General features: G+C 42.7%; 8 protein-coding genes across 19 annotated transcripts; 4 read left to right on the forward strand and 4 right to left on the reverse strand.

The window, feature by feature from the left end:
- Positions 1-6,256: 6,256 nt before the first annotated feature.
- On the reverse strand, positions 6,257-20,354 carry IFT27 (intraflagellar transport 27). Of its 3 annotated transcripts, none has more exons than XR_001414316.1 (8): positions 20,216-20,338; positions 16,859-16,938; positions 15,742-15,801; positions 15,008-15,067; positions 13,941-14,058; positions 13,502-13,611; positions 13,070-13,289; positions 6,257-6,485 (listed from the first exon to the last, which is right to left on the reverse strand). XR_001414316.1 is itself a non-coding variant. In XM_014964329.1 (7 exons), the coding sequence occupies exons 1-7, from the start codon at positions 20,247-20,249 to the stop codon at positions 13,191-13,193; spliced, it is 561 nt and encodes a 186-aa protein (XP_014819815.1). In that variant the 5' UTR covers positions 20,250-20,354; the 3' UTR covers positions 9,458-13,190. The 3 variants fall into 3 exon arrangements, 1 of the variants encoding a protein (XP_014819815.1); XR_001414317.1 differs by lacking the exon at positions 6,257-6,485 and adding an exon at positions 6,559-6,574; XM_014964329.1 differs by lacking the exon at positions 6,257-6,485 and having other exon boundaries at positions 9,458-13,289; positions 20,216-20,354.
- Positions 20,355-23,546: 3,192 nt separating this feature from the next.
- On the forward strand, positions 23,547-76,996 carry NCF4 (neutrophil cytosolic factor 4). Of its 5 annotated transcripts, XM_014963849.1 has the most exons (12): positions 23,547-23,673; positions 45,626-45,702; positions 47,050-47,140; positions 67,517-67,601; positions 68,842-68,995; positions 69,289-69,359; positions 70,168-70,295; positions 71,280-71,337; positions 73,280-73,378; positions 74,115-74,245; positions 74,339-74,404; positions 75,198-76,996. In XM_014963849.1, exons 5-12 carry the CDS (start codon positions 68,842-68,844, stop codon positions 75,424-75,426), a joined length of 936 nt encoding a protein of 311 aa, XP_014819335.1. In that variant the 5' UTR covers positions 23,547-23,673; positions 45,626-45,702; positions 47,050-47,140; positions 67,517-67,601; the 3' UTR covers positions 75,427-76,996. The 5 variants fall into 5 exon arrangements, with proteins under 5 accessions (XP_014819335.1, XP_014819334.1, XP_014819336.1 ...); XM_014963848.1 differs by lacking the exons at positions 23,547-23,673; positions 45,626-45,702; positions 47,050-47,140 and adding exons at positions 49,346-49,370; positions 65,659-65,750; XM_014963850.1 differs by lacking the exons at positions 23,547-23,673; positions 45,626-45,702; positions 47,050-47,140 and adding exons at positions 50,020-50,082; positions 61,515-61,599.
- Positions 31,088-44,596, reverse strand: PVALB (parvalbumin). 5 transcript variants are annotated; one of them, XM_014963855.1, is made up of 5 exons: positions 44,533-44,596; positions 40,675-40,742; positions 38,510-38,642; positions 37,992-38,101; positions 31,088-32,651 (listed from the first exon to the last, which is right to left on the reverse strand). In XM_014963855.1, the coding sequence occupies exons 2-5, from the start codon at positions 40,733-40,735 to the stop codon at positions 32,623-32,625; spliced, it is 333 nt and encodes a 110-aa protein (XP_014819341.1). In that variant the 5' UTR covers positions 40,736-40,742; positions 44,533-44,596; the 3' UTR covers positions 31,088-32,622. The 5 variants fall into 5 exon arrangements, with proteins under 5 accessions (XP_014819341.1, XP_014819339.1, XP_014819340.1 ...); XM_014963853.1 differs by lacking the exon at positions 44,533-44,596 and adding an exon at positions 41,191-41,310; XM_014963854.1 differs by lacking the exon at positions 44,533-44,596 and adding an exon at positions 41,057-41,197.
- A 1,747-nt stretch (positions 76,997-78,743) lies between the features above and the next one.
- Positions 78,744-91,439, forward strand: LOC106901443 (cytokine receptor common subunit beta-like). The gene is made up of 14 exons (XM_014964208.1): positions 78,744-78,954; positions 79,793-79,963; positions 80,637-80,766; positions 82,628-82,812; positions 83,118-83,266; positions 84,179-84,350; positions 84,436-84,568; positions 84,675-84,835; positions 85,724-85,869; positions 85,963-86,137; positions 87,143-87,239; positions 87,510-87,579; positions 88,733-88,836; positions 89,104-91,439. The coding sequence occupies exons 2-14, from the start codon at positions 79,894-79,896 to the stop codon at positions 90,281-90,283; spliced, it is 2,772 nt and encodes a 923-aa protein (XP_014819694.1). The 5' UTR covers positions 78,744-78,954; positions 79,793-79,893; the 3' UTR covers positions 90,284-91,439.
- Positions 91,440-100,619: 9,180 nt separating this feature from the next.
- Positions 100,620-115,210, forward strand: LOC106901095 (cytokine receptor common subunit beta-like). The gene is made up of 14 exons (XM_014963447.1): positions 100,620-100,764; positions 101,195-101,380; positions 101,584-101,710; positions 103,365-103,540; positions 104,112-104,260; positions 104,739-104,910; positions 104,996-105,128; positions 105,235-105,395; positions 106,284-106,429; positions 107,018-107,192; positions 108,195-108,291; positions 108,550-108,619; positions 111,089-111,186; positions 112,837-115,210. Exons 2-14 carry the CDS (start codon positions 101,293-101,295, stop codon positions 113,708-113,710), a joined length of 2,466 nt encoding a protein of 821 aa, XP_014818933.1. The 5' UTR covers positions 100,620-100,764; positions 101,195-101,292; the 3' UTR covers positions 113,711-115,210.
- Positions 115,211-120,483: 5,273 nt separating this feature from the next.
- TEX33 (testis expressed 33) lies at positions 120,484-126,786 on the reverse strand. Its single transcript, XM_014963981.1, has 6 exons — positions 126,661-126,786; positions 124,258-124,333; positions 122,973-123,613; positions 122,319-122,463; positions 120,960-121,070; positions 120,484-120,750 (listed from the first exon to the last, which is right to left on the reverse strand). Exons 1-6 carry the CDS (start codon positions 126,667-126,669, stop codon positions 120,665-120,667), a joined length of 1,068 nt encoding a protein of 355 aa, XP_014819467.1. The 5' UTR covers positions 126,670-126,786; the 3' UTR covers positions 120,484-120,664.
- Positions 126,711-136,040, reverse strand: TST (thiosulfate sulfurtransferase (rhodanese)). 2 transcript variants are annotated; one of them, XR_001414303.1, is made up of 3 exons: positions 135,377-136,040; positions 127,475-127,844; positions 126,711-126,844 (listed from the first exon to the last, which is right to left on the reverse strand). XR_001414303.1 is itself a non-coding variant. In XM_014963983.1 (2 exons), exons 1-2 carry the CDS (start codon positions 135,960-135,962, stop codon positions 127,546-127,548), a joined length of 885 nt encoding a protein of 294 aa, XP_014819469.1. In that variant the 5' UTR covers positions 135,963-136,039; the 3' UTR covers positions 127,356-127,545. The 2 variants fall into 2 exon arrangements, 1 of the variants encoding a protein (XP_014819469.1); XM_014963983.1 differs by lacking the exon at positions 126,711-126,844 and having other exon boundaries at positions 127,356-127,844; positions 135,377-136,039.
- Positions 136,041-136,069: 29 nt separating this feature from the next.
- Positions 136,070-139,037, forward strand: MPST (mercaptopyruvate sulfurtransferase). The gene is made up of 3 exons (XM_014963982.1): positions 136,070-136,194; positions 136,745-137,397; positions 138,028-139,037. The coding sequence occupies exons 2-3, from the start codon at positions 136,803-136,805 to the stop codon at positions 138,324-138,326; spliced, it is 894 nt and encodes a 297-aa protein (XP_014819468.1). The 5' UTR covers positions 136,070-136,194; positions 136,745-136,802; the 3' UTR covers positions 138,327-139,037.
- Positions 139,038-140,180: the final 1,143 nt, after the last annotated feature.

Raw genomic sequence — 140,180 nt, forward strand, 5'->3', positions numbered from 1 at the left:
TCCCCCCAAAGCAGAAGTATCTGCACTGATTTTAGTGGGACCTGTGTGCTGGGTAAATGAGTTGGGTACTCATGGATAACCAAGAAATCTATTCCAGACTGAGTCTTGAAGCTAGAACCCTCGTGCTTTCCATGCAAGTCTTCTTTTTCTCATGCAACCTTTTCTGTCATTGAATGGTAACCTTTGAAATGTTTGCTACTTGAACATGGTTGGAAAAAGAAGTGTCGTCCCAAAAGCCCCGTGGGTTGGTTTCTTCAAAAAGGAAAAGACTTCCTTTTTCACTTGGAAGAGAGAGTGGGAGAAGACTGGGATTCCCAGGATGAATTTTCCGCCATGATGAATTGCTGGGATGTGAACTGTTTTGTCTCCCTTTCTCTTTCCATGCTGTGCTGTGGTTTGTATGTACAGCAGCCTCCTAATCAATGGGAATAGAAAAAAAATAAAATCAATGCCTGCAACCCATTAGCTCTAACAGAGGGCAGGCTGCTAACAAGTCACTCTAGCTGGAATTCCAGTATTTGGTAAAGTATCCTCAGTGAGGATTATGTATACATATACATACAAACTTACTGAGGAAGACAGAGGAAATAAGTTCTGAGAATGTTCCCCCTCCCACCAGTATGTCCATCCCAATGTCTTTGCCTAACTATGTTAAACTGAAGACACTATCCCCCCATCACTCAGATGCTGTCTCATACTTTCCCACTCCAGAGCACATATTTTTCTGCACTTAATCTCAGGCTACCTTCATGCTGGTATATAAATAAATAAATACCTCTATGCCTGCATAAACCATAGAGACTAGAAATCCTATCTGAGTCCCACATATTCACAAGCATGCAGCCGTTTCTTCTCCTTTGCTGTATCTCCAGATCCTTCATGAAAATCCTCTTTTTTCTTCCCACTCATATCCAAAACCAGGCACAGATAGTTCCCACCGACATCCACAATATATAGAAACCTGGAAGCACATTTCAGGAAGCAAGAAGTTGGTGAAAAGGTTACTGCACAGGTTTTATGATCAAAATCTGCTCTAAGGTCAAGGCACAGGTAAAGGGTCTCCAAAATAGAGCAGAGGAGCAATGGGTCTCACTGCCCATTGTGCATGAAATATGAGGAGAAATTACTGCCTTGTTCCCAATAAAGCCTTTGTCTGTCCATCCACTGACTCTAACTAGAATAGACTCTCACTCCTGATCTGCCTCTTAGGGAAATGATGGTCTCTCCTGGTCAATTTCAGAATCCATGAGTTAAAAAAATCATCATTTCTTGACAAACAGGTTTATGAAACTCCTTTGAGAAAAATTGTATTGGCTGTGGTTTGGTTCTTTAAGAAGAAAAAAAGCCTGTTTTCATGCAAACACAGCAGTAATCAGAGAATTGCAAAGAATAAGGCAAGAGAGAGAAAGGCCTTGTATTTTTCTGAAGTTTTTCAGAATCTTCCTGGAAGCATCAGCATAATGATAAATGCTGAGGGAAAGGCAAGGCCTACAGTGAGGATGGTTCACATTGACACTGATCAATATTCCATGATTTCTTCGAGTATAAAGGCACAAATGGGGACAGAGAAGAGGATCCTGCTCAGCCTCATCTATTCAGTGTCATCATGTACAGCCACAATCCAGCCCAAACATGAGCTTTTGTCATCTGGTCTTCAGCAGCCACAGGGGTATCACTGGGGCTTCCTGCTTGGGGCAGACTTGCTTTCCTAGGTCTAGTGGTACTGATGCAGATAACCCTTCTGCAAGCCAGACAAACACACTTTTGTCTTTTTTAGGACATCCCTAGCTCTTCTTCTGTCAGATAGTTTAGGGTATTGGGGGAGGAATATCGAACTTTTAATTTCTCTGATGCTCAGTAATAAATCGGGGTTAAAAGACACTCTTAAAGGAGCATCTTACAAAAAACAAGAGAAATGGTTAGTCTCTGGGATAGGTTATTTAGTCCCTCTGACTTTTCAGAGGAAAAAAATCAAGAGATGCACGTATCCCAGCACCTATTCAAGACTTCAGTGAGTGGGCAGTCTTAGAAAATTCAAGATCACCAGGTCCCACTAATGTCATTAACAGGCTACTGACTTTAATGCCAGAAGGTTTTTTTCTGTAGTCCCACATAGTCAAGGAGGCATCCCATGAGATGTACGTGTACTTTAGGCACTGTTTCAGAGAAAGCCAGCTGGTGTATTGTGTCCAGAGGAGCTATTATCTGAATTCCTAGGATTTGGTTTTACACTACCATTGTCATGGTTTAGGATCCCCAATGTGAATTTCTATAGAGGAAGTAGGTTAAACACATCAGATTAAGCCAGTCAGATGCTAGACTGGAGCATTATGGTGATGCACAGAAGAGTATACTGTGGATAGAAATTGTAGAGGTGATATTTTCTGCCTTGAGAATAGAGGCCTATTTAAAAAAAGAAAGGAAAACACATATGTCTATTTAGGCTTCTAACTCCATGTTTAGACGTTGAAGAACTGTCCTGATTTTCAGTTGTGCTGAACAGTCAGCATCTCACATTGATTTTGCAGAGATGTAGAGGCTCCAAATACCTCTGAAAATCTGGATGTCTGTTTTGATGTCCTAATGTAATTTTAGCAGATTAACTTCGGCCTTGTATAAAAAGAAAATTCTTAATGTAAATTAAAACAGAAGTCCTAAGGACAAATGCTGGCCTCATCGGGATTTGTCCCTTTCAGTCATTCACTGTAGCTTCTGACCACTTCTAAAATTCCTGGGAACAGTCTGAAAGCAGAGTTTATTCATGTGGTGGCAAATCACGAGAAGCAAGGAGTCTGATGCAGAGCAAAGCGATTCCCAGCAGCTCATGCAGCTCCACCAGGCCAAGCTCAGGACCTTGATGGTGCCTCTCTGCTGGCTACGTGGGTCTTCCTGGAAGCACTAACCCCAGCAGAGACTGGCCAAGCACTCCAGCCCATCCTCCAGCCCAGGGTGGGGGGTATGGTTCTCCGTTCTGCTTTTCTCATTTGTTTGCTCTGTTGTTGTCCGCTTTGATGCAGTGAGCAAGACTGGCAGGGGGCATGGGGATGCTTATCTCAGCCGTGCTCTCCCCTCTCCATATCAGGGACACAGGAACATGCACAGAAAACAGCTCAGAGCAGGAAAAGGGAATCTCAGGCTGGTTAAGGGGTGGCTGATCAGATGATCAGTCCCCTGTGCAGAGCTGGTCCTCCTCCCATGCTCACCACTACTGCATTCTTTGACAGGACACTTTTCCAGGTTGCTTGCTTGCGTTAGATAAAACTATTCCGTTGCCATCTTTCCAGTAGCCGGTCTGAAGCGACAAAGCACTTCTCTATTTCACAGACCTTTGGGACTCTTCTCTGCAACTGACCTATATTAGTTATAAGCTTCATTCGTTCTGGCCTGCACTCCTCTCTCTTCTCCAACATGGAGCACATGCACTGCTCCTCCCCCTCAAACAAACACCTTTACACATCCAAGGACATTGTAAAAATAAAATGATCACAACCTGGCCCTCCGGGAGCCTCAGTTTTACAGTTTGTCCCGCTCTGATGCCAACAGAATTCACAACCCAGTTCAAGAGAGACAGACAGCGAGTGAGAGAGAGCAGGCAGACAGGCACAGGCAGAAGGAGCCAGAGGAATCAGGGAGAGATGAAAAGGAGCAGAAGAAAAGAAACAGGGCAACCGGAAGGAATCAGCTGCAACAACAAGGGAAGGCACGTAAAGTAGGAGTCTAGAACACAACAGGGAAAGGGGGATGGAATTACAGGGAAGAGCAAAAATTTAAAATTATAGAAAGTTGAAAGAAGGAGATGAAAAAGGGCAGAGAAAAGAACAGAAGAGAAAAGAAATGGTCAAAGGGAAGGGGGGGAGGTCAAGTCAGGCAGCAAAGCAAGGTGGTGTCTGTGACATGAGGAAGAAGAATTGAGGTGCCTGTGAATTTGGACACTGCTTTTTCACATCTTTGTTTCCATTAAGAGTACACTGTGAGGAAAAGGGCAAGAGGAGGGGGAAGAAAAAGATTTAAAAATGCCTGAGCTGCCATCTTAAACAGTTCCTAGCAGTCAAGCAGGTACTCTGGAAACAGGCAGTCCACAGGTTGCAAATGGTCAGGCACACACTGCAGTTCAGCAGGCAGGAAACAGCCCGCACTAGCACACTGGCATTTACACTGCCCGGTCCACTGGGTCTCTCCGTGCACTGGCCGTGAGCCCTGCATACGTCAAAACGCTTCTGGGTAGTACTGGGGAATTGTGCTCTGATCTCTGCCCTGCATCCTCTCTCAGCTCCCAATAAGAAAACCTCAGCCCCAAACACGAGCGCTGTTAGTCTCCCTTCTTCTCATATGAATCCCCTTCCTCCCCCCTGCCTGATCCCAGTTCTTGTTTGCACTCCGAGGGCTGCCTTGCCTTCCCTTGCCTTCTCCACGGTTCATCTCTAGCCTTGCTCTTTTGTTCCTCTGCTTTCTCTCTCTCCCTTTTCCTTCTGGCTCTTCTTCCTCACTGCTATTCATTCAGCTCCCCCTTACACAGGCCCATATAAATACACTTCCCACCCCTCCCTCTTTATCTCCATCTCTGTAGTTATCTACTTACCTATCACTGTAGTACCTGGCTGACACGCATCTCTCTCCCACAGACAATCCATCTATCTCCACACCACGCACCTGCTAAACCTGCCTGTCTTCCCTTCCTTCCTTCACAGCCCGTCTCTCGCTGTCCCCCAGCCAGTCCATTCCTTTGTCTCCCCCCACCCAGTTCTTCTGTCTTGCCTTCTCTACAATCCGCTCCTCTCTCCTTCTCCTTGACTGCCCATCTGTCTGTCCCTCCTTCCCACAGTTCTCTCCAGCTGATACACATGTACCCCAGCCCGTTTCTCTCTCTCTCTCTCTCCCCTTCTTCCCCCCCCTTCACACGTTTCATCTCTTTGTGTCTCCTACACACCCAGGCCCACGCTTGCTCTCTCCCATACTGAGAGGAGGCGGCGGCAAAGAATTTGCTGCTGACCGCTGCATTGCTAGGAGGCAAACACATGGCCGGCCTTGTGCAGGCCAGTTTCTGCCTGAGTGCCCCAAGTCACATATCCCCAGCATCATCTCCAGCACTGGGAAAACAGATGGTATAATAAATGAGCGCAGTCTGATAAAAGGAGGAAAGGGTGCCTGCCTCCCATGCCCCTCACCCGCGCGGAGACACACATCCAGCATGGGCACAGCTCCCTCGCGCCTATACCAGCCCAGTTTTGTGCCAGAACTAGCCAGCTGAACAAGGCACAAGCTCTACCCTCATACCAGATGGAGAGGAGAGGGTAGGAGAGGGTGGTGGTGGATAGAAAGACCAGTGGTTGGTTGTTTTTTCTCACAGCAGCTTACAACCCCATAAAGAAAAGTACCTGGGGGGATCTAAGCAGTCTTAAGGTAATGGGGAGGGCTGCTAGCACAAGAGGTGCAGCAGAATTGTGGGGATATAGAGTTACAAGACATCCATGAGCAGAGACAGGAGGAAAAGGGTAAGAGGCAGGGACAGTGTAGAGGAATCAGATAGATCAAAATGGTTGTGGGCTGAGACAGCATGCAGTGATCACTTCTGTCTTGGTGAGGAGGGAAAGCCAGCCGACCAGCAGCCCTAGCTGGGAGGGCCATCTAGGGCAACGACTTAGTGCACTTAAGGGAAATATCCCCAGGTCTCAATAAGTGCAGAAACTACAGGACAGAGTCTGCATTATTCTGCTTTCACTTGTACCAGAACTGTCCTCCTGCCCTTACTCGGTTTCATGACAGTGTCCAAGAATGCTCCTTTACCTCCTCCACTACTTCCCCAGACACACGCACGCAGAGACTTGCACCATCCTTTCCTCTGCCTTTACCTCAGTTACAAGAAACCCACTCTTGTTACCCATGTCCAAACCCACCAGCGTTCCGTCCCTGACTCACATTTTCCCGTTCACTGCAGCCTGAGCCCTCTCTGCTGACAATAGCACAGAAAAGCATTATCTCAACCCTGTAAGACGCCTTTCCTAGATACTCTCTTCTGCTGTTCTTAGAAGCTGACTGCTTCAACTGCAACCTGAATTTCAAAACTTCTGGTTTCACAGTCCCCAAAGCGATGTCACCCAACATCACAAAACCAAAATCCTAGAAATGGCACACAATGGCCACGCACAACTGTTGGGACTAAGAGAAAGTGAGGCTTCATGGGAATAAAAATACATCAGCAAAAGCAGAGAAGGGAAATCAACGCAGAAAAGAGATTCCTCCCATGCAGAGCTGAAGGCATTTTTATTGTAGGTAATTTTATTCATGAACAGAGTGATTTCCCTCTGCTTTACATTGACCTCATACACATTGCATTTTTCTATTTTTTGAGGTGAAGTATTGATATTCTGGGGAGGCCTTCTGCTGTATGAACCGATTGTGAAGTTTTTGTTGGGAAGATGTCAACACTTGAGTCGTAGAGGGCACTTCTGTTTGGTCAGGTGAGGTGCAGGTTCTCTTTCCATTCCCTGAATGGATGAACATAATGTATTCAGGATGCTGCAGCAAAATGAGGCATTGGCTTGTGTGTTGTTCCCTGTCCCCTGTACCTTCCTCCCTCCACACAAAAAAAAGAAAAAAAAAAGAAAAAAAACTTCACAAATTAGCACCAAAGACAAGTGTTAGATGATTCTTCTGGTTTTTTACAGTGCATACGTCCCCCATCGCCTCTGGGGGTGGAGGGAATCTGTCCTAACATTACCCCTCTAAATGTGGAGCATCTGTTTTAAAAAGGACATTCTCCCTTCTGCTGGAGCCAGTAGTGCAAAACAGGTGCTTCAGGTGGATGAGTCCTCTGACATTTTGGGGTGAGATAAATCACATCTTGAAGTGCCCCCCACCCTTGATGATAAAGAACCTGTCCAAATTTTTTCTACTGTTACTGTAAAAAAAAAAAGAAAAAAAAAAGAAAGAGTTTTAAGCAAATAGATCACCCCAGTTTCTGGCAAAAAACCCAGAGATAGTGTCAAAACTAATTTGTGTTTTAAATGATACAAAGATGTGTGGGTAACAATAGTAGGCGTCTACTTCCCTCCACTCAGAAATCCCCAAGAACTGTACACAATCTGAATTTCCAACATCTCTTCACACTCTTCCACCCTGATAGTCTGATACTGTCCTTAGCTTATCTACTCTATTTTTCCTGGTCTCATCTGGACAAGCTGTCTCCACTCACCACTGCTCCTCTCAGCGTCACAGCTTGCTGTTCTATCTCCCCACACTACTCCAAGCCTTATCATTCTGGATTCCTGCTATCAAATCTCATCCCTGTCATGCAGACTTGCTTTGTTTTAATGTTCTAAATCATCCTGCCTTGTTCTAATGCTGGCCCTACATCTTGAACCTAAACTGATGGCTACCATTGACCGTCCTCATCACGGCTCTGAATTCCCCAAACCGACCTTGGCCCCAAGATCTTGGCCCTGAACAATCTCTGTTCAGTTATTTATTCTTACCACCTGCCCTCCCACCTGCAGTGTCATCCACCTCTACCCTGTATCCTCATTTTCCCTCAACAGCTCATGCAAAAATTACTTTCCCTCCCACTTCATTTCCATACATCATTCTACAAGCCAGGAAAAGCCTTAGGTCTTCCCACCCCTAACTCCCACCCTCCCACTCTGCCTCAGCAAATCCTTTGGGCTCTTCATGAAGGGATATAGACCCCACTCCTTCCTACATATTCCTGTTCTCCTGCTGCTCCTGCATTTCCCCTGTTTGGGACACAGCAGCTGATCATTTCTGCCTTTATACTTTCCCGCTCACAATCCCTAACTTGAAGCCCTCATATTGTGTATTTTTTCCAGTACTTGTGCAGAAAGATTACAGGCTCCACATTTCTCCAATTGATGCAAATCTGGCTGGAGGGAAACTCATCAAGCTGACCCCATCCCCGACCCTGGCTTGACATGTGGGGTCTGTCACATTTCCCTTTTAAACATTGCCAGATTTGGATTTGATCTCAGAGACCAGGAAAGAGAGCAATTCCAGGCTTCTCTTGACAAACAGCTCTAGGGGAGGAAATATGTGAAGCTGTGACAGAAGAATGAGAGAAAGTCCCCCAAGGAGTAAAAAAAAAAACAAAAACCAACACCAAAAAAACCCTAACAAAACTCCAAGTCAGAATGAGAGCAGCCAGTGTCTGCGAAAGTTACACTGCAGCAACCTCTGAAGAGCCAAGACAAGGCTGCCAGGACTCAGTAGGGGTCTCCTGCCAGGAAATTACACTCTAGACTGAGCAACATCCCCATCTCTCGGGTGACTTCAACAGGGAGTCGCAACACCTAAAGAGGCCTGAAAAGACTAGAGACTGAGCAGCTCTCTTCTTTCTCCCTCCCCCAAGCATTGTTGTTCCGGGTCAACAGAGCCAAGGGCAACTGGCACAGAAGACATTGTTCTCCAGGCAAGATGACAGCAGGAGGAGGAAATAGGATGCGAGAAGCAGAGAGATGATGTGCCCTTAGGCTAGGAGAGATGTTGCAGGGGCCAAGATAGCCCTTGAAGAGCTCCTGCTCAGACTCCACCTCCGCTGCGAAAGGTCCTAGAAGTCCCTTAGCCCCAGCTTCAATGGAGTACCATCTGCAACATGGAAAAATTACTTGCTAACAACAAGCAGAGGCAGATATTCTCCATCAAGTAGATATGAGGTAGGAAAAGAAGGACTGAGAATGCATGGGGAGAGAGAGGTCCCATCATAGATGGTGTCAAGAATAGGAATGTCTTCCTCCTACTAGCAGGTAATCTGCTGTCACACTGCTGACTTTATACAGGCAGATGAGACAACGACTGCAAGCAGTTGCCACCTGAACATCATAGATACAGTAATTATCAAAAGCAGAGCACAGTCTTGAGCAAGTTGTGGACCCCCATGGATCTGTATAAGCACCAGTAGAAAGCAGTTGCTGCCTACAGAAGAGAAATGCAGTGTTTTCCCTGCTGTCAGCACCTGCGTCAGGCTCCTGGTTTCTCTTGAGATACAGCCCTTAATTGGGATAGATTGTACGTTTTCTGCTGTAGCCCAACCCAGCTCCCAGTTTAATTGCTAGTTTATGACTTAGCCTGTTTTGTGCTTTCCACGCTACTTCTTTCTCCACTTAATCTAATAGAATTATAGAAAGTATTGCTGGGAGGACCTCAGGAGGCCACAAAGTTTATCCTTCTGCCCCAAGGCAGTATTTCATTTTCAACAACATCATGTGTCTTTTGCTATCAGGTCAGATCGGTCCAAGATGTATAGCGGGTAAAGAAATGAAGCTTACCCAGGGGAGTCAATTGGCATAAAAGACTAAATCCAGCCCTTTAAGTCACTGAAGTTATATCAGAAATAACCCTGGTCCAAATGGTGTCATTTATCAGATGAGCTTTCTGAAAGATGTCCTTTCTTAAGTTTTAAGTCTCTAAAATGAACAAATCCGTAGAAAAAACTGTTTTGACAGGCCCATTTCAGTATATTTAATGCTTTATTATGAACAGCAGTGGCCACTCCATTGTTAAAACTGAACAGATCTTATCACAGTATGATCAGCTTTGAAACTCCTATTAACTCCCACAATAAAACCTGATCTTTCTGGAATTTTACATCCTGCATTTCACCCCACAGTAGAATATGTCTGGCAAGCCAAAACAAAACCATTAAAGCACCTTTAATATGACAACTTTACACAAATGAATTCCCAGTAAAATTTCAGAGTGTCAGTCAGCTTCTTAAGGTTCTTTCTTCCAAAACAATTTGACTAAAAATTCCACTTTTGTTTTCTTTTGTCTATTAATCTCTCTAAGAAGAAATGTCTTGCAGCCTTGGGAATAGATAATGCAGAAATTAGAAGGATGAAAAAAAAATCAGCTGGTGATGTATCAAGCTAAGTAAAGCAGGGCACAAGTATAACAGGGATTCTGTGCAGCACAACCATGAGGACCAAAGGAAAAGTAAGGAGGAGGGACTTCAAGGAGGAAAGAATGTTATTGACTAATCCAACAAGCAAGCAGGAAAAAGAAGGACTATGTCTCTCTTAAAAATGGTTAAAGGCCTGTTTATTCCCTCCCCCTTCTTTTGAAAATTCAGTTCTGGTTGAGCTGGGTCTCTTCTGGGTTGTAAACACCCATGCTGAGCACCTGCAGCACTGCACAGCTGGACAAAGCAGGGGAGCTGTAAGAAGACGACAAGCTTCCCGGTCAGCAGACAGGCTTTCTGCCTTCCTCCCACTGTTCTCCACGGGGTTTGTCATTCAGAGCGATGCTAAGGCTACAAGCAGCAAACACACATCCTCACCCTACAGACATGACCACAGCAGTTACTGAAAACGGTAAGAGAAACTTAATAATTGCTTCAGACTCTTATCCTGCTTGTCTAGCTCACATACTCACTACCCTAAGCTCCTCCACACAGACACAAAACTATTTTTTGCAGCCTTCCTGTATCTGGCTCCCATGTTCTTTACCCACTCTTCACTACTTCCTCTACAAGGTCACAAATAAGCTAGGAAAATAGCAACAAGCATTGCCTGCATCATGCTGGTATTATATAGTACGTTAGCCAGCAAGGACAATATATTATGCTTTTAAAATGCAGTTGGAAGGACTGAGATAGTTATGGTCAAACATACCATTTTGAAGGACGTGAAATTGCATCTACATTAGTGGTCGAAATAGTCCTGTAAAAAGCAAGTTGGGCAACGCGCTTTTGACACAACCTCTTTTCTAATTCTAGTCATGGCCTGTGGAAAGAGGGAAATGGGCAGTGGGTGATTCCCTACTGCTAGCTAATTAGATCATACATTTCCTCTCTCAGACAATATATCTTTCCCTGCATGGGATGGATTTTTCTTCACTAACCTCTCAAAAGCAGCTTCCCTATAAATCACAAATCACCACTGCAAGCATTCCCTTAATGAGATCCTCCAGCTTTTGCATTCATTTAATAAAACAGTGTTCACCAATCTTCATCTTAGTGGTGCATTTAGATTGTTTATTTGAAGTTATGGGAGGCCCTTCTGGTGCAGAGAGATTGAATTCCCTGGTTAGAAATTGCATAGGATTCATTTTCTCACCCATTCCCAAGGCATTCATCCCCTCTATATACCACGTCACACGTGGCAAACACACCTGGCGTGCTATTTTCAATATGAAAAAATATCTGTCTTGTGTTGTGATCACATCATCAATAGAACCAGGGGGAAATGAGCTACCAAATCAAAACAAACCTTCTTCAGTTCTTTAACTAGATCAGCACAGCATCCAAAATAACTTTTACTCTTAATAGTCAGAGGTACTAGCACCTGCAGGCAAGACTCTACTCAGCCCATGTAAATCAACAGACACTCCCCAGGATTAACAAGACCACCCATGTAAAATACAAATGCCAATAATGCTAATCCAATTCAAAAAAGAGTGAGTCTTCTAGTTACCCTAAGCCCACAGAGGAGTCCTTCCTTCTTTGGAGGAAGCAAGAGCTCTCCCAGCTGGTTATGTCTTTTTTTTGAGATAGCTTCTAGCAAAAGAATCTATTCATTTTCTTTTCTTATGGGCTGAGCTCCTACTTAACCTCTTTAGCTGGCATTCATGCTCCCTAGCTAATTCCAAGCCTCAACACACCGTTGCCAACAAAATGAGCCCAGCTGCTTCTCCAGATTCTTGAAGTGCTTCATAAACTCTGCTACAACATCTGCAGCCATATTTCCTATGCTCAATCCAATGTACTTTTCCTAGCATTGGGCATAAAAATGGTTATAAAATGCACATATAAAAGTCTTGAAAGACAGATTCCTGAAAAGCCTGCACTGAAAAATCATTCAGTGCTTACTCTCTACAAAATTCATCTTCCCTTGCACAAGGAAGGCTAACAGAATCTGGGAGAAGAAAAAGGTTGTGGTTTTGAACTCCTTGGTGTTGGGCTGGGTGACAAGGCGGTACTTTACCATGGATGCTTTCACATATGGCATTATCAAACAGACTCTCATGCATACAACATCAGCACTCCACACAAAAGAGCCGTTCTCTCTAGGCTTTTACCCTTTCTGATCCAAAACTTCTACCCAGACAGGGCTGAGTCCGAGTAGCTCAGCCAGGTTGTCTTTCATTTCCTTGGTCCTGCTTCCACTAGTGACAACAGAATTGCGGTTTTCAATACAAAATTTAAGGACAAGCAGGGGAAGTTTAACAACAAAGAGGACCCTGAATCTAGTAAAGGATTGAGAACTGAACCTAATGAGAACATAGCATTGCCACGTTCAGCTGACAAAAAGAAAAATGACACAAACCCACACAAGATGACCAAGACATGAAGAAGAAAAGATAATTTGTTTTAAATTTTGGACTTGTCTGCAGCAAGAATACCATTTATTCTATCTGACCCCATTTTGCAGGCAAGCCAATTTGGATATGCCCATAGGAAGTCCTGCTCCTTTCAGGAGAGGTAACTTCTTGAGAAATCTTGTGACCTGGGACCAGCAGAGGGCACTGCGTTACCAAGTGACAGCAATACAGACGCAAGACAGTTCCTACCAGGCAGTGAAAGTGAGCCACCCTGAAGAACAGAAGCAGATTCTAGAAGTCAAAAACACCTATTAGTCATTGGCATATCAGTCCTACAACTGATAAGAGTAACATTTTTATAACAGGCCTCAAACTCTGGGCACTCCTAGAACCACACCTAAACCCCCACACATCTCAGTCTCCATGTGTCTATTTTAGGGCATAGGCCTATTGAAACTGCATTTCAAGCAGCAGGGCCAAATCAGTCCTGCCCTGCAACATATGTAGCAAGGCTGGGTTGCTTAAGTTGAAAAACATCCTGTCAGCTTCCTCTCTCTTTCTCCAAACCTCTAAATCCTTGCTTGCAGCAGCAGGAAATCTGTTCAGGCAAGAGACAAGACAATATCAAAGGAAAGAGCTGGCAATTTCCATTCTGCCCTCCCCTTTTACTCCCCGCCTCCTCCAACCTAGCAGATTTTCAGTGAGCAGAGGAACCAAGTTAGAGGACATGAAAGGAATGCTGAGGTAGCAACTTCAGAAGAGTGTCTTTCCACTTGCTTATTTCTAGTTTATTTTGAATTACCAGAAGATGACCATGAAGAAGCAAATAGCTCATCTCTTTTCTTCTCTCTGTATTCCATCCTGCAGGATTCTGGGCATTTGGAGAAGCTTAGAGGATAAATAAGTCATCCCAGTCACGGCCCTCAAGCTAGTGAATGAAAGGTTTCCACTTTCTCTTTGTACAGTTGGTGGAATGACTTTGCCAGGATGTGGAAAGGGGCCTCAAAATTTTTCATCTCCTTCTGTAAAGAAATAAGAAAGTTGGGAATGACAGATGGAATAAGCATTTGACTATTTCTGCTCTAACTGCTTCACAAAAAGCCAGATTAAAACCAAGGGTGAGTTAGATGACAGACAAGTGGAAGAGCCCCCCCAGTTATCTTTCTTTACCTGAAAGAGAAGATAACTTTACAAACACCCACTTCCACAGACGGTGAAATGAGCAGATACTCACCACTGACATCTCGCAGTATTCCAGGCCATGTTTCTCAGCCCACTCCTGTGCTTGTTTCTCCTCCACAACTCGACGACCAACCAGGTCTGTTTTATTCCCCACTAAGACACCTACAGGAAAAAAAAAAAAAACCAAACAAAACATGAATCAAAGGAAAAACAACAACCCAGAAATGCTGACTTGTTAGCAATAAATGCTGGAACATTTGTAGAAGTAGCTGAAAAAGTTGGAGGCGTGGAGAACAGTCTACAACCACCTAGAAAAGATTCCACAAAGGAAACATATTCATGCCTTATCTGCTTTGTGATAAAAGCAAATGAGTTGGAGGAAGCCATGCCTGCCCCTGGCTTAAAATAAATGCCCTATGCAACATCTCAATGGGAACAACTGCTATCATACAAGAGGGGAGCGGATTACAAGAATCTCACCCATTTCTTACCCGGGATGTGCATTCCAACTGCTTGAGCCCTCAGCTTCTCCAGCCACTTGGCACAGTTGTTGAAAGATTGCTCGTTAGTGACATCATAGACAAGGCACAGGACGTTGGGTTGCTCCCACTGCACAGCAAGAAAGGAACATTGTCAGCTCTAATGAAACTGATGCGGTCAACAGCCAGTCCATAAACACGGCAAACACAGATGCTAAGACAAAAATAAAAAGCCTAACATACAGGAATCCTATGCCCTGGCTGAGGTTTCACATTTCAGTTGAGCTGACTAAATGGATAGCTGGCACTGGGAGAGGTGGGTCTTGCTCTCTTTCCCCATTCCTGTCTGCATGGTCCTGCGCCTTTACTTGTATCGGCTCTGGCACTCATCTGATCCCTGGGGAAGCTGATTCTTCATGCTGAATCAGCGCAAAATTAATCTGAGAGAAAAAAGTAGAAAGGTTTTCTTCCAATTTGAGAAGCTGAGCCAGCTTCTAGAGAGGTCCCTTGCAAACCAGACCTGGTGCAAGGGCAAAAGTGGAATTGCCTCTTTTAGAGCAATGAGCCATTAGGTTGACTTAGCCATCTTCGGAAACGTCATATCAATTAATTGATTCTGCTTCTCAAAATGAGATAACACAACAGAGAACTGTACAGGTAAGGATACAAATGTGTGAAGAAAAAAAAACCAAGGGCAGTATTATGCTCAAGGACAAGATTAAGTCCTGCTGGATCAAACACATCGCTGTAACACAAAAATCCCCACTGTTGAAGTAGCAGCAAAATAGGTGTTTTTCTAAGAAATAATTTTAACCAACAGCACGCAGCAATTCTTGGTTAAACATCCCTATTTCTTTTGTAAGAAAACTGAAAGACTATCTGCTTTCCTTCCTCTGGAAAGTATTTCTTCTAGTACTTTTACAAGTTTTAGAGAGGTAGAACAGGATGCATTGGCAACTGAGGTAATTGCTCCCATTTACACTAAAGACAAAGTTTGCTACATATGCCAGACTGAGGAGTTCAGATCTTCAAAGCAAAAGCACTTCCGTGGAAGAAGAGGACTGTTACATAAGACTTACCAGTTTCTCCAACATTTCAGAAAATAGATCTTTTCCTGCAGAGTCAAAAATGAAGAATTCCTGAAAGCGGAAGCAGAAAGAAGGCTCTTGCCAGGAAAAATACAGTGTAGGGAAAGGTTTTGAAAGTAAATACTGGAACTTGTAACTCCCGCATTTTGTTCAGTACAGCAGTTTTATATTCCTATGGGACAAGTTCCCTGCACTCAGAATACTCCAGTTCAGATAGTATGAGAAAAGAAATAGCTATTTTTCACGTACAACCAATAAAAGGGTTACCTCCAAGGCCACTAGTCTGGTTTCCATCCCTACTGGAAACAGAACATGTGGAGAGGGACAGTAACCTGCACTATTTATACAAAATTATACATGTGGCCCACATTTCAGTAGTGGGAGTATAGGGCATTAAGGAAAAATAACAGATAAATTGCAATTTCCATAGTTCTAAGAAACATGAAGCAAAACTGAGTGCCCTAAAGGACAGAACGGAATCCTAACAAAGCTGGCAACAGCTTTGGTTTAAGATGTCATGTTGGATACAAGTATGTAAAACTTACATTTTTAAGATTAAACTAACCCTGGAGTATCAGTGATTGTATACAATCAGCCTCATTTCCTTAATGCAACTTAATGGCCTTATGAACATGAAGAAAGATCTTCTACCAGAATGAGACTGAAGTGAGGTTTGAGCTCTGGATGTCTCTTTCTGACCCAATTTATGTCACAGAAATACTCACCACACTATCACTTGTCTCTGGAACTGATACAGCCTTCACCAACAGTTCTATGCCCGTTGTCTGTCAAGAAGAATCAGGAAAACAAGGATCAGACGAGTTTTTAAGAGCCTGTCCAACCGCATACCAACTATGCATTGGATTGAGGCAATTCTTGTGAATCATTATGATCCAATCAAACATTGACTTCTGGGAACTCCTCAGCTCTGGTAACATACTCCCACCTACATGTCAAAGCCACATAGATTTGCTCTGATGGAGGAAAAAGATGGAGAAGAACATCCAGAGATTTGCTTATAGACAGCTAAGAGTATTAGCTGAAATCTGCAGGGCTACGCTCACTATCACACTGCTGCTCTAAAGCACGCCTTAGAACGCTTTGCACCAACCGTGTGATCAGCTAACATATGGGACTGAGGTTATTTGTGCCTCTTCCACCTTTTATCTCATTCTGCTTTGTAGCTTGTTTGTTTGTTCTATTTCTATCCTTAACTTCTGGTTTCCATCTTTATTTCAATGAATAAACACATTTTAGGGTTTTTTTTTCCTCCACACTCATATTTTCCTTTTTTTACTTTACTTATATTTACTTTTATTTTTATCCTGCTTCTGATTAGTCATCACCATTGATTCTCACACTGAAAGACTGCAAACTGTATCCTCTTCATCTGGGAACAGTTTCTGTAGATTATAATTATCTTGGGGCTATGCAGCACATCTTCATGTTTGCATAGTGATAAGCGCACTGTCCACACGCACATTTAATAGTTGGAATTAAAAGCTTTCTCCTTCAGCAATGTTTTTTCATAGAGCACTCCTTAAAGGGGTAAGCTCTCTAACACCACAAAAGCTTGTGAAAACATTGGTTCAGCAGGAAAATTATAAAATTAACTAAATTACTCTGCGTTAAGTTTCAAAACCAGCACCTTCATAATGTAAAGACTTAAAGTAAATGGCTTCTCTTCAAAATATAGGGTGTAAGAGAAAGAAAACCCTTTAAGACCCCACCTTGAATGCCTCAACTTAAAATCATATTATTTATTTTGTCCTAGACCTTCTTAGTTCTTTCATGCAACTTAGAAAAATGTTGGATAACAGATTGAGCCTGCTGTATGCTTACCAGTGTGTAGTTCTTCTGAAAATGAGCCCCATCATTGCGGAACATCTGGGCTAAAGCACTCTTTCCCACAGCTGGATCTCCTGCAAAACCAAAAACATTAAAGATTTTTGTTTTATCCTAGAGAATCTTATTTTCCTTCAGTTCTGTTACTATCACGTGCCATGGATGATATAACTGAATACAGGCAAAATAACCGTCACAAGAAGCACAAAACAATCTAAAAGGTAATCCTCACATGAGAAAATGAATATTGCCACATGCATACTGGTGCTGACATCAGATTTCTGCTCTACAAACAACGGTAAAGATTCCCTAGATCAGGTCGGAACTGCTGTTTGTTCTAAAATTCATGTCTACCCTATAGTCTTTACCTAAGAATGAAAATTTCCCAGATATGTTATTATGTAGAGAAAAACACAATGTGATAAGGGAGACTAAGCTGCATAGGCTATTTTCTCTCCTTAGATGACCTATTTCCTCAGATTCAAATTCTTGTTATATACTGAGTTTAGGGAAGAGACAGGTCATTTATATACTACAAAGCTGCTTAAGCTGGTAACATTCCTCGATGAACTCTTCTTGCTGACCCTGCTAAGAGAGCAACTCTTGCTGACTCAATGCTGCTGGTGGCTCATTAGTTGCATCCTGGGCATAACAGAAGCAAATGTCGCTTGACTGGAGAGAAAGAGCCTGCTGATTCATCCCTGTATGGAAGGAAAACCAAGGGGCTTTAGTTTTAGCTCTTCTAGAGCCAAGGCTTTCTGGTATGGCTTGCACAACACTTCGGGCAAACCTGGCAGCTGCCTGCTTTGGCCTGCTGTTACAAAACTCAGTAAGATCCAAAGCAATGGCAAAGAACTGCAGAATTCACATAAGCCCTTATCACTCCATGAAAAATATCAAAATCCTTGCAAAATAAAGTCTTAATTTAATGTTCCCAAAGGCCTTAACCTCTCTTCACATGCTGTCTCACTAGCCTAGATAGCTGAAAGGACAGGAACCAGGAATCAAATACCTCAGTGGTTCTAGCTTTACCCACCCTTTAGGGAACATTCATGACAGCCAGGCCTGGAATACAAGTTTTTTACATTACCATTTACATTGTTAGTAAATAAACCCAGAAAAGGCTATATATTTTGACCCTACTATAGCTTCCTAGAAGGTGTTTGGAAGGAAATTGGTAAAGCTATCTGCTCACATAATATTATACAGGAGGAAGGGTGTTTTGGATAGTGACAATTGCTCCTAGATGCATTAACCAAATGTAGTTCTTGTTTAAACATTTTTAGCATGCTTGCTTACTTTCAGCTGAGTTGGGCTCATAATATTTAGACAGGAAAATCTGGTAAGTCAGCTTGTTTGTTCCCTGATCAGTTCAAGCTTGTGCGGAAGACAACACTCTGTTCTGAGTGGAAGCTATTCTGTATTTCAATAGACAATTAGATCTGTCTTTGTAAAATGAGATAGAGATGCATTCATTGCTCTAAACTGCACAGGCATCATCCAGTGCAAATTCTTAACTAATGTGTTGCCTTTCTTCAATTTGACAGCCCCAGTTGTTCTTTCCCTCTCCTTATTCTTTGCCATCCTCTTAGCCCATTACATCACTACACTGTCTCAAAATAAGTTTCCTTGCCCTTTTCATCTGCCAGTACTGCATACCACAGTATTTATTCCAACCATATTTCTGTTATTCTGCCAGAATCTGTAGTGTCTCTAAAATGCCTGCTTACTGCTGCCAACTGCCTTTCTACAATGAAAACCTTTTGGTAGTGTCTCCATAGTAAGCTCAAACAACAATATATTTTACTGTGTGTCTGTAAATTACCCTTGAAAGAACACAGGAATCGCTTTCTATTGTCAAGTTAATAGTCTCCCTTTTGCTAATAAAAGCCTTTTCCCCCTGTTGTTCTCTTTGACCTTGGTGCAGCTCCCAATACTGGGAGCTGCTCTATTCTTCATAACCATTTCCTTAGGTACACAAGAGTTCCCCGTTCCATCTCTGATGTTTGGGCTCCTACCTATGTAATTGCTTTTTCTTGTTCCCTTTAGGTTGTCGTGGTTACTCATCTCTTATGTCTCTTTCTCTATGTTGGTCTCTTCTGCAAGAAAGAAATTATTTTGCCTGGTCCGCTTCATCAATTTATTATTTTTAAAAATTCATGGATATTATTGTAGTACTTAGAAGCACTACATATGGGACAGGTCCTTCCTGTTGTTTGTGTTGTGAACAGAATTGAAAAGGCAGCTCCAGACCCAATTAGCATTAAGCACATAACTGGGTCATCCAAAGAAAACCTATGTGAATTTAAAATAGTCATGGAATTGGCCTCTGGTAATGTTAAACAACAAAATTGGAAAGACTTAAGCAAAGCCTATGCATTGGAACCTGGAAACTTCCAAATTGGAAATGATTCTAAGACTCAAATCTAGAAGACACGTATGATGCTTGTGCTCTCCACAGTAACTACCAACAGAGGCATGACAGAGATTAAATCTTTTGCATTTACCAAAGATCACACCTAGCTTTGTGCAAGTTGATGGTTAGCTGCTTTTCAAGTTCAAAAAGAAAGCAAACGTTTTACCCCGAAGGAAAGAAAACAGGTTTGGAGCAAAGAGCTAAACTTGGGAGTTGTCTGCACACAAAGTTTTTATGGATTTGTGCTTCTGGCTGAGGCTGCATAGAGCTTCAATGTAGAGAGAGGGGGAAAAAAAAAAAAAGCTTTCTTCCCGCAGTGTTAACAACCAGCTGCATTTACTTTCAACACCGCACAATCCACTCTGACTAAATAATCAGTGTTCTTCACCTCACTTTTTTTTCCAGGCTAACCTCCTGTTTGCTTGGGGAAAAAGATGCTTCTGCGAAGTGCACATGCTTCACCCTTCAACAATTTGCTGAGGCTCTATCTTTCCTTTACGCTCCCAGACTCATCCCAATTTCTGCCATGATTTTTTCCTCCAGCGCAAAGGGAGTATGAGGCTGCCTACCCTGCTCCCTTCACGCCTTCCCCACCTTCACCCCACCTTTACACACTGTGGAAACACTCTTTTTTTTTTTTTAAATATTTTTTTTCTTTTTCTCCACCGTTCCTGTCTCGGGGGAGCCGAGGTCCTCGCCTCTCTCCTGTCACCGCTTTTCCCACCTTTTCGCCACCGGGGCGACCCCTCGACGAGGGAGCCGAGGGAAGCCAGGCCGGCTCCCGGCGCGGCCCGCCACCACCCGCCCGGGCCTCCCCCTCACCGAGGGGGCCTGGGCGTCCCGGCACCACCCCGCTGCCGGCCTCGGCCCCACCCCACGGAGCCGTTCTAGGCCCCTACCGCCAGCGGGGCGGATGGGACCCGACGGGCTGGACTCACCTGCCAGGAGGCACTTGGCAGCGAGCTTTACCATCGCCCCGGCCCGGGGAAGGGGGCGGCGGGCCGGGATGGCAGCGGCTGCTGCCGCCACCGCGCTTCGCCGCGGCCCTAGCAACGGCGCGGCCCTAGCAACCGAAAGCCCCGCCCTCCTTCAGGAGGCCTCAGCCCGCCCAGCTCGGTTGGCTGAGAGCTCTGCTCATCAATGCCAACCCGGAGTTATGATTGGTTCTCTTGCCTTTTCCCGCCCACCAAACGCCCTATCAGTCAAACGCGACCCCCCGCCCCTTCTGGGCGCTAAGGCGGGGCAGCTCGCTCCGCGGGTGGCGCCGTGGTGTTACTGGGACCGAGGGAGTAGTTTCTGCCCGGCAACTAAGTACGTCATCAGGAACCGGTTTGTCATTGGGTAGAACACAGGGGACCGTACCACAGAGCGGAAATTAACCCACGGGGGACTTGGCAGAAAATAATAAAGATACGGGCCAAGAGCTATGTAGGAGGGGCGCGGCAGCACCAGGAAGGGAAAAAACAAGCGGGAGGGAAGGGAGGGAAGCATCCGCGTCCTGCCTGCCATCCCAAGGAATGGGCTCTCCCGTGCGCACGCGCCCTCACCCCTACGCTTGCCTGGGGGCTTTGCTGCGCATGAGCTGCCCCGCGCGGCTGGGACGCACTAATCCCCCCCGCGCGCCCTGTTCTGCGCGTGCGCGCGTGACCAACGGTCGGGTTTAAGGGGGGCGCGCGAGCTCGGCCGTTAGCGGTGGGCGGGGCGTCGGTTATGAGGGCTGAGGAGAGGGGCCCACCCTGAGGAGAGGGGCCCACCCTGAGGAGAGGGGCCCACCCTGAGGAGAGGGGCCCACCCTGAGGAGAGGGGCCCACCCTGAGGAGAGGGGCCCACCCTGAGGAGAGGGGCCCACCCTGAGGAGAGGGGCCCACCCTGAGGAGAGGGGCCCACCCTGAGGAGAGGGGCCCACCCTGAGGAGAGGGGCCCACCCTGAGGAGAGGGGCCCACCCTGAGGAGAGGGGCGGGCGGTTGGTTTTGTGTCCCGTTGCCGGCTGCGGGAGTCTCGTCATTTCGTTCACGGCTCTGTCAGAGCTGGAGTCAAACGGGAGCGGGAACCGCGCCGGGCTTTGCTCTTTGCTGTGGCTGTTTGTAATTCGGCCCCAAATACGCTGAATTCTACAGTGCCGGCTGGGTCAGTGTACTTCAAACGGCCAGTTTATGAGGCTGGTGTGTCCAGTGTGGAAGTTCAGCAACATTTCGTGTCAGCCTAGGGCCAACATTTCATCTACTATTTTTTCCTCCAGTTCATGCTTTTTAAAATCATAGAGTCTTGCTGAATTTTTCTGGCTTTTAGCCGTTGCTGTTCTTCTGGAGAGAGCTCTCTCTTTGCTCGCCAATTTCTTAGTAGCTTTCTTCTTAGTATGTCAGAACTTTGTTCCTTTTTTTTCCTCTTTGTTAATTTTGTAGTCTTTCACACTGCAGTAGGTTGGTTCCTCTGGTTATTTGTTTTTCTTCTTTTTCAAATATTTTTACTAAGATATCCCTTGGCTACACTTTATTTATATGCCCTGTTCTTAGTCTTTAAACTGAACTTCTGTCTTCCTTAAGCAGCCCAAGTCAAACTTAGGGGGTTGGGTTAGAGCTGAAAAAGCTGACTCTGAAGCTTCTTTGTTTTTCCCTTCCTTCTAATCTTTTTGAAAGCTCTTATGCTGTTAGAAAGCATGTTATTAATAAAAATAATAACTTTTTCCAGAGTATAAACTTTGGTTGGCTATGCTTTAGGTGGTTTACTGTGAAGCATGAAATTTGCTTACTATGAAAGCAGCAAGTAAGCTCGGGAAGAAGAGAATAATCAATAATGCATCTATATTTGGGTTATAGGATTGGATGTCCCAAGATTAGAGTTGGTTGAAAATATTTTTTTTCCAAGTTTTATTTTAACCTCAAGGTAGTGCATGCTTAGAAGGCAGGTTTTTTTGTCTTTTCTGATATGAATGACCCGTTTTACATGTTTAGGACTATGTGGCATATTTGCCAGGCAAGCAAATAACATAAAAATAATAAGTACCTATAGAAAAAACAAAGTAGTCTTTTATATGCACGTAAAAAATATTATTTCTGTGAAAAAACATGAAAGGGACTTCATTAGCCTGAGTGGGCAGAGACTTTAATTGTACATGATGACTGTAGCAAAGGATACTGATGGAGTAATTACTAAGGGTTCCCTTAAAAAGGAAAAGAAGAATTAATCCCAGGTCTCATTATTGCTTTCACTGTTTTCTCTTCCATTCCTGAATCCTCCGTCACATAAAACAGGTGCGTGGTTATTGATGTTCTCTATCACTTATGTCTAAATGGTTTACCTTCTTTTTCATCTTTTCTGCCTTCCACTCCATCCTCCAAGAAATGCACTTGTCTCTGTGTTGTTCCATTTTTGCAGTCTTTGCGTTATCCTTTGTTGTCTATTTGTAATACTGTCCCAGTTTACTGACAGGTCTGTATGCGAAGGCTTTGAGGCTCCATTATTATGTACTTGAGATTTATTGATCGTGGCTGTAATGTAGTGGTATCCATCAGCATTTACTGAGGTCTCAAACATCTCTACCATTTTACACTGGGATCAGCGTAATAGAAGGCATAGATTATGTTAGAAGTGAGTTTTCATTGCTGTTGAAAAATTCTGCTTGGAAACTGGCTGTCTGCTTTCTGTTTGCTACTTTCCTGTTAGCACCGTGGTCCTTCATCTCATTCCCTCATTTCCTACTTAACTCCACTTGCGCATAGAGCTTTTAATGGACTTGTGTCCTCTCTATTTTTGCTGTCCTTTTGTCCCCCACTTTTTTTTTCCCCAATCTTAATCTTTTCCTCTGCCTAACTTCTCACAGGTAAAAGTTGTTCCCTTACTGGCATTGACAGTGATAGATTAAGGATGGAATTACTTATCTACGTTTTGTAATCCAAGCAGAATCGCAGTCTGCTGTTAGCAGTCCACAGGGGTTGCTGCTGAATAAATTGGAATACTGGTAGCCGTGTTCACTGAAGCTTCTCTCGAATACATGAGAGAGAAGGGAAGAGAAACCCTGTAGATTTAAAAAAAAACCTCACCCAACAACAACAGAGGATGATGTCCTTACCCTAGAGAGGTGTTTATTAGGTTAAATCCACTATTTACCTGCTAAGGAGAAATAGAACACTCTTTTTATTCACACATTTAATTTCTTCCTCAAATAAAGCCAGATTCCTCTGAGTGGGAAGTGCCCCTTCTCTAATGTGAGCAGGGTAAGTTGCCCTGACAGCCACAGGACCCTGAAATTTGAAGTCACATTCCTTTAGGCAATGGTCACAAAACGGCAGATAAACTGCACATGTCTACGTGTGGTTTGCATTTCGTCAGGCTACAGAAGGCAGCGATGGTGGAACTGCAGCTCCGGTAGGAGTGACGAGGAATTTCGGAGGCAAGGTAAGGCTTTACAATGAGGATTAAATTGCAGGCACGCAGTCTTTTAGATTGATGCATAGCTTTGTGTCAGATGCTGCGCGGGTCACTTCATTGTCTCTTTCACAACATATACTTGTTAAAAATCGATGTTTTCACTAATATTCCTAGGACTTGTTTTTCTAGTTATTCATGTGTAGAAGGAACTGTTCTGGATATCTTCTGAGTTGAACAGGTGTAGCTTGAACTGTAGCTACACCTGTAGCTTGAACATACTGCCTAATAAAAGCTACTGAGGAAGTAATGTAACTTCCTTGGAGTAAGCAATGCTTCTCAGGAGAGCATTAATGTGGAGGAAAGGAATTAGATCTTTCTGTAGGAAATCTCTTAAAGCTTTTCAGCAGTTCTTTTTTAAATCTTACGTTACTAAAAGGAAACAGTGTGACAAAAGAGCAACAGAAATATCTTGCAAACGGATGAATATTCTGAGTTCATGCAGCTTTTAAAATCTGTATAGAGTCTTACAGAATTGACTATGAGTGTTTACTGATATGTCTGGAGAGCTTTGAAAACCACAAGAACGGATGTGTAAATTTTATTGTAGATTTCCGTTCTTTACACTTTCCCCAAGTAGTAGAATAAATAGAAACTTCATCTATTTTGAGGGCTATTTCATTTGGCATCCCCTAAAATTGCATTTTCTTTCTCTTCAGAGTGGGGCTATTAGCATAGAAGTATGAATTTGGATGCTTTCTATATCACTGTTGATAATGGCGTTATAGTTCCAGGTCTTCAGATTTTACTCTTTTGTGGTAGGGACTGAGACATGGATATGAAGGCTTTTTGGCTGAGACTCAGTGCACTGAAATGTAAGATGATTATGAAATGGTTGAATCAGCCAAAGGATTTGTTGGCAGTTACAACAGCGCTTCTGACTGATCTGGCATATCTGTCATTTGTTTTCTGACCTACAACGTTGGGAAAGTGGAAGTTAGAAGTAAATGGTGGTTGTGGCATCAATGAAAAGTGGTAAATTGTTAGATGTAGGATAAGTACCTCTACAGGGCTGTAAATTTGACTTGATTATGCGAATTTTAATTGTTAGGTCCATTCTGATGAATATGGAATGATGGTCAGATTTTTCAAGGATGCATTCAAATCCACAAGAATAAAGATAAGGAGAATTTTTGAGGAATAAAATTATCACAGCCACATAATTCTTATTCCTCTTGATATTAAAGCAGTAATAAGCACTTGGTAATTTGCTATTACCTATATATTTTTGTATCTTTCTAGTGGCACATCTTTTTAAACTGCTTTGCATTGTGAAAATACAGAAAGTGGAGTTTGTTGATAATTAGAATATTAGAATTTAAAAAGTCCTTCCAGGCAACATTTCCAAAACCTGAAGATGTCTCTGAAGCCTTTAGGTTTTCAGCAACCCGTGGACCTTCCCTCCAGCTATCAGCAGTTAAGCATTTGACCTCTCATCCTGTGCCTCCTCTGACCTGTGTAGAAGCTCTTGTGGCAAAGTGGGAGTTAACAGAGAGTTACCCTGTTCTTACCCCCTGAGGGTCTAAGTATCCCTTTGTTAATGCCAGTGTTGTAATTGATGTTCCACCAGTGAAACCAACTGTATTTTTGTATGTAAACCATTAATTGCTCAGACCAGCATCTCCTAGAATTCTGCATATGTCTGGAAAACTTCCAGCTTGAATCTTCGTTCGTTTGTTCTTGCACATGGCAGCTTGGAAAACTGGAGTCACAATTCTGTGTCAGGTTGCACTGAAAAATGAGAAAGCCAGGACAAATGCTGGGAACAAAACCTAAATCTTCATTTAGTTTTTAACAATATACCCCAAAGCATTAGATGTGGATAGTTGATGATGGGTCTGGAACTTCACATGGAAAGTCTTAATGCTGTATAGATTCTGCTTGGGGGAGTGTCTATGACAGACTGAGGACTCGCTGTAGCGTTGTGTGTGGCCTGAACCTCTCTCACCTGTGAGTAACACTATTGTTGGAGAAATCATTGCCATCCTCTTTTGCACAGAGTCGTGCATAGGGTGTTTGGATGCTGCTAAGTAAACACTCAGTATGCTCCTGCATCATGGGGAAGGGGTTAATCTGTTGAATACAGAATGTATGACATTTTAAATGAGCTACCCATAATTCCAGCATGCCAGTCATTATGTGATGATGATGATTATGATATCAGCTGGCAATCTTTTTTTGGATCTCTAGCTGCTATCTGCTAAGGAAGCTGCTGCTAGGTTTACACTAATGTTAAATCTTAAGTTAAAGATATACGTTAAAGACATACTACATTCAAATAATGAGATTTATTAAAAAATAAAATATTATGTTTTGGTTTATATTCTGTTACTGTTTTTAGGCTTTGAACGTTCATGGTTTTCTCTGCAGGCATGACAGCTAGAATTTTTTTCCCCTTGCTGAAAACTGAGTCAGCCATGTGACTCCAGGACCTGGATCTTTAATGGAGGATGGAGAAAAGAAATATTTGACTCCTAATTGAATTTTCAAGAGTTTACAATACTCTGTTTTCTATTATTTCCACTTTTCTAACAGCTTAATTTTTAGGCAGAAACTTTTCCACCTTATCCATCTCCTTTCTTGTCAAGGTCAATTTATTATAATGTATCTATATTATAATAAAACCTTTTCTACTCTAAGCTTTTCAAATCCTCCTTCTAATCATCTCCAATCCTTCCTGCTCTGGATTTCCTTTTCCCCAAGTCCCAGCCCCTGACTTTCTGTGTTGCTCACCCTCTGGCCCCTATCTCAGAGCTATCTGTCCGTGTATCATTGCTCTGTCCTTCAAAAGCAAGGCTCCCCTTCCTGCATTCCCAGTAGCTGTTCACACCAGCTACTTCCTTCCCATTTGCTGCTGAGTTTTGCTGGTTGAAGTCTTTGTGGCTTTCTCCCTACAGATGTAGGGCCTTGGTTCCTGCTTCTGATGAAATCTTAAACATCTGGGTTACACAGCAAACTGATAAAAATTCTGAATGAGAAGGATCCTGAGCTTGTAAAAATAGGATACACACAGGAAAAAAAATTACATGGGAGCCCTTCATTGTTACGTATTCTATGTTTTGTATTCAATAGACTAGATGAAATTTCAGGTTAATTTTGACCTATCAAGCTTTCAGTGAGAAACAATTTAAGTTCTATTGTATCAGTTATCTTCCTTTGGAGCATTCAAAATGAAGATACATTTTAACACTAGGATCCTCAACAGGCCAAAAAAATAAAAGATGTAGATTCATTAAATCTATGGGCAAATGTCTCTTAAGACTCCTCTGCTTTGCTAAGAAGGCTATCACGTGTGAACAAGAAAGTTAATACATGCAGAGAAGAACAGAAAAACACTGGCTCTAGTAATGGAGATTGTTACCGAACATAATTGAACACTGACTGCAGCAAAGCTAAAAGGAGACTTGCATTACAATGACACAAAATCTTTATTTTTTCCCCTAACCTCTGATTTCAGCTGTCTGACTAAGAGCAGGTGCTGGGCAATAGCTCAATTTCAACAACCCATTGCAGCTGAAAGAGTAGATGCAATTGTGCTGTTTCCAGCAAAATTGGAAATTACTTTAAGGGGGAGGGGGAATGCAAATGTTTTAAGACAGAAAATCTTCATTCATCTGCAGAAGGAAGCATAAAATTATCACAGCCACATAATTCTTATTCCTCTTGATATTAAAGCAGTAATAAGCACTTGGTAATTTGCTATTACCTATATATTTTTGTATCTTTCTAGTGGCACATCTTTTTAAACTGCTTTGCATTGTGAAAATACAGAAAGTGGAGTTTGTTGATAATTAGAATATTAGAATTTAAAAAGTCCTTCCAGGCAACATTTCCAAAACCTGAAGATGTCTCTGAAGCCTTTAGGTTTTCAGCAACCCGTGGACCTTCCCTCCAGCTATCAGCAGTTAAGCATTTGACCTCTCATCCTGTGCCTCCTCTGACCTGTGTAGAAGCTCTTGTGGCAAAGTGGGAGTTAACAGAGAGTTACCCTGTTCTTACCCCCTGAGGGTCTAAGTATCCCTTTGTTAATGCCAGTGTTGTAATTGATGTTCCACCAGTGAAACCAACTGTATTTTTGTATGTAAACCATTAATTGCTCAGACCAGCATCTCTGGGAATTAAAAACTGTTGCAGTAAGAGTTTAACATTCTGATTCAGGCACTGACAAGATCCTTTTGCTTAGATTTTTCTGAAGACTGAATGAGTTTGTGAAAAAAACATTTTTTCTAGCTGCATGTTCTGTAGGCTTATTAAGTGCCCTCCAGTATTTTTATTTGGATCTTCTGATCCTTTTATTGTTATAGCTTATGCAGTCCCTTAAATTTTTCTGGTGGCCAGAGAAGGTACTCTAATACTTGTATTTATATTAACTTCTCTCTTTAAAACTGTTTCAACCTTTGTTAAGCTTTGCTACTTTATTAACCAGGAGAGCACTAATCAGAAATGTACTTCCTTTCTTGTTAAATAATTATCCCACATTAGGAGATTCTACCATCTGGGAAAGTTTTGATGATTGATCTCTCATGCACACAGCTAACCCCCTTTAGACGCATTTGGCCTCTCCCTTTCTTGTTTTGGAGAAAAGTTGTTTTAAATGTTGGAGCTCTAGAGTGTGTTGGGATTTCTAAAGGGTTTGTCTCTTTGGAAAAGAGAATCTGCTGAAATACTCGCTCAGAATGAAAGTGCAGCAGTTCAAGTGTGTGTTAGCAATGAGAGAGACCGAGACCTAGAGGACATACTTTAATCACAGGCATGTGCTAAAGCCTGTGCTCTTGTATTGGTGTTACCCATGGTTCCTGCGTGGTGTTAGAACAAGAATGTCAGCACATGCTTTAACCACAGCTGAATTCTGGTCTGTTTATGCATGCCTTATAATTTCGTTTATTTGCAATTGATTTATAAATAAAAAAATGTGTTCTCTATTTGCTGACCACTTAAATCTCAGTCTGGGATTTTAGAGTCAAATGAAGACTTTTTGTGCTTTATGCTTACTAATAAAAATTTTGTGGGGTGATTTGTGTGTTAAATAACCTTGTATAAATTCATATTTGATGATATTTTGTTGAGGCAAAACTTGCTGAAAATATTGTGCAATGCCACAGTTTTCAATTCCGTAACAATATTAACTCTGTTTTGGCAGAATATTGTTAATGTTTAGATATTATAGCACAGAGGCTTTGATAAAACTATGTGTGTGTTGCCAGCAAGGACACCATGAACTGCATTTTTGATCTTTGAAAGTGTTCAGAAACTAGGGAAAAGTGTCCTCACTAGCCCCCAAAAGATGCAAAATCAGAAAAGGCGAAAGAAGCAAACAAGCAAGTTTTGCTTTGTTGAAGTGAACAAAGAGTGGAAGCAATCATAGGACATTAGGCAGTGATGAGCTCAGGACTGGTGGATAGGCTGTAAATATAAATCCTAGCTCAGCTTCTGCAAAGTGAACAGGTGTTATGGCCTCCAGTCCATTGATTCCCAAAATAAGACATGTGGAAAATTGCTGATCCATGAAACTCCATTAAAAGCTTGGCAGGACCCTTAAAGCATAAACAATTATGAATTTGTTGGTTAAGAGTTTGGTAATGGTAAATGGTCATCTGAAAAATTTTAGGAGTTGGTGATGGTCTGTTGGTACAAACCCTTTTTGTTAAATGCTAATGTCATTTGTTAGGAAATTACGGTTTGTCTATGACTGGAGGATTCAGCTCTTCTTCCTTTTGAGTTATAGCTGAGCCTGAGCTGTATTTCTTTTCTGGCGATATATAATAGCAGTGCGAACAAGTTGTGTCTTTTTGTGTGTGTGTAAACATAATTTACATATTTTAAATCATCTAGATCTGTCTTGTTGCAAACCATCGGCTGTGAATCTAAGGAAGGGATGTGTACTGATTATTTAAAATTTTGTCTTCAACATAGTGGCTGGAGTCGGTTTTTTTTCATAACTTCAACTATATTACAACAGGAGAGAAAATTATGGAACACTTACTGTTCAGGACAGGGAGGAAGATACCAATTAAGAAATTTAAGATAAGTGTTTCATGGAGAAACTTAATTTTGCTCCTATGCTTATGCATGTGAAAACTAAAACATCTTTCTTACTGAAATAGTACATTGCAGAGTAATGGGGTTTTTTTTTTATTTGTCTAGCATACTATAATCCATGTTCTGTTGAAAGCCTGATTAAATTTTGTAGTAAATTATGGCTTCTTCAGTCATTACAGTATTTTCTGTGACAGTCTTAAAGACATTAAAATGAGAGCAATATGAAAATGAAAAATCTAATATCTTGCACGTATAATGTTTGATTTTATATTTTATTGTAACTTAAAACTTTGCATTTGTTTGCTGCATTTTGAGCCACAACTAGATAACTTACCCCTAAAAGGAAAATTCTGAGAATTTTTATTAATTGAAAATGGAGCGATTCAAGATTTGGGGAATGTTTTGAAGGAATTTGGGTGGGAAAAGTAAGACTCTAAGGTAAACGTTGAAGAGCCAGCAGTGGAAAAAAAGTAATAATTTGATGATAGTTGATAAAACAGTAATTTTATGTTTGGGCACAGATTTCTTTATATTACACATGTGTTTAAATTATATTTTTTAATTTTGAAATTTGAACTTTGAATTTAAAATGCAGTTAGGAAAAAAAGTGGTTTAAACAGACTTTATGAGATTTCTCATGACATAGGTTCTGAGTATACCAGTTGCATATTTGAATAAATGGACGAAATGCATGTTTACAGTATCAAGTACTATCACCATGAAAAGTAAAGATGGTATTTTTGAGGTGTCTCTACCCATTGTAAGTGGCATCTATATTGTAAGCTTTTTCAGTTTGAAAGTAAAAGGATATTTCTTTTAATCTTGTCCATTACCACACAGCTGAAAAACTTCAGGCCAAATTAGGCACTCACTGTTGCTTGTTCAGGAGTGATTGAGGGAATAATGTGATGAAAGACTGATACAGAAAATATTAGGGTCTACAGATGTCTATGCCAGTAAAATATTCCCATTAATGTTGCTGTAACTTACTTTTTCACATACTGTACTATAAATAATTATTTGTAGATTCATTAATGGTCATGTTCTACTGTGCTATTTTTTGTTAAAGCACTGGATAAAATTTCAGCTTTCATGCCATCAGGTGAAGCATTAAAATATAAATCCTTGGAGGTTCAAAGAACAGAAAGAGACTGTAAAGGCCTTTGTTTACGTAGCGATTTTTATGCCGATTCCCTAATTCCATGGATATTCATTCATGATGCTTCAATACTCAGTTGCTAATGTTTTTTCTGTAGCCCTGGATACTCTTGTAATTACGCTTTATTGCCACGTGAGGTCAGCAGCTGCCGAGAAAAAGTAAATAAATCGTCTCGCTTCATTGCAATTCGTTTTCATTTGCTTTATTTAGAATACTTAAAAATCAATACATTATTCAGATCCGTATATACATTGTGCAAAAGCAGAGGATTTCTTTTGAACACACAGCAGCTTCAGCAAAAAAATCTTCCTTGCAAGTTACTACAGAGTGAGAATCTAGAATGGCTTTAGGGAGTGTTTATTGGCTTCCCGAGTAGCATTGGGTAATCGCTGTGGCAGACAATGGCATTCTGTACAATGTGATAGGGACAGGGTTTCAGCCTTATCTTTTTGTTTATACTGAATTAGTGATAATAAATCTGAATGGAATAAGGTATTATTGCTGCAGAGAATAGTTTGGAACCATGTAATGGTAAATATCCTTCCTTTTTATTGCAGTAGTAATCAATTTTCTGTCAAGATGTGGGGAAGATGTTGCCTAAAAGTCATTTTTCCCTGCCCCCACCTTTAATCTTTGCTTTTTAAAAAAAAAGAAAATAAAAAGATTAAAAGCATGAGCTTGGTGACAAAGTTACTGAACAGGATTTGGGGAACAAGTGTTTAGCTCTTAGCTCTGTTACTGTTGGCCAGTCATTTCCTTAGCTTGAGTCTCAGTTTCCTGTATGTAATTCAAAGAAAGATACTCACTTTTCTGGTAAAATGCTAGAAAAAATATTTTTGATGGGATTTTTGATATACGGTTTTAACAGTGGGAGTGTCAACAGCAGCATCGCACCTGAATCTTGCTGTCCTCTTTCATGAAATTCATGCTGTTGTTTCTCGTGAGTATTCTGTTCTTTCTGTCCTAGATAGTTGTGTAACATTGCTAGTAAACATATCCTGTTTCTCAGAAGTGACCGCTTTTTAATAGTTTACGAAGTTATCCCCATGCATGATTGGCACCAACTGATATTCCTGTCAAACCTTTTATCCAAAAATCCCCCTGCACCAGGCAAATTTAACAAATGATATAGACAAGTATCAATTTACTGATCACCAAAATGCAGCAGGGGAGATGTAGGTTAAATATTAAGAAATACTTTTTGGCTGTAACACTGATTAAGTCGAAAGAACAAACTGCCAAATGAAGTTGGGTAATTGCCATCACTAGAGATTTTCCAGGCTATGAGTATGCATCCATTTAGCGGGGATGGCTTAAAAATAATGCTGTCAGTTTTGCCACAGTTCAGAACCTGGACTAAATGACTCATTATATGCATGTTTTATCCCAAATAATTTTTTAAATTTCTTCCCACTTTACCCTAGCAAAGGATAAAGCAGCAGGGATGTTAGCAAAAAAGAGTAAAATTTTCTCTCAGCGTGTGCCAAGCCTACATGACATAAGAAACAAGTTATAGTGAGAGAGAATAAAGCCCAGATTGATGTGACCTTTATTATTTTAACAGTGTCTTTCAGCACAATTACAGAGTTGCAGGATTGCAGAGAACAGAGCTTGAGTATAAAATAACATAAATAAATAGAACAGGAGCCAAAGCAGTCAGCAGGAGGTGGTTGGAATTGGGCAGTGAAGGATGGGTGAAGGGTTTGCATTGGTCAAAGCCTTTATGATTCAGCCACCAGAGTTGCAAATTCTGGAGAAGGGAAAAATTTTTTAAAAATATTAAAAAAAGAAAATGTAAAGAAGGAGGAAGCATATTACAATGATTACAGAGTCACTGGTGTAGCAGAAACATCACAATAACAGAAGAACAAAGAAATCCAAGTTAATTAAAGGGAAAGTATGACTTGGGAAATCTTACAGTGAAATGAAAGGATTTTTTGAGGGTAAGGGAGATATGTTATACGTGCCAGACTGTCAAGACTGTCCACTGCTATTAATCTGAGGAACTTGATTAGTTCCCTGTTATTCCTTTGTAAATCTCAATGGGATGAAGGCAAGAACGAGAAATTTAATTTTACAGTGAGATAAATTTCCTTTATATCAGAGTTTGGCAAAGAGACTTATTAATGAGTCTTTCAGAGTATTCGTGTCCCTATATTATAAATATATTACATTTAAACTCAATTTTGTAATGGCAAATTGACTGAAAATGACAGATTACATAAACAGAAGGCTGACATGAACCTACGTAGCAATCTCAACCACATTGGCGATAACGAGAAAAATTCCTGTGATCTCAGAGGGCCAGGATTTTACCCTGTGGCTTTTATTAATGTTACACCCATAATATTTACATAAATGTATCTATCTTCAGTTTGGGGTTATTTCATGCTTTGGTATATATAATGCCTTTCAGCAGGGTAATAAAGCATGGAAAAGGCACATTTGTATCCCAGTGAATAGCTGCCTGGCATACTGCACTCTGAATGCTGTATTACCCAAGGAGGTTATAATTCCTAACTCCATCTAACCTTGGAACAGTTACACTTGAGAATACCTTGCATGGCTGTGTGTGCCTCAGAGCGTTAAAAATGACAGACTGGAGGGAATCCCAAGAAGGGCAACAAAGATGATAAAGGGATTAGAGGGTATACAGAGAGAGTGGTTTATAGGTTTAACATAATCAGCTGAGAGGGAAATGACAAATAGGGGAGGCAGTCATCTGTAAAGGCTGAAGGGAAAATTATTGAAGTTGGCCATAATGAAGGGTTATGTCTTGCAAATAAAAAAGACAGAAGATGAAAATTAGGCATTTTAAAGAACATTCTAATGTTCAGTTGAAAAATGTTAAACTCTTAACAAGTGAGATCTTTACTGACTGGTGTGTACAAACAGATAACACTTTTGATGACGTGTCCAAAAAACACGTTGCCAAACGCTGACAAACCAGATTGAGAAATAAAAGTGTCAGAGGGTTTAAATTAAATCCAAATTTATCCATCATTTTGAAAGATGTAAATCCAAATTAGGATTAGTGATGCAGATTACTTAACACAAAACGTGTATAAATCCTGTATACGGTGGGTACATAGATCGAAAGTGTTGCAAACTGAATTTAAGAGATAACATAAAGTACTTGTGATAGAAACCCAGTGTGCTCTGGGGAAAAAAAAAAAGAAAAAGGCTACGATTATTAAATCACTGTGAATAAATCATGCAGAAAGAAACATGAACTGCAATGGATGAAACCTTTCCAAAAGGGAAAACTAACTATGCATATTCTATTAGAACAAGTTGTCATACTTGCTACAGTTAAATTAAATCCTTTTTATAATAATTTGTATCTACAAAATATATTTTGAAAAGGTTATTCAGACTTGCAGCCAAATATTTTCTATAATACATTATGATAGTGATATTATCACTTAATGGCAATATATTTCATGGGTACTTTCTGATAGCCAGCAAGCCATAAAATACTCCTTCATGAATAACTGCTATGCGCTTAATACTTTTTTTCCAGGATTTTCCATATACTTTACATACTTCAAAGATGTTCTAGTTGAAATATCTTTTAAACTAGTTCACTATTTATTTTCCTATGAAAGTTAGCCCAACTGCAGGTGGCTTCTGGAGGCATTGTTACAAAGTGTATTTAAATATGCAAGGCTTCTGAGATAAGGCACCATGTATTAGCCCCTGCCTGTTGGTAATTCCTGTAAATGTTTGTTGCCTCTGACTGGCCTTTTAGTGAGAGAATCCTTGTGATGGACTCCATCCTCTTTTCCAGTCGTAATTCTCCTTCCAAAAAAAAAATCGTATCTTTCTTTACACAAATAATAGTTTTAAATTACAAGGGTTTAGGCTATTTTGTTGTGTAAAACAATTTACTAGTTGTCTTGTGTCAAAACTCTGACTTGAGAGGATTGTTTCACTGTGTTCAATATACTTTCGTAGTTTATAGCAGTCTAATGTGTACCCTGTAGTATTTTACTGAACTGACAGATATAATTACAGAGGACATGTTGGAGGCTAATGATTTCTCTCATCAGATTGTGTTTTTTACATTATCCGTACAATAGCAAATCTGTTTAGGAAACTTCATAAGTAATGACTTAGACTAATTTATTTTAAAAGATACAAGAGCAGAAAGAGGGATAAGAAAAGAAGAACTTCCAAAAGATTTTTCTTCTTTTGTCTTGACTTTTACCTGTGGCAAGGTCATGACTTATCAGTTGTAATTCTGAATGCTTGATGTCTCGTTTTTACAATGTTAAAAGAAAACAAGTGAAATATTTTAGAATATCTGCAGAAGTTGAGCTGTATCAAGGAAAATATTTTGACTTACTGGGATAAAAATTTGGATTTGTTCTGTTCACAGTGCATGAACTTTAAATTTTCTATGTACTTTGTCAAGTCTATTAATATCTAGAAGCTGAAAGTCATGATGTGCGTGTCCAGTGCTAATACATGAAACATAGTTAGAAAACCATTATGAGCAGAAATCTTCATGTTCTTTTCTCCTCTTTCTTATAAGTGTTCTCCTGAAGCTAACAGAGCTGCTTCCAATCCAATCTGGAAGTTAATATTTGTAGTTTTATTAGGTAACCTGGCCTTGGCCTGCAATTTTTTTCCAATTCATCATCTTCTGTTCACATCAGTGGAAGATGGAGGGGGCTCAACACTGCATAGAAGGCGATCATGTCTTGCATGAACAGGTTGCAACTTTTCAAATGTTTGAAAGTGGCAGAGCAGCCACAAATTACAAATCTTGATTGGGCAAGAGGTAAGCCAACAGAACTATTTCTTAGCTGAACAGTCTTTCAGGAATGATAAAAGGTTTAAAGCAGGAGACCTAAGACAAAATTTGTAATGTGAAGCCTCTAACTGGAAGAAGGCTGATCAGGTTGGGATTAGCGTTTGGGATGATTTGTCTGATAAAGATGGCTCTGTGGTGTTGAAAATCCATGAAGATCAGTTCCTACAACTGCTATGGGTTCCTGAGGGACAGCGTTCAAGGGCTGTCTAATGAATTCACATTAAGCCCTGTGAAAGGTTGCATGTTTGTGATGTACAAAGCTGATTTTTGAAACAAAAAAGTAAGGCCTGACAATTCAGTTACAGGCAAACAAACAAATGGTTTGCAACAGAAATACAGCATTCCAATACTGAATATGAATGCGATGTACATTCCTGACTCTACATTTTATTTACATAGGTAGTTATAATCTGGAATTGGAGTTATGAATCAAAGGAATAGCTGGAAAGTATCTGTCATCTTCATCCTTTGGTCACAGTCGCAGCTGTTAACTTTGCAAGTATCTGAAGCCTTTTCTGTGTAACAATTTGCTGTTGGAGTCAAATTTAAGAAATGGAAAAGAAACGGATAATGTTGTATAGTAGGGTTATGACCAGAAGAAGCAGAAGGAAAAGGCCTTTCTTTCTCTTCTCATTGTCATATATAAATTCAGAGTAATTCCAGTTCAAAGTTAATGAAGGGTAAAAGTTACAGAAGAAAGAGGTAAGAAGAGGTGTTTCGTATTCCTTCGTTACAATGTACTGGCTTTCGGGTATTGTTTCAATTTAAAAAAAAAAAATTATGATCAGTCGTAAATAAAAAAAATTAATGCTGTATCCTCTTGTATAAGCCAAAAATCATTCTACAATATGGTTCTTTTATTCCAATTGGTACTGCTTTGGTTTTTCAGCCTTCCAGGAATAACTGAAAATGTATCTGATGTGAGGCTGGTAGATAAACTGTTAGATTACTTACCTGAATCAAGTTTTCTTCTGAAAATCTTGCCCACTGATTTTAGTACCGCTGCCACTAATGTTAATGGGAATAAGGAGGACCCATATAGCAAAGCACATGAAATGTCAAATAATGACGCACTCTTTGGGTTGAGTAGCACTGCTAAGTTTAGCAGGAACTTCCCCTAAATGCTTCACAATTGCTCCTCTGCAACTGTAATGTAATCATCATCTGAGAAATTAAGAGGCTTTAGTCTAGAAACAAAACCGTAGTCACTGCTTTCCAGTGTGCTACAGTCAGGGAGTTTTGCTAGTATATCGCCTAGGTGATTTTGCATGTCACTTTTTCAGCTTCTAAACTGGGGAACTATATTAGTTAACCTTATTTTGCTTTTTATTCCTTTTTTAGTTGCTTTTTAGTTGGAGGCAGCATTTACACAGGGAGATGTGAGGGTCTTTAAGGTATTTTTTAGATTTCACCCTATCATATGGCTTGTCAATATGGTGAAAAACTTAGCAATTGCCTGCTGTCAGGATGATTTAGTATTCTGACCACAAATCTCTGCTACTATCTCCTCCAATAAGGAAATGCTTAATTCAGAAATGTGTCTCTTCATGTCTGCTCCAATGTGTCTCAGAGATACAGAAGAAAGAGGAAAAATGAGAAATGTTGTATGTGGCTAATCTGATTCATCCCAAGGAGGAATAGAAATCAGCAGTAATTTTTTAAGCAATGCTGTGAGAGGAAAAGTTGTTCTTTTCTTTAGTAGGAGGGAGTAACAAGCTTTCTTAGTTGTGAAGACCCACATAAACACAAGCAAAAGCTTGGTAGATAGTTATTGTATAGCAGTTCCGTAGCAGACTGACTGTACTTTGAATTTTAAGAGCATTGCTTTGCCAAGTCATGCATTACTTTCCTACTTAGTAATCATCAAGCAAAATTGCTGGTACTCTACTTTTTTCATTCTCTAAGTTTTATAGTCAAGGCCGGGCCTTTGAACTGTCAGTGTCCTGATCCTCACTCCACTGAAACCAACAGAAAAATTAAACTACTTGAAGTAGAAGTTGACTGGGTATTTAGCCCTGTGTTGTGGTGTTCCTTAACTACATCACGGTTTCTGTGAACTCTTGCCCCCTCTAGTGTCAGAAGTTGGCTCCTGTTTCCCCTAAAGCCTGCGAGGAAGGTATGGAAAACGTTGCAGGACTTGGCATTTCATTAAATCCAAATTGTGCCCTTCAGAAGGTCACAGCTCCCAGGAGTTCCTAGATTTCCTCAGTTCTTGTATGTAAGAGTAATATTCAATTGTTACTATCAAAGTTTACTCCTCTAATCACATACCATCAGCGCCAATTTTACCATCACCGTCCTTGTCTCCGGCAGCCAGAAGAGCCTTCGTCTCTTTGTCTGATAGGTCTCTTCCCTCTGGGGTAAAGCCCTTCAGTACAAACCTAAAGAGGAGGCATGGAAAAAAGGAAAGTTTTTTTTTCCAGAACAGATTCACTTTGTACGTATTTGTACTCCTGTTTTGATATATAAGTTGGAACCCAGGGCTGTATTTTCTGTTATTGATGTTCTTTTACTTTCAGGAGGAGCCCTTTACTCTTGAACTGTGTTTGACTGAAGAACTATCAGTCCGGTATTGATCACTCATTTGTTCCAGGGTTCTGCAATAAAAGCTATGGCTAGTTACCTCCAACACACTTTAGATCATATAATCAGCAAACAACTGATTATTGTACACAAGTACTAGTCAAGAGATTGAATTGCATTCTATTCTCTAGAGTCTTGTAAAAAAGAAAACAGGACATTTGACTCTTAAGGTGAGGTTATCTGAGAAAGGACATATCTTTACTTACTTTAATTCTTCCTCTTCGATGAAGCCGCTCCGATCTTTATCAAGAATATGGAAAACCTTCTTCACATCTTCTGGGCTCTTCTTTTTCAATCCTACCATCTCGAAAAACTTCTTGTAGTTGAAAGATTCAGCCGCTGTAAGAGAGGAAAAGCCAGAGAACTGCTTAGAAAAATCATTGAAACATATACCAACACATGCCCATGGTTTTCTTCTGAACTGCTGTGTCCCCTACCCTGGGAGGCACCGTCTAACTCAGCCGTGGTAGGAACTAGGTGTACACACTGTAATTTTCTATGCTTCACAGAGACCAAGTGAAAGAAAAGAGGGAGAGGGGCAGTGTCTCCGTTTTGCAGATGGAGAGCCGAACTACAGAGGGATGGAGACTTGCCCAAGGTCACACGGGAAGTCCGTGATAGAGTTGGGAGCTAAAGTCTAACCTGCTTGGTGTCGTTTCAATGCCTTAAACCCGGTTTTTAGTTTTACGCTGAAACGGTCATCTTGGAGCACATGACTATTAGATCACTGTCACTTTTTGACATTTCCCTACCTGAGAAAAAAAAACACAAAAAAAACCCCAAAACGCTCTTGCTCAACTACAGAGGCTAGCATTGACGAGAAGTGTGTCAGAGCACATGGCTATTGCAGTTCTGTTTCCTTGTTTTCCTGCAGACTTACTAGAAATCAGTGTTGTGTTGCGTTTCCACAGCTAAAGGTTTGTGCAATCGTGGTTTGTAAGCCCAGGCGCTGCAGGGGAGGGCCGTGCTGGTGCTGCCTGCAAGACCTTGCGAGGCACGGTCTCCGGGGAGGGGGGGAAGAGAGAAACAAACCCAGAGCCCTTGAAATCGGAGCTGAGATAAATGAGTTTACCTGCTCCACCTCTCCTGTCCTTTAACCGCACCCGCTTTTGTCCCACCCCTGTAGTTTAAGGGCTGTGGTGTGGATTAGAAATCCAATGCAGTGACCTCCAAAACGTGCTGTGGAGTTTTTTTTTTCCTCCTTCCCGGTGCATCCTTATTCCCGCCGCAGCTTTTCGTATTACGTAAAATTAAGGAGGCTCAGTCTTTCGGGATCTGTTTGACTGAGATGTGTCATTAGTTGCTGCTAATTGCACATGCTCCGGGGCTTGGAGCAGACCCCGGAACAATGGAAACTAATGCGAAAGGCGGCTGCTGGAGGGAGCAAAGCAGTTTGTCGGTCCCTTCGACTCTCCGGCTGCTGAGTTTATTCGGGCTCAGCGAGTTTTGCGCTTCTGCCTGTGCGGGAAGGTCATCGCACCGAGCAGGACAAAGCGGGTGGTGGGATCAGGCAGGTAGTTCGGGGGGAAATATAGCGTGTGCATCCCGCAGCACCATTGCTGGCGTTTCTTCGGGAGCAACCTTAACTACCTGGATGCCTGTAAGCACCGAGAGGGTTTGCTGTCGCGGTGAATTAGAGGGGCAGGGAATATCTGAAAGCCGGAGGAGTCTGAGGGGGAAGTATGGACTGCTGCAGCCATTCGTCCTGCAGAAAGCTTCTGCAGTCGAGCGGTGCAAGTTTAGGGGTCGCGGTGAATTAGAGGGGCAGGGAATATCTGAAAGCCGGAGGAGTCTGAGGGGGAAGTATGGACTGCTGCAGAAAGCTTCTGCAGTCGAGCGGTGCACCCGCTTGCTCTACTGTTGCCTTCTGCTCCATCCCGAAAAGCAAAGCCCACCCCGGGGATTCCGCATAGGATGTAAGAAAAGAGCGGTTTCTTGTCTCCTTGAAACGAGAAACAGCAGTCCTGTAATACCTGAAACTGAATCTCGGGGTGAGTGGGAAGCTGCCGACATCCACGGCTGACTTCCCCATCCCACATCAAGGTATAATCCACCCCGGTTCGCCGAGGGGTTTGTTCCCTTTTAAAGTATCCTCTCGGTAGAAGCAAAGTCTGTCTGCAGTTACTGCTTGCCTTTCTTTAACATAAATATTTCACCTCTGTAACGTGCAGAGCAACTTTGCTGAGGATGCAGCCCCGCACTTGATAAACCTGTCACGCTTTCACTGCACTCCTGAAAACACATCCTCATTTGATATTTTGTCCAGCTGGATCCTATAATCTTTCCCGATCTGAAATAGATGCACTGCTATCCTTAGCTGAAGAGACGAAAGAGGGTAAAAGAAGAAGAAGAAGAAAAAAAAAGCACTTACCTGAAAAGGCTCCCACAGCCTTCTTGATATCCTCAGCGCTGAGCACGTCAGTCATAGCCATCCTGCAACTGTTTGAACAGAGAAGCAAGTGCGAAAAGATTAAAAAGTGCTTTTCTCATCATTTCTGCTCATATGACCAAAGCTGCAGTGCTGTGTGGGGATGGCACACCGGGAGAGGCTGGAGCCGTGCCAGCTATATAGCTCTGCCTGGAGAAGTGCCACGGGCTGTCGCTCTCCAGTTTGCAGAGCCACCAAGTAGTCCACAGACGCGAGGGTTCGGCTCAAGAGAGGGGACGGGGGACGCCTTTGCGGGGACCGGGGGTGGGGGGGAGGATGCGAGGTGGGGGGGTCGCTCCCTGGAAGGTTAGAGCCTGAGCCTTACTGGAGCAGCGCCAGAGTCTGTCGCGATACCGGGGGGAGAAAAGAGTTGTGCCAAGGTCAAGTTTTCGGGTGCGGTGGAAGAGCGAGTGGTGCAGAGCAGAGCCTTTTCCTTTAGTAAGTCAGGACGAGCTTTACCAGTTATATTCGGTGATGAGTAAGGAACTGCAGCATATGCCAAGCTTCAAGCTGCTCTTGAGGTCGGGAAGCAAATGTAATGTAGCTTTTGAACATTTGCCTTATCGCTCAAACACTTTAAACATCTCCCCCTTCTCCCTCCCCCCTCCCCTTCGCACACATATTCCTTTTAGACCTCGTTTCTTTCGGGCCAGTCCATATTAAGCATCATCCTCGCTGAATTAATTATCACATCCCTGCGAATCCTACAGATCCCGTTTGTAATGCACAATATGCTGCAGAATCTTCCGCGATATGATATGGTGAAACGAGATGCGAGGTGACAACGTGCTCGTGGGGAGCTCCTGTGCAGTGGTGGGCTTCTCAGGCGGGACCGGGCACTTCCCGGCGTCGCCAAAAAAGAAAGATTTAGGAATTGTAACGTGTTTTCTAGGGTTGTTGTTTTGTTTTTTCTCCAAGAAACTGTGCCCATATGGCAAGTAGTCCAACTCGTTCTCAGAGCTTGGGCAGGAGCCATGAGGCTGAGATAGCCAAGGTTAGGGCCCAGTAGTAGGGCAGATCTCTGCAGGAGCATTGGCATCTCTGCTTCGGGACAGACGGGGGAGGGCAGAGCCGGTGGCAGCGAGGTCCCCACGCTGCCACCAGCGGGTACAGCCCGGTCCCGCTGACGCAGTTGCACCCTTGCCCTGAGAAAGCGGCCTGGAAAAGGAGGCGGCTGCTGCGAAAACTGGGGTCGCTCCCTCAGTGATTCCTCAGAGCTTTTAAAAGTACGAGCCCCCACCCCTCTCCGTGCGGCCCGGGTTCAGACACAACGGATGAGTCATTAGCATGTCACTGAGCGCAGAAGGACGGAGGAGGAGGTGACATTGGGGTCCCCCTTCTTTTTTTTTTCTTTTTTTTTTTTTTTTTCCTCCTTTCCCCCCCCAAGCTGTGCAGTGCTTTTCCAGGCCTGTGTCTTGTTTTGTGGAACAAACCGAATCATTTCAAGAATGGAGTGGATGGCGGGTGCAGCTGAGGTGCAGCCCTGCCCCTCTGTCCGTGGTTTTTTTTCCCCTTTCTTTTTTTGAGCAGCGACTCTTCGTTGTGGGAGGGACTGTCGTTTTTTTCTCTCGCTGGAACTTTCCCCCCCACCATTTCCGTGTATTTCCTGAGATAGAGGAGAGGCTTGGTTTTCTCCAAGGACAATCAAGGAGACGGATGGAGGAGCCGAGTCCCTCTCCCTGGGCTGAACGCTTCTTCCTCCTGATGGAAAGGAAAAGAGGAGCTGTACGCTCGGATGCTGGACCCGAGATAAGCCGCAGTCCCGCAGAAGGGCCCCACGCACCTTCCCGCATGGGCAGCTCTCGCTCAGCTGCCCCCCTCGTTTCGGCGCTGGGGGGTGGAAGGGGGTGCGGTGAAGACGGTTCCCGGGTTCCTCGGGTCTCCTGCTTTAGCGGGGTTCGGCTTGGGGAACGGGGTTGAAAAAGCGCAGGTTAAACCCCAATCGTTACTCTGTTTTAAGCTTAAGGTTAAATGTAGACCCATCAATATACGGCTATTTACAAGGGAAATCGATGTGCGCGAGCTCTGTAATTGGCGTCCCTTTGCTTTTCCTTAACTGGCGGAAGAGGGAAGAGTCCCTCCCGCTTCCCAAGCGGGGATGCCTCCGCCCTGACCGTCCTGTGCAGCCTCCAAAGGAGCTGGGCCTCAGCCTCCACCGTTTCTTTGGCCTTCCTAACGAACCTTTTCCAAACCCGTCGCTGAGGTTTCCTCGTTCTCGGAGCCACCGAGCCTCCTTTGAGGTCTCTGCAAACGGGGCGGCTCCCCACCAGCGGCCGGGGAAGATGCTCCCCTCGCAGGTGACTCGTGTTTCGGTGTCAGCCCGGCTCTGCTGACGAGGCAGAGCGCATTTTGGAGGGCTGCCCCCGGCGGTAACTCAAGCCGGTGGCTGGCAGAGGCGATGCACGGCCCTGCTGGCAGGCGCCCATCAGCTTAACGAGCCTCACGCCAGGCAAACCGGCCGGAGGCGCGTCGCTCCCGGCCGTCGGAGCCGCGTTCCGCGCCCGCCTCCCGGGAGCTGGCAGCCCCGCAGCTCCCGCCGCATCCCTAACGATGCGCGAAGCGCTCCCCTTTCCCCCGCCACCGGATCCGCCGGGCCTCGTCGTGCTGTGACGGCGAAAAGTGAGAGGTGCCAGAAAAACGAGATCAGGTGGAGCCGTCCGTGGAGCGTAAATAACATTTCCCCCCCCCCAAGTTTCCCGGCCCTGCCCCGGAGTCGGGAGGCCCCATCTCCCAACGGCCAGAAAAGTGGAAGCGGCGACATGCAGGTTGACGAGGAGGACGTTTGGGGACCTAACGTGGAGTGGGGTGGCTGAGGCCAATCTCTAATCTCAGCGGTGCATCCGTTTTAAGGAGAGCTAGCAAACTTCTAGAAGCTTTTCACCACCCAGCTGTAGTCAAAACTGTTATGTTATTCTAATATAAGGCAGGCGTTTCACGAATTGGCAGTTTCACACTCGACCCTTCGCCTTTCTCATCATCCTTGCGAGATGAATGACGCGTTTGTCTTTATTTCTGAGATTTTGCCAGTTTTCCTGCCCGAACTACTTGCAAAATGCACACTGTGGATTTCCAAGTTGTCTGCACAGAAGCTCTCGTATAGATCAACTCCCCCTTCCACCGGCGCCAGAGTGATGAAGTTCTTACTAAGTAAACGATCGAGTAAATGACGTAGGAATCAAACCGCCCTTCTCAAAAGCAAACAGTTCAAGGAGAATTGCATGAACAGCAAGAAGCCCCCACGCCAAACGTTGAAGCAGAAACCCGGGAGTCCTTGCGTGAAGGGTGACATGTGTCCTTCATCTTCCTAATGACCACACCAGGGAGAGCAACTTCATCCGGTCGCTTAACGATCGTCTGTGCGTAGGGAGAAATTTCACTTCTGCGACGTGTTTTGGCTTTTGCCTTTGGTTCACGACTGAGCATTTCAGAAAATTTTGTTCCCCGAGCCCTTGCTCGCCTCCTCCTCCACTTCACCCCCCTCCGCTCCCTTGTTTTGTTATTCCCATTTTCGCACTTTCTCTCCTCTTTTTCTCTTCGTTCCCTCTCAACGTGTTCATCTATTTCCTCCCTTCTAATAGCCCTTTCTTCTCGTTTTCAGTCTTCTCTGCGGGGAGCCATTCCTCTGTGTTGGGAAGATTTGCACCTCCTTGTCTCTGGGCTTTTGTTTGTAGGCAGGGGGATAGGGTCGCAGTGATGGCAGAGATCCTTATCTGCTTGCCTTGGGGTGAAGGCTCTGTGTTCCTGCTGGATTAGCCCAATCCACGTTTGCTGTGGAATTTTGAACATTTTCTTGCCACTTACCTTTTGGATCTCTCCTAAGCACGCTTGAAAACGGTGTTAGATATGGAGGTGGTCAAAAAGAGGTGGAACTCGGGGTGGGAACCCCACTTATATAATCTCTCTCGCTCTTTCTATTTTTAGCGGGTGATACCCACTCCTCACTGGTATCAGATATTGACGGATTTTGTTGGCGGTGTCACATTTATCTTTCCCTTAACTAATCGAGGAACACTATTAATAATCCTTGGCACTCACCTTCCCCTGGCTGTGAAAACCTATTACCTCGGCAAACTGACGGTTCGCCTGAAACTTATTGTTAAGGGTAGAGGCAGGCGGGATGAATCAGCTATTTGGGGGCAAATAGGCGCTCCGTCTTCCATCAGATGGAGGTAGTGGCATCGGGAAGATCTGTCACGATGAATCAGGAGGTTCAGTTCAGTTCTGCTCAGAAGGAAGGGAATAGGAAGATGCAGCTTCCTCATCGGAGAGAAAGAGAAGAGTTACGCTCAGGTGTTTGTCCTTTTCTCTCTTTACCCCCGGCAGACACTACTAGAAATAAGAGGGAAGAGCCCTAACCTGCCTCCGGCACCTAAAGCTGCAACATTCAGCTTTTTGAAAGGGGGCATACAAATTTTTTTCCTGCAGGCAACAGCTTCCAGAGTGTATCCAGCATTTCCATTCTGGGCCGCGACAGGCAAGGTGCTGTAGTAGTCTAAAAAATGTACAACCTGAGCTTTCTTAGGAGAGGCAGAGCGTTGTAAATGAAGAGATACCATATATACAGTCATAATATATTGACTGTAACATTTTCAGCATAGAAATTCTCTTTATACTGAGTTGCTCGTTCCCGGGAAAGACACCTTTGAAAGACACCTCTATTTTTACTTTGTCAAGCAGTAGTAACAACAATAAAAATACTATTGAGATGCATTTGCCATTCTGTAATCCCTCTGGGGACACTTTTCCTGATATTTAATGTTTGTTTGTGGTTTTTTTTTCTTTTTTTTTGGTTTCTTTTTTTTTGGCAAGGGAATAATTTTATAAAGGACTATGAATCACGTTTATCTGGAGTATATTTGTGAGTAAAGAAATGTTTTTTTTTTCTCTGTTTCAGGACTCAAACCCAATAGTTGCGAGGTTAAAAAGCAACCAAGTCTGTTGTGATATAACTGAAATTATCTTTTGGGAAAGGTAGGTGCTGCAAAAGTGAGATTTGTTTTTTCTACCTCGATTAATTGATCCTAGAAGGGAGGAAAGATAATTGAGGTGTTTATGGGATAAGAATATTTACAAATATTTCTCTACTGCCAGTATCATTTTGGTGACGAGTTTTGCAATGAACTGGAAACTCTCCAGCAGCTTTAGATAATTTCTTAAGAGGAAGCTTTATTGAATCAAACATGACAAAGGTTAATTCTATCAGTTTAATGTTCTCTCTCTTATTTATTTTTATTACATTTCCTGTAGTGGTTTCTGAATTTTCAGTGTGCTACAGTAGTAGGGGAAGTAATATTTCAGGTAGCCTCCTTTGTTTCTCACAAACACTGTGTCTGTGCCTTAACTTAGAGCGGGTGGGACTTTGTATTTAATTACAATGTGAGAGAGCTGACTCTTGTGGGTCCAAACATTTCAACCAACAGCTGTGTTGTCTTCGGAGCAGTATGATTCACAGTACGCTGTTTGCTAAATTCAGTGATGTGGGGTTTGCGTTAAACTTTCACACATTACATACCCTTGATGTAGTACCAAGATTAGATTCTGGTTTAGAGATACCAGTATACCATGGACGTTAACTGAATGATCTATTTCCATTTGGTAGCTGGCAGAACAGCTCTTCTCTCTTACCTTCTTTTGGCAGCTTAGAGAGGATAAGGATTGTAGGATTGTCTTTTTGGCTACTGGAGTGTGACTTCCATTTCAGTCTGCTCAATTGGAAGGAGTGCATTTGTCCACTGGTGAAAGGAGAGCAAATGTGGGGCTAGCCATTGTGACTCCTCTGTGTAATTCAGCCATGTGAAAGCAATCCTGATTAGTGGAAATCCTTTCTTATCCTTTTAGTTAGTTCCTATTAAGGCTTATTTACAAAGAGAAGAAGCAGATTTACGAACTCAGTGGGCATATAGTGAGGTCTTTGTTATATGTCAAGTATTTCATTAACTAAAAGAGGTTTTGTTGTTGTTGTGGGGTTTTTTTGTTTTTGGGTTTTTTTTGGTGGTAAGAGGAATACAACAAAATCTGACACTTCTAGGTTATTCGTACAAATCTGTCTGAAGCTGAAAGACATGGAGAGTTGTGGGAACAGGATCGTTGAGAGTTCACCTATGCAAAATGATAGAATTCAGGGAGGAAGTTTGTTACTGCAGTCATCAGTTTCAGTAATGTGGTTACATATTTACTATCATCTCAATCAGGCTTATTCAGGAAAAGATTAGAGCTTGGCTTCCCCTTTAGGATACACATATACTGCAGAGTTAATTGGGATGCTCATCCATTATAATTTCTTTTTTTCTTTCCCACCACACAATTGGGAACTATTAGGAAGATGAAACGTCAAAACCCACATTAGAAGTTCTCCAGAATTTTAGGACAAACCTCTGCTGGCAAGAGTACCACTAAGCCTTTCATGTTGGTGAGTACCACTTGTAGCTTTATCAAAAGATACATTTACATAATGTAGCACTTATTAAACTTACTCTGCTGGCTGAGGATGTTATGATGTTGACAGCTTTTATGTGTTGGAGAGGAGAATGGGCAAATTCATGGAAGAAAGATCCATTGAAGGTTACCAAACTCTTAGAGGCCAGATCCAGCTTGTGAAGTTCCTGAGCTAAAGTGATTGGGATTTGGGATACGATTAGGTTAAAGTGTCATAATGTGATTCCCTTGTGCTTACATTCCTCCAAAGGGTCTTGTCTATGCCCTCTGTAGGGGACAGGACACTGGGTTAGAGGACTGGAGGAAGCTTATTTTGGTCCTATATAGTGGTTCTTAGGTTATTTTCTTCAGTGCAATTTATAATACTACACACGTGAAAAATGGAAGGATCAGATGGACAGAATGTATACGAAAAATAAATCAGTTAAAAGAATGACTTCCAGTACCCATAGGAAAAAAATGTTTTTCCTTGCTAATACACAACAGGAAAATTCAGTCAATATTTACTGTGACTCTTTGCTTATACGCTGCTCTTGAGTTCACATATGATCTCTTTAGGCTGCATATGAGCATATTTGTTCAGGCATATGTATGTATTACACTACTACCCTGTGACTGAAAATGTCAGTTGTTTTGTATATACTAATTATAATTTCCTTCTGCCAGATGGAGTATATGAGGCTGATTCAGGCTTTTTAGGACTTCTTCACAGTCCGTGCAATGAACTCTTCTTTGATTTGCCTGAGAGAAGTCTGTATTCCTAGGCTCAGAGATTAGCGGTTCCATTTTTACATACAACTCCTCTGATAACTGGCTCAAAAGCTGGAAATAGCAAATGGCTACCAGAGATACCCCAGTGGCTAGAAGTAGGTCAGCAATAGTCCATGCTACCAGTGGGCTTTGGGGACTCTCCAGCTTGTATTGCAAATGGTGTGGAAAAGAAGGTGAAATGTCTTGGACAGTATCGCCCAAAGGAGATAATACAAATGAAAAACAGCAATAGGTGTTTCTGTGCAGAGCCCTGGTGAGAGTTAGGCTCAGATTACCAAACAAGAAAAAAGCTAGTGCTGAAAGAGTAGGTCTGTGTATCATAACACCTCTTAGCAACTAGCAAATGGATACTTACAGCAGGAAAAAAAGCTGTTAGTCCCAGTGGGAAACCCTGACCCCAAGGTTAAGAGAATGGAAACGGTTTTCTTTGCAACAGACACTTGTGGGTATCAGACGTTTGTCATAATTGACACTCTGGTGGTGTTCACACTGGGATGGATAAGCCCATGTAATTATTACCACAGGGGTTGTATTCCAGAAAAACTAGCACAGCAGAAAGATGGCTTCATTACTTATTCCCATTTATACTAGGCTGCTGGTAGGAGAGCAGTAAAAGCATTTACATCAGGGTAAACAGCTTTTGGGAAAATTTAACTTTAGTTCTAGCAGTTGGAATCCTGTGGTAACCCAAATTTTGATAGTTGTTTTTTTAATGAATCTGTTGTGGGGTTTTTTTGTTTGTTTGTTTGTTTATTTTTACACTCCTATAATTTGTTTCAGCACTGTTAGTGCACAGAGAGATGGATTTAAAAGTCAGAGGTTTGTAAAGGAGTCATATCTTTCTGGATAAACAACAAGTGGGAAGAATTTTATAGCAGTGATACTCAAATGGCAAGTTGGGGCTTTTCCTGACAAGCTCCCAAGTGGAAATTGCTGGCTATGAAAGTCTATAACTAGCGGGAGAAAAGGCGCAGCATAGTGTCAGCTGTTTATTTATTGTCAATATTTTATTAGAAAACAATTCTTCTATTTACAAGATTGGTAAGTGAGATATCTTCTCCGGTTTATGTCATAATTTGAATCCAGCCAAGGGGAGTATCAGTAAATAAAAGTCATTATGCTGTAGTACTGCTTCCCCTCGATGAAATGAATTGAACAACCCCAGTCCAGTTCTTAATAAACAGACAGACAAAACAAACTTATTTGCACTAGAAGAATATCTCCATGTAGTTCATGGCCTGAATCAGACCCAAACATTGAATTTTCCTGTGCTTTCTCTTCTTTATCTCTTTAGGTTGCCTAAAGGGAGAACTGCAGGTAGGAAATCTCTACTCTTGCTACCTATGCTAAACAACTTTAGAGAGTGGATGGACATTCAAGTGTTAGCTTGGCCAGCAGCAAAGCTGGCCAAGCTGCATTTGGGGCTCCCTCAGGTAAATGTCAATTTGAAAATTTGAGTTTATCTTTTGTAACATCCTTATCCTCTGTCTTTTGGAGAGCATTTTATTAAAGAAAGACTTTCTGGCATATTCTTAGGGGAAGTATATTTTCCCTGCTGTTATCAGTGTATCGCAGCTTTTTCTTACAACTCCCTTTTAGATATCCCTTCTGATAATCATCTTATCACCTTATTCATAATCTTATGTATGGGGATTTCTTTTTTGTCCTAGGCAATGTGAAAAAGTTTATTCCCATGATTTAGAACATTCTTTGTTAAAAAAAAAAGTTTTATTGGACTAACCTGCTTTATAGAAACTTATATTACATTTTTTATATGCTGTACATCGGAATTGATGCTTATTATGGGCATATTTTTTTTTCTTGGATGTTCATATTGTTTCTCCTTCCTAAAAAGGTTTATGGTTACAATCTCTGACATAAGTCACCTTATTGCGGGGACTTTTTGCACTTCTCCTTTCAAAACCTTGGATATTACTTGTGTAGGTGAAAGAAATGTTTTAATCTGGAAGTGGAGCATCAACGTGGTGTGATACAGATCTGAATGATATGCAACAGCACTTTTAGCTGATGCTATGGCATTTTGACAGTTATTTGTAAAAGGCAGTAGCTCCTGGGCCCTTTGAGTTTTGATCTCATTTGGACACACAAGAAGAAGAAGAAGAAGCTCTCTTGAAGAAGAATGAGGTATTTCAGTAAATTGATCATTAATATCTTGCTTTTGGATGAAACAGAGACTCACAAGATACAAGTGATGTGGTGTTTGGCAGCATTTTGCCTCTTTGAAATCACAGAATCAAAAAATGGTAGGGATTGGAAGGGACCTCGGGAGACCATCTAGTCCAACCACCCTGCCAAAGCAGGTTCATCTGAAGCAGGTTGGACAGGAATGCATCCAGGCTGGTTTTGGATATCTCTCCAGAGAAAGAGATTCCACAGCCTCTCTGGGCAGCCTGTTCCAGTGCTCTGCCACCCTCAAGGTAAAGAAGTTTTTCCTCATGTTGAGATGGAATTTCGTGTGTTACAGTTTGTGTCCATTGCCCCTTGCCCTGTCGCTGGGCACCACTGAAAAGAGTTTGTTCCCATCCTCTTGACACCTGCCCTTTAAATATTTGTAAACATTGATGAGATGTCCTCTCAGCCTTTTCTTCTCCAGGCTAAACAGACCCCAAGTCCCTCCGTCTTTCCTCATAAAAGATATGTCCCAGTCCACTGATAGGCTTCAAAGCTCCTCTGCTGGACTCTCTCTAGTAGTTTCTCATCTTTCTAGAGCTGGGGAGCCCAGAACTGGACACAGTGTTCCAGATGTGACAGGGCAGAGTAGAGAGGGAGGATAACCTCCCTTGACCTGCTGGCCATGCTTTTTTTAATGCATCCCAGGATACCGTTGGCTTTCTTGGCCACAAGGGCACGTTGCTGAGATGTATCATCTCTGTTATTTTTCTGCACTTCTGTTCACATTTCTACCCTCTTTTGGGAAAGAAAGAACAAGTACCAGGGCATACTAAAAACCTCATTAATCTCTGCGGTAGTGTCCCTCCATGTCTCCCATTACTATTTGACTGTCTTGGGCTTGATTTTTCCAACCACGCTTTCTCCTGTTAAAGGGCAGACAACTGAAACACCAACAAACCAACTGTTTGAATGAGACCACACAATATAGTGGCACAAGAAATTGCATGTTGCATCCTGTCCTGGGATAATATCTTCCGGAATGGACCATCCTTGTCTTTTTTGTTGCTCTCGATCTTGATTGTGAGAAGTACAACCTGTGGTGTCAGTTTCACTTGGCTGGAGCAAAGGGATCATCCCTTCCACAGAGAGGATCCATTTGTTTCTTTGCCACCAGGTTCACTCTGTGTATTGCACAGAATGTTGTCTCTTTTCAGTTGGGCTTCTCTTACTCTTTCTGACTAGAGATAGATTTTTTCCTAATTATTAATATTATTCATAAGCAAGTTTATTATAATAATGCTTAAAGCCATAATCACAGGAGGCAAGGGAAGGAGAGTGGCTCTTCCTTCTCCCAGGAGAGGGAAAATTTGCTAATGCCCTGTGAGGGAATGACAGATGATTCCTCTCTCAGGTTACACACGCTCTAAATCCTCTTCACCATTTCTCTCCAGCAATGAGGAGACAGATGCTACTGTAACGGCACAGAACTTGTGCGAATCCCTTACAAGGACCCTTTATTACTGCTATGAGTAAAACCAAGTGAGTTGCTTAGCCTTTCATCCTATTTTTAGAGAGGTTCACATTTCTGAAGGACATATTTGATCCCCTTCCATGGCTTTGGCTAGTTTTCTGTTGTTGACTTTTTTTTTCCTCTTCTTTTAGTGTGATATGGGAGGATGAAGGTGGGAGAAAGCAAGCGTCTGTTTCTCTGAGCTGTTGTGTTGGAATTTGTTAACCTGACATTTTGTGTGCTGCGATGTGCCCAATTCCCTTTCTAGCTGTTTCTAGTAGCCATGGGGATACAGACAGCAGAAATCACACTTCTTACACACACTTTCTTTCCTGAAAAACAAGCTGGCGAAAATGATAGACAAATGATTTTGGAAACAAATCTTTGATGTGTCCTCAGAGTAAATGCCATGAAGCCTTTGATGAGGAAGTTTGTTTTTGTTTCACCAGTTTACAGTATCCTGGTTTGCAAGAATTGCTTTTATATCCAGAGAGCTGTAGTCTCAACTCAGTTGTCTTTTTAGGACCTGAGCCATTTTCCACCATTGTCTTTAGGACTCTTTCTGGTGTTTTCAATGGAGATTTCACCAGGCCCCTCTTCTAGAGCTTTTTACAGAAATTGCAAAGACATATTGATCAATTAGTACCACTGAATAATTACTTTGTAGAGAGAAGCCCAATCTCTTAGGAATTTGATTGACACTATCAATCTATGTGGGTACTGATCTCTTGTAATACATCAGCGACTTCTGAGAGCTACTGATGGTTTACATTGCAATTACTTCCCGTGGGTAAAAAAATCTTTATGCCATTTCCTCTTAAACATCTATATTTTTTCTATGTGCTTTTTTCTCGTTAAGAAAGAGTACATACCGGACTGTCCCATTTTATATTTTGTTTTGTTTTGTCTGGGTTTTTTTTTTGTTTGTTTGTTTGTTCGTTCTGTGTGTAAGGATACATAATTTTCCTTCTTCTGACATGGAAGTACCATAGAAGTTTACGGTTCTGGAATAACAAGAGATTATCATATATTGTCATCAAAATTGACGAATTATTGATGTTGACATGCAAATTATTTAAGACACTTTATTTTATGGCTCACTGAGAGCAGGAGGATTATCTGTTCTGATAATTATTTAAGGAGCATTAGTGAGAGTAGCAAACAAAGGACTGGTTGATTGTGTGAGGACAAAGACTGGGGAACAGATACATGCGTGTATGTGAGATATATTGATATATGTAGATAAATACCTTTTCACCACGTGTGTCAGTTGGTGTCTCAAGCATGCATGCAGCTTTAACCTAAGTGTATGTGTATACCTTCTCCATATATAATATACACACTTGTAGAGGAAAGTACATACCTGTGTGTGAATTTATGCACATACCTGCTATGGAGTTAAATGACAAGTTGTTTCAATTCAGTTCAGTTGAATTCTTGCTCTTATAAGATCAGGGAAATTGTGTTGATCTTGAAAAATGTGTGGCAGCTTTGGGAAACCTTTAGAGGAAAGGCATGGTTCTCCTACCTCTTGGTAAGTGGAGCATTTGGAGTTTTCTGTTCCACCTCCCCTACCAGCAGTGCATCTGATACACTGTACAGGGATTTCAAAGTTTAATTTAGCTTAACTCTTGGCTGCAATCAACTGCTGATAAATTTAGTTGGGGGATTAGGGAACGTTAAAGACTAATAGCTCCTTAAAAGGAGCCTGAAGATGAGAAAGCAAAACAAAAACATCTCCTAAAGTCTCCTTTAGAATTGTAGCACACCATACAGTCATAGTTTAGAGAAATAAATAGGTTGTTTTCTGCCGAGAAGAGATTTTTTGTAGATAAAGACACTTGAAGAGAGAAAAACAAATGTGTAAGTATTTAAGAGAGTTGATCCCTTTACAAAGTGAAGGAAAGGATATCCCAATTGGAAGTAATAGCATACAGCAAATACCTTTCTCCCGTACTTGTAGATAGTTTGCTAACCCATAAAAAATATAGCTATTGTTAACTCCTTTTCCCCATTACACCTTTTTTTTTTTAAATTATTATTATTATTATTTGTAGACTGGAATGTTTAGATTAAGTCTTTGCACTTCTGTGGCAGCATTAATTCAAGTGTGAACTCTTAAGCATGACTACTACATCTTCTTAACGCTGTGGATAGTAAAGTAGATGCGTTGACTAGTACTTCACATGTACAGCCAAAAATGGAGACTGAAACCAAATCAATACAAGAAAACTGTCAGATATTTATTTGGAGAATAGACAACTTTGCAATTGCTGGAAGTTTCTTTTTCTAGATACTTCTTTCTCGCTTGTTTTTATACTGCATCAAAATTTTTAGATCCAGTTGTCGCTTAGGCCTTTCATAAGTATTGTACTTATATGTATCATAGCAAGAAACGGTTCTTGTGCCAAAGACTCTGTGATCTTGTACAGCCTTCTGCTTTATGCTTAACTTTTAAAGTATGAATAGTCCCTCTGAAGCCAGATTTGGAGCCTAAATGAGAATCCAGTAACTATTTCATGCTTTTTTTTTTCTTGCCTTCTTCAGGCCGCCTTGTGCTGTCCCACTATTACATTTTAAGTTTTTCTATTGCCCAAGGGCCCAAGAAAGGAGTTAGGTGAGAAAAGGTTAAAAAGAAAAAAGTATTTGAATAATTATTATTCAAATTAAGATGGAGTAATCATTTGATAAAATTAAATCTGCTTAAAATGAAATGTCCTTTCACAGTGTTTAATTATCTTGTGGGTTTAGCAGCTGGATGGCTATTATTTCAGCAAAGAGTTTATTGAGATTTGAAGAAGGATTATAAGTAAAAGTAGACTATCTGCTCTTAGCTGAGCTAAGTCTGGTAGTCTTTGAAAGCCTAAGACAATCATCAGTAGGAGTGAAAATGTGAACTATATTGCCAAGGCAAGCAAGTGTGCTTTGCATTCATTTTTCCCCCCTGCAACATATGGAATTAAGCACTATTGGAGAGAAAGTATTCAGGGTAGAAATACAGGTCTGCTCTGATGAATCAACATATGGATTCAGAAACTAACAATTTTTCTAGTATAAAAATTTCTGATGTTCATAAACTCTTTGTATAGTTACATCATGTTATAGGTGGACTGGTAAGCATACATGAACAGTGACTTTTCTGTAACTGAGAGCAAAATTACACTGGATTTTCATATTATATCTCTGAGATACCAATTAGACTTAGGTAGTTATGTGGTGAAAGTGTTATCTTCTGTGATTCTTGTTCTCTGGACCAGACATGTTTGTAAAACTGTGCAGCCTTTGCGGCCTTTCTGGTTGCCCACTAGTTAATGGTCTTAAGAATCCAACTTTAATTTGTGTAAATTTTTCTTCATTCTTTTTTTTTTCACTGTCAGGCATATAGTCAGGCATGCTAAGTTTCTATAACTGATCTATTTCTTACAGTAACACTTTTAGTGTCTAAAGGTCAGAGCACTTACAAGAATAAAGAGACTGAAGGTAATGGGAGCCAAGCTATTAAGGCAAAAGAAAACCTGAAGAACTACATTTATTGCTAATAAAATTAGTGCAGGTCTAGTGCTTATGTGGTGCATAAATTTAGTCTTTCTACTCATTTTCGTGGTAGCCATATTCTCCTAGTCCCTCCATTTCAAGCACCAAATGCTTGATGTGTCAGGCATTATTTGAGGAAGGCTGCTCTATGGTACTTTAGGTATCAGACTCTCTTGTTTATTTTACAAGGATCGTTAATGCAGACCAGGCTTTCCCTGGGATTACCAGGTCAGTTTATGGGCTTCTTGGTCATTCCAAAGCTTCCTCACACACTTTTGATATACCTGCTGACAAGAGAGATCTGACAAAGCAGGAGTGGGCCCAAAGCCAAATAATTAGCTGCTCTTTGGGGGAGGTGCCCTGGAGAATTCTTTTGCAATTCAGGATCAGAGATTTAGGACTCAAAGAATAAAGGGTAAGATAGGGATCAGAAAAAGACAAAAAAAGGGTGGCGTGGAGAGGAAAATAGGTTAGGGAGGAAGATGGGCCAGGAGAGGGATGAGTGCCATAAGGAGAAAATGATGAGGAGGGAACATTTGTTGTTCAAAGAGAAAAGAATTTGCAGATGCATGAGGTAGGTAGTATAAGCAAGGCACAGAGGTCAGCTAATTGCTTCTTACTGGCAATCCAATCTGAGAATATCCATCAATATGTTTTGCTATGAACTTATTAAAGTTAATGTTTTTAGAAATCTTGTTTTTAGGAGAACTTGTATTTCCTCACATTTTTTTTTTTTTCTTTTTATACAGGAATTTTAATTTTAGAGCACTGTACCATAGACTTTCTGAAATGTTCACAGTTGCCAAATACCTGTGAGATTTTAATTTATGTCAAGCTGATTGTCTTGGACAAAGTGACCAGTAACTCCAATGGATATTTTGGTTAGCTGAAGATAGTATTTGGTATCTGAACATAGAATAAATAATGTTGGAAGGGGTCACTGGATGTCATCTCTGCAATGTCTTGCTCAAAGCTGGGTTAACATATAAGATAGATCAAGATTGCTTAGTCAAAGTTTGCACATATCCCTGGATGGAGATCCCATAACCTTTCTGGGCCTTTGTTCCAGTGTCATGTTGAATGTTTTTTTTTTCTTATGTCAAATGAAATTTTTCCTCTGTTTCAACTTGTGATTCTTGCCTCCAGCCTTATTTGTCCTCTGTTGAACTTTATCCAGGTTGTCAATATTTCTCTTGTTTTGGAGGCTCCTAAAGTAGTGATAGTATTCCAGATGCAGCCTTATAAGCATTTAGTAGAGAAGAAAAATAATTTGTTTTGACCTACTAGCCACTGTTTCATTAATGCAAAGTAAAAAAAAAAATAAAATGCATATATAGAGAGAAATAAATGAGATAAACAATGAAAGTATATGACAAAAAGCAAAAGCAAGGATTTGAGCAAATCTTGGTCAGAAAAATTGCAAGTATCGTGGAACAGAAAGCATAGTTGTGCTAGGCAGCCATGCTATCAGGCAGTGGAAAAAAAGGCTCTGATCTACTAGCTTTTATAATGGAGAGGTCTTGGCAAGGAATAGTGCCACCTCAGGACACCTGCAGATTTTTATATGCCAACAGAATATATCCCAGGCAGTGCCCATGAGAACAAGAGCAAGATTCTTATTCGTCCGTTTTCCCTTCCTCTCTCCTAATGTAAATCATCTTGGCTTATCTAAGAGATATAATTTATGGCCAGCCTGCTGGCTGGTCAGCTTCATGTCTCTCATAAATTAGATAGCCAGACACATGTGGGTCAAGTTGGGAAATGCAATGCATGTCTTTAGAGGACAGACGGATTCTTCCCAGTCTTTCTTTACATTTGATTGTTTCTACACATCCCTATTTTTTTTCCTTTTATGCTCCTCTTTTTGTCAACTGTGTGTTGTCCCTGGTTTTCCCTCTCTTTTTCTCCTTTTTCTCCAGTTGAGCGTGTTGATGGCTGTACCAGGTCAGTATATGAACTTATCTGACTTTTACGCCTAACCTTTTTCTTATCCCACACCCCAGACACAGAATAAAGAACTGTGTTTCTCTTCCCAGTCTTTCCTCCCTTGTTCTGTCTACGTAGGCACATATTTCACGTTCAGAGAGGAACTGAAAAGAAAGTTCTCTGGATGTCAAAGCTCATGATGTTCTGGTGTTGCAGCTGAACAGCAGTAAAAGTCCTAGCTCTTCTCAAATTCTCAAGAAAGATTGCATTTAGTCTCAGAAATGTCTGTGGGCTATAACAGCACTTGCTGTACAGCTAGGCCTGATAGCCGTTACTTTTAAGACCAGGTCTGTACTTAATTCTGCTGGTCAACATAATTATAAGAGCAGAAACGTTAGTGAGGAGAACACTGTATCATGAGAAGAAGTCTTTACTCAGTGCAGTTTATTTTGTTCTGGTATGAAGTGTTTGCAGTAGGAGAAGTTATGGATATAATTCTGTTATCAAAGTTATCTTTTTTTTTAATTTTCTTTTTTAACCTGTAGCTCTCTCGCTGCCTAGCGGCTGATGCACTCCAGAGAAAGAAAAGTTGGAGTTTGGAGAAGACAGTGGTATGAGGTGTTCTCCTTCTGGCATTATTAGCACCAGGGTAGACGTACGTAGTATCAAAAATGGATCTAATTCAATATCTTCTCTACTGTGGAAAGTGATGATTCCACTGAAAGGCTTCAGCAAAAATTGGTCCATTTACCTGGAAGCAAAGAGGGGTATCAGGCACAAAGGCTTTTCTAGTCAGTTAATGGGGATATATCCAGTTCACTCCTCTTTTGAGTACAGTTGGGCCAGGTTCTGAAGGTTACTTGTCCATTGTCATTTTAGTGGAATATATTGTGATGCAGACTATCTCTGTGAGATGCAGAGATGCTAACCAGGGTGGGGAAAATTAAATCCATTATTATTATGTTGCAGAAATCACTTCTTATTGTGTCTCAAGGTAGTATTAAAAGAGTCTTGTGGCCAACAGCCTGATTTAGTATTAGAGCAGCCAGATAGAATCTAATATGGGGAAAAATGGAGAAGAGTGAGAGCCTTAATTTGACCGAGTCTTTGTAATTGCTGGCAAATTCGCTGGACCGGTCTGTTGACAAAAAGGGCAGGGAGAGCTGGAGATTGATCCCTGGTAGCTCTGAGAGCCAAAAAATCATCTGAGCATCTTGGACAAGTTTGGAAGCTTGTTTTTTGTTTCTTGTTTGGCTCCTTTCCTTCTCCCTTCCCCCATTTCTCTGCAGCAGAAGCAGCGTTGAAGGGTGTGTACTTGGGCAGGCTGCTGGAGGAGTCTCTGGCCTCAAATTACACAGCATGAGGACGCTGTGCATAAAATTAGCAGCAGAGTTCTGTGTATTAGGCGCCAGGGAAAAATGTCACATTCAGCAGAACTCAGAGGCGAGAGGTGGAACAGAAAGAACTGGAACGGGACATCAATCCCCCTCCACCTTTTACTGTTTTGCAACAGACATATCTGAGAGTGTCAGAACCAGCTGGTTTGGAGCAAAGATTATTTGGGTAGCATGAGAGTGTCAGAACCAGCTGGTTTGGAGCAAAGATTATTTGGGTAATAAATAGATTTTATTGCATGTCTTAGTAACAGGGATGTTGGATTTTTCTCCCTCCCCTCTCCTGCCCTTCACTTGTGCTTTTTCCTTTATTCTGAAGATTTCTTACTTTTGGTCTTTTCACAAGGAAATCTTTTCAAGTCCTTTCACTCGTGAAGAAATCATATTGGCATACAGTTTTCTGCTCTCCTTTCCACCTTCCTGTCATCTGATTCCTGGTGAGAAACCCACTGTGGTGGCACTACATTAAAATTCTGCAATGGTTTATACAAGTTGTTTGTAGCGAAATCTGGAAAACTAAACAAAGTGAAGGCAAACAGGGCAAAGGCATTAAAGCAGAGAAAAGCAGCTATTCCAGGGCTGGATTCTTTAGATACCATCTCAGCAGCAGCCATCTCATTCACAAAAAAATATTACAGAGAAGTTAATAGTTTGAGGGTGCATTTTGGCTCCTTCTTTCAATCGTAAAAGTGGTAAAATCCTTGCCACAACAGTGTTAGATTGCCCTGAAGCACATGCATGAAAGAGGCTGCATTAGTATCTGTATGTGGAGATGGATTGCCAAGAGACATAAATATACACTTGCCTGAATTTTTTGGGGACGTACCATCTACACACATACATTCACTGCATTGTCAGAGTGCTTTCGTAAGACAAAGTTAACAGGCTTGTTTAATGTATTCCTTCCCATTTGTCCTCCATATTGATGTCTGTGCTGTGAGCTGGGCTGGGAAATTGATGCGTGACTTAAAAAAATGTTTTTACAGCTGGATCAGTTAGCTGATGTATTTTGCAACACAGCCTCAGACGTGCCTTCCTGTGGGGCAGGAAAAAGCATGAGTACATGAACACACAGAATTTCCTAAGCTGATACTGTCAACATACAGTCATTTCTTGAAATCACAAATTCAAAGTCTCCCATTTTACCTCTCTTTGGCTCAGATTATTGAAGCAATCCACAAGCAGGATGATATATTCCCAGAATGGGTACCGTTCTGGGGCAGAAAGCTGTTCTTCATTTTATTTGCTTGTTCTTTTCCATAGTAGGGCGGGCTCACTGGCGATGGCTGTTTAACATACGTGATAGTTTAGCAACTACATTATTTTCTAAGGATTTGGGAAACAGTTCTAAGACCTGGCATCAGAGCAGCACTGGCACATTTTAAAAAAGCTACATTTTTGAATTGTTTTCAGTTTGCACTGTGGGTGATTTTGAGTGCTAAGGTTTGGGTTGGTAAGGATAATGGTTGTAGTTTCTCACTTTTCACCTGGCTTTCCCAAAGAATTATACTTCTGTTGAGCCTTTTTCCTCTCACTCTCACCCATGAGAAAAGTATTACTGTCAGCCCCATTTTACAGATGGCAAAGCTGAGGCATAAGCAATCACATAGCAAAGCAGTGGCTGAACTGAATGCAGTTAATTGAGAAGTCTCTTATTTAGAACTGGCTTCACATAACAAGGCAGACTTCTGTCTCTTGAGGTGTAGGAGACACAAACTCCAGTTTTCCACACTTGAAATGGTCAGACTGGAAGCTGCTTGGGATCAGTTTCCTTATTGGTACAGTGATTGATGGACTCATTCCACAAGTTTATTTTTCAAGGAGTAAAGGCTGAAGTAATAAAAGACCAGTAGGTGAGGCAGCAGGTGAGAAAGGCTAGAAGTATATGCTGTGAGGAATACTGGCAGAACAGAACAGAACTTTGAAAATTACAGGATCTTGATACTTACTGCCTCTGTATTTGCCACTTGCCTTCTTACCCTAATCTCTATTCCCCTTCCCCTCCAATTTTATTAGGGAATATTGTCCCAATTTATGAACCATTAGAAAATGAGCCATAAACTCTCTATAATTGGCAGACTGGATATGCCTGCACCAGAAAATTGTGCTTCTTTGACTATATCAGTGTATCTTAAGTAGTACAACTCCCCTAGGGTAAAGACAATTATACCAGTGTAAAAGTGCACATCCAAATATAGCTCAGTCCCGAATGGGAAGGTACCTTTATACCAGTAATAACTAGGTCCAGAGTAAGGCACAGATTTATTTCCTTAACACTAGCAACCTGAGGTGACAAAATTGGGAATATAGTTATTTTATAATTCATGTATATTCCAAGGAGACAGATAAAACCTTCAGAAGGGAAGTTGGCCCACTTGAGGTCTGATTTACTGGCCAGTGGTGCCTGTCTCTCTTCACTGTCTGTTCAGAGAACTTCCACAGAACTAAAGGCAGTTATCTAAAGTTTCTAAATTAAGTAAAAGGAATTTGTTCACAGGATTTCATAAAATGGATGGGGAAATTAGATTATTAGGAACAGTGTAGGATGGTTTGAATGCAGCACTGCACAACTTTTGTCAAATCCCAGCCCTATTTTGAGATTTGGGAAAGCTCAGTGATTTTTTTTTTTTTTTAGTAACTTTGACAGGTCTTTTGAGGTTGTGAAACAGATAAAGAAGGATTTTATTTGTCTTGAGTAGCAATAACTCTGAAAAATTTTTTACTCTAAAGGTGATTATGAGAGTCAAACACAGAGACATTCCTGCAACAAAGGATCACTGCTGTTATGTACTCAAAACTAGGTTTTAAGCTTCTGGAAGAATGGTTGTAGGCATAGCTCTCTCAGGAGCTCTTGGGTGGAGCTATGCTGCTTTTTTGTCTGGAATGACCAGTTACCAGATTTTAACATTGGTCAAAATGTCAATGTCAATGGTTCCATGCAGGTCCACCTCCAGCCCACACCTGTCATACACAGTAGCAGCAGAAAGCTCTGCCCTGCCTCTTTTATTCTGGAAGTTATATGCTATCTGGGTGAAGAAATGTTCTGTTGCTGTTTCTGAGCTTCCATTTTTCTCACTTAGTCTAGCCTTGGACATCAATATCCATCTGAGCTCTGCAAGAACAAAAAGCCCCATTGTTCATCAAGGAGAAGTAACTACCCCTCTGGTAAGACTTTCTCTAACTCTTCTGATCTTAAGTGATCCTATTATATCAGAGAGAAATCCTGTCTATTTTTAAAAGATTTTTAAAGGAAGCATATTCATTGTAAAGGAAGAATTATTTTCCACAGAGAGAAAGATCATAATACTGCTTGTGATATTGCTCTGCATAAGAAAAGCTGGCAAGATCTGGCTATGGCATCATGAACTAACAAAACCCAGAAGGATACTGTTGAATGCGTATTTACAAAACAGCTCATAGTGACTAAAGAAAAGCCTACGTTTCTGAGGTATTTTTTCCTGCAATATGTATTCCTTCTTTTGCTCAAGCAATTGAGGTGCAAAAGCCAAGACTTAGTTATGGGATTTAGTTTGATGTTCCAAGAAAAATGTCATTAAAAAAAAAGGCTGCTGTTTCTTTGCTATTTGGTTCTGTAAAGCCCTTTCATGTTGAGTAGCAATTTATTTTAGAAATGACACCATCAAATTCCACTGTCAGGAACAGCAGGAGATGCTGACCTTTAAATTTCTTTAGTTCACAATGGATTGTTTAGCTGTGTTTACATCAGCAGGGCATGATCATAGTCCTTTTCTGCAAAGGCCTACTAGTTACTTTTCATCCTAAACAAGCAGTCATGAAAACTGTGTCCAGATTTACATCAAAGCATGTTTCAAAAGTTCTATTTATCTATACTCCTATGCCCTTTTTTCTCCTAACACAATGTGTGACAGGGAGAGTATCTGTGCACTCAGCCCATGTGGATTGAGCCATTATCTAATGAAGAATATAAAACCAATCAGCTCAGCTTATCTCCTCTCTGTTTTTTCAAGAAGTTCAGAAATATAGGAACAACTTTAACAACTTTTTTTTTTTTTTAATGGATTTATTTTCATCTGTCCTGAAAGCATATACCAAAGAAAGAGAGTCTTGTTACTGTTGGACCAACAGCCTTCTAAGGGTCTGGCCTTCAAAAGAGTACTGAAGGCCAGAATGATAGAGTAGTTGCTGCCCTACTAGACATATGTGGTGCTGTCATCAGAATTGATAAAAAAATTGAGTATTTTTGCTCTGTTCCTTTGATATACCCTTTATTAGTGGTTCACTATCTTTAGTGATTCCATAGAATTATAGACTGGTTTTGGTTGGAAGGGTTCTTAAAGATCATCTAGTTCCACCCTTCTTGCCATTGGCAGGGACACCTTCCCCTAGACCAGGTTACTCAAAGCCCTATCCAACCTGGCCTTCAACACCTCCAGGGACAACATTGCCATTTTCCATTGAAATTCCATGCTTGCTCTGGATGTTTGGTGTTAGGCTCTCAGATTTCCAAGGTGCTATGTATCCTTGTACAAGTATTTTCTAACAGCATGTGCATTAGACAGAAGGCCACAATTTCACAGCTCGCAGGCATACAAGGTCAAAATAATATAGTAGATGTGGGACTGTGAAAAGGTATGTAATGGTGTCAGCATATGGTCATGATTAAGTCATCTGAGTATTTTCTTAGTAGCCCCCTTTAATTAATTTGTTAGTATTTCTTCTGCCTGGATGCCTACTTTCTCTTGCATATGGATAAGGGTCAATGCATAGTGCCATGATGACCATGGTGTATGGGTGGGTTTTCTCAAAACTGAGAGCTGACCATGTCAGCTGATGAAACTGGATATTTTCCTAGTGCAGACACTAGGAAAATACCTTTTGACTGGGTACTGTCATTGTGGTATCCACTTTGTAATGGACCTTTATTTAATTCATCAATAATAAAGTAATTTTATGAGCAGAAAGAAAATATGGGTTTTACTAGATCCAGTCCATTTCCTCAGCCCAAATAGTAGAAATTGCCATTTCTGCTACAGTAACACAATAGTAGAAATTGAGACAAAACACCTGGTAGTTGAGGCACTGATTTGGCACAGAAGAACATGGCAAAGCAGCGTTTCACATCTTAGTTTGTCACTGCCTATGTAAGCCCTCTAACCAATCAGCTGTCCACTCTTCTGAGGTAGAAATCTGCCATTTCATCAGAAAAGACCTTTGTTTTAGTTTAGTCTAGAACAAGAAAACATTGTAGAATCATAAACTTTCTTAGCAGGTTTAGGATAGTCTGTAGTATTATTACTGTCTATAATCTGTAGTAGAGAGTAGTGGAATTGAAGAGCTGCTCTCAATTTGTTTTACTTAGCTTACAGCAAAGCAGCTGCAGAGGCAATTCAGCTGTGAGATTGTCTGTCAACTTGTTCTTGAAAAGCCATGGCTCCAGGTAAACAATGAGCAAGTATTTTTGCATTGTGTCATATCCTCTGTCTCTTGAAAGATGTTCCTGCATTGTATCTAGATTATCTTGCAAGAGATTTGAAAAGACTAGAATATCCTTTTCATGATTTTGTTGACAAAACTATGATATGCATTAAATATAAAGAGTTACCTTAAAAGCACCCCTCCAGCCTTTCTCTTTCACATCTGTTACAGTTTGTGCAGTTCTTGCACTTTACACAATCTTTTCTGCATGTGTCAGGAGGACCCTGCTGAATTTTCATGAGTTCATATATATTGATCCTGTGATTAAGAGCTCTGGTCAAGGTGATCTGTTCCTATTTCCTTCTGAATGTCAGGAGAAAGCAAGAGGATTGCAGTCAGAAAACCTGATTATTGTCTCTCTTACTCAAGGCAAAGGAAAGAGAATAACGAGCCTGACTTTAGATTGCATGAGGTCTGTGCATTTAAGCAGGCCTAATCAAGAAAATGGAACACAGCAGGGTGTGAAGGTCTGGGGAAATACTTATATCCAACATCACCACTTAAAACTACTCTGCTAAGTCTGTGTGGGCAGCACAGACTAGCAGATCACTCAGAAAATACAGTTCAGAATTTTGTGGCTTCTTCTGGTCCCTTCTGACCAACAGACACTATATCCCCTTTCAAATTCTATAATGATACCTTCAGTTATCCACAGGAAAGAGATGGGTGAAGAATTTACTTCATTAAAGTGCAATGAAATGCAGTATACTCTCAAGGCTGATGATTACAGTTGTAAATGGATTTTTATTTTGAAGGATGGTGGTTGACTTTTGCTCCATTCAGATGAGAATTTTTGTGCTTGACAGCAGAAGGAGGAGAAGGAACCAAATATGTATTGACTATGAAAATGGAAGAGAGTCAAAGGCTACAATGGGGAGGCAGAGATACTGTCCCTGACAGCTTTTAACTAAGGCAGATAAGCTATGCTGCAACTTGTCTGCAGTGTTAGGAAATAATGGTTTCCTCCTCACTTTATTCCTTTTATTTTTCTCTTGAAAGACTGCAAGTGATGTTATACAAATCCTATATCACTACCCTTTGTGTACAAGGCAGGCCAGTCAGGGTTCTCTTCGAGACATTACCCTGTCTGTGTAGGTGGCAAATGTGGATTGTTTTGAACACATGAAGCTGAAAACTTCTCCACTCTTTCAAGGGCTCATGTCTTACTTGCATTGATCCATCCTTCAAAGCTCGTTTCTGAATCTCCTGTGCCTGATAACCTGGTACCCAAATGTTTGACAAGGTTGAATTTCCTGACCATACTTTCTGCTCCCAGTTGAAAATTTATTCTTTAGCTCCACCTCCTGGCTCTTAGTCCATGGAAATTAAGTTTATTGGGAATCACAGAGCCTCAAGAATGAATCAGAAGTATTTGTCATAGTTTACAAGCATTAGTGTAGAGATGTATTTGGGGCCATTTTAGCTTGGGCAAACCAGAATTTGTTGAGCCCACTCATACTGGTTTTCCACAGAAGCAGACGTTTTGTTGAAGAGGTGGACAACGGAATATGTAGCTCATAGTTTCTGCTTTTTGTTGGACTTTTGGTTTCTCAATGGTTGCAGTTTCAATACATCACAGACATCACAAAACAGTCTTTCTTTATGACTGTTTTTTCTCTAGTACTTCCTCAATCTCATGGGGGTGGGGAGGTACAGAAGAAATCGTCTGACACTGAAACACTAAAATAAAGATCTCTGAGGCCTTGCAAAGGAGTCTTGATTCACGCAGGGAGAATTGCTTTGACCGTGTTCATCCTATTCAACCAGGAACTGCCCAAGAAGTGGAGGAATAAAGCTTAGCCATCTGGATTTAAGAGGCTGAAAAGCATGTCTCTTCCCCGACAGCTGCGAGAAAAGAGGTAGTGTGTCTCTCCCTCCTTCCGCCTCCCCACAAGCCTCCATGTAACTGCTATGATCTGTTCATTTAATTTGAATGCAGGCTTCTTTAATGATTCTAAAACACTTGTTATTATTGTAGTGTCCAAACTATTGGGCTGCTCCATCCTGGAGCATGCTATTTCTTAAGTTGGAGTGGACTTTCTTTCTTTGCCTGGGAAAAATTCACCACCTAGGACAATAGCAGGTCATTGTCCTCTTTCTAGCTGCAAACAGTTTCCCTTTTACTGGCGTTTGTGATATGACTAATTATATCTCTTGATCTCCATAACCACATCCCTCTTCACAGTAAGTGGTAGTATTTAGGGTGTTGTGGGTGGTGCTGATTCATGTCATTCTCCCTGTACAGCAAGCTATTGCAAGACTCTGCATCATTCCTTCAGCCTTCCAGATGGCTACACATTGTGGAAGCCCCTGCTTGGGGTATTCTCCTAGCAGAATAAACTGAGCCAACTGCCGTGTGTTTTCTATTATCAGAATATTTAACATCACGTCTGCTTGGCATTTCTTAGATGATCCTTTTTAAAGTCTCTCTACCTCATTTATTATCCTTTTTTCCTCATTGATTCTTTTTATTGAAGTGTTACTATGAATACCACTTGAACAACATTGAGTTGTAAGATTGAAGCAAAGGTGAATTTGTCTTCTGTTTGTCAAAGATGTTGTACCAAGGAGAAGGTCCCAGAGGAAAAAGCACCTGCCAATCTGTGCTGTTTTGCTGTGTGGATAATACAGACAAGAAACATGAGAGTATGGTCATATGGCTGCTCTTTAGGTGTTCCTGCAGGGATCCTTCCTTCTCTCTTGCTTCAAATCCAATACTTTCTGGGATCTGTAAAGCTTATTCTAACCTTGCCCACTATCATGTGTTCCTTCACACATTTTTGTCATTTTCAAACAATTAGCTTTGTGCTTGCTTCAGGTTTATCTGCTGTGACTGGGAGATCTCCCTGTAAATATTTGCTAGGCTACTCGTTCTTTTTTTAAATTCTCTTTAAGGAGTCTGCTTTACTGTGATATTTATACATTTTGACAACATTTTGACTGCTGGTGCAGGCACCACTAGTTGTGATGTAGAACATAATAGAACTAGTAGAACATAAAGAACTCTGTTTCTTTGCTTTTTTTTTTTTTCCCCTGTTCATGTTTGTCCTTCTGTCTTATATGTATAAGGTACATTGTGTGCATCTTACACATACAGCGTAAGGTTTTTAGGAATTAGCTCTGGCCTGTCAGTTTCCAGAGCACCTAGCACAACAGAACTGTTTCCTATTCCCTACAGTAACGCAGTAATAATAACAGCATAAATCATGGTATACAGTGATCTCCTTAGAATAAAGGTTACTGCTGCAGAATTATTGTGAGTCTACTAGGTGCTGCAGGAAGGATTAAGAATGCATCCACAGCTGATCACGTTTCTCAGGAAAAACTTATCAGCTCAAGTGTTTCTTTTGTAGTCCTGCTCTCTAACAAGCCTAGGAAAAATAGAAATGTTTTTCAGGCTTGATGGATCTTCACAATGGTCACTGGCTTGTGCTGAACTTACAGAAACTTGACATCTCAAGATCAGATCTCCAGAGGAAAATAACAACACCATGAGTTTCTAAATTCTTGGTTTTGACACTATATAATGTGATGTTGCCTGACTAATTTTGTTCTGTATGGCATAGAGACCTCCAAAGGCTAACGTCAGTATGAGTAACCTAAATCTTTTGTTCTTGCTTCACAGTGATTTTGACCAGCTTCCAGATGATGTACCTGTTTCAGCTAATATTGCAGATATTGAAGAGAAGAAAGGCTTTTCTAATTATTATGTAAGAAGGGAGATTTGTCCTGTCTTTATTACGCCCTCATCTGTGACTGGTTTGGTTGTGGGAAGCAAAATGCAGTTAATCTGTTGTAGTTGCTTTTTGGTATGAACAGTTCTGTGCAGAGAACTTCTCAGTGCTGCTTTTTTTTTCTAGAATGGAGGTTAGTCTATCACAGATTTTGTCTAAAAATTTGTCTGGGTGAAATGTGACAAGTATCCTCTAACATTGTTTGTTTTCTGAATTCTTACTTTTATTCTGATTTATTTCCCATTAGAGTGTGGTACCTTTCGTCAAGATGGTGGAAAAGGAATTCAAAGAGGGTAGAAGGGCAGGGTCTTGTCTTCATTATTGCGTGGTACTGCCAAGTTAGGATGCTTCCATCTCCACAGAAGGTAGCATATTAATAAGTCATGAAAGAGCAGAAAGGAAGGAAATAGTAGAATGAAAGAGCACACAAGAAGGGAACAGTAGGGAAAAGCACTATGAGATTTTCTGAAGAGGGGTTTTGGATAAAATCAGCTCAGTCTGACTTCTGCAGGGCGTGCTGCTTTTGCTGGAGACATTGCTCATAAAACCTTCCCACTGCAGTACGTGGGTTTTACTCTGGAATATAGTGATGCTTGGTTGCTCTGTCTTTATGTTTTCTGAAGAAACTGGCTGCAATGTGATTCAGAGGTCAGTGCATGGAAGTCATGGGGTTCTTTAGAAAAAAACACTTATGGCAAAAGATAAGAAATAAGATAGTAGTTGGAGGAGGTCAGACCATAATTTCTGAAATTGTGTACCTTACAGACAAAAAGAAGCATGAATACCTCCAACTCTGAAAATCAATTTATTTAGATGTCTGTCTATAGATTTAGGTGTCCAAAGAATCAGAGTGTAAAATATTGGTATTTACCTCCCTAATGTGTTTTGTTTGTCACTGTGGGAAGGAGTCTAAGCATAGAGCAGCATCCAGTCATTTCAGGTTTCCTTATAAGTTTGCGTAACAGAAAGTAGCCACAGGGACAGGATTCACAAGAAAGCTGGACCCACACATCTACTGGACTTCTGGTGCGAACTTGTTATTTTCTAGTATCTGAGTCTGCAGATGCTTAACTGAAGTCTTGCTTTCCATTCTGCCCCTAAACCAATATTCCCACTACCAGGGCACTGATCTTACATTCCTATTGTATGTCTCACTTTCATTTGGTAAGTATTTATAAAGGTGGACATCAGCCTGAATCCCCCTTCTCTGTTTCAGATGTTTGTCATTGAAGTTAAGCTTAAAGGTGGTGGTAGATACCTGATTTTCCGACGCTATCGTCAGTTCTATGCCCTGCACACCAAACTAGAGGAGAGATATGGGCCAGAGAGCAAAAATAGCCCTTTCACCTGCACACTCCCTGTATTGCCAGGTGAGCTGTCAGTACCAAATCTGTGCATAATCAGCAGCATCCTCTGCCCCACGCTGTCCTAAACAGGACATTGTAGGGAAGTAGTTGTGACAAAGAACTAGTTCCCAGCTGTGGATGCTGCAGAGGTCAAGTTCCATTGGCAGTCCCTCCACTTGTGGAGTTCATTTAGAAACCTAAAATCCTACAGAAAATATGTATTTTCTTGGAGATCCTACTGTCTCCTGATTGCTTCATTTGTCTGACAATCTCCATTTTTTTTCTTCACTATCTGCAACGGGTTTTATATTTTCCAGGAAAAGTTTTTGTTGGGGCCAAAAAGGAAATTGCTGAGAACAGGATTCCTATCCTAAATGTCTACATGAAGGTAAAACTTTGTTTTAAGGTAGAGATTGCACTGAGCACTGCGGATTCTTACAGCTTGAAATCAGTTAAGAGAGACAGTACTTTGTAGTCCTGGATATCTGCTTCTCTCTGTGTTATTTTTCCTGAAGACACAGTGTCTGCACTGTGAGACAACCCGTGGTCCTATTCCCCAGATTGTTCAGACTGCAGGATCCACTGCAGTACGCAGTTCGCAAAGCCTCACTACCTGCCTTAATATATAGATAGATATCCTTACAAAAAAAAACAAAACACCAAGATGCATAAGGAAATGGTGAAACTCCAGGGATTGCATGAACATGGAGTTTGTATGTGCACCTAAAGGACTAGGAGAGTGAGGTGAGCTTCTGGGTGTACCTGCTCTACAGTAGAAGACACAGCCAGTAACATTGAGGAGAGCAATTCTTTGTGTGCAGGTTAACCGAAGACCTGACTTTAAATCAGTAGAAGTCTGAAGCCCTGGCCAAGACTTCCAGTACTTAAGATTGCCCTCTTTCCACAGTCATTCATGTTCTGAAGGGAAACACAAAGAGCAATTTACTCCTTCTGCAGTAAATCAGGCACAAAAAGAGTGAAGCAATACATTGGCCAACTCCAGGAGTAAACAGGAGAAACTGTCAGCTGTTCAGCTGTGTCCTGCTGAGCGAGAAGGGAAAGGAGGGAGATTTCTGGCAGTAATGAATATCCTTCATGATCCTGTAGGTCAGAGAGGCACATTTGTTACATGTAAATAAATAGAGAATTGGTCTCTCCCACTGTTACACTCTGCTTCCCACTTGCTGTTGGCACAGAACCTACTCTGCCTACCCGTTTGGGTGTTGATGGATGAGGAGGTCCGGCTGTTCTTCTACCACTCAACCTTTGATGGTGAACAGGTGCCTCACAGACTGAGACGGCTTCGCCCACGGACACGCCGAGTGTAAGTGATTGACATGTTTTTTCAGTATTGCTTGATGTAAGAGATGCTGTCCAATTTTTGGGGAGGAGAGCAATGAGGATCACCACTGTGTTTCCTAAATGTATCCATGAAGTCCTAATATGAGTATCTTTGTGGTAGGGTGAATGCAGGGTATTTCCTGTTCTTGGTAATCTCAAATTTTTAAAGGGGATGTGGTACTTGCATTAAAGGAAAAACTCTAAATTGGGAATATAGCTTGCTTTTAAAAACATGCTGCTCAGCTCTATTTGCTGATAATTCTTTAACGGTAATACCTATTATAACATGCAGGATATACAGACCAAGCTTAAAGACATAGGCTTGCACCACTGAAGGCAATGTGAGTTTTGGCACTGAAATCAGTGAGATCTGGTTCAGACACTAAATGAAACTGAATACTTAATTTGTTCCTGTCCTTTGTCTAAACAGGGGCCTGTCCTACATAGCAGCATTGACACCCCTTTGGAGAACTGCTAAGCAGACGTCATACTTCATTACCCTTCAGACAAATTAATTTTCCTTTCAACATAGCAAAGATGGACCCGCTTCCTTTTCACTTACCTCAAACAGTGCGAAAACTGCATGTGTGTATGATGGCAGAGTTTGAACTGAATGCCATAAATGCTAGAAACAGGGATGCCCAGAAGGCAGAGTAGGGGGGCTGAGCAATGCTGTGGAAGAGAGGTCCAGGATACAGACTGCATTGAGAATTCCATCTGTTCTTAGCAACAGACACCACCAGATTGCTGCTGCTCTGCACTGAAACACAGAGAACTGGGGCAATGTGGTTGCATCCATATTTATTTACCTCAGTGCTGTGCACAGATTCTCATGCAGTTTCTCCAGTGATCTGTGACATGCCTGCCTCTTAAACAATGAAAATGCAGGCATGGTACTACCGATCGTGTAGCATTTTTGATGACTAGAAAGACAGATTTAACTCTCTGTTGTCTCCTTTCTTTGCAGTAAAAGCATTTCACCTCAAGTGCCTACTTCTGACCGCACGGCAGCTCCACGGGCTGAGGTGAGTACTCTGCACAATCTGTCATAGGATGGGAGATTAAACTCTGTTTTACTTTGGTACCTCATTGATCAAGTTGCCTTTTCCAATTAGAGCTTGGGGAAAGAAGGGAAAGTGAAATCGACACAGGAAAGCAATTGATTTTAACAACAGGGAATGAAACAAAGGATGGAAAGAAGTGCTCTGTTCCTCCTAACTTGAGTAATAAGAAGGTCCATTGTGAAGTCAGAATGACAGGAGGCTCAAAATTGAAAGACAGCTTACTGCCAAATGGTCCACATTTACATAGTGATACCCATAAATTAAATTTAAAAGAAGCACAAACTTCAGTCTCATTGACTTCAGCAGAAGTTTAGAAGCTTTGCAGTTGAGGCAAAACTTAGTATTTTCTGTAACATAAGTGTTTTACTGAAAAGTGCCTTCTCTTTTGCTGTATACTGTCTTGGTATTAAGTGCACGGAACTGCTTTGTAACCAGCACTTGTCTGAGTATGGTCTTGCTTCCCAGAACACATGACTTAGCGGCCTTCCAGTACCTGAGGGGGCCCTACAGGAAGGCTGGGGACATTCTGTTTACAAAGGCCTGCAGTGACAGGACAAGGGGCAATGGCTTTAAATTGGGAAAGGGCAGATTTAGATTGGATATTAGGAAAAAGTTCTTTACTATGAGGGTGGTGGAGCACTGGAACAGGTTGCCCAGGGAGGTGGTTGAGGCCCCATCCCTGGAGATATTCAAGGTGAGGCTCGACGAGGCCCTGGGCAACCTGGTCTAGTTGGGGGTGTCCCTGCTGACTGCGGCGAGGTCGGACTAGATGACCTTTGGAGGTCCATTCCAGACTCCACCATTCTATGATTCTATGACTTTGCCATGTAAGAGCAAAAAAAGAAAACCCATGCAAGTGTTTTGAGGTTTGTTGGTTTGTTTTTTTACAGTGAGTATGGCAGGTCTTGGATCAGTCATATCTCTTGGGTTTTATCTATTAATATTTATTAATATTGAATATACCTACTAAAACTTTTCAATAGATGAAAAAAGTCTTTTGAATGAGCTATTGAGTAGACATGTTAGCTACTAGCACAACAGTAGCCATTGTCTTTTTTCTTTATTAGGAGACCTCTTGGTATTACCAAGACCAAAAGAACCATGACAACACAGAATAAAGAACACTTTTTTCATTTTTACTCCTCCAAGAGCATTTAAATGGCTACCATGTTCTCTAAGTGTGATGGGGAAACTGTGCATTTTTGTTAACTTGGCCTCTTTAATTATTCAAGGACAGCTTGTTAGGGTGGTAGTATCTGCTTACCTCCTTTTTCTTTTTCTTATTTTTTTTCCCTGAAGTGGGCATCTGAGTTCCATTTTAACCAGATGTCAGTTTCCCAGACTTCCCCAAATCTCTCAGTTCAGTATACAGGCCTGAAAGCTAGATGTAAAAACAACAGTTAGTTACACTTAAATTAGGACACACCACTTCTGCAAATTTTTAAAGGCTCTTTGTGATGTTTTGCAGCAAATAAGAAAGCTTTTAAAGTGCAACAACAACAAAAAAAATATATATTCAGTTCTCAGGATTTCAAGTTTTCAAGTTGTCAATTGTCTTCAGCTCCGTTGACTTACTTGCTTTTAAGCATTTTCAACTTCTTTATTTCTCCTGTGCTCTGTGTCCTGCACTTTAAGAATTCTAGCATGTAGCACTCAGAGCTGTGTTTATCCTAGTGCTTTAACCACTTTTCCAAAGCATTTTTGTGTGTGCTAAGTAGGAGAAGAAATTGTGAGAACTGCAGACTATGGATATATACATGACCTTTCCCCAGAAATACATCTGTGTTGACAAAGTACATACTGTTGTGCTGCTTTATGCTCTCACCCTAAGAACAGGACAGAAAGAAAGATTCACTTTTGTAATTCTGTGAATTAATAATTTTGGTGTTATTACTTTCCATAGGCACTGTTTGATTTTTCTGGAACCAATAAACTGGAACTCAGCTTCAAAAAGGGAGACTTGATCTATTTACTTAGCAAAGTAAACAAAGACTGGTTGGAGGTAAGAGTGCTATAGTGGTACTGAATCATCAGCATGCCTTGAAATATATGAGTAGAAAGGGCTCTCCTAGTCCTTGGGACCTGTCTCCTCCTTTCAAGGAGAAATTGTATCATAATCAGGTCTAACTGTCAAGAATAAATCCTTTACTCCAAATTTGAAATTGTTTCCTTCCTTGATGGATTTTAGCTTACCAATTTTCTGCCTTCTAGACTTCAGTTTTCATTTTCATGTGCTTCTGCTGGAATGTTTTTAAGTTCTTTGGAAGTGATTAGAACACAAAAAGGCCACAGAAAGGAGATGGAAACTCCATTTCAGCGATTAATTGGTTTCTTGCCTCGGGGAGTTGCTATATACTTCATGCTTCATACCACAACACGTCAGCCTGATTAGAGAGAACTTGGGCAATGCAGCAATGTTCTGAAAAAGGATGAGGAGAACATACTGTGTGTTTGCTGATATGATATCTCTGCTTGCTCAAACACCACAGCCTTCCTTGGTAACCATCTGACTCTCATTTTTTACACACAGTTTCACTCCCCCGCTTTGAATTTGAATACACGATTGTATAATCTTTTTGTAGGGATGCCATCAGGTCACTTCCATAGCCTTTGTTTTCTTGATTGCAGCAGAAAAATTCTTACTGTTGTTTCCATGGAAATTAGTTGATTTCCAGAACTTATTGCATGTGGCCAAAATGGCAGGGTTTTCTTCATTCTAACACTTCCTATTATTCCAGGGAACAGTTGATGATGCCACTGGGATTTTCCCATGTGCTTTTGTGAAGATCATAAAAGATTTACCACAGCAGGAAGACACAGTTAATAAAGTTCGCTGTTATTACCATGATGAGACTATGAGCACTGTCAGGTAATAAGAAAATAGCCTTCCAGTTTACTGCTGAAGAAATGATGACAATTTTCTTTTCATGGTATACAGTGATTAAATTTGTTCTTGTTACAGGGATATCTCAGTGGAAGAGGATCTGAGCAGCATTCCATCATTCAAAGATCTCATGGAATTGATGAGGTAAATGCAAGCAGTTAGTAGTGTGTTTAGTATCATTTAAACATTTGTAAAGCTCCTTCCGGTCCTGGATTTTCCCCATGCTGCTTGGTCATCACTGTGTTTTGGGTGTGAAGTATTTTTCAAGTGTCCTGAAGAAGTTGTATTTTGAGTTGGCCTAGAGCCATCTGTGTAGACACTAGTCTGCCTTGGAATTGTCAGTAAATATGGAATACTACACGCTTCTAACTCAGTTATGCTGGGTAGAAGCTTCCATTTCTTGTTCTGAGATCAGAGCCATGTCCCCATGCAAGGATCTTTTGTTGAATATACTTCTTCAGGAGGCAGGACACCGCCTTCTAACACCTGTTAAAATAGTGTTAATCTAGTGTTGAACATCAGATGTTAGTAATAGAACACCTGTTAGTAATAGAACACCTAATGGAAGAATAATATTCTTCCATTCCTTAACCTGGCCTCCCCGCAAAAAAAAGCAACCATAAGTAGGCAAAAGTGGGTAGTAACTACAGTCAACTCTTATGTATGGGAATTTTATCAAACTCACAGATGCATTGTGCCACGCATGTGGTGTTACTGGACATGGTTCTTGGTTCTCACAGTTTTCTTAGGTTAAACACAATACAGTATGAATGTGGCTGTATGATTTCTAGTACTAGCTGTATCAAGAATGGCAAGATACCCGAGGCTTTGTGTGGCTTTTAGCAGAATGAATTAGATTGTCAGCTTATTGTTAATTACGCAGCGCCTCCCAGGCGTGCCTTGACTTCTGGGGATCAACCCATTTCTTTTCTGCCAGGCGGGAGTTTGACCGAGATGACATTGTTTTGAATTACCGGGACCTTGACGGTGATCTGATCCGGCTGCTCTCCGATCAAGATGTTGAACTCATGGTGTCTCAGAGCAGGAGAAGGCCCTCTGAGAAGCATTTCTTCCCTTGGAAGTTGCACATCACTCATAAAGATGACCTGGGTGTCTACAACACTAGTCCAGGAATAGGCGCTACTCAAATAGTAAAAGCAACATAAGCGCTATATAGAAATGTTGCAGTCATATATAGTACAGTCCTTCTGTAATCCCACTCTGCAGACAGTTTCCTTTAACAAGCCTTTGAAGTAGGCTTGAAAAGAGTAATTTTTAGTAATATATTACCTTTCAATGTAAAATCTGTACTTAGTTAGCTTTTTCAGCTTCTTAGCATGCCTCTGTAATAGAGATATTTGCATACAGACCACAGAAAGCGAGGAATAAAGAAATAAAAACACTGGCCATATTCATGAATCGAATCAGTGTTAGCCTGCAATAGAGGTTTAGTGTCCTGAGCCTCAAGGCCTGCTCTAATCTCTATTCTCGCTCCCAGAGCTAATTATTTGCCCAGAATGTCTTCATAAGCTTTTTTTCCTAGACTGCCATAATTTTCTCCTCACTTGCTGATATGAAAGTTTGTGTGCCAGTGCTTATGAATGCACAATTATTTCTGTTACATGGGAGTCTGACTGGGCATTCAGAGCTCGTTCTGAGAACATCAAGAAAACTTTTTTATGTTTCAGTGAAGAAATTACAGCCCACCTTGGCTTTCTTCTTTGCAATATTTTGAATTCTGTGAATGAAACCTAGTACACCTGTGGTGTACCTCATAGACGTTCTTGTAATTGTACAGACTACTTCTGCTTTCTGGGAAAATTTGTGTGATACCTATTCAAACAGCAATTTCTTCTCTGTCCGCCTTCTGCTTTCTGACATATCATTGCAAAGTAGAACTAACAAGAAATTACTGTATGAGATTCTTCAACAAATGAAGTTACATATGAATATATTTTACCAGTTTCTATTCAAAAGAGGGGTTTTTTGGGGGGGTGAAAAATTCTGCTCTTTTTTTTTGTTTTTGCATGAAAGTGAGATAATTTTGAAAAAGAATTTGAAAGCTATTCAGCTTTCCTTAAAGGGTAGTTCATTATTGAATGAAAATATATCTTGCAATAATTTCTTTAATGTTCGCGCAATTAAAATATTTTCTTCTTTAACAAATTTACTGCTGCTTGTAAAAATTATGTAAGTTATGTATGATTTACATAAATTCTATGATACCTAAAATATTGCATTTTAAAAGCACCATGCAGTCATGGTGTTAAAAAGACAGTGCCATGTATAAATATAATCAGTAAAAAATAAGAAGTTAAAAGTGTTTTCAAACATCATGCTTTGGATTTGACTGTTGATTTCTGTGGCATTAAGCTACAATTCTTCACTTTAAAAAATCTTTGTCCTTGATCTGCTGCTAAAATTCGCACAGGCAAAAGGGAAGATTAACAAGTATCTGAAGGTACTAAGGAACAGTTAACTAATGACGCATGAATAACTAAACTGTCCGTCCCAAAACTGGCAACATGTTTTCTCTTAGGTGTTACCTGTAATGTTATCAGGTAACAAGATCTTTAACACCACAAAAGTATTTAAGGTGACTTATCCCTTAAACTCTGTTTTGGTTTTTTTTTTCCTTCCTGATGTATAGAGGTAAACTTATTTGTATAGATAAGCTTTAATATTCTATTACCTGTAGCCCTGCATTTATGCATATATGTGTATTAGAAATAAAGGGAAGAGTTTCTATTTGAAGATAAGTGTATTGTTTGCTATATTGGGATCCACAAATCATTTTTCCTTGACACTTTATTAGGTGCTTAATTTTAGCAGCATAACAATCCTGAACAGACTTGTATAAGAAAATGTGCTCTTCAAAGAGTTGTAAGATGTGCTACAGGCCATATCTGCTTTCCAGCCACAAAGGTTCCACCTGAAGAATCCAGGCATATTAATTTCAGAGGTAAATAACATATCCAGAAGAGCCTTGGATTATATCTTTCTTTTTTTTCAATGATGGAGGGTTCTAGTTGACATTACATTTTGTAACGTTTTAGTAAAATAACGCCCCACTTCAAAGGCATTGTAGCAACGTGGTTTAGGAAGGAGATGAAGCCATATACAATGATAATGTTAGTAATCTTACACCTTGTGATAAATAAGAAAATGCATTGTAAATATGAAGCCTAATTGGCATGCCTGGCCTGCAAAGCTTCTGGTGTGCGGGGTTACTTGTTTTAGCAGTTCAACAGAGCAAATAACATCTGCAGATTTGCGCTGATCCTGCGGCGTAACCAGCAACTCAGCAAGTCTGCCTGAAGGTGGAGGAGCTGTTTGAGTGAGGAAGCAATGGGAGGGAAAATGTCTGCTGGGAAACAAGAAACTTATTTTCTAAGGGTGGGGGAAGAACATACATAATCTTACTGGCCTCTGAAAATCACAGCAGAAGCATTCCTTTCTGCCTTTCTACTGTAATGCAAAGTAAATTGTGCCCATCCAGGAAAGTCGCATATTCCCCACCTTGTCTGCAGGTTTTAAATGCACACCTCCTGATAGTCCCAGTGACCCACAATTTCCTCAGATAGTCTCATATTCTCCTTCTTGCTCTTCTTGCACATCACAGTATTCTTTTTTTTTTTTGTCCTTGTATATTGACGTGGTTCTTGTGAGAGCCCAACTGTGCTAACTATGGTTTTGGCGGGTACTACAGGGATTTAGAGAAGGTACAGTAGCAGTGCAGGACAGCCAGGTATGTTCTATATCTGGGGACTCATCTTAGCCCCCCACCTCTGTAGTTTACCCCTGAGAGCACAAACCTGAGTGTGTCTTTCCCTTACAGCTACCTAACTTTCCTATAGATCTTATTATTGAAGGCTATTAGGCTAAGATTTAAAGCTGGATTTAAAACAGCGTGGTTGCCTTGGATGCAGGATAACTTCAGATCAACTCTTTTCACAAATTTTCTTTTGTTTCCTCCATACTATAATGCATGTACTATATATACTTATACTGTACTATAATACTTGTAATATATTATTAATTTTTGAAATTGGTAAAACTTTTAAAAATATTACCTAAGTTATACGGTTACAGAGATACAGGTATGTCTATCCCCCCACCCACATATATGTATATATATGTACAAATAAACATAAAGTACAGAATGACCCCTGCCTTGAAGACTATCTAGCCTAGAGCAAAGCAAGAAACAGCACTGGAGTAAAAAACAAATAATACTTTCTTAGCCTTTCTCACTTCTGCTGCAGTCACTCTTTTTATCCGAAAATACATTAGTCCCATGATCTGGTAATTGTGAACATGCAGACTGGCAGTGACAAACTTCCTTCCCCTCTCTTCCCAGTTAAACAGTCCCATGTAAGTAAGTGCTTTTGGGGGCTAAAATAGGAAGTACATACTTCCTATTTCACAGGCAATTACATAGGCTTTCCCTGAAAGGGCGTGGTCTGCTGCTTTGAAAGGGGTATTTGTGATGCACAGAAGATATTGCAGTTATTTTGAAGACTTACTTGCCAAGAAAATCCTGTGGTTGGTTAATACCTTCTGTCTCCAGTTTTAGGGATGCGTGGTTTTGCTGGTTTCTGCATCAGAGGATTCTGATGCTGTGGGGGCAGGCTGGACTGGGAGAGTCACCCGTCAGGTTGCCTCATCTGCCTCGCAGACAGCTCTGGATCCAGGTAAGGGAACTGCTTCCTCTACGGGGAAAACAAAATGGCAGAGAATCTGCTCTTATACAAGAGCTTTTGAGTCATTAAGGGATTCCTTAGCTGTAATGACTGAGCCGGCTATTTCTGGTGTAAGGAAGTGGCATTCAGGAATCTGAAAGTCAATAGGAATTTAACAGGAGTTTTTTCCATGGTCCCCTAAAGTCGAAAAGAGTCTCAGCTCTGTAACTTGAGTAGGTGGGTTTATTATACTTCTGAGAGAGCAATGAGAGATGGCCAACAGGATTTGAATTCCTGTATTTAACAATGTGGTCCATGGTCTTTGAACCGCTCAATCCACTCTGAATCTCAATAATCACAAAAAAAAGCCCAAACAAGTTTCTTTGGTATTATTTCTACAATTTGCAACTCGTTTGGGAAGCGGCTGGAAAAGTAGCACGTTGAGAAGAAATCGGAAAGTGAATGAATATGGAAATTCAGCCCCTCTAACTCCCAGGAGCTGTGTGGTTGGGGATCATATTTTGAAGGAAAGGGAAAAAACTGAACACGATTGCAGTTCATTAGGAAGACTTTGAGCATGAAGAGCAGAAGGGTGAAGGAATTTGAAAGCTAAGTTCTCTTCACAGATGAGGATTATTTCTCACTGTTAGCCAGCTGAAAGAATTCCTGCACTTCCTTGGAAATGTGCATTTATTTCTTCATTCTTTGCTCATATTGCAAGCTCACACAAGAAGATGACATAAAATTTATCCTACAATAAATACTTGGTAGAAGTTCTTTCTGAACATCACTCCAACATGAAGCCTAAGGAAGTCCCCTAATTCAGTTTTACTTCTCTTTGTGTGAAAAGAAAACAAGAAGCTCCATAATAAGACAAGTAAGAGAATAGCCACTGGGAAATGAAAACAATTGTCCTCTGAAGTAGGATCAAACTTCTGCACAAAGGACAGTATGATCATGAAAGAGATTTTCATCCTTCTGCTGAATCTGAATCTGGTCTTCAGTGTCCAAGCCATTCGAGGTGAGTTTTGAATTTATATTCTCTTTCAGCATTACGTTATTGCCTTTCTATTTGTATCTGTCTCCTCCTTTCAGCTAATCCTCTTCCTCAATTTCTGCTTGCTTTTCTGCTTCATTCTGCCACCATCTTCTATGCTATAGGAGAGCAGGCGTCTTGATCAAAACCAATGTGTAGTAGATGCATGTGCAGACAAACCAGTGGTAGGTTGGTGGTATGGACATGTGAAATACCGAACAAATGGATGAGATGAACAAGCTGAGTGTTTATTGAGTGAAAATAGACCCTGATATTTAGTGAAAACACAGGAAAATGAAGGGCTACATGATTCACATGGTAGTATACAGGAGTAGAGACAAGTGGACACAAGACGGGTGGGTGTGTGGGGGCTATCAACAGTAACATCTAGATTACCTGATTTTCTTCTTGTGGAATTGCTAGATTAGCTGATTTTCTTCTTGTGAAATTGCTGACAGATAAAGAGACTATCCGCCACATCCATTGCTTGTGTTTCTGTCTTTTATCTTCTGATGTAATGAGAGCTACATTTCTTTCTTCCTTCCCTTTTCCCTTTTCCTTTCCCTATTGACTACAGAATCCCTGTATCATCTGCTATCTCTCCACTATTTACATTTGTAATCACTGCATCTTTTTTGGCCTGAATTCCTTTTTTCAGAGAGCATCCCTATGAAGAGCTTGAGCTGTTACAACGACTACAACTCACAGGTGACCTGCACATGGATGGAGCATTCAGAGGCTCATGCCCTCGTTGGTATGATTCTTTACCAAAGGGATGATATTACGGAGTAAGTACCTGAAATGTGCTAGTGGATTTATTTTACAATTTTACCTTTACAAATTATTTTCCCATAATTTTGTTTTGGGATCATAGATATGAAGTAAATATCATAGATATGGAGTAAAATTGGGCATATTGGTTGCTCTTAATAGAGTAGAAAGATGGTGTCAGAACAAGTGTAAGCCTGAGTGTTGTTTATAAACCTAAAAGGGAGGAGAAAATTCCCCTGTTATTTTGGTCATTTAGGAACATCACTGAGAGTTTGGTTTTGATCACTTCTCAGAAACAAGTCAAGACTGTGTGTTTGTGAGATAGAGAAGACTGGTAAGTTTATCTGTGCTATCATTTTTCCTCCCAAAGATACTGGTCTGTTTGTGACAACATCTCTCTGTTACATCTGTTTCCTTATGAAAAGGGAACTGGATCACCAGAGAGAATAGATTGTAAGAATAAGAAAGGACATAGATTGAATGAATAGTCAAGGAAGAGAGAAAGACAAAGATGCAAAGCTGAGAATAAAATGAATTAAGTGTCTGGATATACAGGAAGGGAAGGAAAGAAAAAGAACTTTGATTTTATTGTGAAGAAGAAGGAATTAATAGACTTAAAAGCAGCTGAAATCACTGGAAGGTCTTTGGAACAGGATTTTGAAGCTAATACTTCTGCGAAAAGGTGGTATAAAATTACTTGGACCTTTGGAGAATTCTCAGGAACATGGTTACGTGATGGAGTGTGTGGATCACACAGGAAACATGACTGAAGTGAACTAATCAGACAAGCATGTATTAAGGGGGGCCAGTCACACAACTGAAATCAAAATGGCCAATGATTAGACAACATCAGCTCATAGATGGAAAATGGTTGACTAAAACCCAGATTGTAAAATAATGCTGGCAAGTAGAGAGAAATACCTTCAGGACTTCACAACCCTTGGGCTGACTTTTGTTTAAGGGTATATACCTGTATGGTCAGTCTCAGCCATACCTAATATTCCTGGTTTCCTTGCCATTATCCAACTTTTAAAAATAAAAATAGAGCTGAATAATGTTTGCTGACATATAGTTGGCTAGGAGACTCCATCCTATCCTGAAAGACAGTATTTGGCCTTAGATATCCACAACTTAATATTTCTCATCTGAACTGGAACAATATAATATACTGGGCATGAAGCCATAAGCACAAACAAAATTCCAGAGGGTACAAAAAGAAGGAAAACACATCTCTCCAGCAGCTCAGGCTACTGCAAGCACACAAAGCTTATCCTCTCATGTCTAGTTTAAAATATTGTTTCTAATTTTCATGATGCTCCTTGGCCTGGAGAAAGGCTATATAAAAGAATGATTAACATTCTGTATGAAATCTTTAATGAATATGTAATGTCTCTTGGCGGAACAGAACTACTAAGGGTACAGAAGTACATTTTGGTTGGAGAATTTTTTTAAGTGTCTTTCTGGGACTGCAAAATGAATGTCTTCAAGAAGCTAAGGATCATTAGAAACTTCACTGCCTTTTAGTCTGAGTAAAAGGTGCATTTCCATGACGTTATATTTCATCATACTATTTCTCACTTGAAAATATGACATTATGTAGAATTAGGCTAAAAACTAACAAAAAATAGACTGGTACCAAAATGTAACATTTTACTGCAAAATTTTGAAATGGGAAGGCATTTGACAAAACTCTGGTGTTAAAAAAATTTGTCATACCAACTGATGCAAAACAGGACTAATAGGTACAGTGAGAGGAGGATGTAAGTGCCGAGTAAATTATAACGACAGAATAGGATGCGAATGGTTTCAGGCATTTCATTTTGCATTAACTATAGATCTCCAATTCAGATCTTCATAGATCACTTTCTCTATACACAGGGAGAACAAGGAGATGTTTTGCAAACACCAGGCAGAAAATGACTTACGTGAAGCTTCAGACTCCTATGTGCACTGGGTTTGTCACAACACTACAGATGGTTTTGGAATAGGATTAGATTATGTTTACGGCTTCAAACCTAACAAGATACTTCAAGCAGAACTAAGTGTTGATCTTTTCCAAAATGGTAAGGATGAAATACTAAATTCTCATTTTCCAGGGATCTTTGAGAATGTATTTTCTATTCAGTCAGGAAGTGACTCCCACTTCCATTGTGAAAACTGCCAAATGGTTCCACATGGAGAGGATGGGGAAGGGAGGGGAGAGGGCAAGTTTCTGGGAGCAGCTTGACCCCTGGAAAGGGGACTTAAGCAGGAGCTACTTGCTGTGGCAGGGATAAGATGGTCTGGAAATGGAGAGGCTTACCTAGGTGTTTTCTTCATGTCCCTGTCCTCACTATCTCATCTCATGGGTTGTACCTTCACCTTCCAGTTCAGACCCCCCCACCTCAAAACCTCTCGGTCAGCTTGATGACATCAGGAGACTTCTTGCTGACCTGGAAAGCAGCTGATGGAAGCCAAGGGCTGAGCAGTGCCCTGGAGTATGAAGTCACTTACAAGCGGGAGTGGGAGTCCTGGGAGGTAAGAGTAGAGGAGCTGGGCTGTCTTAATTTGGGCTGCATGGTCTTGGGCAGTTGAGACTCTGTGGTAAACATTGTGCAAATGAGCGACCTTTCTGTTCTCAGGTATTATGAGGAGAGTCAACAAATGTTTCAGGTCAGCTGGAAGGGGCTCTCTCTTTCTGTTTGCAAATGACTTGTCCAGTGAAATACTATTTGTTCTGAATTGAATGCAAAGATCTGTTCCTCACTGAAAATAAAAAGCACTGTGCTTGGTTTTGAGTGAGAATTGATTTTGCCCTGAATGCCTCCCAAATGGAATTAAATCACGTTCCCAGAGGAGCCTGTGGGTTCATGTGGGGAAACGACAAAATACATTTGAAGCTGCTTCCCCTTTCAGAAGGGTGTTTTCAGGGGTTTTTTTTGTTTGTTTTTCTTTGTTTGTGGGTGTTTGGTTTTTTTTGTTTTAATTTTTAAGACTCTATATCCTTTGCCCTGTTGTTTCCCTAGATCTGCATATATTTCTGTTCTGTACCTGTCAGCTTGATCATTAGTTTTTAAAAGAAGTATCTTGGCCAGATTCCCACAAAATTCTGTACTGAGCAGTGTTGTGAACTTGTGTAGCTAGTGCTGAAGACAACCAGGGCTCTGCAAGTGCAGGAGCTGGCCCTCCTCTGCTGGGGTAGATTGTCCCCAACAGTGCCTGTGCCTCACCCTTCCTGTGCCGTGTTGGCAGCACGCACGCTGAAGCTCCTCTAGTATGGGAGCAAGGAGGATTCACAGCAGCATGTGCATGGACCACTACATGTGAGGGACTGCTGGGAGACACAACCTGGCAGTTACCTCCTCTCCCTGTCTTCTCTCTAACCCTCTTCTCCATTCCTCACCTCCTCAATCCACCCTCCTCACTCTACCTCCTTTCCCACAACAACAGAAAGCTGCCTCCCTCTTGCTCTCCAACACCACAAGTTGCCATCTCCACCACAAGGGCCTTCTCCCAGGAAGCAGCTACGTTGCCCGCGTGCGAGCCAGACCGGGGCAGGCCAGTGGCTTCTCTGGGCAGTACAGCGAGTGGAGCACGGAGGTGTCATGGCAGACCCCTGAAGGTAGTGTGGGACGGAGTGGGCTGGAAGCACTGCCTGAGAAGCCAGACCTTTCCTGTCACTTAGCTTGCTCTCCTCTTCTCTGAAGGTGGCCTTCATCCCAGCAACCTTCGCTGCCTCTTCAATGGTGCAGATCATCTGACGTGCAGCTGGGAAGTGAAGAAAGTGATCGCCACCTCTGTCCTCTTTGGCTTGTTCTTCAGGGCCACTCCAGCATCAGCGTACGTGCTCTGCCCATGCCAGCGTCCCTGCTCCTCTCCCATGGAGTTTCTGCTCTGTCCCATTTCCTCTGATCTCAGCTCAACTTCTTTCTTTTTCTCCCCTCAGAGAAGAGGAGTGTTCTCCTGTGCACGAGCAGACTTTGCCTCATGTTCCATATGTGGTCCAGAGCTGCACAATCCCTGTTAACAACTCCAGCAGTCAGAGACGGTACCGTGTGTCTGTCCGGGCCAAGACAGAGGAGAAGCTGACTGAATCCCACAAGAACAGTGAGTTGCAGTGTTGTGTTTTGCTTTTCCTGGTTGTTTCTTGGAGAGATGCCTGTCTGGGCAAGTGGGGTTGAGGACAGCAGTGATGAGGAAAAGCGGATGGGAGGAGGAAGAGACGAGGGCTGATGAAGAAAGGAACTGGACGCTGTGTCAGATGAGAGGTGTGAGAGAGGTGGCTTGTAGGCGTGGAGTTCCTCAGTGGCACTTGTTACTCTGGGGAAGGTGGCAGTGGTGGAAACTGCTGTGCAGAAATTTGGGTTGTGACCCAGAGGGTCTTGATGGCCAGTTGTCACCCTGCTGACTTGTCTGTGACTGGCCTTCGTGAGTGTCCCAGGTGACAGGGAACTGTGACGAGAGGTGTTTGTGTGGAGTGTGATTCCTCAAGAAGCCAGTGGAGCTCTCGAGGGTATGTGCAGTGGCCCTGGAGCGCTGGATGAGATAGGACTCCTCTGCTGAGTGAGGTGTGCCAGGCAGATCATCTCTGCCTCCATTTGTCTCAAGGTATCGGTGCTACTTTTTACAGACTACAGCTTTGAGAGCTCCTGTAGTGGGTGAAAATATCAGGTAGTAGCCCCAAGAGAGCTGAAAATCTCTGGAAATGTGGTGGACCAGTAAAGGTGTTTCAAATATGGCTTTAGTGGTTTTCTGTGCACAGGGAGCGCTGTCAATATTAATGGATATGGGTTTTCTGATATTTATTGTGTCTACTGGTTTATTGTATTTGACTAGAAAACGCAGATGTGGAGAATTCAGAAGTGTTAAGATGCTGAGATTCCTTACATTGCATGAAACAACATTCTTTTCAGTCTCTGGAAACTATCACAGCGGTGAAAGGGAGTGCTGGACCAGTATGTTGATAATTAATCTAAGACATTCCATGTGTTCCAGTTAAGGTGCTGCCACCCAGAAATGTGTCAGTAACAGTGACAGAGAACCAAGAGTATGAACTGAGGTGGATAAAACACGCTTTCAACTATGACTTCATAAAACAGAGATACCAAGTTGAGTACTGGAAAAACAACCAATACGAGAAGGTAAGTGCAAGAGTCCTGGATTTCCCTTTGCAGGACAAACTGGAAAGGCGGTTCCTCTCGTCTTCATCGTTTGTGCTTCTTTCCTCTCCTTAGACAGCCGAGAGGTTAAATATCATCAATGATGAACCTCCCTTCATCTTCACCGGGCAGATGTTGGCATCATCTACAGAATACAGGGGGAAAATGCGGGCGAGGGTGAATACGCCTGTGGAATATGAGGGGCCTTGGAGTGAATGGAGTGAGGAATTCACCTGGAAGACAGAGAATGGTACTTTCCGTGCAGGCTCCCTCTGTAAGGTTTTGTGGACTGCTGATGGCTGAAATGCCTCGGCAGAAAAATACATGCTCTCAGCTGGGGCTGAAGCTTGGTCCAGCCATGAGCTAGCTGGGGTGGCTTAACAAGGTGTCTGTCCTGTCTGCACCCTTGCAGTACGGCAGCAATGCTAATGAAGGAGGTGAGCAGGAATGGCCTTTTAAGCTTGTTTCCTACTCCCCTTCACGAGGCGAGTACAACCAGCCATAAAGTTTTCCATATGGAAAATCAAGTGAAGGTCCTGACCAAAAGAGCATCCTTGTTTCCTGATTCCAGTGGTCCGTTCTGCTGTCAGTGACTGCAGAGCCCACCACTGGAAGGAGACAGAATAGAAGCCATCAGTCTTTTATGTTTGCAGAGTGACTCTAGGGTTGTGTTAAATACACAGTACAGTCCACTGGACTTAAAAACCTTTACGTGTGTTTGCTCTTTCTGGACTGAGAGCATAATATCGGCTATCATATGGTCTTGTGCTCAAATTATTATGATCTTACATGATTTGTCCTGAGGATGCTTGTAGTGGTCAGACAGGAGGCAAAATCTGATGAGTGTACTCAGGAAGAAATTGGTATGTTGGTGAAGATCAGTTACAGCCATTAGCAGAGGAAGCTCGCTCTTAGAAACTCTCTGAGACCCCATCTCTTCGGGACTGCACAAAAGCAGGCAGACTTAAGATGCCTGAAGACTTAATATGCATAAATTGTTTACTGTTATGTCACTAAAAAAAAAAAAAGGATCAGTAAAGGAAACAATGAACTCCTTTGGTCAGTGAGCTGTTCAGGCCACACTTGGTCTCTCTCATTTTGCAAAGTATCCCAACAGTTTGAAGGCTGCATCATCCTGTCCCGGGACATGCCACCTACATTTCCCTGAACTGCTTGCATGGAGAGTGGCCAGAGTGAGAAACCTGTTATGAGAAGCAGCCACTGTGCAGGTGGATACGTGTTTCTCTTTTCTCAGTTTCAGTTCTGCCACCAGTGGTTCTCCCAGCGATGCTCCCAGCTCTCATCATCATCTTACTTATAGTTGCTTATTGCAGCTATAGGTATTTCCTCAGGTAGGTCTGGGTTGTGACTAGGAGGTTTTGCAGCATGCTGGCCATGTGGGTGGCATAAAGGCTGAGGCACTCCTTGTCCCCCCAGGAGAGAGTAGTTGATGTGGGATGAGCCTTGGTGTGCCATGGGCATCCTTGTGCGTGTCTGTGCAAGGGTGAGAGCTGGGTGGTGGCGTGCCAGGGCCTTGGTGGTGCCTCTCTGTGCCTGGCAGCTCAGTGTGGGGGGTGCAGCCTTTCCAGCAGAAATCTGGACACTCTGTGTTGTTGTTGCAGGAAGAAGCAAATGTGGGAGGAAAAGATTCCGAACCCCAGCAAGAGTCTCCTGATCCAGAGCTACCTGGGGGTAAGAGGGAACTGTACCTTGAAGAATGCATTATTTCTCTGTTTTTCAGGACTTCCAGAATTCTTAAGAATTCTTCTAGTGTCCTAGTCCACAAGGAACAGATATCTTCATTAGTCTATGCCTTATTTTTAGAAGTTCTGATCATATTCAACATAATCATGTTCTTACATTTATACTAGTAGACTACTAGGTGAGTGACCTTATCATAGAAGAATATGAAGTTAGTTAAACAGGACTTTCCCTTTGTGAACCCATGTTGACTGTGCCTGATGATGGCATTGCTCTTTAAACGCCTTTCAATAGCACCCAGTATGATCCTCTCCATTATTTTTCCAGGAACTGAGGTTAAACTAACAGGTCTGTAGTTTCCTATGTTTTCCCTCATGTTTTTCTTGTAAATTGGAATGACATTGGCTAGCTTCCAGGCAGCAGGGACCTCCCCAGACTCCCAAGATCTTTGGTAGATGATAAGAGGGGTCCTGCCACAATATCCACTAGCTCCTTCTGGAGATCATACAATTTATTTTTCCTCTTGAGCTCCGGAGGGAGTTCCCTGTTCAGCCAATCTGGCTGTCTGCCCCACTTGCTTGACTTACAACACACCAGAATTGCCTGCTTCTGTGTTTTTAAAAGGGAGTTCTTAAAAACTGACCAACACTTAGGGACTCCCAAGTCCTCAAAAGCAGAGTCTCAGAGGACACTGCCAAGTAGCTCCCTGAATAGCTTTAATGTTTGCTCTCTTGAAATGTAGGGTAGCAACGCTGATGTCCTTTTTTCCTCATTACTCTGAAAATGTTAAACTCTATCATTTTGTGATTACTGTAGCCAAGACAGCCACCTACCATCACATCTCCCACAAGTCCTTCTCTATTCACAAACAACAAGTCTGGGCAGGCATCTTTCCTAGTTGGCTCACTGAGTGTATTTGTAGTTAGGTCAGTGGTAAGGCAATATGGGTTTGAAGTAACCATCTTCTGGAGAACAGAACACACCTTCTAGTCATATTAGTTAAGTTGTATCCCTATTGCCAGATGCTGTAGGCTCTCCCCTATTTGTTTTCTTTTGTTAAAGAAATGCATGAGAAATGCATTGTTCTTGATTCTACTGCCAATGAGACGCTGCTCTTTTGTCATGTCTGCTTTTTCATTTTCAGAAAGTACATTTAGGAAACTGGCCAACAAGCAGCCTGCTGGACTTCAACAAATACAACTTTTCTGAGAAGATGGAGCAGGCTAGCTTCCTTCAAGTTGTGGGCAGGTGAGTGAACAGCACATTATAGTGACACTGTGGATGACAGTCTCAAAGAGCTCCTGAAATCATGGCAGGATATATAATCACATATTCTGTCACTAAAAAGACTATACAAGTTGCTTTGGAGGAATGGATAAATATTTTTACTATCTGGGTTAGCCTGCTTCTCTAAAAAGTAGTTTTTTCTAATGTGTGTTTTCAACTAAGCTTGTTTTATATTTAATGTTTAACACAATATCTCTCATGAGGAACTTTTAACTTTCCCACATTCAGGCAGACAAAGACTTTGGCAGAGTCCTCTGAAGGGCAGGCTAAAAAGATGGATGTTTCCCCTGTTGCACTGGACCTACAGAACTCATACCATGCTTTAAATGAGCTAGAGCATGCCCCAGTTGTCTGCTCAAGTCGGATTGCTGGTCATTCCCTTCCTGTTTCAAGGAGAAACAGTGCTGATGCAAGTATTGCTTCCCAGATGGCAGTCCCTTGCTTTGCTTTCAACGGTCCATACATATACAGCCCAGTGGTGTCCTCCCTGCCTGATGTGCATCAGACCTTGGAAGTGGACCCAGTGGGAGTCCGTGAGAAGTCAGTTTCCCTTCAGTATGTGACCCTCCCAAAGGAAGACTGTCCCCAGCCTCCACAGAGGCAAGAGCAGCCAGCAGCAGCTCCTTCACAGCCTTTCCTGCTCCCAGATCAGAAGGAAGTGACACAGCACATCGAGGATGAGAAAGAAGTCTCACTGGCCCCACCAACCTGTGGGAAAGTCATGGACATGAGAACAGAAGAGCAGAAATCTCCAAAGGCTCTAGGTTGTGTCACGTCTCCTCAGCAGTGCCCCTTGGAGTATGTCACCACAGAGAGCCTGTTAGTGCCATCAGCCAGCAACTCCACCCCTCCACCACTTGTCACTGCTGGGGAGTTACCCGGTGACTCACAGGAGCCCCAGCCCTCCAGTGACCACTCTTGTCATGAGTCTTCTCAGGGGAAAACTGGTGCCACGGCCCCAGTTTCAGGTCAAGCACCAACCTCGTCACCTGAATTGCACCTGGATACATTTGGAGAGTATCTTACTGTCCCTTTAGATGTCCATGGACATTCAGAACCCACAAAGATTCCTTTGCCCGTCTTACAGAAGGGAAATGATCTTCTTAGAAAGCAGCCTTTGTCAGAGGGTAACTTGGTGGTGTTAAACCCTGACAGCACTGAGCCAGTTTTCCTTTGTCAGATTGGTGACTATTGCTTCCACAATGTAAAATCCAGTGTGAAGACGGATATTAGTCAGGAAGACTATCAAGTCAAGAAACCTTCTGAAGGCAAGACAACACCTGATGAAGCCATCACTGGCAAGGAAAAAGATGTGTCAAAAATGCAAGCTATTAAGCTGTTCAAAAACCTGAAATCAGATGATTACTTTTCCTGGCAGCAACCTTTGAGGGTCACAGAAATCTGTTAAATGGGCAAATATTAATGAATACTAAAGCTACAGATAACTGAAAGAGGTTGCAACTATCTGATGAAAATGAACTCTCAAACTTAAGAATAAATAAGCACCAGTTCCCTTTTCCAGCTTCCAGTCCAACATATTGAAAGACTTGAAGTAGCTCAATATCCTTCTCAGTGGCCTTCACAGATTTAGCATGAAAGACAATCCAAATATTGCCCTATTGGTGTTTTTCAAACTTTTTGGCTTGCTCACAATGAACAGTTTAGCCTCCTCGTGATGCTGCGACACATCACAGTCATCTCGCAATAATACCAGATTGCCTGAGACAAAACTCATAGAAGAAAATGCAGACTTAACAGCTTGAAATGCTATCAGAATAAGACAGGCTTGGGAACCTTTGAAAGAAATCATATTTTCTTAAGAGCAATTTTGTTGAACTTTCATGTGTGTATAAAATAGAGCTAAGAGTCACCGAGGAGCTTTTGTATCTCTACCTTTCCACTACTAGTACAAAATACATAATGGGTAAGGTGAAAAAAAACCCAGATAGTAATAGAAGTGTATTTTAAAAATAAAAAAATGAGAAAAAAAAAAAGTTGAAGTCACGAAACCCTTCTTAATATTAAGGTACAGTGTATTACAGCATATTCTAAGGGTAAGAAGGAACGTTACTGGGATACATAAAGTAGGCTGCAGAGAACCGTGGCGAAGAAGATACGTTACTGAAATAAAACCCAAGGACTCGTAAGGTGCAGCGAGAGGAAGGGAGTGGGACAGGTAAGAGAAAATGACAGCCAAGAAATGTTGAGAAGGTGCACAAGCCTGTATCTGCTGGAGTATTTCTATTTCTAAGTGTTAAAGTACTATATGATTTTCTTTTAAGTTCTTTGGCTGTTTATGCATGATATAATTAATCTTAGCTATGTCATTTATTCTTAGTGGCTTTTTTTTCTGAATAATAAACTGTGTTGAGAAAGAGGAGCCATTTTTCCCTCCCAGTTCTGTTGTAAAGAAAATGGTACAAGGTAAGAGCATTTATCCAGAGCTGCCACTCTGTGATCAGTAAAAGGCTTTGGTTTCAGACTTGACTTGGCTTACACTGCAGAATAAAATGTTTCTTTTTTCAAATGCAAAACTTGTACTAATAAAAAAATATTCCTATAAATCTTTCCTTTCATACATTAAGAGCACTGTAGTTACAATAACATTACTATTAGCTCGCCTGATCAGGCATCAAAAATTCTGTGGGTTCAGCTACGTCACCTGTGAGGTAGGCTGTTTTCTCCTGACTTTGCTATATTTGACAGAAATAATGAGAAGTTTTGGAATTGTGCTAGCTAATTCCTCCTGCTGGGTTAATGGGACAGTGCTGATTCAGAAATTGCAGTGAAATGCATTGTTTTTTCATTGTTTAAAATCCGTATAAATACCATTTTAAATCTGAAAGTTGTGCAAATTCAGTTTGGTTTCCTGACAGCAAAAGGTAAAGCAGCAAAAGGCAGCCTCTGACAGAGAATATTGACAAACACTTAAAGGCATTTTCAATTTAGTCTGTTCCTAATCAATGGATCTTTTTTTGTTAGTCTCTTCTTTGACCTTTTAAAGTAGCACAAACAATTGTTTCTAGGCTGTATGATTTTGCTCTATCTAGGCATGTACTAAAAGGAGATGCTCAAATTTGTATGTAAATCTGGTATCAGGATTCACATCTTAGACATGCATCACCTTGCTGAGCCTTGAATTGAAGTGGTTTTAATAACTAAGAAGACTAGTGAGTAGGAGAACTTTTATTCAGCTCGGTGACTTTTGGATGAAGCCCATTTGCATTGTGATCAATACTCTAAGAGCTATCTGTTGCTCCTGTCCTTCTGCACTTCACTGGGCACTTTTGGAGGCAGAATTTATCGATACAAGAACATTTGATATGATCCCATAGAGTAGACATGATCTGAAGATCACCTCAGAGCCTGGAACTTGCAGAGTAACATAGAATCATAGAATGGTTTGGGTTGGAAGGGACCTTAAAGATCATCGAGTTCCAACCCCCCTGCCATGGGCAGGGACACCTCCCACCAGATCAGGTTGCTCAAAGCCCCATCCAGCCTGGCCTTGAACACTTCCATGGATGGGGCATCCACGAGGTGAGGGGAGCTGAACAGTGGTTTTCTTTTGCAACTATAACAATTGTTTTAGGGCAGAATGAGTTTCTGCTCTAGGGACTCGTTGTTTGATATCCACCTAAGCATCATTAAATAAAATATGTAACGAACACTGGAAGCAGGGGTCACAATCTAAACTCTGCTGTGCCAGAGGAATTCACTTCTTACTGGGTTACAGAATCAAAGCTTCCACAGACTTTGTCTGTTGCTGATCCTATGAATCTTTCATTCTCTTCTGCATGAGGTCCAGCTGCCGTGGGGGTGGTAAAAAGCATTTTACAATTTCGTAGCATTTTACAATTTTGATTCAAGGCTTAAGAGCTGTTGTGAGTCCCAGGTCTTCATCTTCCTGACCACTAGCTTGAGCCACAAAGGAAGTTCTTGCTACCTTCCCCAGTGCTAGGTACTGATATACAGGAGAGGAATCATTATTCTGATGATTCAGGAGCCAATTATGATATGCTTCTCTGTAGGGCTTCCTACTAAGTAGCTCCAGCCTCTCAGCCTGTATATCTGAGTGATAGTCAATGTTTCCTATATAGTTTAAAGGAGAGCTAGGCATCTCAATACTGTAAATCACATTTTACACCTATTTACTTTGAATATACAGTTATGAAATGTTTGCAACCCTTTCCTTACTGTATGCTCAAACATCAAAGATTCTGCCTGTGTTTTAACAGCAGGCATTTTTCTCTTTGCTGCTCTGAAGTAATCAGTTTATTATTCCCTTATCATAATCTTCCTCAAACAGAAATATATTACCTGAATTTGCATGAGATTAGGGTAGTAACTATATTGTGCCCTCAATAGTTCTAATTAAGATCCATGATGAACTAGCCTGTTGTTGTGTTTCTACTAGCCTGAGGGTTGTCTTTTATGTAAGGAAGGAAAATGAGGCTGAATGATTTGCTGGAAAAGGAAGCCTGCAGTGGGAAGCCCTCTAAGGCCTCAAGGAACAATAGCTGGAAAACTTCTGAGAACCCTGTATCTCTGCAGGGTAATGGAAAACAATCCCAACCCCTCTGGCCAGTCCCTGTGCAGTTTCTTGTTCATTCAGTCAAACACATTTGCACACACAATCTTATTCCCATACAACTCTAATGAATGATCTCTGCCTCTTCTCTTCCACTACCCTCGTGCTCCCTCTGCTCTCACTACAGAGCTGAAATTGCCATAAAAAGAAACCCTGCAATGCCATGTTCTGTACACGGGGAATAAGCAGCTCAGTGACTTCATGCTTGATTTTGGCCCATTTCAAGTTCTTCCAAGTGACTGCCAGGATTCAGTATGCTCCAACCTTGATCCTAACAGCTCCTCATATTAAGCAATGGAGGTTTCACCATGCTGTTAGGTGGGTGAACTCAGTCTCCTCTGCAAACTTGTTCAACATGAGCCAGCTTTAGGTCAAAAGCTTTGTAGATTCATTGTGTCCTTTCCAGTTTGTTGGTAAAGGAGCATATGGTCCTTGTTGTTGAAGGCTAATTTGTCTGTCTAGAAAAGCAGATGTAAAGCTATCTGAAACAATCAGATGGCTTTTCCTATTTTTATTTTTAAATTTCCAGGTCCTTGTTCACAGTGTGCACATACATTTTAAACTTTTGAGATTAATTCTTCTGCATCTGCTGTAGCCTTGCAGTGTACTTCTAACCTGTTTGTCCTTCTGTTGCATTCAGAGGTACATATGATGTTTATGGAAGTTTTTGAATTTGTTTCATTCACTGCAGATTCATTGTTTCCGCATCTAAAGACACCCTTTTCTTCCCTTCTACTTGCAGCAGACACTGTTATATAGGAATATAAGGCTAATGCATTGGGTCTAAACAGTCATTCCATCTTCCCTAGTATTCTGCCTCTGCCAGTATTTGCAGTGGATGCTTAAAAGCAGGGTGTAGTATACATGGAAAAGTATACAGTAAATAATTAAATCCTTAGCTTATATATTTACCTGTTATCTGGCCCAGAGCCTTCCTGAGTTGGAGGTTAACTCTAAGGTGTTGCAGACAATATGTACTTAACAGCTTTGGCCTTTAGAGATCCAACTAATCCCTTTCTGAAACCACTTCAATTTTGGCTTCACGATGTCTGATCGTAAAGCATTAATCAATCTGTTTATAAATAAAAACATTCACACAAAAAAATGCCCACATTTTTTCTGTACTTCTTTTGTGTCAGTTACATGGTAAGTTGCTCCTTTGTTCTTGTTCTATGAGAACTGATAAACCATCATTCCTTATTCCCTATCTCTCATTTGAGATGCTACAAATGTCTGCCAAATCATCTCTAGGCTGTTTATTTTTTCAAGCTGAAGAATTCCATAATAATTAGTCTCTCTTCCTGAAGATGCCATATTTCTGATAACACTTCTGTATTCTCTCTGCTTCTATGGAGTATTGTACAGTATTCCTTCAGAGCTGAGATTACATGAATTGAATATGATATTCAAGAAATATGTTGAATGAAATTCAACATTTGATAATGTTGATAATTGAATTCTCCTATCGCTATTACTACTTGTCTACTCTCACAGGTTCTTTGATCTTGTTGTATAGTTAGAATTATTTTTTGTCACATGAATTTCTATGTACTTATTACCACTGAATTGATTAATTGACTGAGAGCAGCCCTGCAGAGGAGGACTTGGGGATAACAGTGGATGAAAAATTAGATATGAGCCAGCAATGTGAGCTTGTAACCCAGAAAGCCAACTGTATCCTGGGCTGCATCAAAGGAAGCGTGGCCAGCTGGTCCAGGAAGGTGCTTCTGCCCCTCTATTCTACTCTGGTGAGACCCCACTGGAGTACTGCATCCGGCTCTGGGGTCCTCAGTACAAGAAAGATGTGGACCTATTGTAGTGGGTCCAGAGGAGGGTCATGAAGATGACCAGAGGGACGGAGCACCTCTCCTATGAAGACAAGCTGAGAGAGCTGGTGTTGTTCAGTCTGGAGAAGAAGAGATTCCGGGGAGACCTTATAGGAATATATAAGCCCCCTTTCAATATATAAAGGGGGCTTAGAAGAATGTTGGAGAAAGACTTCTTAACAACGCCTGTTAGTGACAGTACTAGGGGAAATAGTTTTAAGCTGAAAGAGGATAGATTTACATTGGATACAGTGAAGAAATTTTTTGTAGTGAGGCTGGTGAGACATGGAAGCTGGTTGCCCAAAGAAGTTGTGAACGCTTCATCATTGCAAATATTCAAAGTGAATCTGGAGAGGGCTTTGAGAAAGCTGATCTATTGAAAGGTGCCCCTGCACATGCTGGGGGGTTTGGACCCTTCCAATCCAAACCATTCTATGAATCTATGGTTTTATGATTCTAATTTCATACCCCATTTATACCTAATAATTTAGTGTTCTTTACAACATCATTAGATTGAAGTACCCTGCATAAAATTTTGTCTTTCTGTCACCCAGATCTCTCAGTTGAAAGATCTCTCATCACTCAGTCTTCCAGATCTTTTATAATTATGTTGAAGATCATAAATTCCTGGGAGAACTCACTTAAAGCTTTCCTCCAATATGAAAACTAACCATTAATTTCTCTCATTTGTTTTCTGTCTTTAACTGACTTTAATCTACATGGGAACCTCCCTATTATCTCTTACTTTCCTGGAACTCTACTAGTTTTATGAGGCATGACTACTTTCTGCAAAAGCTATGATGTTAATTCTTTCTCAGAACATTTCTCTCTACTATTTCTACTTTTCATTATAGCTTGTATCACCTATCCTGTACAAAAGCCAGTCTGATTGGTCAGAAGTTCCCTGGATTCTTCTTCAAGCACTCCACAAAAACTTGCATTTGGTACTTATTTTTCTCTGATACTGAGGCTTGTTAAAGCCTTTGATTATTTGCTATGATTACTTGCTCAGCAATTGAATTTTTAGGTTCCTTTACAGATTTTATTACAAGAAAGCAATTGAGTAAGAATGTAGGTTATGCAAGGCTTGTAAAGAAAGTAGTTCTGTTTCATTAAACCAAATGACTTAACTGGAAAAGATCATTATAAGTTATCATTTTTTGCTATATGTCTTGCCTCATTTAGTTTTTCAGAACATTAAGGCTACAATAACCCAACCTTTCTAACATGGGTAGACTTAGAAAAGGCCCAAGATCACTCTTGAATTTTTAAATGATTCTTTAAATAGCCTCTTTGGCACTGCAAACATTTGAACCTTTTAACAGCTTCCTGGGCTTATTTTTGCCCGTCTTGTTATTTTTATGTATGCCCTTAAAACATCATTGTAGTAAACTTGTTTCTTGCTGTTTCAACTTGTACTAGGTCTTGCATATTATACAGGACTAAATCAGTTTGTTTCTTTTCTTGTGAGTGCTTTCACAAGAAGCAATCATTTATAGTGGCTAAAAAAGCAGAATCTGTGACTAGATTCATACTAGCAAATAAAATAGACCAAAGTCCATTTCTGGCTGTAAAAGACAAGGAGCAGTCATGGAAGATTCATGTATCCATTCTCTTTCCCCAACAGTAGAAGGTGGCCTCTTCCACAATTCATATTGGAAACTGTCCTTGGCTTGCTTGTTGACATAGACAAAAGCCATGTCAAAGCATTCACTAACAGTTGAGCAGAGTCTATGATCTTATTCCAGAGCTCAAACCTTTGTCTTGTCCTGGTTTAGTCCACCAGCGCAGGCATAGGCTCATCACGGTTCACTGTGATGTTTACCTAGTCTGGTATGATTGGACTGTCCCATTGTTACTGTTCGTCTGCCCTTCAGGGTCTTTGGTCATCTCTAGCATTTCACTCACCTCTTTTTGGTCAGGTGATTGATAGCATAGCACTAACAGCATACCCTTCCTTTTAGTGTGGAATGAAATTCTGCCACCACCGAAATCCTGTCATACAACACAACTGTTGACACATACTCTGCTTGACTCTACTTTCTTTAGCATTAACCTGTAAGTGCAAGCTACTCTTCTTATACAAAATGTATATTTATATATTAGTGTTCCACTGAATATCTTCTTTTCATCAGACTTCCATGCCTGTTATATTTGTTGTGTTTTTTGAAAAGACATTTGCCAATGGTTCTGCCATTAAAACCATATTTTAAAAAGGAAGTATTTGTAGAGACGTATTTGGGCATTTGTCTTGATATGGTTGCATAGTTTTATATGCTCTGCTTACCTGGGTTATTGTTTTTCTCTGTTGTTTTTTCTAAGTTTCTATTCTATCCATTTTTCTAAGTGATAAACTTTCTGTGATTTCAGACCACACAGATATATCAATCTGAACAATTTACTTTCCACACCTGGCATGAATTCCTTGGTTTTCATTTTAAAATTGCCTCATAGTGTTTTTAATCTTAAATGTCAGCAGCACTGATTCTGTTTTGATTAGGTGGAACCCATTTTATATAAACTTAATCTCCTTCAAAAACGTACCAGACACTAATAAATATAATCCCCTTCTCTCTATACAGTTTAATCAATCATGCGCTGAGCCTCTGTTATCTGACACAGTATATAAACCCAGGACCATTGAAGAATGTGACTCTGTAGGACTGCATTTTTAGCTTCCTGGTTTAAACTTTGTTTTCAGGACATCTTGCCTGCTGTTTCTTTGTTGGTGGTGTTCATATGGGCCATAGCATTGGGTCTTTCTTTGCACTTACTAAAAGAATGTCTAGATTCCTCATGGTATGTGCCATCTTTCCAACTGCATATGTGTTTTCTAGTAAAATGTTTGTCCATGTTTTTATTTACTTGGTCATGATCTTAATTTTATTAGAAATGAAGGAGATACTTTCCTTCTTCTGCTCCTGAAGGGAGCCCATCCTACTGAAGATACCTATCATCCTTTGCTGCACATGCTACCTATTGAGTAACTCATGGCACAGTGTTGGTTAGTGTTCATGTCACCCAGGACCACTTTCTGGGAGGTGACCTCCTCCTGGAAGTAAAGACCAGATCTAGCAGATGTGGTCCGCTTGGCGCAGGGATACTAGGCTACTGTGATATCAATCTGTGACATCACATGCCAGGCAGATCTTCCACTGAGTGCAGGAGAGGCTATGGATGATCTATGCAGATATGACCAGACTCACACAGTGTCTAAAGGATGATTTGACTTCATCCACATGTTGTGTCATTCTCATGTCAAGCTGGAAGACCTGACTTGTCCATCCATTCAGTCAAGTTTTATCTCCCTTTGGGATAAAAGATTTTAACTGACTCTAACAAATGGCATTTTGGTGTCATGTCAAATCACGATTCTGTGTTTATTAATTAAAATCTTTCTGGTCAAAGAGCCCATCCCAGTAGTCCTGAAGAAATTACCACTGAATTTATGGCAACCTGCTCAGTGTTTCTTAGATATACTCTTGAAAGTGGCTTTCACTATTGCTCAGCAAACAGAGCAGGAGAAATTCAGGGAATTAGACTCATCCCTCTTACCCGGTCTTTTTACCAGAAGAGTTTTCTTGACCCTCTACCCTAAGTTGCTGCTATAGGTCGTTACTGAACTTCACTTTAGAAAGGCATTTAACATGCCAGTTAACTCCATTTGCGAGGCCTTCAGAAAGGAAGGCATTGCTTCACAGCCTGATTATCAAGATGAAGTTGCCCCTCAGCTTTTCTAAAGCCAAAGCTCTTCAGGCCTTTGTAGCATAAGTATGTTTTGTCATGGTGATGGTGATTTCTGTGCAAACTAATAAGGTAACTGATGGTATCAGACTCTGCTATGAGAGTGAATTTGCTGGTGAATTTGGTGAATTTGCTATCACCAATCTGGTCACATGCCACGCAAGCTCAAGTAGCAGCTTTGCCGAAGAGGCGTGCCTCAGTTCCATCCAAGGGAACTTCAACCTCACATTCACCAAGCATCACTCTGTTGCAGAAAGACTCCATCTGATAGGTCCCAGATCCTTTGTGTCTAGGGATGCCCAAGCCTAATTGGATTAAATGAAGTAAGCGGAGCAACAGAGTATTACTTGGAATCACACACATGCTTAACAAGCATGAAAATAACAAAAAGCAATTACTGATGAATGACTGAAGTTTCAAGAGACATAGTGCATGGGTATTCGCTACCAGGCCTCATTTTTCTCCTCTGAGATCTTTGCATAGAAGTGGGATAATTCTGCCTGTTAAGAAGAACCTGAAGAGATAAATTTACACCTCTATTTTATCTGTGAAAGAAGCATGAAGAGAAGGAGAGTGTATCTGTGCCCTTTGGGGACAGTGAAGACAGTCTTCATCTCAAGCTCATAACGATACACTGTGTGCAATGCTCACTTTTACACCATATCCTGAAAATTATTGCCAAGTAGCTTTCCCTTTTTCTTCTCTGCTTTTCTTTAAGCACTTCAAAATTTTTGCTAAAGCACTTCCAGCTGCCACTGATTCATACTGTGGACGCTGTGGAGGATACAATCCAAAGTTGCCTGAACTCTGGTACCTTGGTAAAGGTACTGCCCAAAACTATAGTAGTCTTTTCACAGAGACAGCAGCCTAGGTTAGAGAAAGCAGCAAGAAACTTCACTGCCTCTCATTTCTTTAGATGCCACCGCTTCCCTTTGGTTTTTTGCTAAGATTAAAAAGGAGTATCTAAATATATGTTAAATTACACTGTCTTAATTTGAGTGCATTTTCCTCACTTCTACTGATACAGAGTGATATTATCACTTAAATTAAAATATGTAACCACAGTGTAGCTTGAATTTTAATGCCTTAACAGTGTGGGTCTGGTTTAAGCCGAATCCACACTTCTAGTGGTACTATTCGCATGGAGACAGTTTTGCACGGGTCAGGCTTAGCAACAGCAATGCATCTTTGAGACAACATTCACAATGTAAACTAATGTTTTATTTAATGACTGTTTAACTTTATGGCAATTAATTTTCCTTTCAGAAAACATTTACACAAGGAGAAGGATGATTTAAAGGACAGGCTTTGAGTGCAGACCAACAGAAAAGAGAACGAGCAGCATTCAGCCTCTGTTAAGAGATCATTGCTTCTTATTTGCAGAAAAGTTAGTTGCATTTCTTGGAAATTGTTTAAGGGAAATAGAACAGTGAGAAGTACTTCCTTCCCTCTTCCTATTAATTGCATGACATCTGATCAGGAACCCAGCAGCTGCAAACTATGCTATAAACAGGAAGGTCGGAGCGAACAAATCAAACATGCCTCTGGTGCTGAACGCTGCGACGGCAGGACTGAAAGGGAAATAGAGCAGAGGCTCATTTGAAGGGGTAGGGCTGCCGGCATCCCACTGCCGGTTGCATTTGCACCAACTCCATGTGAATGATAAATGAGGAAGTGAAAGAACCACCTGCTGCGAAGCACCTGCCTTGAAGACCACTCAGCATTCAGGTAAGGCAGATGCGTTGTTACTGTGGGGAAGGAATTGGCAAGGAGCCTTCTCGCCTCAAACAAACAAGGACTTAAAAGCCCTGTGAATCCGGTTTTAAAGTGAAAGAATGGGGTGATTGATTGGATCTCTCAGTGCATCGGAAGTACCTTTCTGTGAGGAGTCAGAGTGGTAAGAGAGGCAGGGAAGTGTAACTTAGGGGTTATTTCTTAGTCTCAAGGTGAAGGAAGGAGGTAGAAAATCCTATCGCTAGATCCAAATAGCAACCTTTGTCTTTGTCCTCGGGTGAAGAGGCAGAAAATTTTCCCCTTAGTAAATTATCTTCATGTGAAGCTACTCTGAGAGATCTCATCAGTGTTGATGGAAGAGGTGGTTTGGGACCAACAGAAGGTGCAAGGCTTTCCCAGGTAACCACATGAGTTTTGCTTTCAGCTACAACCAGTGACAAAGAAGGAAGAATGGTGGCTACTAAGCATGTATTTGAGGAAGAACAGCCATTGATGCAGGGAGTTGTTGCCTGACATAAGACCATGCTCGTGTGCAAAGGTGTAAAGATGAGGGTGCTCATCAGTCTTCTTCTGACTCCATGTTTGGTTTTGGGGGTTAGAACTATTCGAGGTGAGTTTCAGGCTCCCTGCCTCTGTTTTCTCCTCCTTTCTTTTCTATTACTGTTTTTCTTCTGTTAACCTGATATTTCTCCATCCTCCCTTTATTTTCTACTTTCATCTTGGTGACAGAAAAAGAAGGACATTCTGTGAGTGTACATATATGTAGTTACCAGGGCTACACCAAACACTCTCTTCATTGTTTACTCTTTTCAGAGAGCATCCCAATGCAGACCCTACAGTGTTATAATGACCACGCATCTCGTACAACTTGCACATGGATGGAGTGTTCAGAGGCTCATGAATTCCTGAATGTGACTCTGAACTTTAAAAGTTATGAAAAGTAAGTGTCTGTCTGGTCTTCTGAAAATGGTCTAAAGGGGCTTGACTGCTGAGTCTAAGAGATGGAGCTGTGCGCAGCCAGCATGGTATCCAGCTTGCAGACACCAATGTTATGTCCAGGCTAGGGAGACAGTTGGATCTGTACAGGATGAGGAAGAACAGGAAGCACAGCATACTAATCAAGTTGTTTTCATTATGTTTTCAATCACTCTTCCCTGTTTCTGCTGTGAAAGCCCACACACAAAATATGGCAGGACATGTTAACCATTGCACCCGAATGGAGAAGGATGTGTTATACTAGATGCAGTGGTGATGATAACTAATCAGAAGTAAGAGCATAGCCATGTTGATATACCTTCTGCAAAACAAATTGTGAGAAAAACAGAAGTTCTATGTGTTTGACTCATTGGGTTTCCTCTCAGAGATACCAGACTACATCTTTTGCTATCTTTTTGCTACTTCTGCTTCCTTTCAAGAAGAAAACAGAACAGTCAAACTTGAGAGTATGAGGGAGAAGAATGGACAGAGAAGAATGAAGAGATAGGGGATGGAGAAAAAGAATAATAGTATGAGCAGGAGATGGAGGGGTAAACAGCACAGAGATTGGAAGAAAGCATGAAATAAAAATAGGAAGAAGTTATCTTGGTTCTATTTTTGAGAAAGAACTGTAGAATTCATTCATGAGTTGACAGCTGTTGAAGTCAAAGGAGAAGACGCCCCTTATACTCCCCAGAGTATTGAATCACATTCCAAATATTAGTAGTTTGTTGTGGGTTGAAGTCTACAAACCACAGAACTGCTCCTGTGGCACATAGGACCTTCATAGGTCTGCGTGGAAGTAATGTTTTTGTGTAGGAGGACTGCAGTCCCATAGTCCTCAAAAAACTTCTGTCCCAACTCCTAGCTGCATTTATTTGGCCTTGTTTGACTTCTCTAGTGTAAGCATGGCATAACATACACATGTACACTGCCAAACGTACTGTAATGGAAGGAACAAGCTTTGCTTGCTACGGGAAGGTGAGCTAGGAGCTGGGGGTGACAGCAAGGCATTGACCTCACTGACAACGGCATAATCCCACAGTAACAAGAAGAGCAGAACAGTGAGAGCAACCAGGATCTTCCATCAGTCCAGATCCCCAAGGAAGTCCCTATCCTGTACCCAGGCTGAAGGTCAAGCTAGGAAGTCAATTCCACAGATCACAATCAACAATGCATGTCACCAGATACAGATATGGCTGCGTCATAGCTCAGGCAAGGACCAAAGGCAAGGGCCTGACATTAAAAGCAGTTTCTGAGTGAAGCTGGGGAGGCCCTCAGTCAGGCTGATTCCATCTTAGACAATCTTGAGCATGGATGGCCATAACCCTTGCAGGGGAGGCATGAAAGAGGTTGTGTTCAGGGCCCAGACACCTACCAACCCAAGGCAGTTACTGTGAGTGCATCTTCCTTTGAGGAAAAGAAGAGAAAATAAAGCAGAAGTGCCTGATATTAGAGAGTGTATTCATGTAAGCTAATGAACTACAGATGTATGCCAAAATAATGCAGTGATAAATATTTATTTAGAAACAGAATACAATAGCATTTGGGGAAGGTTTCAGAAACCACACTTCGAGCCATCTAGCAGCACCCTATTCAGATGGTCATGCTTTTTTCAGTGTAAGCAGGAATGAAGAAATGACCTGCAGGTCCCACACAGGTGAAAACCACGCTGACTGCCAGAACTCCACAATGCACTGGGTGTGTCACGTCGATGACTATCATCAAGAAAACTACAGCTTCAAATTTAACCTGGCACTACAGTCAGAGCTGAATGTCTACTTGTTTCAGAATGGTAAAGATGAACCACTAAGTCTTGTCCCTATTTTTGAGCATTTAAAAGTTTTTCAGATTGATGTATTCAATATCTAATCCTAAAAAGATACTTAAGTCAGCCCTTAAGCTGAAATGTAAGCAGGAGTGAAGTAAAATGGCTATAAGGCCATCCTACCACCTTCAAATTCAGAGCATTCGGTAGAGATAAAAATGAGTCTACCTTCAATGACTACAATGGAAAAAAATGAGGGGGTATCTGCCAGATAATAAGTGTCTTGATTGGAATTGGGGGAAAATATCAAAAAACTGTTCTTTTAGCACCATCCTCTACATGCCATTACAGCATGTGCTTTCAAAAGTTGCTATAAAGCTGCACAACAGCACTGCTCTCACTATTTGTCACTTCTGCTCATGCACATATTTCCCAAGTCTTGTAGAGTTTGCACTTCACAGTGAAAAAGAATTGTGGATTATTTGTAGCAATCCAGGGAAGTTGTTAGATTCAGAGGACATCAGCTAGGCATTTTCTTCTCCACTTCATGTCCCTGTCCTCACTATCTCATCTCATGGGTTGTACCTTCACCTTCCAGTTCAGACCCCCCCACCTCAAAACCTCTCGGTCAGCTTGATGACATCAGGAGACTTCTTGCTGACCTGGAAAGCAGCTGATGGAAGCCAAGGGCTGAGCAGTGCCCTGGAGTATGAAGTCACTTACAAGCGGGAGTGGGAGTCCTGGGAGGTAAGAGTAGAGGAGCTGGGCTGTCTTAATTTGGGCTGGAACTCCTTTTGGTGGTTGAGACTCTGTGGTAAACATTGTGCAAATGAGCGACCTTTCTGTTCTCAGGTACTATGAGGAGAGTCAACAAATGTTGTTTCAGGTCAGCTGGAAGGGGCTCTCTCTTTCTGTTTGCAAATGACTTGTCCAGTGAAATACCATCTGCTCTGTATTGAAAGCAAATATCTGTTCTTTACTGAAAAAAAACCATTGTATATGGTTTTGAGTGAGAATTGGTTTTGCCCTGAATGCCTCCCAAATGGAATTATATCACGTTCCCAGAAGAGCCTGTGGGTTCATGTGGAGAAATGGCAAAATACATTTGAAGCTGCTTCCCCTGCCAGGAGGATGCATTTTTTTTTATCATCAATTTTTAAGCATAAATATCATCAAGTTCCCAGTTTTCTTTTTCCCCTCTCTCCTTCCTTTCCCACAACAACAGAAAGCTGCCTCCCTCTTGCTCTCCAACACCACAAGTTGCCATCTCCACCACAAGGGCCTTCTCCCAGGAAGCAGCTACGTTGCCCGCGTGCGAGCCAGACCGGGACAGGCCAGTGGCTTCTCTGGGCAGTACAGCGAGTGGAGCACGGAGGTGTCATGGCAGACCCCTGAAGGTAGTGTGGGACGGAGTGGGCTGGAAGCACTGCCTGAGAAGCCAGACCTTTCCTGTCACTTAGCTTGCTCTCCTCTTCTCTGAAGGTGGCCTTCATCCCAGCAACCTTCGCTGCCTCTTCAATGGTGCAGATCGTCTGACGTGCAGCTGGGAAGTGAAGAAAGTGATCGCCACCTCTGTCCTCTTTGGCTTGTTCTTCAGGGCCACTCCAGCATCAGCGTACGTGCTCTGCCCATGCCAGCGTCCCTGCTCCTCTCCCATGGAGTTTCTGCTCTGTCCCATTTCCTCTGATCTCAGCTCAACTTCTTTCTTTTTCTCCCATCAGAGAAGAGGAGGAGTGTTCTCCTGTGCACGAGCAGACTTTGCCTCATGTTCCATATGTGGTCCAGAGCTGCACAATCCCTGTTAACTCCAGCAGTCAGAGCCAGTACCATGTGTCTGTCCGAGCCAAGACAGAGGAGAAGCTGATTGAAGCCCGCAAGAACAGTGAGTTGCAGTGTTGTGTTTTGCTTTTCCTGGTTGTTTCTTGGAGAGATGCCTGTCTGGGCAAGTGGGGTTGAGGACAGCAGTGATGAGGAAAAGCGGATGGGAGGAGGAAGAGACGAGGGCTGATGAAGAAAGGAACTGGACGCTGTGTCAGATGAGAGGTGTGAGAGAGGTGGCTTGTAGGCGTGGAGTTCCTCAGTGGCACTTGTTACTCTGGGGAAGGTGGCAGTGGTGAAAACTGCTGTGCAGAAATTTGAGTTGTGACCCAGAGGGTCTTGATGGCCAGTTGTCACCCCGCTGACTTGTCTGTGACTGGCCTTCGTGAGTGTCCCAGGTGACAGGGAACTGTGACGAGAGGTGTTTGTGTGGAGTGTGATTCCTCAAGAAGCCAGTGGAGCTCTCGAGGGTATGTGCAGTGGCCCTGGAGCGCTGGATGAGATAGGACTCCTCTGCTGAGTGAGGTGTGCCAGGCAGATCATCTCTGCCTCCATGTGTCTCAAGGTATCGGTGCTACTTTTTACAGACTACAGCTGGGAGAGCTCCTGTAGTGGGTGAAAATATCAGGTAGTAGCCCCAAGAGAGCTGAAAATCTCTGGAAATGTGGTGGACCAGTAAAGGTGTTTCAAATATGGCTTTAGTGGTTTTCTGTGCACAGGGAGCGCTGTCAATATTAACGGATATGGGTTTTCTGATATTTATTGTGTCTACTGGTTTATTGTATTTGACTAGAAAACGCAGATGTGGAGAATTCAGAAGTGTTAAGATGCTGAGATTCCTTACATTGCATGAAACAACATTCTTTTCAGTCTCTGGAAACTATCACAGCAGTGAAAGGGAGTGCTGGACCAGTATGTTGATAATTAATCTGAAACATTCCATGTGTTCCAGTTAAGGCGCTGCCACCCAGAAATGTGTCAGTAACAGTGACAGAGAACCAAGAGTATGAACTGAGGTGGAAAAAACACACTTTCGACTATGACTCCATAAAACAGAGCTACCAAGTTGAGTACTGGAAAAACAACCAATACGAGAAGGTAAGTCTTGGAAAGTGCAAGAGTCCTGGATTTCCCTTTGCAGGGCAAATTGGAAAGGCAGTTCCTCTCGTCTTCATCGTTTGTGCTTCTTTTTCTCCTTAGACAGCCAAGATATTAAATATCATCAATGATGAACCTCCCTTCATCTTCACCGGGCAGATGTTGGCATCATCTACAGAATACAGGGGGAAAATGCGGGCGAGGGTGAATACGCCTGTGGAATATGAGGGGCCTTGGAGTGAATGGAGTGAGGAATTCACCTGGAAGACAGAGAAAAAAACACACTTTCGACTATGACTCCATAAAACAGAGCTACCAAGTTGAGTACTGGAAAAACAACCAATACGAGAAGGTAAGTCTTGGAAAGTGCAAGAGTCCTGGATTTCCCTTTGCAGGGCAAATTGGAAAGGCAGTTCCTCTCGTCTTCATCGTTTGTGCTTCTTTTTCTCCTTAGACAGCCAAGATATTAAATATCATCAATGATGAACCTCCCTTCATCTTCACCGGGCAGATGTTGGCATCATCTACAGAATACAGGGGGAAAATGCGGGCGAGGGTGAATACGCCTGTGGAATATGTTCTCCTTAGACAGCCAAGATGTTAAATATCATCAATGATGAACCTCCCTTCATCTTCACCGGGCAGATGTTGGCATCATCTACAGAATACAGGGGGAAAATGCGGGCGAGGGTGAATACGCCTGTGGAATATGAGGGGCCTTGGAGTGAATGGAGTGAGGAATTCACCTGGAAGACAGAGAATGGTACTTTCCGTGCAGGCTCCCTCTGTAAGGTTTTGTGGACTGCTGATGGCTGAAATGCCTCGGCAGAAAAATACATGCTCTCAGCTGGGGCTGAAGCTTGGTCCAGCCATGAGCTAGCTGGGGTGGCTTAACAAGGTGTCTGTCCTGTCTGCACCCTTGCAGTACGGCAGCAATGCTAATGAAGGAGGTGAGCAGGAATGGCCTTTTAAGCTTGTTTCCTACTCCCCTTCACGAGGCGAGTACAACCAGCCATAAAGTTTTCCATATGGAAAATCAAGTGAAGGTCCTGACCAAAAGAGCATCCTTGTTTCCTGATTCCAGTGGTCCGTTCTGCTGTCAGTGACTGCAGAGCCCACCACTGGAAGGAGACAGAATAGAAGCCATCAGTCTTTTATGTTTGCAGAGTGACTCTAGGGTTGTGTTAAATACACAGTACAGTCCACTGGACTTAAAAACCTTTACGTGTGTTTGCTCTTTCTGGACTGAGAGCATAATATCGGCTATCATATGGTCTTGTGCTCAAATTATTATGATCTTACATGATTTGTCCTGAGGATGCTTGTAGTGGTCAGACAGGAGGCAAAATCTGATGAGTGTACTCAGGAAGAAATTGGTATGTTGGTGAAGATCAGTTACAGCCATTAGCAGAGGAAGCTCTTTCTTAGAAAATCCCTGAGACCCCATCTCTTCGGGACTGCACAAAGGCAGGCAGACTTAAGATGCCTGAAGACTTAATATGCATAAATTGTTTACTGTTATGTCACTAAAAAAAAAAGGATCAGTAAAGGAAACAATGAACTCCTTTGGTCAGTGAGCTGTTCAGGCCACACTTGGTCTCTCTCATTTTGCAAAGTATCCCAACAGTTTGAAGGCTGCATCATCCTGTCCCGGGACATGCCACCTACATTTCCCTGAACTGCTTGCATGGAGAGTGGCCAGAGTGAGAAACCTGTTATGAGAAGCAGCCACTGTGCAGGTGGATACGTGTTTCTCTTTTCTCAGTTTCAGTTCTGCCACCAGTGGTTCTCCCAGCGATGCTCCCAGCTCTCATCATCATCTTACTTATAGTTGCTTATTGCAGCTATAGGTATTTCCTCAGGTAGGTCTGGGTTGTGACTAAGAAGTTTTGCAGCGTGCTGGCCTAAAGGCTGAGGCACTCCTTGTCCCCCCAGGAGAGAGCAGTTGATGTGGGATGAGCCTTGGTGTGCCATGGGCATCCTTGTGCGTGTCTGTGCAAGGGTGAGAGCTGGGTGGTGGCGTGCCAGGGCCTTGGTGGTGCCTCTCTGTGCCTGGCAGCTCAGTGTGGGGGGTGCAGCCTTTCCAGCAGAAATCTGGACACTCTGTGTTGTTGTTGCAGGAAGAAGCAAATGTGGGAGGAAAAGATTCCGAACCCCAGCAAGAGTCTCCTGATCCAGAGCTACCTGGGGGTAAGAGGGAACTGTACTTTGAAGGGTGCTTCTGGAGAAGTACAACATGGAGTTAGTTCAGAGTGAAAAGAAGGAAGCGAGGGGTGTGTTGGAATGTCTAGTTGAGAGGGATCTGCCAGCTCAGGGTCTGGACTGCCACTGAGCAGATTGCTTCCCCATCCAGGAGGATTACAGAGCCTGGCTGAGCCTCATGTAACCCTTTACTACAGACTTTGGTCTTCTATTTTCCTACCTTAGTATCCAGGAACCGAGAATTGAAAAATAATACCATCTTCTCTCTGATGCATCTAGTTAGTTTTGCCGTCCCTTGCACCCAAAATGCCTCCCAAAGTCCTCTTACATGTAACCTGCTGTCCCTGGAAAGATTTGACTTTTCGTGTTTCTGGCCAGAATATTGCCTGAGTCTCTTCAGCGCCGCCTTCTATAGTCTATGCATGATTTCCCCCCTGTATACTCCTCTGCAGTTACTGGAGGTTGGCTTCACACTGTGAGAGCTATATTTCCTTCTACATGCTACCCTTCCTGGACATGGTCATGTGGCCCTCTCCATATAGGAAAGGAGAGGGCAAAGAAAAGGAAATGTGTACTTTTCACAGTCATATTTTCACAGAGGTGTTTCTAAAAGAAAGTGACTTATTTTTGATTCCATCTCTCTCCCTTGCCCATTTCCTGATTTCATCTGCAATGGCCAAGCAAACCTTGTGATAGATAGAAATAGTAGGTGGATATCGCCAAAAGAGGTCCTGTATGGAGCATACTTGGAGTTTTCTGACAAGCCTGGCTAGATTCCTTCCCAGAACTGACTCTTGCATGTTTCAGTTTCTCACTACCATAATTTCACAGCCTTATCTATCTGTGAGTCTCCCCTGGAACCGCTGGATTTGTATTTGATCTCACATCTCTAATGTCTCTATCTCCTTAAGGCAATGCTGCTAATCTCCATTCTACAGACGGAGAGCTCATGCTATTTTTGCCACTGTGTTTTATCTTCTACTTAAGCTAAATGACTTCCACCTCATCTCTGGCTCCCTGCAGCGCTAGTCAGTGGTGCACAACTCCAGGGAAGAGTGGTCTTTACAAAGATTAACTTAACAGTTACTTATCCAGTTGCAACATTTTTAGCTTTCCACCTCTGTTTTCTCTATCAGTCTCACACCCTACAATTGCAAGCCCTTTTGTCTCATTTGATATTTTCAGCTTAAGTAGAATGGCTGGTCTTAGCATTGCTCTTGAGGGTGCTGCACATGGTGAGCTGTCATGGTTCTCAGCTAACTGTTCATTTGGCACCCAGTATTTCTCAGCCTCTTATTCAGTCAGCAAGCAATGTCTCCTAGGCATGCATCCAGTCAGCAGTTGATACAGGGGAAGTGAGATACACCAGATTCCTTTATGTGGCGCACACCTGCATGTTTTGCAGGCTCTGATAAATCCCCCTTGCAGATCAGTCAATGTTCTAAAGTTCCTTTTGATTAATTTGGCTGTTGACAGACTTCATCAACTTCTTTTTCTGTCCATACACAATAATCAACACCAGTACAAGGTCTTCCACCACTCGAAAAAGCACCACAGTAGCTTTGCGGCCTATCTCATACCCAGCTCTCCATCCACAAGTGCTCTCGGCTCTTAGTCTTGTAGTTTTGATAGTTTTCATCCCGGTAGCAAATTGCCTTACGCTAAAGTTGTAAACATCCCAGCAATTCTGTTTCTCTGGTCAGTCAGCAGAGAAGGACAGCCATTTTAGCTCTACAGGTGAAAAGTTGCCCAGAGTGTCCTCATACGCTGCTGAATTAGAGTAGGAATTTCACAAAACAGCAGCTTTGAAGTTTATTGTGATGGGAACCTGCAGCAGCAGCCGCCTCTGGCTCCTGTGCTGCATAAAGGTAGGTCGGGGTAGACAATGTGGAAGTGAAGGAATAGTCTTTTGGAGGACAGGACATACTTTGTAGCTGTAGCCATGGGATTTCTTCAGCATTACTGTCCATTTTGACTGGAAGATTGAAGAGAAACGGATCGTAGCTTGTTCTGACTACAGATTGAAGGTTAAAATGTGAAGACTTTTGCAGATTGGAGCAAGAACAAAGGAAGGAAAAGCTGATAGAAGACATTAGAAGAAATTAAAGTGGTATGAAGGTGCCAGGAACATGGGAGTTTTTTAAACCTGCATAAATCTATTAAAGATTGCCTGTAGCAATATTACTACTGTATTTAGGTGGGAAAACAGCATGGCCCTAAAAATGAGAACAGGAAGGTTGTTGGGACAAAAGTTATTTAGAAAACATTAATTCTAAAACATAGGTTGATAAACTGGTAAAACTAATTGCACAATGTGAATGCCTGGAAGCTCATTCTTGCACTGTCTATCACAAATGTGCTACCAGTGTTTTTATGCCCATTGCTCCTGGCTCTTCCTGGCCTGAATGCGATCTCCCTTTTCTCAGAAGTGTCACAATTTTCATTTTCTCTCTTCAGCGAGCTGTTAGCCAACAGCCAGCCAGCCAGGTGGGCTTCAATGGGCAGAACACTTCTGAGGAGGTGGAGCAAGTCAGCTGCCTTCAAGTGCTTGATGGGTAAGTAAGCAGCCCACTCCTGACTCCTTTCTTGAAAGGTTCTTTACTAACCCTGAGGGAAGAGCAGGCTGCGCATGAATATCACTCATTACGATGGTGAGGACAAAGACTTTTCATGTCTTTTTACCTGGGTATTTCCTAAGTTTGTGTACACCTTCGAAACATCTATGGAAATTGTAATGAACTGCTGCTGCTGCGGACCTTGACTTCCCTGGCTGGAAGTTTGAGGGTAGAAACCTACTCCCTCTGTTCCTCTGCATTTCCTTTGGAAATAGGTTTGAACAAAAGGCATCGACCTAATAGGATGGAAATCCTGTTGGTTGCATTCCTCCCAGCCTGCCTGAACACAACCTCCCTCTCACGAAAATACACATACTCCCTTATCTCTTCATCCTCTAGGAATGACATACTTTCTGCTCCTTGAAGCAAAGTCTGACTTTGAAAGGGGAATGTGAACAAAGATGAGCTGCAGTGGTCCCGGCCAGTGTGTGGCTGATCAGAAATAGCTCCAAATTGTCCATACAGCCTCAAATGTGTGCCAGGTCTTCAAAGATGGTGTGGGGATGTGACCATGGTTCAGGAAACTATCTTGAGTTGCAGAACAGCTGGGGATGCTGACACAAATTAAATTGACTCTCGGGTTTCATTATCATTATCTGCCTCTTAGGAGAGAGAGTCAGCTCTTTTTAATACACACTTTTGTAAGTTGTGTGAAGGGAAGATGGATTATGTTTTTTACTTCTTTGAAATCTTTGTCTTCTCACTTTGTCTAGCTTCACATTCAGTCCTTGTAAGTAACTTTATTATGAAGAAGTAACTGCAAAGTATCACTCAAAGCTCGAGACCTGCATAAATGCTGATGCCAGCAGTCACATTGCCTGAGTCTATACTGCTAAATAAATCAGGTCCAAGATGTAGTATCAGGCACTGCCTTGTAACTGCTCATACTGCTTTCTTGTCAGCACTATTCCTGCCATGGTTTGGCCTGTGCCAACTAGTGCTCTCCAAGACGGTATCCTGACATAGTTTGGGAGATAGAACAGGGTAGCAACCGCTCCCAGTGGGCAACATGGACATGATTGTACAAGGTTAGGCTTTGCCCAGTGTCCTTCAGTGGTATTCAAGCAGGCTTTGCACCCAGGCTGTGCAACACACGTTCTCTTTCACACTATGAAAACAGCTGTAACACAGTCGTCACATTATGTCATGTACTTTGATCGGAAAAAAACAAACACAAAACCTTAGCTGTGCTTTAGACTGCAGAGACACTGTGGGAGACCCAGAAGACTGCCATGGCTATAGAGTGTGGACACAGCCAGTCTATGCCATTTTACCAGAGGACCAAAGAGTGGTCCCTGGCTCTGTTTTATTTACAGCAAAAATAGCTGGTTTGTGCTTTCACGTCTTGGCATTGGCAAGAGTTGGAGTTGTCAGTAAACAGTTGGTCTCTTGCAGTGGCACAGGAAAAAGCTGAGGCTCGCATCTTCTGAGGAAGGTACAAGAGATGTGGCCAAAGGTTCCCTCTAGCTTCCTGGAAGACATTGTACCCTCTGACAGCATCTCCTGTTTATATGCAGTTATCACCTCAGCAAGCTGTTGTTTAAAGAACTGTCAGTAGCAGCTAAGTCCTGTGTTTTTTCACCTGAACAGGATGATGAAAAGCAGCCCAGGAGAGTTCCACGGAGCTGAGGGAAAGACAGTGCAAGTTTCCCAAGCTACACTGGCTCCACAAAACTCCTGTCAGACTTCTGAAGTGCCACATAAATCCTCGCTTTCATCATCTGCACTTGTCTGCCCATTGAATCAGACAGTTGGGCCATCCTGCTCGTGTGCCAGGCTTCCAAGCAAGTGTGAGGCTCATTCAAGTACTGCTTCCAATACTTTCTTTGCTTTCAACGGTCCATACTTGTACAGCCCAGCGGAGTCCTCCCAGCCTGATGTGCATCAGACCTCAGAAGTGGACCCAGTGGGAGTCCGTGAGAAATCAGTTTCCCTTCAGTATGTGACCCTCCCAAAGGAAGACTGTCCCCAGCCTCCACAGAGGCAAGAGCAGCCAGCAGCAGCTCCTTCACAGCCCTTCCTGCTCCCAGATCAGAAGGAAGTGACACAGCACATTGAGGATGAGAAAGAAGTCTCACTGGCCCCACCAACCTGTGGGAAAGTCATGGACATGAGAACAGAAGAGCAGAAATCTCCAAAGGCTCTAGGCTGTGTCACGTCTCCTCAGCAGTGCCCCTTGGAGTATGTCACCACAGAGAGCCTGTTAGTGCCATCAGCCAGCAACTCCACCCCTCCACCACTTGTCACTGCTGGGGAGTTACCCGGTGACTCACAGGAGCCCCCACCCTCCAGTGACCACTCTTGTCATGAGTCTTCTCAGGGGAAAACTGGTGCCACGGCCCCAGTTTCAGGTCAAGCACCAACCTCGTCACCTGAATTGCACCTGGATACATTTGGAGAGTATCTTACTGTCCCTTTAGATGTCCATGGACATTCAGAACCCACAAAAATGTCCTTACATTGAAAAAGAGTATTTTTTTCTGAATAACCTGTGTTACAGAACTATGTAGTCATATTTAATCCTAGCAGTGCCATAACTGGTTTCCTCCAAGATGAGCAATTGCTACCCTGTCCCCAACCTAAAACCCAGTAAGAAGATGCAGATGAATCAGAAAGATCCCCAAGTGTATTTGGTTTGTGTGGCAAGGTTTTGGTAGCTGGGGGCTACACGGGTGGCTTCTGTGAGAACATGCCAGAAGCCTCCCCCATGCCTGACAGAGCCATTTCCAGCTAGCTCCAAGAAGGACATGCTGCTGGCCAAAGCTGAGCCATTCAACAATGCTGGTAGCACCTCTGTGATAAAATATTTAAGACAGTGTAAAAACTGGTGCTCAACAGCAGCTGGGAGATAGAAGTGAGAATATGAGAGAGAAACAACTCTGCAGACACAAAGGTCAGTGAAGAAGGAGAAGGAGGAGGTCCTCCAGGCAGCAGAGCAGAGATTCCCCTGTAGACCGTGCTGAAGTCCTTGGTGAAGCAGGTTTGTCCCCTTGAAGCCCATGGAGGTCCACTATGGAGCAGATATCCATTCTGCAGCCCGTGGAGGCCCCCACACCAGAACAGGTGGATGTGCCCCAAAGGAGGCTGTGACCCCATGGGAAGTCCACACTGGAGCAGGTTCCTGCCATGACCTGTGAACCTGCAGGGAAACCAAGCCGGAGCAGTCCTTTCCTGAAGGACTGCACTCCATGGAAAGGACTCACGCTAGAGAAGTTAATGAAGAATTGTCTCCCATGGGTGGGATGCTATGCTGGAGCAAGGTAAGAGCATTAGGAGGAAGGAGCAGCAGAGACAAGATGTGAGAACTGACTGCAACCCCCATTCTCCATCCCCCTGCACCACTCAGGGGGAGGAGATAGAGAAATTGGGAGTGAAGCTCAGCTCAGGAAGAAGGAAGGAGGTGGGGGGAGGTGGTTTTGTTGTTTTTGCTTTTGTTTTTAAATTTGGTTTTATTTCTCATTATTGTACTCTGATTTGATTGGCAATTGTGCTGGTTTTCGCTGGAATAGAGTTGATTTTCTTCATAATAGCCAGCATGGGGCTATGTTTTGGATTTGTGCTGAAAACAGTGTCGGTAACACAGGGATGTTTTAGTTACCGCTGAGCAGTGCTTACAGAGTCAACCTTTTTCTGCTCCTCACACCACCCCACCAGCGAGTAGGCTGGGGGTGCACAAACAGCTGGGAGGGGACACAGATGGGACAGCTGACCCCAACTGACCAAAGGGATATTCCATGCCATATGATGTCATGATCAGCATATGAAGCTGGTGGAAGAAGGAAGGAGGGACATGAGGAGTTATGGATTTTTATCTTGCCAAGTAACCATTACACGTGATGGAACTCTGCTTTCCTGGAGATGGTTCAACACCTGCCTGCAGACGGGAAGCAGTGAATGAAGTCCTTGTTTTGCTTTGCTTGAATGCATGGCTTTTGCTTTACTTATTAAACTGTCTTTATCACAACCCACAAGTTTTCTCAGTTTTACTCTTCTGATTCTCTCTGCCATCCCACCGGGGGGAGAGTGATTGAGTGGCTGTGTGGTGCTTAGTTGCCAGCTGGGGTTAAACCACAGCTGCAATAAATTAAATTAATTTCTCCAAGTAGAGCCTTTTTTGCCTGTGAGAGTAATTGCTGAGTGATTTCCCAATCCATGAGCCTTTCATCATATTTTTCTCCCCCTGTCCGGTTCAGGGAAAGTGAAAGAGTGGTTTGGTGGGCACCTGGCAGCCAGCCGAAGTCAACTCACCACATCAAGTAAATAAGTTACAGAAACCTATTAAAATTATCAAATAGCTTGAACATGATGGTGGATCCATCGGTGGCAAGGAAGACAATGCACAGGATATTGAGGTCATCCAGATCTTCAGAATGCTGAAGAAAGCTGCTGTGGAAAGGAAAGTAGCCAGCTTTGAGATACAGAAAAGCCTGCAGGACCAGCAGGGGTCTTAGACAACCAAGAAAAGAATTTGTAAAATGACACCATTATAATCCCATTTTCTTTCCAAATGCTACCTCTCTTCTCCAGTTTCTAGCCCAACATGGGGCTAGAAAGATCTCAGGCAGCCCTACCCCTTTCTTAGTTATATTAATGTGTTTGATAAAAGGGACAGGCCATAATTCCCAGGTATCTGCATTTAGATAGGCTTGCTTCGCATTCCCCTGATAGGTGTGATTGGCAGGGGAAGAAGCCAGATTTAGCTAGGGCTCCTTTCTAAAAATAGGTAATCAATTTCAGTTCAAGCTGCTCAGGTTATAGGAAAAGAAAATGATTTTGCTTGGGCACGTAATGAGCTTGGATAATCAGTTTTCCTGCTCAAGAGCAATGAATCCAAGGGTTTGAAAGAAAAGGAACTTTATTAAAAGGGATAAAATGGCAACTCAGCATAAACACTGGCACACTGTTTACTCATATTGAGCATGTTGTCTATCAGGACCCCCAGGTTCCTTTCCACAGGTGGGTAGATGCCAGGCTGTGCTGCACTGCTGGGTTATGTTTTCCCAGGTGTAAGACCTTACACTTGTCCTCATTTAACTTCATAACGTTCTTGTTAGCCCACTCTGCCAGCCTATCCAGGTCTTCCTGCAGGGTGGCTCTCCCTTTTGAAGAGTCCACTTCCCCACTCAGTCTGGTATCACCAACAAGCTTCATCAGGCCACACTGGATCCCATCATTCAGATAACTTATGAAGATATTAAACAGCATCAGGCACCATTCGGATCCCTGGAGAACCCCACTTGTGACCGGTTGCCAGTTTGAAAAGGAGCTATTCACCACCACCCTCTGGGTACAGCCTCTCTGGCAGTTCCCCACCCACTGCACAGACCTCTTGTCTAGATCACAGTACACCAGTTTCTCCGGGAGAAGACTGTGGGAAGCTGTATCAAAAGCCTTGGAGAAATCCAGGTAAACAATGTCCACCGCTCACCCTGCATCAACAGAGCAGGATCCTCAGAGAGGAGTCTGTTGCAAACAAAACCCCAAAAGAACCCTGAGGATCCTACTATTTGGGTTTTGGTTGGAGTGTTTTTTTGGTTTTGTTTTTAGTTGGTTGGTTGTTTTTTTTAACTTTCCCGCTCCATGGATCCTATGTTCTGCCACTATCAAGGGGAACACCACAGGTAATCCCTAACCCTCAAAACACCATTCTCTCTTGATGGATAAGTGTTTAAAATACCTTTAAACATAAGACACGATTATATTTGAACCCCAGTGCCTGAAAGTGAAATCCACTGAAGTAAATTCTCTTGCTCCCTCTTTGTTGTGATCTCTAGCCACTTCAAGTAGTTCCAGATCTCTCTTTTATCCCATTATAGGCAGGATCAGCAGTAAGTACTCCATTCTTCTAAGAATACTGGGCTTACCTCAGGATAGATGTAGCTCTGAATTTAAGTTTTATTTCAGTGCAAGCTTTACAGCATACAGGATTGAATTTAATAGCAGGCTGAAGACTCTTATCAGAGTTCTTGCAGTGGCTTTGTCCCATTCTTGCAGTTGTTACCATTTCAAAATGAGCCATTCAAAATCATTTGCAGTGGAGATACCAAAGGTTGGAATCGTTCAGGATAGCATGAGATAGGCAGAAGTCAGGAGGTTAAATGAAAAGAAAAAAAAAGAGATTGGCATGAGAACAGAAAATCTTTACTAAAAGTGATATCCTGCAGAATGATCTGTGTTGCAACTGCAGGGGTATGGCTCCATGCATAAACTGGGAATTACCCATTTCTGTCAGAAATACTAGAAGTTATGAGGTGAGTGCTGCAGAGCTTAGATGTAATCGGACTCTTCTATTTCAAATTGCCATAGTATGATTATCTATTTTTCAAGTGCATTGGCAGTTTCTAGATGACTAAACCAGTTATTAAATAGCTGTTTTGGTAATGATTTCGCTAAACCACAGGAGACCCCATTTTTTTTCCCAAGTTCCACCTACAAGGTAAAAACATTAGCTCAGAGCTGCCACCCAATGATCAGACCCTGTAAAATCACTTAAATAACTGGGTATCTCTGTTGCAAACTCTTAAGTTCAGTGAGACAAGATAGTAGAGACAAACTGATTTTTCACTGGATAAAAAAAAAAGGCAGTGAAAGGCCATTTCCCCTTCCACTTCCTTTCCAATCCTCTTCCCCAATATCTGCATACCCCATCACTCATTGCCTTGTCTGCAACAAGGTGCTTTGCCTAGAAAATTTAATTTGTTAACCTGTTAACTTTGCGTTTTTCTTTTGTATTGATTTTTTTGCTGTTTTACCAGGTTGAATCAGTTCAAAGTGTGGGCATGTGTCAGCACCAGCACAGATAAGCACGAAGGAGTGAAGTGCTGAGGGCAGAGGAACGGGTACAATGGAGATTTCAGCTGCAATGAGCACTTATTTCAGCCTTGTTCTTGTCTAACTGCATCTGCCATGCTATTTGGAGACTCTGAAGCTGGCTTTAAATACATATTTGGGTACCTGAAGCACTCTAGTCAACATGGCGTGCCACACAGGGTAATGCTCCTTGCCAAGGTTCTGGCTAAATTAGTCTGTTCAGCACTCAAGAGACATCAGGTATTGATTGCTCCCAGTAGCTGAGCTGTCTGACTGAAAGCTATCTCAGTTATCTCCACAGCTTTCAGCACGTCACCCATCAGAAAGCGTTTCCCCCCAGCTGAGCTGTAGCATTTGGCAAAGAGAAGAAGATGCAGGGGGATTGCCACACGTATGTCCACTTGGCATCAAACAGCTGTCACATATTTGAGTGCCAACTATTTTGTATTATTTAAATGTTTATAAACGTATTGTTTTAATTCGTAAAAAGTGTAGGAAGTTACTTTACTGCACCACAGGAGGCAAACACCAGTTTGTGTCAGAGTGTAGTGGTGCACCAACAACACCTTTCAGCCTGTTTCCCTTCTGATCTAGTCTCTTCAGGAGCCTTTCAGTGGTAACAAAGGGCATTTGCTCCAAGCTGTACCATAATCCTGCAGTCTGCCTGCCCTAATGTCTATTTCTAATGTCTATTAGAAATATATTTGTAAATTCGTGTGCTGATTCAGTCCACGTTATGCTCTCTGCGTTAGCTGACCGCCCTGAACTGCTCGCTTCCAGTCTGCCAGTATCAGTAGATTTCTCTTCAGCTCCGTGTTTTCTGGATTAGGACTTGCTGTGGTCTCAGAAGACAGCATTTATTACGTACCCGGGGTTATGTTGGTCATCAGTGTCGGCTGCAACACAGAGAACAAGGTGTTCCTAGGGAGCTGTGCCGATTTCAGGTTAAGCTAGAGGGGTGTGCGCTCAGACAGGAGCCACTTGGTACAGATGCACAAGGAAAACCCACAGGGAGGCTTCTACAAGCTGCCATTTGGCCAGTCTCCTTAATCTGAAAGACTTGGACATGTGCCTGGAAACATCTGAATTCCAAATGGTTAATTATTGCTGTTGGAAGATGATTATCACTTGATTATCATTAGTTACACTTTAACATCCTTCACTACTTTTATGAAGTCAGCACGTTGTTATCTAATCCCCAATCGATGGAGGGTGAAGTAACAATCCTAATTCTGCCCCAGAACAGTTCGTATCAGCGAGCAGAGCATCACTCTTTTAAAACGGTGAAAGCTTGGGAGCAGATGGGAAAGATCAGGGCACTGCTATTCCCAGACACCCACTCTGTGATTGCTGCACCAAACCGCTGCACTTTGGAGCCGGAAGGCAGGATGCTGCAAATAAGGGCCATTAAATACTACAAGAAAAACACATCAGGAAGCCCTAAAGACCCTGCATGTCCTGCATCATTCAAACCCTTGGGTGATCCTTGGTTACTGCCCAGATACACCCTCTGAACTTCAGATTATGCAGATTGTGTGGTGGATGCACCTGGTTCTCTCTGAGAGACATTTGAGCTAGGGAAAGGGCTGATGGGGTGAGTATGGCTTATGAGAGCTTCAGAAAGGGTCCCTTCACACTGTGGGGTGATTTGCAGATCAAGGACCGGAGAAGTCCTGAGGCTTCTTGCAGCTTTCCTGTTCCCTTTATGCTGGGATAAACTAGTTTGTTTTGTTTTTTGCATTGGCTTGGCCCGTAAATAGTGTGGGCTTTGGTGAATACCCTGATGCCTCCTCTTCTCAGGTGAGTTTCTGTTGGTTTTCACACATGACCACTGCTCCCTGCCAGGGTAAGGGCTTTCCATTAAATCCTCCATGTGGCAGGTATAACAACAAAACCAGAGCAGTGAGCAGAGAACAAACCCTCCTTTCCTACCCTGTGTAGGCATCTGATACCAATCACATGGATTTGTGCCCAGGTTATTGAGTAGACACTATCTGGTGCTCTTCTGGCAGGAGAGGCTGGATTCACCTCAGAAGCATCAACAGAGAGCTGGTTCTTCTGGCTGCTGTGGACATACAGCTCTGGAGCTTCCCCGAGAGGGAGTTTTACAGCCTCCAGTGTGGGGAGAGGTGGGCAGCATTCAGGTCCTTGGGCATCCCAATGCATCTTCTGTATTTCTTCCTGGGCTGCTGGGGCAGCTGTCAAAGTACCACAAATCTTCTGGCAAATGTGAGTTTGCCCACACACACATCCCCTCTGCACCCCACCATCACCCTCTTACACCACTCCCAGGTCCTACTCCACCTCATCTGCTGAGCAGATGAATTTCTGTATGGCCTCTTCTCACCACCACATCCCTCTGAAAGGCTCCGATTAGTGTGTGAGGCACACACCAACAAAGTGGTATTATTTGCATTCACATTCAGATTTATCTTGCATTGCTCCCCCCAAAGACACCCTAACTGAGAGAGGAAGACAACACCAGCAACAAATCTGCTATTGACAGCTAGCATGTCATGGGTGCCTGCTTTATCTGGAGGTTTATTAGATGGTTGAGGAAAAAGATCTCCCATCCATTGAACGTCCTCCAGTCCTCAGCCTTCATCTTCTAAGACTTGATGTTTCTTTTCCCATATTTGTCCTCCAATGCTCTCTGCAGGTTAAGATGTAGAGCATTTGTCTGATGCCATTTCCCTGAAAAGAACGCAAATCATAGTTAGGTTACAGTCTCCCTTCTAATGCTATTGTTCCTCAAGGACTTTTCTAGCTGTAGAGCTCCTCTCTTGTGAAAATGCCAATTTCTAGTCCCCCCGCATCTTTGCCCAAACCCATCCATTGTTCTTGGCAGAAGGAGCATCCATATCAGGAATTCAGCAATGTACTTTTCCTGGCAGAAGGCATACCTAGCTCATCTGTCTTCCTTCCGTACCAGTTCTTGGGATCCCTGATTCCCTTCTGAATTATATCAGGGGTATAGGAATCTTTCATCAAGCTTCGGCTCTCCAGTGGGCCACCTGCAAGAAATAGCAAATACGGAACTGTATGGAGAAATCACCCTACTGCAGTCCTGGGCTTGAGCAGGAGAGCAATACCAGCTGTTTCAAGGACTCAAGAAAAGGCATGTGTTGACTGCAATACCTTTGATCAGCTGTGTGAAACAGGTGCTGAATAATAGCTTCATCATCACCCAGGAGGGAGCTTGTCTTTGCCAATATATCTGCTCTTCACTCTTAAGTATGAGATACACACAGAGAGTGCCACAAGGTATCATCTTTATTTGTATCCCAGTATCCTTTCTTCAGTCAAGTGCCCACTTATCCCCTGTTGGATCCCCTCGTTCTTGTGAGTAACTTCCTATCCAGCAACACAGCTCCACAAAAAGCACCATCTTACCACTGCAGGCCTTCATGAGCTCCTTTTCTGCCACCATACTTAACAAATAGTTCCCAACTGTGACTTCTCTTTTTACCCCCTCCTGACTTTTAGTCATAAAAGGGGTCTTTATCTTAATCTCTCATCCTTTCCTCTTCACCTTCCTTTTTATTGTTCCCTTTCCTTGATAATGATTTTGAGCTCCCTTGGGAAAATGTCCTTCCTCTCTGTGTGACTGCACAAACCCAGGACAATGCAGTCTTCAATACAGCAAGGTCTTGTCAAGGAACGTACCATATTAGGAAAAGGAATCTGTTTCATGTTACTACACAAGAAACTGGAATCAAAGACAATTATTTCAGAGTTTCTTGGATATGATGGTAACCAGAATGGGAAGAATCCTTACTTCCCAATATTTGTTTGGATGGAGAGATCCCTGGGTACCTTGGAATCAGAAGTTTGTAGAAGATATTTCAGAGACCCATATCTCTAAAGGTCTTGAAGAGAAGTAAAGTCAGTATTAGAACTAGAGGTAACTTGGGACTGTAGGTGACAGAAGATGTTGAAATGCAAATGGTGTCCACTTGGACAGCTCTGAACATGGAGGACAAGGGTCATGATACACCTTCATTTTTCACACCTTGGAAAAAAAAGAGTGAAAGAAGAGAAAAGAAAACAATAGAATACATAGAAAGGGAGGCACAGGCTTTAATTTCCTCAAGCATCACACCCTGGAAAAGCAGTGACTGTGGATAGACGGAGTAAGAGGGGAAAGGGAGGGTTACCTACAGTCACATCTCTACCCAAAGAAGTGTGGCTGCCCTAAGCCCAGGCAAAGTGTAGATGGAACCAGTTTTGAAGGTCAGGCATAGGTACGTGTGTCCCCTCACCTTGGAAGATATTTGATCTCAGGTTAAAACCCAGGTGGTTGTAATCAGTTAAAGATGTAGAGTTCAAGGCGTTTAGCATTTCAGTACGTTCGCAGAGTCTTTTCTGTCCCAAGATTATGGCCGTCTCGCAGAGAGCTCGCCGTTCCTGAAAACACAAACAAGGAACCACTGTCACTCCACATTCCTTAAGTGCAGCAGACTCCTGGCATTCCCACCCCTGCATATGTCTTTGAGCCATGACTAATCCCTGGGACCTGGGTCTGTCCTTAAGTCTCCCTCGGTGGCTTCTGTAGGCATTGTAATCACATGGGACAGCTAGGACTGGGGAAAAGTGGGGGAATTAGAAAGAGATGATGGTGTTGGGACCTGGACTGGGCCCCACATTGTTCTGTCTTGCTGAGATGGGACTCTGCCTGGGCACAGGAACCTTATAAATCAAAGGGGGGTGGAAAAAAAAAAAACTGAAAAAGACATGGGAAAGGCTGTCTGTAATGTGTCACTACCCCATAGTGTGAAGCCCAAATCCATCCCTTTACATGTGTTCTAGAAACCGCTAATATAGTGCTAATATCCCACCCACTCAGTCCCCTGCTACACCCTAAAACCAGTCTTCAACCCACCACACAGGAAACATGAAACAGCTTCCTCCAATACCTCTTTATCGCTGGTAAGTTCACTGGCACTGGCTAATTTATATTTGCTGTTGCCACAGGTCAAGCTGTCTCCCTCCTCCAGAACGAGATTCCATTCTGCTTTCCTATCTGGCCCTGATGATGCTAAGGACTCTTTAGCACTTAATCTGCCGCAGGTCTCCTTGTCTTTTTCACAGCTGGCTTTGATGGTCTTCTGGGAAGATCCAGGCCCTCTAGGCCTCCGTGTTTGGTGCTGGCCTGCTACTGCTTCTCTGACATTTAAGAGAGATTTGGTGTTTTCTGCCTTCCTCTGCCCTCTTGCAGACAGGTGGTAAGTGCTGCGCCTCTCTCTTGGCTCATGCCCTTCTGTTGGGTCTTTGATGGTAGAAGTATCTTCTCTTTCTCCTTCAAGGCTTCCTGAATGAAGATTCTGTGTGTGTGTAGTTTTGGTCTGGAGACTCTGTTTGCTCTGTTTTTTAGTTTGAACGTACTTTGCAGAAAGAGATGCCTGGACTTTAGTAGATGTGGAATTCTTTGCTGTTCCCTGAGCCGCTGGGCCCTTGGAGATCTTCCAGGAGGCACTGTTGGAGCTCCCTTGGGATGTTCTCTGACTGCTGGGACTTGCTTTTGGAAGATGCTTCTTTTTCTCTTCCTCAGCTTCCACTTAAAGACAAAAATAATAGCTAAGTGAAGTTGATACTGTTTTGATGGCGGGTGATACCATAAATGGAGCTGGAAACAATTGAACATGTCATTGTGTCATTGTCAGACAACAAGAGAAACATTAAAAGTCTCAAAAAGGGAAAGAGAAAAAAACCCAACAACCTAGCAGCAGTATATCAATCTTCCTGCTGAACTAGGTGAAGGTTCCTGAGGAGTCTTAGATGCTCCTGAGATATGAACAGGCACAGAAGTGTGGAACTAAAAATCTTGTGATCAAACACGCACACTAGGGTCTGCGTTTTCTTATGTTTAGGGGCCTCTCCAATGCATGATCACTCTCATGAGCATCCACGTATAGTTTTATTGGAATTTGCTGAAGTGTTTACAGCACATCAGTGACTTATTGTGCTTGAGCAGGAAGGTAGTCAGACAAGTCCACCAGTGGAGGAAGCCACGCTCAGGGCAGGAGGAGTTTAACCCATCAACCCATGGCACAAAAGATCCCTCTCCGAGTAGTTTTCACTCACAGAGGCACATCCAAATCTGGAGGGTGTGAAGGGAGGGAGGGAATGACACGCAGCCTCACAAGCTGTCCTGCAAAGCAAGGTCTGAAGGAGGCACAGCTTCCCTGCCATCTTGCTTACCTGAGGGACCGTTGGCCAGCACATACTCACTTTCTGCCATATTACGTGTAAAGGAAGCCGGAAGCTCTACCACACCCTTGGAAGAGAAATAAAGGCTGTGTCAGACTCAGAGATGGGAAAGAAGGGGACAGTGGCCCTGCTTATGTTTGGACAATATAAGAGTATTCTCACACAAATGTATAATACGCCTTCCCAGATGAAGGTAGAGCTGTCCCTGCCTGCCTGCGTGGTTGGTCCTGCAGCCCATTAACCTCTCAGAGTAAAAAAGCACAGAAGTCCTACAGGGTTTCACATTAACAGCTCACATGGGACAGCCTGCCTAGGACATGGCCAACGAGCGCCTCTGGGGAACACTGAGCTGCAAGAGTTTTCACAGGCAGTGGTGCAGACACAAGCCAAAACGGAAAAAACCCCACTTCAGTGAAAATGCCTTTTTTTTTTTTATTCTGAAGCACCTAAAGATTTCAGACTTGTCATGTGTTGTACAATTACAACATCTTCTTCCTTTGGTGCGTTAAAGTAAAACAAAATGGGGAGAGGAGGTGACAAACATAAAACATCTGTGCAGCACTGGCTGTGCAAAGGAAGGGAGACAGGCTGGAGACAGGGTTTCTTCCCTGATTCTTGTGTCTCCTGGTTTGCTCTGGTAGTCCTGCCGACGTGATTGATCCAACACCCAGCCTTTGCAAGCTGCCTCCTGCACTAGGAGGAAGCTCATGTCTTTACTGCAGAGGGAATGTCCATGTAACCCTCAGTTGTGTCCTGCTGATGGGCTGTGTTCCTCATTCCAGCGGGACCCTCCTGGCTTAGCCCATGAGAAACCTGTGACAGGTTACAACTGAAGCCATGGCCCATAGTTGTGAGTATGGCAATTGTGCTGGCACTTGCCGCAGGACAAATGGCATCTATATCAGGTAGGAATATATGTTTGTGTTTCTCAAATTAGCTCATGATGTGACATATATGCTTACTTTCTGCTTTTGAGGCTAGTTACTGGAATGAAGACACAATTGCCAATGTGGCAGGAAGCCTACTGCTTCAAAGTTCATAGAATCATTGAATCACAGAATGGTTCGGGTTGGGACCTTAAAGATCACCTAGTTCCAACCCCCCTGCCACGGGCAGGGACACCTCCCACCAGACCAGGTTGCTCAAAGCCCCATCCAGCCTGGCCTTGAACACTTCCAGGGACGGGGCATCCACAACTTTTCTGGGCAACCTGTTCCAGTGTCTCACCACCCTCACAGTAAAGAATTAACTCACCAGGGCTGACTTGAACCAGCAGCTTGTACCAGTGCTCCATAGCAGCATTTCTGGTGCAACACTGGGATCCTGAAGCCGAAATTACTGTATCAACCAGGCTCCAGGAGTCAGTGCTGTGTGTTCTGCACATGTATTAAGAGAGAGAACCTCTCCCACAAAAAGAACAGGGCCACAAGAGATGAAGACAGGAAGCCAGTCCTGGCTCCTAGGGCAGGATCTGCTGTTTTTCTGTATCGCTTTTCCTTCTTTTTAAAGAAGAGCCAAACATTTACACATGACCAAAGTGCAGGAATCTGGGTTGCTAAATAAACTCCTGTGTTAACTCCCACCTCCTACTTAAAACAAAAACATGTCTGTTTGTTATTATTACTATATTCAGTGGAAAGAACTTTCCAGTTTGCTGTTGTATAAATTCCTCCTCTCCCATTTCTTCCAGTGAAGCAGAATTTCTGTGTAATGAGGCAATGTGCTCATTTCCCAAATCCCTTTCATGGGTAACTTTCATTTCCTCACTTCTTCCTGGACAAAACGATGCTGAAGCCTGCAACTGTTCTGACTTTTTACTTTATAACTGTATATGATGTTATTGTTATTGCTTAATTTTCATTCTACTTCTGAGCCTGAAGGCCCAAAGTCAAAGCACCACCCTGAGACATCTTGACATCAAGAAGAGACTTTAAAGCCATTTGACCATCTTCCTGCATAACAGAAGCCACAGAACTATGGCTACTTACTCTTTTGCTAAGCCAAATGATCAAAGAGCTAAAAATGATTAAACTTGGCCTTTCTTTCTGAATGAAAAAAACCAACCAAACCCCATATGTTTAGCAAAGACTCATGCTCTGACTTTCCTGACATGCAGACAGAGGAACTGTCTTTCCCAAGCAGAAAATTAACCTCCTCAGGTTAAATGGTATGCCATTCTCATCAGCCACCAGATGTGGTCAAGCATAGTCTCATACACCTTCTACATCTGGCTGGGCCCTCAAAATATGAGGAGATTTCAGTGACTTTCCAGACCTGAGGTGCCTCATGGGTGTCAAAGTGATACTGGATCATTTCTCTTTTTTTTTTTTTTTTTAAAGAAAAGATCCATGATTTAACGAGAGGCAGTGCCTTTTCCATAACTACCTCTCTCACCTGGTCCATGATCACTGACGTGGTGACACAGTGATTCGTACAGGCAAGCAGGCAAGTCTGAAGTCCAGGAATGGAGGTGGGATAAAGGCTGAAGAGCAGAGATGGTTGCTAGGGAACAACCCTCCCTCTGTAAGCTGTGGTCTCCATGGGAACCAGCAGAAACATGGCAGAGATCAGGGTCATCCTGATTGGAAAAAAAAACAAACAAGGAGGAGAGCAAAAGGCTTATGTCTCATGAAACACCTGTGCCCAGAAGACCTCATCACATACACAGGGTTTCTTGGAGACTTCTGTAACACAGTCATAATCAACAAGACTGCATTTCAGCAGAACTGGATCTTCTAGCATCTCCAAATGCTTCACATGAGCTCACTGACCCCTATCAGGAGGTAGAGGAAGATGCCCCCATTTCCACATTAGAATAGGGGAGATGGTGGGCTGGCAAAAGGTCTTAACGTTGAGTCAATGACAGAACCACAATTTGGCCCTCCTGTGTCCAGTACTCTGTGCTATAATCTACTCCACACTTCTCATCCATTCTGCTCCACCACTGATCTGAGCTTTCACTAGGCCACTGGAATTTCTGCAAGTCTCCAGGGAAGGCTGCAACTCTCCTTCATGTTGCAAAGCTCCTTTTCCCACCCAGCACAAGCAGGTCACGGGCAACAGAGAAGAATTAGAAATATTCATAGATGTATCATCTTAGAAGAAGATTTTATTCATTGTGAGAAACTGAAAGATAGATAGAAAGCTACTCATCATTCTTAGAAAAATTGGCAAAATACAAATTAGTAATTTTTTTCTTTACTTCTACCTCTTCCCTTTCCTTGTAACTTGGGCTGGAGACAGCTGCAAGATCTCACGGCCCAAGAAACAATTCTCCCTCTAGGCCTTGTTGCGCTTCAACTCGGAGACCTTGTAGCGAGGTGGGGCACGGTGGAACCACTCTGACCAGGAACCATCATAAATAGCCACATCACGCTTGCCACACAGGTAGGCTGCTAAGGCAATGTGACACGCTGTGACACCTTTGCGGCACGTGGCCGCCAGTGGCTTTGAGAGATCCACTTTCTTCTCACGGAATATTTCTTGGATCTCCTCAATACTCTTCTCATGGCCAGATTCTGTTAGGAATGAGTGGAAGGGTATGTTCACAGCACCAGGGATGTGACCAGACTCCAGCCCTGCAAGAGTGAACAATAAAAGGAAACATGAGCGAGGAGGCAGTAATGTACATGATGCAAGACACCTACAAAAGAGACACTAAAGAGATATCATTGCAGATACTTTCTTCAAGACAGTAATTTGTTTCAGGTGATGATGAAGATGCAAAGCAATACGGGGCTAAAAAGAGGACAAAGGTTATTCAACTTTGCTGAAGACAAAACTTGCAGAATATTTAGCCAACTATTTCCCTCCTGAAAGGCATGAGAAGGAGGAACCTGAAGAAGCCCTGGACGTGACAAGAATCAAAGAACCACCACAGAAAAGATCCTAACAAAGGCATTAAGGGGATCTGTGTAGAGGAATGCAGCAGTGCATTTCTGACCTTCCCCAGGTATGCCAGCAGTGTGTAGTGACACAGCTTTCAGAAGCACGAGGCATAGCTTGTTAGTGGAATTTGTGAAAATAGTTACCTGTTCCCAGTTTATTCCTGTGTCACCTTAAAATCAGATTTCAGAAAAGTAAAGCAACCTTAAATTCAGCCACGTTACTTCTTAGGAAGCTATCCCGGGGCAATGGGGTCAGAGAAATGAGAATTTAGATTTTGTATTGCTTTTTATCCACTCCATGGATGAAATCAGCACGGGTTCTGTTTTTCTTCTGGTAGGACTGACCACTTCAGGCAAGCTGAAAGCTGCATCTCAAGAACAAGGTTTTTAGAGAGAAACTGATATAAAAATAGGATGGATAAGATTTTCATCAGGACCTTGAAATTCAAACTCTGTCACTATAGACTTAATCAAAGTCCATTACACTCAATGGAAGCTTTTCCAATGACTTTGAGAGGCTTGGATCAAGCGTCATTGGAGCAGGAAACTATGTATTAAATTGAAAATGCATTTCAGGGAGTGGTTCCTTGCTAGGTTGGAACTTCTAATGAGACGGCCCTAGGAAAGTCACATAAATATTAATCTGTTTCATTGACAGCTGACAGCTTTCCACTTGCCCAAGTCATCAGGGCAACTGATCTCAGGATATGGGAGACATTGGGGCAGGGAACGTTTGTCACAGACAAATGATTAAAGTATACCTAGTCAGAGATTGACATCAAACATCATAATGACACTGCAGTTTCATCGCTCACGCAGACATGATGACATATATCATAAAGGGGAAACAGGGTTTTGGCAGGGTATTGAGGAGGGGATTTTAGCTCTGCTGGACAAAGAGTGAGAGCCTAAAGGCAACCAAAGCTGCCCTGAGTCAGCTTCACAAGATCTCTCCCTGTTCCAGATGGACCCTCTTTGTTTCTTGATTCATCCCCCTCAAGTGCCTTAGAAATCTGGCACTGTTTTCTAGTCATCACCTCATGCATCCTTCAGAAATGTTTAGCATTACAGGGAGAAGTCAGGAGAAAAACTGCTGACTTCTGGAGGGACTACCATTAAAAAAAAAACCCAAAAGACAGTGTTTCGGACTGATGCTTTCACCACATCTTTTCCAATTCCAGAAAACAACAGTTCACCACTTCAGGACAGAGAACTGCAAAACCCATGCTCATTAATATAGTATCTGCATAACAGAGAAGAAATAAAACGAATGCAAAAAATGAGTGTGAGAAAACCTTGTTTGCAGTTCTGAGACTGCAGAGCTTCTCACTGGAGAGAGTTACATGCTTGGGCTGGGATACCATTTTCCTAGAGTCCTGGTCTTGTCATTTGGCAAGGGATTTTGCAAGGCTCTGCTGCAGAACTGGTGATCACCCCAATCCAGACAAGTCTGTGAGCCGCAGAACGATGCTCTCACACCAATCTGGGGCACTCGGAAGTGTACTGAGATCAAGAAGTCCTGAACCAGAAAGACCAGCTCTTGCTCAAACAACTTGCTGGGCCATCGGTTCAGTTCTTAGGTGGCCCAGTCCCCACGGTCATCATGGCTTTTCTAGTGTTCATGCATCTTAAAATAGGTAGGCTTGTACCCCTCTCTTTTTGGAGACTGCCACGACACACACTCACCACCCTTAGATAACTGTTGAGTTAGGAGCTGAGCAGATCTGAAAAGAACAGTCTCATTTGAAAGCACTTTTGACTTTGATATATAGGGAGACTTCCTTGCTCCAGAGATTCAAAAGTCTGTTGGGAGTCAAGAGATCAGTGCTTGCACTCTGCAAGTGAAGGATGGGGAATTCTGTAGAAACTGCATTTACTTGTATATGTGGGTGTTAAACTGAAAGAAAGAGCTGACACTGCACAACCCCTTGGACTGCCTAAGAAGTGCTCTTGAGTGATTGAGGAAGTTTTATCAGCTCTCTCAGCGCTAGGACAAGAGCAGAGAAACACAGGACTGGAAGGCAAGGCTGGATGCAGCTGGGATCTGAACAGCTGAGAGGATACATCTGCCCTGCCTCATATGAAACAGAGCATACTCCACACCAGATTTCCACAGAGACCCTTAGAAATTCCAGGAAGGATCCCTAGGATTATAGAGCCTGGCTTCCAGCTACTACAGTGATCACTTTATAGGCTCCCTCTCACAAAAGCATCCACCTCAGAACCAGTATGGATTCTTGCCATTAAACTTTCTGCTGATGCACCTCCTTGCTCACATGAGAAGGCATATTCATCTCCACTGTTAAGTTCATCACAGTCAGTTCATATACCATTTATCCTTGAGCTGACATTGCCCTGTGGCTGAAATAGCTTTTCTCCCTTTCTGCTATTGCTCCAACATACTGATGGCACTCAGCAGTCCCAACAGCCTCATGCCCTTAGCCTAAACCCAGTAAAAGCTCACGAGATGCACTTTTCACTGCCTTGGTCACCTGGGAAACAGTTCCAGGTCACCACCAGTGGATCACCACCTGGCTTCTGGATAAAGAAGTGGCACTTCCTAGCATCTTGACTGGTAGACACGAGGTTAATAATTGCTGTTGTCAAGGCCAAAATCACATCTGAGGTTCTTGCACCCAACTAATTCATCAAAGTCTTATCCTTTTCTATTGCTTCTAAAAGTGGGTCTTCAGTTTCTAAGACGAACACAAGCAATTAAGTGTTTTGGGCTACTAAGCATCCAAGTTTGCTCTTTGTAGCATTATATTTCCCATCACTTCTATCACCGCAGGTGGTACCTCATATAGTATTCCCCATGTGATCATTTAAACCTTCCCAAGGCTGTGCCAGCAGCACATTCCAGTAGCAACTCCCTATTTTCAGTGCCTCGGTGATTCAGAAAAATATGAAATAAAACATAGAAACATAACGATGAGACCATGATGACAACTTCCAGCCCCACAGATCTGCTTTAAGCACAAGCTATTCTTGTCTTCCTTTAAGTCAGGTGTTTTTGGGAATCTAATAGTACTTGTGCTATTTGCCCTCTTCTCACATTGAACTAATAATTGGCTCTCTAACATTATGTCCAAAGTATTAATGAAGTCCTAATGGAACGAGCCTACCTCGTGGGTGCTTCCAAAGGCTGGAAGAAAAGATCAGACATAACTTCCAGGCATGCATGTTCTCATTTGCCTTATCTGGCAAATCAATTCTGTTAGCAAGGAAATAGAGCCCTCAGCTGCAGTGCAAGTTTACCAAGGTATTTTATTCAATTTTGCCTTCATTTCTAGTAATTTTCCTTGAAGTGATTTTTTAAAATCATTCCAGTGTATCCATGTTATGACAATAGATCAACAGCTGCCTACGTTGTGCTGTACCTTCTATCCTAAATACAAATGCAAACTTTGCTAGTGTTTCTGTCCTACAGAACCATGCTCTGATCAAATTTACTAAATTCTTGCCTCAGGGAATTGCAATGTCACATAACTGATTTTTGACACATATTTGGGAGGGAGACCGTCTGCCTCACAGATCTGAGCACATGCATATCTTTTAGCTATACTCCCTCTTTAGAAGGGATCATTTCTGCTTCTTTCCCGTTCTTCTTGCTACCCCTCCCCCTACTCTGCAGGCTTGTCCTCAGGAGAATAAAACAAAACGGTAGCACAGACTCAGTATAATTCTGAGGCTGTACACAAATAATCTTTCATCTCGAACCCCTGCTAACTGCATAGCAACCCTACTTACTCTTTCTCTCCTTGTTCTCTTTCTATTCACTTTGCTCCAGCAGTTTTTGTTATTTGTTTTAATTCCTTTTGCCAAGTCTCACTCAGCTTGGCTTCTGGCAACTCTCCCTCACAATTTGTAACCTGTAGTATGTTATCTTCTTCACTGCTTAATCCCCTTTTCCACATCTGTTAATATTCTCTGCTTAAATATAATTTTTTTTCATTGGCTATTTATCTAGCTAAGGCTACAGCCTCTTTTCTTTAGCCCTTTCTTTTGCGATGAAAGCTCCAGATGGAATTTCTTAACGTCAAAAACATAAAAGATGTGCATTGTCCACATTTAATTCCCTGTGGTCTTGGAGCTGGCTGGCTGCAGATAGCTGTTCCTTTCCAAACACCTCCTCTCTTGCCTCTTTTTTTATCACTCTCTTCCATTCAAATTGTATGCCTCGGAAGGCATTGTTAGTGATCTCATCTAACTTACTTGAACTCACTGGAAGGAACACTTTAAGCTTGGTCCTGGCCAGCTCCACGAGAAGTCTTTGCAGTCAGATAAACAGGCCTTTGCCATCAACATCAACATACTGTGTGTGTGTACAGCCAGAAGAGTCAACTCTAAGAACCATCAGTACCATGGTGCTAATTCTGGCAGCTGATGTTTACCAACCTCATCACAGGGATGGACAACTTTGGACTGTAGGCTCCTGTGGGTTGAAACAGATTTATGATAAAGTCTCTCACTCTTCATGTTGTGCCTTCATGGTCAAAGTAGAGCCAGTCTGCTCCCAGCTCCACTTGGAGAAGAGAGGGATGAAGCAGTAACATTTCATTCTCACTGCCACTGAGCATTCAAGCTGAGCAAAAGCTTTATGTTTGGGGCAAGGAGGACTGAGAGCTGGGAAAATGGGCAAAATCTTATGAGTTGTGCATGGGCAAGGGAGACAAGGACTACCCTAAGGCTGAGAATGAGAAGAAAAACAGTTGGAAGCTCATAAAACAACTTCTGGTTTGCTTTCTTTTGTAGATGATGGATTTCTTAACTGGCAACTTTCCCCTTTTTTCTCAGGTGTCTGCAAAAGAAATCAGAAATTCACAACTTTTCTGTATGTATTTTTTCAGCTATAATTCTTGTTCCTCAGTTTTCAGTGCCCAATACTCAGAGAGAGTCAGCACTGCTAACCACCACGTAATTATTTTTATCATCTTCCCCTAGACTGTCTCAGTTCAGGCTGGTTCCATAGACCTGCACCCTACAGCGCCCAAGTACGCAGGCCCTTGCACAACCTGGTTGGGCCACTGCTGAATGGCAGCCAGTGAGCAGGCCTGAGGTGCTAGCTCCTCCAGAAACACTGTGCAGGCACACCTTTAACCACACAGTGTGTACATCAGGGCTGTGTATCCCATGGACTTATCCTGCACACTATGCATGAACACCCAAGCTTTTTCCTCCCAAGCAATACCAGCATTTAAGAACTGCGAGACCTGGCCTGTAGAAACGCCATTCATCTTTTTCTCTATCCTGACAACCTGGGTAAATCTCTCCCAGCAACTAAAAATTAGCCACGTATTATGGCTTATCTTAAACACTACAGAGATCTAAATCCCAGCAAGGTAGCTACTGCATAAAAATAAAACAGGGACAACTAATCCCTACCATACGGAACTGAAAAACCAAAGAGGCAAAAGAGTCAGCTGAAATTAGCCTCTTCTGGAGATGGAGTTCATGGAACTGGAGAGATTAATTGACTTAATTAGGAAGTCAAGAACTGAGGCAATAATTAAACTGAAATCACCTGAGAACACAGCAAGTTCCTTAACCTCAAGACCATTTTTCTTCTCTAAATTGCAGGCAACGTTTCTCCTCCCTGATTGGGTGACCCCTGTAATTAATCGGCATTGATTTCAAATTGCTCTTCTAGGTGTACGCGCTGCCTTTTACCCACTGCTGACTGTAGCGTAGCTACTGGCTAGCCCGGTTCAGGAGGCTGTCAAGCTCCCGTGGAACAAGCAGCTGCAGCTGGAGTGCTTATCCTGCTGGATCTGCTGTGGGAAGCAAAACTAGACCACCACAAATAAACTGTTCCATGCTGACTCATTTAAAAGGAAAAATCTGTTTTTTCAAAATGCTGTCAGGGGCTGCGGTATTTGTCACCTGATGACAACTCCCACTTTGGGAAAGACAAGGCAAAATCCACCAGCTCCCAGCAAGAAGCATTTTATTTGCGTCTTGAGGTTAAAATTCAACCTTCACTTTGATGGGCTGCAGTAGGCGAAGAAACACAACGAGTGCTCAGTCTAACTCCCCCTCTCTCCCGAAAACAGTCTCCTCTGTCACTCCCATTACCTTCCTTACCTTCCACATTGTCTTGCACTGGTTGAGTGTGTTTGGGGGGGCTCACTGCAGACACTTATGTGAACCACATGTACAAAGCCACTTACAGCCAAACGCTCCTGAGGTCTGGATGCAGGAATTTATTTCAGGCCACGGTGTCACACTCAGTGGCCATACAGCTGCACATACATCAGAAAGCAGCCAGAACAGACCTGTGCACAGCACAGTCTCAGGACGCAGAAGCCTTCCGCAGACCCACTCCTGCAGCACAGAGCTCAACTCAGACCCATCAACTGTTGCTGTGCTTTGTTTTTGAAAGTCTGCATGTCTTTTTAAACCATTTCTGTGATTCCCTTTCTGAGGAAAGGTTATTCTGGAATATACCAAGGCTTAAATTACACACTAAGGGCCTCCTTTAACAACTTGAATTTCATTCTAGGCACACGGCTGTAGCAGCTGTCTCCACTGCACAGGACTTCTCCCACCCCTGCTACTTGCGTGTCCACTTTTTGACAGAGGTAACAAAATCTATTTTTTGTTCCTGGTACTTGGGGCATCCTAAGGGAGAGGGTGACAGCCCATGCATTCAGGAAGGGTTTGGGGCTTTTAAGCTTGTTAGATTTAATGGCAGAGAGCAAAAGGACAAAGATGAGCTCAAGCAAGTTCTCTATTTGCCAAGAATCAGAGCAAGAAGGAAAACCTCCCTTGGGTTACTGTATTGCCTAAAACCTTGGCTTTCACTGATGCATTCATTATGATGAGGTGCCTGTATGAATACTGATAGCTTGCGCGTGTCTGCTGGTGTTAGATAGGACCCTGAACAAAACCCCTGGGAGCTCTCACCTCCTGTGTTTGCATTCTGTCTGATTAACTTCTGCAGGGTGTGGGATGGGGGATGCTGGAGCCAACTGACTGCAGATCTTTCCCGCTATTTCCTCCTGCAGCTTTACAATCAACTACAAGAAAAGCAGCCTGTGAGGTCACTAGGATCCGAACCTCCAACTGTGGATCCCTCAAGGTAAATCAAGGAGTTAGGCTGAGGCATGCCTGTGCATTAGGAAAATCTGTTTGCTGGCTGTGAGGAGTTGTTACGCCTGGAATACTATCGACACACATCCCGTTCCAGTGCACAGGGCGGGTGGCATTCCCACCTCCATTACCTTGGTCCAGCTCGGTCCCCCGGAACCGGCCCTCAGGGCGGGAATCCACCACCTGGAACCGCAGGGACCCCACGTTATGGATCATCTCCTCAAAGGTCTTCAGCAGGACCGTGTTCAGCCTGGCCTTAAAGACAGCTGGGGTGGGCTGGCTGACCTCTGCCGTGACGGGGTGGCCCTCCTTCACCCAGTTCTTGAAGCCACCATTCAGGACCGAGACCTCCTTGTGCCCGAAGACCCGGAACATCCACCAGGCGCGGGGGGCATAGAAGGTGCCCAGCTGGTCCCCGTCATACACCACCACGTGGGTGTCGTTGCTGACCCCCAGGCGCCCCACGTAGTCGGCGAAGTGGGACTCGCTGGGCAGCATGAAGTCGTAGGGGGAGGACTGGTCTCGGCATTCCTCAATGTCGAAGAAGGACGCCCCGGGGATGTGCCTCTCCTTGAACTCCTGCCGGGCGTTTCGCTCCTGCGGCGGGTACCAGGAGGCGTCCAGTATCCGCAGGCTCGGCCCTACCCGCCCGGCCTGCACGGCCTCCGAGAGCCATTTGGCGGTGACCAGAGCCCTGCTGAGCACCTGCGGCGCCATCTCGCTGGGCCGAGGCCGGGAGGGGGCGCCGCCGGCGGCCAGACGCGCACACACACAGACACACACAAAATGGCGGCGGCGGGGGGACGCGGCCCGAGGGGGCGGTGCGGGGGCGGGCGGCACCGCCCGGGACCGGCCCGCTGGGAGGGACCCGGCTCCCGCCCCCCCCGGTGGCGGCCATGGCTGGCGGGGACTGAGGGCGGGTGTTGCTCGGCTGAGGCCCGGCACGGAGGTACGAGGCGGCGCGACGGGACGGTCCCGCTCCTTCCCCCGTCGCTGCGGGAAGGGAACTGCGGCCCTGCCGGGGCTGGGGGTGTCCGCGGCGGGAGGGTTCGCAGCGGGAAGCGGCGGGGGGGGAGCCTGCGTGAGGGGCGCCAGGCCCCCAGTGAGGCCTCGGCTGGAGGTGGGCTCCGGGGCGGTGAGAACGGTGGGGGCAAAGCCCCCCCTCGTCGTGGGGTCGCGCCTCACCCCGGGGCGCTGGGTCCCCTCTGCTCAGGGTCCCCGGGGCTGCCTGGATCCCTTCTTGCTGCTGTCAGTGGTGGCTGGAGGTGGAGGTGCCAGTCTGGGTGCAGGGCAGGACTGCTGCCATGGCTGTCCCGCTCGGGGCAGGGTTTGGACTGAGCTCTCTTATTTCAGGGCTGGAGCATTTCAAAGCCCCTCACTATAGACTTAACCTGCACCTCAGTAGAAAAGCAGTCCCTTGGTCCCAAAATGCCACCTCTGTCCAGTTGCTTTCTATAAAGGCTGGTTGCGAATTTGCAATTTTCTTCTTCCTTCTGCAGTCAGGTGGACTCAGGCAAGCCCCAGGAACCAGGTAATCTCGGCCAGGACTTGGGAGCGATGTCGCAACAGCTCCTCTACCGTGCTCTGGTGTCTGCAAAATGGCTTTCAGAAGCCATCAAGTCCCAGCAACCTGGCCTGGCCTTGAAAATCGTGGATGCGTCCTGGTATTTGCCAAAGATGAAGCGTGACCCGAAGCGGGAATTTGAGGAGCGCCATATCCCAGGTGCAGTGTTCTTCGACATCGACCAGTGCAGCGACCGCACTTCACCTTACGATCACATGCTGCCCAAGGCTGATGACTTTGCTGAGTATGTTGGGAAGCTGGGTGTGGGGAATGATTCCCATGTTGTGGTGTATGATGCAAGCGACCAAGGTCTCTTCTCAGCCCCCCGAGTGTGGTGGATGTTCCGGGCCTTCGGACATGAAGCTGTCTCCCTTCTGGACGGCGGCCTGAAGAACTGGCAGCGAGAAGGAAATGCGCTGAGCTCTGGGAAAAGCCAGGTAGCTCCATCTGAGTTCCATGCCTCCTTGGACAAGTCCCTGGTGAAAACGTATGAGGACGTCTTGGATAACTTGGATTCCCGCCGCTTCCAACTCGTGGATGCACGTGCTGCAGGACGGTTCCGGGGAGTAGAGCCAGAGCCGCGTGATGGTAATGTGCCTCCAGAGACACTGGCATAATAAAAAGGGGCTTCATTTAAGGTGCCCATCAGTTTGACTCCTGTGAGGTAATGAAAGGAAATATGTTGTCCTTGGGTTGGGACTTAAGGCAGTCTATCTGTCTGTCCTGCTCTCCTTTTGACTAGCAGGTGCTGCTCTTTGAAAATTCAGGACTGAAGAAGAATGTATTTTGTTCTTTTTCTCATGAGGGGCAGGGATGAGGAATGTAACTTTCATACACCTCAAAGATAATCGTTGGTCTCTTCATGTGCTGGTACTGCTCTTCCACTCAGAAGGACTTGTGGAAATGCTTCAGCCAGTGCCTCATCAGAGTGGGTTGCTCTGATGAGAGGAGGATGTGGAAGGAACTGGGAGGAGAACTTGACAGGATTGTGTCCATGTGGTAACCTGAAGGTTAGGGCCATCCTTCCTGAGTAAGCAGTAATCTAGTAAAGCAATGTTTAACAAAAATGAATGGATTTGTTTTAATAACATACACTAAATAATAAATAGCAACGTACAATAGATCATAAATATCCCCAGTGAAACAGAGAATAGGTTTTGCAATGAATTTATCCTAGACAGTAGAGGTTAATTCCTATCTGTATTGCTTTTCCTCCAGGAATTGAGCCTGGTCATGTCCCTGGGTCGACGAACATCCCCTTCACTGATTTCCTCACAGAGTCTGGCTTAGAGAAGACCCCTGACCAGATCCGCAGTCTGTTCCAGGAGAAGAAGGTGGACCTCTTAAAGCCGTTGGTAGCCACATGTGGCTCTGGGGTCACTGCCTGCCATGTGGCTCTGGGAGCATACCTCTGTGGCAAACCAGATGTTGCTGTGTATGATGGGGCCTGGGTGGAATGGTACATGCGGGCACAGCCTGAAAACATTATTTCTGAGGGAAAGGGGAAGACAGTTTAATAAGATGCTTCATCTTCCACCTGTGCAGATAATTTGCCTTGAAACAGGATTTGGAAAAGATGGGTTTAGCATTCCTGGTTAAGTGTCATGAGGTGAAGGTGTTGGATAACAAGTACAGGTTACATGGTGCTTTGGCACTTTCTCCTTATCCTACCACTGCTGCTTAGGAGCATGAAGATGGCCTCGGCAGCCAGCTCTAGGTGACCCTTCTTGAGCAGGTGGGGTGAACCAGATGACCTCCAGAGGTCCCTTCCAGCCTCTGCCATTCTGTGATTCTGTGGCCTTTTTACAGTGTCAGATGGAAGGGAGAGAGTGCTGGTGGCAGCATGGGGAAGTAATTGAGTCAAGACAAGCTCATGACGTGGGATGTTCCACCATGTTCACTCACAGGATGGTCATGCTCGTCATAACTGTGCCTCATGATCTTGCTCTCTGCCTCTGTTGTAGAAGCCATCCATGCACTTTATGGCCATTTTGAGTGCAAAACTTAGGGGAAAGGCGTAAGATGTTAAAGGAGCAGATATTGCCTCCAGGTTGGCACTTAGGTTAGAGACTTGGCTTGGATTTCTTCTTGCACTTGGACTCTAACTGCAATGTGTACTTAGCCAGTTTTGTACTCCCATGGTCCAAAATCCCCCTTTGGGAAAAAAGAAAAAACCTACAAAGATACTGGAATTTTAAAAAGGGTAAATAAACATGTGTTTCAAGGTGTTTCTGCTGTATGGAGCTTATGTGACCGTTGCTTGGCTGATTCCAGGAAGTCTATTTTTATGGGATCCTTTTGTCCTGATGATACAAATGAGATGTTGCCTTCTCTCCATCTCCTACCCTCAACGAGCTCTTTGGGCCAGGAAGGACAATGGCATGCCTCTCTTTTGGGACTTTTCACCGTCTTCCTGATGGACTAAAGTCCTTGTCCATTTTCTTTTTGCCCTAAAACTCCACATTAGTCAGTCACAGCTCTGTTCTTCAAAGACTGGATATCAGTTCACGTGGTAAAAATTGGACTGCATGGGTGTTTCTGTTCTTACCATGTAACCTAAAAAAACTTAAGGGAACTGAGACCTACAGAGGAATAGCCTACAATGGCATGTTTTTTTCCCCCAAGATCATTATTTTTTTATCTGGGAGTTGAAACTCCCCCAGGTGTTCATGACAATGTTCAAGAACGTGTTACTCCTTTTAAACAAAAACAAACAAACAAAAAAACCCCAAACAAGAAAAAAAACCACAGGCCCTTCCCTCCCCTCCAAAAAAAACCCCAAGAATCCTACACCTGTTATGACCCACTGGTAACTTAAAAAATTGATTAAACAAGGTCTGTTCTTCAGCTTGCAGCAACAGGTTCCAGTGGACATCTGAGGGTCATGGGGTTGTGCTTTCTAGGGGATGCTGTGGATGCTTATGATCACAGATTTGTGGCATCCCTCCTAGCCACTGAATGTGAGGGCTGTATCCTTTCCTTTTGGAGAATGGTTATTCTTTGCATTTCCTTGGGCCTCTGTTGGCTGAGCCCTGGCTTCTTCCTGGGCTTGGTTTTCGTGCACGCAACCTCTTTTTCTGCTTGCCTTCTGTGGAACTAAGAGTTTCACTGTCCAGGTGATACCTTCCTGTGTCCTCTCCACCCACCCACCCAGCCTGACCTTTCTTTCCACCCATTTCCAGTGACTGAAAGCATTCAATTTCACTACTTATATTGGTCTAACCACCTGGCCCTTCAGGGACTTGGGGCTGGCATTACAGCAAGTGCTGAGTATAGGGAGTATGCTGGGATTTGAAATGAGTGACCCTTTTGTACACAGTGCAAGATACAGATCTGGATAAAATAACCTTTATATTTGCCAGCTTCCATTT

The sequence above is a fragment of the Calidris pugnax genome, unplaced genomic scaffold, assembly GCF_001431845.1.
Source record: "Calidris pugnax isolate Ruff unplaced genomic scaffold, ASM143184v1 scaffold44, whole genome shotgun sequence".
Taxonomy (NCBI): domain Eukaryota; kingdom Metazoa; phylum Chordata; class Aves; order Charadriiformes; family Scolopacidae; genus Calidris; species Calidris pugnax.

Excerpts from the sequence above, each read along its gene's own strand:
- IFT27 (XM_014964329.1), bottom strand. The coding sequence starts at position 20,249 with ATGGTAAAGCTCGCTGCCAAGTGCCTCCTGGCAG. Across the intron at positions 16,939-20,215 it reads TGCCAAGTGCCTCCTGGCAG|GAGATCCAGCTGTGGGAAAG; the intron begins GTGAGTCCAGCC and ends TTGGTTTTGCAG. Across the intron at positions 13,290-13,501 it reads AATACTGCGAGATGTCAGTG|AAGGAGATGAAAAATTTTGA; the intron begins GTGAGTATCTGC and ends ATTTCTTTACAG.
- PVALB (XM_014963855.1), bottom strand. The coding sequence starts at position 40,735 with ATGGCTATGACTGACGTGCTCAGCGCTGAGGATATCAAGAAGGCTGTG. Across the intron at positions 38,643-40,674 it reads GGCTGTGGGAGCCTTTTCAG|CGGCTGAATCTTTCAACTAC; the intron begins GTAAGTGCTTTT and ends CCTCTCTTACAG. Across the intron at positions 38,102-38,509 it reads ATCGAAGAGGAAGAATTAAA|GTTTGTACTGAAGGGCTTTA; the intron begins GTAAGTAAAGAT and ends CCTCCTCTTTAG.
- NCF4 (XM_014963847.1), top strand. The coding sequence starts at position 67,482 with ATGAGTAACCTAAATCTTTTGTTCTTGCTTCACAGTGATTTTGACCAG. Across the intron at positions 67,602-68,841 it reads AAGGCTTTTCTAATTATTAT|ATGTTTGTCATTGAAGTTAA; the intron begins GTAAGAAGGGAG and ends TCTCTGTTTCAG. Across the intron at positions 68,996-69,288 it reads CACACTCCCTGTATTGCCAG|GAAAAGTTTTTGTTGGGGCC; the intron begins GTGAGCTGTCAG and ends TATATTTTCCAG.
- LOC106901443 (XM_014964208.1), top strand. The coding sequence starts at position 79,894 with ATGATCATGAAAGAGATTTTCATCCTTCTGCTGAATCTGAATCTGGTC. Across the intron at positions 84,351-84,435 it reads GTCATGGCAGACCCCTGAAG|GTGGCCTTCATCCCAGCAAC; the intron begins GTAGTGTGGGAC and ends TCTTCTCTGAAG. Across the intron at positions 84,836-85,723 it reads GACTGAATCCCACAAGAACA|TTAAGGTGCTGCCACCCAGA; the intron begins GTGAGTTGCAGT and ends CATGTGTTCCAG.
- LOC106901095 (XM_014963447.1), top strand. The coding sequence starts at position 101,293 with ATGCTCGTGTGCAAAGGTGTAAAGATGAGGGTGCTCATCAGTCTTCTT. Across the intron at positions 103,541-104,111 it reads TGTCTACTTGTTTCAGAATG|TTCAGACCCCCCCACCTCAA; the intron begins GTAAAGATGAAC and ends TTCACCTTCCAG. Across the intron at positions 104,911-104,995 it reads GTCATGGCAGACCCCTGAAG|GTGGCCTTCATCCCAGCAAC; the intron begins GTAGTGTGGGAC and ends TCTTCTCTGAAG.
- TEX33 (XM_014963981.1), bottom strand. Across the intron at positions 123,614-124,257 it reads GCTGGCCAACGGTCCCTCAG|TGGAAGCTGAGGAAGAGAAA; the intron begins GTAAGCAAGATG and ends TTTGTCTTTAAG. Across the intron at positions 122,464-122,972 it reads AACTTACCAGCGATAAAGAG|GAACGGCGAGCTCTCTGCGA; the intron begins GTATTGGAGGAA and ends TTGTGTTTTCAG.
- TST (XM_014963983.1), bottom strand. The coding sequence starts at position 135,962 with ATGGCGCCGCAGGTGCTCAGCAGGGCTCTGGTCACCGCCAAATGGCTC. Across the intron at positions 127,845-135,376 it reads GGGGACCGAGCTGGACCAAG|GGCTGGAGTCTGGTCACATC; the intron begins GTAATGGAGGTG and ends TCACTCTTGCAG.
- MPST (XM_014963982.1), top strand. The coding sequence starts at position 136,803 with ATGTCGCAACAGCTCCTCTACCGTGCTCTGGTGTCTGCAAAATGGCTT. Across the intron at positions 137,398-138,027 it reads AGAGCCAGAGCCGCGTGATG|GAATTGAGCCTGGTCATGTC; the intron begins GTAATGTGCCTC and ends CTTTTCCTCCAG.